The 128,146-nt window shown below is 61.6% G+C and overlaps 26 protein-coding genes across 27 annotated transcripts in view; 15 read left to right on the top strand and 11 right to left on the bottom strand.

The window, feature by feature from the left end:
* Positions 1–5,314, top strand: part of CHLRE_06g252800v5 (uncharacterized protein) — a 9,618-nt gene extending 4,304 nt beyond the window's left edge. Inside the window, exons 7-12 of the mRNA XM_043062619.1 lie at positions 1–111; positions 1,444–1,592; positions 1,811–1,869; positions 2,693–2,929; positions 3,300–3,543; positions 3,803–5,314. The exon at positions 1–111 is cut by the window's left edge and continues 61 nt beyond it. Coding sequence (XP_042923325.1) covers positions 1–111; positions 1,444–1,592; positions 1,811–1,869; positions 2,693–2,929; positions 3,300–3,543; positions 3,803–4,792 — 1,790 coding nt within the window. The 3' untranslated portion in view covers positions 4,793–5,314. The remainder of the gene's footprint in view (positions 112–1,443; positions 1,593–1,810; positions 1,870–2,692; positions 2,930–3,299; positions 3,544–3,802) is intronic.
* Positions 5,315–12,294: 6,980 nt separating this feature from the next.
* CHLRE_06g252750v5 (uncharacterized protein) lies at positions 12,295–16,826 on the bottom strand. The gene is made up of 13 exons (XM_001696588.2): positions 16,521–16,826; positions 16,301–16,366; positions 16,011–16,239; positions 15,715–15,946; positions 15,380–15,657; positions 15,093–15,311; positions 14,942–15,034; positions 14,773–14,881; positions 14,631–14,714; positions 14,363–14,569; positions 14,160–14,304; positions 13,973–14,100; positions 12,295–13,447 (listed from the first exon to the last, which is right to left on the bottom strand). Exons 4-13 carry the CDS (start codon positions 15,857–15,859, stop codon positions 13,062–13,064), a joined length of 1,794 nt encoding a protein of 597 aa, XP_001696640.2. The 5' UTR covers positions 15,860–15,946; positions 16,011–16,239; positions 16,301–16,366; positions 16,521–16,826; the 3' UTR covers positions 12,295–13,061.
* Positions 16,827–16,936: 110 nt separating this feature from the next.
* On the top strand, positions 16,937–17,731 carry CHLRE_06g252743v5 (uncharacterized protein). The gene is made up of 3 exons (XM_043062618.1): positions 16,937–17,039; positions 17,101–17,199; positions 17,258–17,731. The coding sequence occupies exons 1-3, from the start codon at positions 17,007–17,009 to the stop codon at positions 17,375–17,377; spliced, it is 252 nt and encodes an 83-aa protein (XP_042923324.1). The 5' UTR covers positions 16,937–17,006; the 3' UTR covers positions 17,378–17,731.
* Positions 17,732–23,281: 5,550 nt separating this feature from the next.
* On the top strand, positions 23,282–27,245 carry CHLRE_06g252700v5 (uncharacterized protein). Its single transcript, XM_001696349.2, has 7 exons — positions 23,282–23,544; positions 23,670–23,825; positions 24,187–24,289; positions 24,479–24,555; positions 25,050–25,293; positions 25,579–25,703; positions 25,964–27,245. The coding sequence occupies exons 1-7, from the start codon at positions 23,473–23,475 to the stop codon at positions 26,048–26,050; spliced, it is 864 nt and encodes a 287-aa protein (XP_001696401.1). The 5' UTR covers positions 23,282–23,472; the 3' UTR covers positions 26,051–27,245.
* Positions 27,246–27,396: 151 nt separating this feature from the next.
* CHLRE_06g252650v5 (uncharacterized protein) lies at positions 27,397–29,611 on the top strand. Its single transcript, XM_001696350.2, has 8 exons — positions 27,397–27,632; positions 27,704–27,760; positions 27,832–27,899; positions 27,994–28,103; positions 28,271–28,331; positions 28,584–28,639; positions 28,883–28,968; positions 29,194–29,611. The coding sequence occupies exons 1-8, from the start codon at positions 27,498–27,500 to the stop codon at positions 29,263–29,265; spliced, it is 645 nt and encodes a 214-aa protein (XP_001696402.1). The 5' UTR covers positions 27,397–27,497; the 3' UTR covers positions 29,266–29,611.
* A 1,945-nt stretch (positions 29,612–31,556) lies between these two features.
* On the bottom strand, positions 31,557–36,707 carry CHLRE_06g252600v5 (uncharacterized protein). Its single transcript, XM_043062617.1, has 6 exons — positions 35,564–36,707; positions 35,299–35,442; positions 34,803–34,955; positions 34,391–34,564; positions 34,161–34,225; positions 31,557–33,771 (listed from the first exon to the last, which is right to left on the bottom strand). The coding sequence occupies exons 1-6, from the start codon at positions 36,266–36,268 to the stop codon at positions 32,130–32,132; spliced, it is 2,883 nt and encodes a 960-aa protein (XP_042923323.1). The 5' UTR covers positions 36,269–36,707; the 3' UTR covers positions 31,557–32,129.
* Positions 36,708–38,124: 1,417 nt separating this feature from the next.
* Positions 38,125–39,836, bottom strand: CHLRE_06g252576v5 (uncharacterized protein). Its single transcript, XM_043062616.1, has one exon. The coding sequence runs from the start codon at positions 39,637–39,639 to the stop codon at positions 39,154–39,156; it is 486 nt and encodes a 161-aa protein (XP_042923322.1). The 5' UTR covers positions 39,640–39,836; the 3' UTR covers positions 38,125–39,153.
* Positions 39,837–43,726: 3,890 nt separating this feature from the next.
* CHLRE_06g252550v5 (uncharacterized protein) lies at positions 43,727–48,307 on the top strand. The gene is made up of 7 exons (XM_001696351.2): positions 43,727–43,868; positions 43,934–44,015; positions 44,097–44,468; positions 44,738–44,797; positions 45,296–46,081; positions 46,427–46,681; positions 47,062–48,307. Exons 1-7 carry the CDS (start codon positions 43,774–43,776, stop codon positions 47,341–47,343), a joined length of 1,932 nt encoding a protein of 643 aa, XP_001696403.1. The 5' UTR covers positions 43,727–43,773; the 3' UTR covers positions 47,344–48,307.
* A 3,283-nt stretch (positions 48,308–51,590) lies between these two features.
* On the bottom strand, positions 51,591–55,876 carry CHLRE_06g252450v5 (uncharacterized protein). The gene is made up of 11 exons (XM_001696590.2): positions 55,696–55,876; positions 55,538–55,591; positions 55,284–55,356; positions 54,909–55,012; positions 54,656–54,787; positions 54,355–54,450; positions 54,211–54,257; positions 53,567–53,659; positions 53,179–53,328; positions 52,846–52,955; positions 51,591–52,654 (listed from the first exon to the last, which is right to left on the bottom strand). Exons 2-11 carry the CDS (start codon positions 55,559–55,561, stop codon positions 52,446–52,448), a joined length of 1,038 nt encoding a protein of 345 aa, XP_001696642.2. The 5' UTR covers positions 55,562–55,591; positions 55,696–55,876; the 3' UTR covers positions 51,591–52,445.
* Positions 55,877–55,976: 100 nt separating this feature from the next.
* CHLRE_06g252401v5 (uncharacterized protein) lies at positions 55,977–58,019 on the top strand. The gene is made up of 4 exons (XM_001696352.2): positions 55,977–56,155; positions 56,447–56,571; positions 56,751–57,212; positions 57,352–58,019. Exons 2-4 carry the CDS (start codon positions 56,447–56,449, stop codon positions 57,509–57,511), a joined length of 747 nt encoding a protein of 248 aa, XP_001696404.1. The 5' UTR covers positions 55,977–56,155; the 3' UTR covers positions 57,512–58,019.
* Positions 58,020–58,046: 27 nt separating this feature from the next.
* CHLRE_06g252350v5 (uncharacterized protein) lies at positions 58,047–61,776 on the bottom strand. Of its 2 annotated transcripts, XM_043062615.1 has the most exons (7): positions 61,657–61,776; positions 61,252–61,576; positions 60,765–60,852; positions 60,341–60,562; positions 59,955–60,091; positions 59,583–59,766; positions 58,047–59,291 (listed from the first exon to the last, which is right to left on the bottom strand). In XM_043062615.1, exons 2-7 carry the CDS (start codon positions 61,554–61,556, stop codon positions 58,881–58,883), a joined length of 1,347 nt encoding a protein of 448 aa, XP_042923321.1. In that variant the 5' UTR covers positions 61,557–61,576; positions 61,657–61,776; the 3' UTR covers positions 58,047–58,880. The 2 variants fall into 2 exon arrangements, with proteins under 2 accessions (XP_042923321.1, XP_001696643.1); XM_001696591.2 differs by having other exon boundaries at positions 61,252–61,776.
* Positions 61,777–61,876: 100 nt separating this feature from the next.
* Positions 61,877–66,867, top strand: CHLRE_06g252300v5 (uncharacterized protein). Its single transcript, XM_001696353.1, has 10 exons — positions 61,877–62,290; positions 62,591–62,704; positions 62,956–63,064; positions 63,245–63,331; positions 63,698–63,936; positions 64,224–64,348; positions 64,570–64,639; positions 64,847–64,972; positions 65,274–65,619; positions 65,953–66,867. The coding sequence occupies exons 1-10, from the start codon at positions 62,120–62,122 to the stop codon at positions 66,087–66,089; spliced, it is 1,524 nt and encodes a 507-aa protein (XP_001696405.1). The 5' UTR covers positions 61,877–62,119; the 3' UTR covers positions 66,090–66,867.
* Positions 66,868–66,946: 79 nt separating this feature from the next.
* CHLRE_06g252250v5 (uncharacterized protein) lies at positions 66,947–71,442 on the top strand. Its single transcript, XM_043062614.1, has 4 exons — positions 66,947–67,245; positions 67,457–69,878; positions 69,983–70,206; positions 70,568–71,442. Exons 1-4 carry the CDS (start codon positions 67,201–67,203, stop codon positions 71,141–71,143), a joined length of 3,267 nt encoding a protein of 1,088 aa, XP_042923320.1. The 5' UTR covers positions 66,947–67,200; the 3' UTR covers positions 71,144–71,442.
* Positions 71,443–77,051: 5,609 nt separating this feature from the next.
* Positions 77,052–81,206, bottom strand: CHLRE_06g252200v5 (uncharacterized protein). The gene is made up of 10 exons (XM_001696592.2): positions 81,039–81,206; positions 80,561–80,688; positions 80,162–80,237; positions 79,901–79,983; positions 79,446–79,502; positions 79,205–79,282; positions 78,595–78,696; positions 78,287–78,392; positions 77,762–78,051; positions 77,052–77,635 (listed from the first exon to the last, which is right to left on the bottom strand). Exons 1-10 carry the CDS (start codon positions 81,127–81,129, stop codon positions 77,453–77,455), a joined length of 1,194 nt encoding a protein of 397 aa, XP_001696644.1. The 5' UTR covers positions 81,130–81,206; the 3' UTR covers positions 77,052–77,452.
* A 136-nt stretch (positions 81,207–81,342) lies between these two features.
* Positions 81,343–85,043, top strand: CHLRE_06g252150v5 (uncharacterized protein). Its single transcript, XM_001696355.2, has 8 exons — positions 81,343–81,488; positions 81,545–81,624; positions 81,850–82,036; positions 82,488–82,665; positions 82,943–83,030; positions 83,403–83,525; positions 84,031–84,063; positions 84,384–85,043. Exons 1-8 carry the CDS (start codon positions 81,404–81,406, stop codon positions 84,513–84,515), a joined length of 906 nt encoding a protein of 301 aa, XP_001696407.2. The 5' UTR covers positions 81,343–81,403; the 3' UTR covers positions 84,516–85,043.
* Positions 85,044–86,356: 1,313 nt separating this feature from the next.
* On the top strand, positions 86,357–96,742 carry CHLRE_06g252100v5 (uncharacterized protein). Its single transcript, XM_043062613.1, has 10 exons — positions 86,357–86,614; positions 86,793–87,060; positions 87,278–87,663; positions 88,019–88,517; positions 88,607–88,833; positions 89,369–93,014; positions 93,319–93,603; positions 93,966–95,195; positions 95,414–95,593; positions 95,856–96,742. The coding sequence occupies exons 1-10, from the start codon at positions 86,502–86,504 to the stop codon at positions 96,147–96,149; spliced, it is 7,128 nt and encodes a 2,375-aa protein (XP_042923319.1). The 5' UTR covers positions 86,357–86,501; the 3' UTR covers positions 96,150–96,742.
* A 64-nt stretch (positions 96,743–96,806) lies between these two features.
* CHLRE_06g252050v5 (uncharacterized protein) lies at positions 96,807–98,668 on the top strand. The gene is made up of 2 exons (XM_001696357.2): positions 96,807–97,185; positions 97,333–98,668. The coding sequence occupies exons 1-2, from the start codon at positions 97,078–97,080 to the stop codon at positions 97,690–97,692; spliced, it is 468 nt and encodes a 155-aa protein (XP_001696409.1). The 5' UTR covers positions 96,807–97,077; the 3' UTR covers positions 97,693–98,668.
* Positions 98,669–98,753: 85 nt separating this feature from the next.
* On the bottom strand, positions 98,754–101,766 carry CHLRE_06g252000v5 (uncharacterized protein). Its single transcript, XM_001696593.2, has 8 exons — positions 101,579–101,766; positions 101,423–101,497; positions 101,113–101,238; positions 100,625–100,729; positions 100,284–100,361; positions 100,034–100,081; positions 99,661–99,873; positions 98,754–99,458 (listed from the first exon to the last, which is right to left on the bottom strand). Exons 1-8 carry the CDS (start codon positions 101,714–101,716, stop codon positions 99,261–99,263), a joined length of 981 nt encoding a protein of 326 aa, XP_001696645.1. The 5' UTR covers positions 101,717–101,766; the 3' UTR covers positions 98,754–99,260.
* Positions 101,767–101,866: 100 nt separating this feature from the next.
* Positions 101,867–108,192, top strand: CHLRE_06g251951v5 (uncharacterized protein). The gene is made up of 12 exons (XM_043062612.1): positions 101,867–102,081; positions 102,271–102,313; positions 102,603–102,671; positions 102,871–102,948; positions 103,346–103,474; positions 103,641–103,827; positions 104,117–104,179; positions 104,907–105,061; positions 105,404–105,575; positions 105,851–105,973; positions 106,387–106,799; positions 107,149–108,192. The coding sequence occupies exons 1-12, from the start codon at positions 101,975–101,977 to the stop codon at positions 107,971–107,973; spliced, it is 2,364 nt and encodes a 787-aa protein (XP_042923318.1). The 5' UTR covers positions 101,867–101,974; the 3' UTR covers positions 107,974–108,192.
* A 351-nt stretch (positions 108,193–108,543) lies between these two features.
* CHLRE_06g251900v5 (uncharacterized protein) lies at positions 108,544–112,386 on the bottom strand. The gene is made up of 6 exons (XM_001696594.2): positions 112,146–112,386; positions 111,621–112,032; positions 111,052–111,307; positions 110,610–110,821; positions 109,986–110,172; positions 108,544–109,778 (listed from the first exon to the last, which is right to left on the bottom strand). Exons 2-6 carry the CDS (start codon positions 111,873–111,875, stop codon positions 109,435–109,437), a joined length of 1,254 nt encoding a protein of 417 aa, XP_001696646.2. The 5' UTR covers positions 111,876–112,032; positions 112,146–112,386; the 3' UTR covers positions 108,544–109,434.
* Positions 112,387–112,437: 51 nt separating this feature from the next.
* Positions 112,438–114,225, bottom strand: CHLRE_06g251850v5 (uncharacterized protein). The gene is made up of 2 exons (XM_043062611.1): positions 113,881–114,225; positions 112,438–113,537 (listed from the first exon to the last, which is right to left on the bottom strand). The coding sequence occupies exons 1-2, from the start codon at positions 113,951–113,953 to the stop codon at positions 113,407–113,409; spliced, it is 204 nt and encodes a 67-aa protein (XP_042923317.1). The 5' UTR covers positions 113,954–114,225; the 3' UTR covers positions 112,438–113,406.
* Positions 114,226–114,346: 121 nt separating this feature from the next.
* On the top strand, positions 114,347–118,584 carry CHLRE_06g251800v5 (uncharacterized protein). The gene is made up of 8 exons (XM_001696359.2): positions 114,347–114,636; positions 114,728–114,806; positions 114,921–115,000; positions 115,321–115,498; positions 116,084–116,237; positions 116,719–116,866; positions 117,138–117,306; positions 117,505–118,584. The coding sequence occupies exons 1-8, from the start codon at positions 114,608–114,610 to the stop codon at positions 117,664–117,666; spliced, it is 999 nt and encodes a 332-aa protein (XP_001696411.1). The 5' UTR covers positions 114,347–114,607; the 3' UTR covers positions 117,667–118,584.
* Positions 118,585–118,760: 176 nt separating this feature from the next.
* On the bottom strand, positions 118,761–119,996 carry CHLRE_06g251750v5 (uncharacterized protein). The gene has a single exon (XM_001696596.2). It carries the CDS (start codon positions 119,815–119,817, stop codon positions 119,203–119,205), a length of 615 nt encoding a protein of 204 aa, XP_001696648.1. The 5' UTR covers positions 119,818–119,996; the 3' UTR covers positions 118,761–119,202.
* A 2,461-nt stretch (positions 119,997–122,457) lies between these two features.
* On the bottom strand, positions 122,458–124,767 carry CHLRE_06g251716v5 (uncharacterized protein). The gene has a single exon (XM_001696597.2). The coding sequence runs from the start codon at positions 124,342–124,344 to the stop codon at positions 123,589–123,591; it is 756 nt and encodes a 251-aa protein (XP_001696649.2). The 5' UTR covers positions 124,345–124,767; the 3' UTR covers positions 122,458–123,588.
* Positions 124,768–125,067: 300 nt separating this feature from the next.
* Positions 125,068–125,962, top strand: CHLRE_06g251683v5 (uncharacterized protein). The gene has a single exon (XM_043062610.1). The coding sequence runs from the start codon at positions 125,190–125,192 to the stop codon at positions 125,514–125,516; it is 327 nt and encodes a 108-aa protein (XP_042923316.1). The 5' UTR covers positions 125,068–125,189; the 3' UTR covers positions 125,517–125,962.
* Positions 125,963–126,097: 135 nt separating this feature from the next.
* Positions 126,098–128,146, top strand: part of CHLRE_06g251650v5 (uncharacterized protein) — a 10,603-nt gene continuing 8,554 nt past the window's right edge. Inside the window, exons 1-2 of the mRNA XM_043062609.1 lie at positions 126,098–126,331; positions 126,518–126,642. Coding sequence (XP_042923315.1) covers positions 126,152–126,331; positions 126,518–126,642 — 305 coding nt within the window. The 5' untranslated portion in view covers positions 126,098–126,151. The remainder of the gene's footprint in view (positions 126,332–126,517; positions 126,643–128,146) is intronic.

Below are 128,146 nucleotides of genomic sequence, written 5' to 3'. Positions count from 1 at the left end.
TACACCATGGCTTCCAATGGAGCTGGCGGCACCGGGGGTTCAATTGCCGTGTGCTGGACTGGGTGGTCAGCTATCGGAAGAAACACCCACATGGCAAGCTTCTTGTAACAGGTGTGTGTGTGTGGGGGGGGGGATAGTTTCTTCCAAACCTCAACTCAACCATGACCCAGAACCAAAACACAGAGATGGTTCGGCCTTCTACCTTTATCTGGGATACCCTTGAGCCTTGCTCTTCTTGCCGGCATTGGCTGTAGACCATAGACTTGCTTACCAGTAAGAAACACCCAGGCTTGCCGTGCACTTGCAAGCCAACCCACAAAACTATGCAAACCTTCATGGTACATCAGCAGCACTGTATCCACGCGGAAATCACCAGCATTAAGACGACATGTGTGTAGTTGCAAGGCCAAAGGATTGCAATCATGGGCTTATTGTCTATACCGTACTCTAGCACATGCGAGCCTGGGGGACACGGGGGTGTGAAAAGGGCAGGGAGCATATTAACAGGGACTGGGCATGGCATTACTTCATCAGTAGTGTGGGTCTGCATGGAGTGGGTTAGGGTAAATTGTGGCTGACATTAGGGCAACACGACTGGGCCTGCACTGGGCTCCCTGAGAATATGGCCAAAAAGCTAGCTAGCCATGACAAGTACCGTGCTGCCCCAAATGGTTTCGTTTTACCAAGTTTTAGATGCCCTTCCCAAACATGCTGGAATAAGTTCGATGGGCGGTTGGGGTAAAGTAATAAATCCGATCCATACTTTTGGGCATGGGCCAGCCAAACACTGCGTCACTGCTGGCCATCATGAGTCTGGGTCTCACCATGTCCCGCCATGCACTTACCATCTGCCTTGCATTGTTGCTGCTGTATCGACCTATAGCAAGCAAGTGCCCTTGCATTGGATGGAAACCTTGATGCCTTCGCTGGCATACCCCATTCCATGCCATAGTCTCCCACGCAGCAGTGTCACATGCTTCACTAGTGGTACCAAACTCTTGTTCCTTGAGTCGTTACAATCATACATAATAACATACAACCAAAACCTGTAGCTGTAACATGCACAACAAAACGGATTCCCCAAATTCACCAGCTAAACCGTTGACCTGCAGCTTTAACAACCTGCAAAGAAACCGTTATGTTTCTTACTCTGCCATAGTGGCCGGTAGCACTCTCTTCTCAGCCCTGGTCACTGTAGTGCGTGGTACCATATTTCAGGAAAGTTTCCGTGATAAGAAGCTGAATTTGTGTTGGCGCTCAATTTTGCGGGCTGTCTCCAGACTCACCAACTTTGTTTGGCATTATGGTGTGTAGCAATGACGCATCTCCAAGATTGAAAGGACACCAACTGTTTGTGCTTTAACCCTATGTCAACGAACCCAGAACCCAAACCAGGTAATTACCTGTGTATATATGACATTGTGTGTCTTCACCCTGCCTTAGGCCACTCCCTGGGAGGTGCACATGCCACATTGTGCACACTGGACATCATACATGAGCTGCGTGGCAGCCTGCCACCACATCATATCTCATGCTACACGTATGGGGCACCACGTGTTGGCAACCATGCATTTGCGGCCATGTATGACAAGGTAAGTGGTATCACCTGAAACCAACAGAAGAGGAAAGGCCACGACTGCCCTTGGAATTCTATAGTGCTTAGGTGTTTGTGTCGCACCTTGTTATTTGCAATGGTGGCGTACTCATCTGCTTGACAACCTGAGGACCCTGTCCTTTGCCATCTATGCCATCCTTGTATTTGGGTATCCTCATACCTTGTACAAACAGTCCCATGGCTGGCTGCATGCAGGTGGTGTACGAAACATGGAATGTTGTCAACTGCAATGACATGGTTCCGCTGACGCCCAAGTAAGTCCTGGTTCGCATTTGATTTGTCATGGGTACAGAGCACACGGAATAATCTTACTTGGCAACCCATGTCCATGCCCTTATAACCCGGGAGGCCCCTCGGGCACTGGTTACTGGCCCAAAATATATCTCGTACTGGTTTGTTACATGGCTGACCACCAATACATGGTTGATCAGCCTCGCAGTCCACTAGTCCCCGGCTCGCACAATATGGCGGTTGGCGGTTGGTCAACGTTTGACCAACCCATATTGCCCGCCCCGCCCCCATGTTGCCCGCCCCGCCCCCATACTGCCCGCCCCGCCAGCTTAAAATCATGAACTGCGTTCGTTCTTGCATGTTGCTATGACTGTTTGCTTGCCCTCGGGTCCCATCCCAGGATATAAGCTACTTACAACCCTTGAGGGGTGGGCATTGTGGAATGCTCAGGCGGGGCATGCAGTCGGGTCAGGTTCGGGCCGCCCCTCACCTCAACCCGCCCCCCTCGGGCCATCCCCTTGGGACTCCGGCCCTCGGGGACGGCCCTCGGGAGACGGGTCTCGGTTCGGGTGGCCCTCGCCCTCCCCTCCCGCCACCCCGCCCCAGTATATCCCATATTGCCCACCCCTCCGTGTTGTAACCTATACATACACACATATCCACTGTCTCGACAAGTGCTTACTACGTACATGTTCATGTATTATAGTAGGTACCATGATGCCCGGTGTGACTTGTCTGGAGATTGCCGCAGGCAGGGACTTACGTCAGGCTTTATTTGGGGTGTAAATTCACCGCCTTACTAGCCTTATGGCATGATACTAAACGAATGCTGCTCCTGCTGTTCAGGTGCGTGGGATGGTTTGTCTACAAGCATCCTGGTCACAAGGTGATTGTCAAGAGGCGTGGCGATCTCATAGTACGACCCACCTTCATGGAGAACGCTGTCGCCCGGCTGCCGTGCTCTCGCTCTGTGCGACACCACCTGCTGGGCTCCTACCTGCGCTCTATGATGGCAGTGCTCCGCGCGCAGACGCGTGGGAAGCACGTTGAGGGTGGTGTGAGAGGCCTCCTGCACCTGACCATGTAAGTGGCCCCATGAGGGTAAGGCAATGAGGATGGAGTGAGCTGGGAGTTGTCTTCACCATTATGAGTAGTGAGAAACAAGCAAGAGGTGATATAGACAGCCCAGGACCCGTGGTATTGCTTACGGTATGTGGGACTCCTACCTTGAATCCTTTGTGTAAGTAAAGGTGTGCTGCTTGCACTGAGTCCAGCCGCGGCTGTCCAGCTAGCTTGATTTCATCATGTACATGGCGCCGTTTCCATCAATAATTGTTCACCAGTATGACTCTTGAATGTGCTGAACAAAACAACAGTCACTGTGCATGTACGGGCGGGTCAGGGTATACTTCGGTCCTGGCATTAGCTTACCGCTTGCCCATGCTTTCCACAGGTACAGACTGCCGGAAGTGGATGCTGTGTTGGCAGACGTAGTAGAGGAGGTGCAGGCGGTCGCTCTGGCAGCCGTGGAGGCGGTACAGATGGTGGAAAAGCGCAGCCTTGCGGCAGGTGCGGCCATGACGCCAGCTGATGTGGCGGTCGTGGCCGCATCAGCTGCAGCAAAGACCAGCTCATCTGGTAGTGCCGTTTACCACTCATTAGCCAAATATGGCTCCATTCGCCTGCTGATGGACCAGGTACGTGTGTGTATACCTGCAGCCGGCTTTGATGAAAGTGCACTCTTAGTACGGCTTGTATTCCCAGTACTCTTGTCGCACATGCCAGAAGGGTTGCTTCATTCATTCGCTCTTGCCTTTTCTTCGCGCGTGCATGCGTGCATATAGAAGCTCGTCAATTGAACCTCTAGCAGGATTACGTACTGGGGATGATGCCAATCACCCCACTCCTTTGGATGCACGCCCTTGTCCCGGGTCTGCCTTATGCACGCATGCACAGGAGAGCCGCAAGTCACTGCACAATTCAGTACAGCAGCAGGCAACCAGCAGCACCGCTGTAAGCTCGGTCACGGTCAGCCGCCCGCCCGCTGTTTCAGCAACTGACCCCGTTGTAGCAGAAAATGCTGGGTGCAGCGGGGCAGCCACCGTGGGCATTACCGGGGAGCCATTGAGTGCAGGCTTGCCCGCAGCTTCAGGCGAGAGCTTCATTCTCAAGAGCATAGTGCGGCCACGCGCCGTCCTGCACGGGCTGGCGAGGCGGTTGAACATGGGTATGGAGCTGATGGGTGTGGAGACGGGTCTTTTAGATGATGATGACCCTGTGCCAGCCACTGCATCACAGGCGCTTGCGGGTACTGACGAGGCCGGTCTTCTGGGTGAGTTTGCGCACATTGGGAAGCAAGCTGGCGCTCCTGGCGGCAGTGCAGGCAGCACAGCAGCGCCGCGGCTTCTAACACATCGGCGGCCACCATCCGCTCGGCATGAAATACCAGCCAGCACTTCACACACGGGGTCGGCCCTATCGTCAATGCCAACGGTGTCTCCCAATGAGATGATGGCATTTCAGCGAGCACTGGTGGCACAGCACGAGGCACATGAAGTGTACAAGCGCAACAAGGAGGTGCGGCGCCAGGAGCGCCGAGCCCTTGCTAAGCTACACGCTTATCAGCGTAGCAAGGCAGGCAAGGACCACAGCGTCAACAGCCGCCACTCTGCTGCTGCACCGACAGCTTCCACAGGCGGTATGGGAGCGTCGCTTGCTCCACAGCCAGAGGCGGCTACTCTGCTCAGGCAAGTCGACAGCAACACACATGCCAGCGGCCACGTGGCACAAGCAACTTATTACCACATGGCGCACCAGCTTGCAGCAGCCGGCGATGATCGCAAAATCTCAGCTCGGCGGCGGTTGCATGCTAAGCGGCAGGCCGCACGGGAACCCGCTGCAGACCCACCACATCTCGGACTTCTGGGGTTTCAGGGTGGAAACTAAAGGACATTGATCAGTATGCCTTGATGCACTGACTGCCGGCACGGTAGCTGAAGGCATGGGCACAGCAGCATGGCTTTCATGCGAGTAGTGAGCTGGCATGGCAAGATGCAGCAGCACGTATACCGCCTGGAATGTCGCTGTGTCTGTTGAGGCAGCTGTGCAGCTGCTGCAGTGGCTGGTGGTATCATTGAAACTTGTTGGACGGTTGGTGAGGCTGGCAAGGCATTCCAAGATCATCCCATGTTTGCTTCAAAGGGTAAGTGAGGACAAGTGAGGAAATGTGAGTTTTGTGGACTGACTTTTCTAGTGTGGATCAGCCTGGGTGAGCCTAGTTGAGGGTTGTGCCAAACCAGTTCAACACTGCACATTATGCAATGGGAAGGGTGGATGGTACTACACAGAGGGGAAGTTCATGGGCTTGAGTTGCAGGTGTTGGGTTGCATGGACGGACTCGGTGGAGCTTGAGGTACATATTTTGTAGACGGGTGGGTTCAGTGCATTTGGATGTAAGTCGTTGTGCAGTGGCATAATCACAGGCATATCCCCGCCCCTGCCCCTATACCTGCGTTGCAATTGGTGCCATCCTCCATTTTGGCCGTTTTCTGGACGTTCCTCGCGAGAGCTAATGTCTGGGGCTAATGTCAAGTTACGCCCAGCCAGGCCAGACATAATCGACAACACACATTGCCGTCAGCGCTCGTATCTTCCTTCGTTCGGAACGAAATTTGCCAAAGAAGGCCGCTGGCGGAAGAAAGTTTTTGATCTTTGACTTGAAATTTCGGCCAAAACGCACGTGATCCTGGGGGGTCTTTCGGCAAACAGACGAAGACATTTTTGGGATTTCGGCCACTTTTGGCCAAGGACAAGGGGGCTCCAGCGGCTACTCCACGGCCGAAACCTGCGTGGTGTATGGCAGGGTTGCACAGTACTCAGTACGCACTAGTACGTACTAGTACGTACTGAGTACTAGTACGCCTCTCCTGGGTCCCAGTACGCCGCAAAATACGCCGGGGGGTGGGGCTGTGGGGGTCGCCGGCGGGTGCCGGTGCGTGGCCGGTGGTCGTGCCGATGGCCGATGCGATGCGAACCGAGCCTGCCCTGTTGGATACGCGCAATGGAGCTCTGGATGGATAAACTTGATGGCAAAACAGTAGGCGAAACAGGCTGCGCAATGGTGGTCACTCCGCTCATGTCTCGACATTCAATCGCAAGTATGCGTTTCCTACAGCATAGCGCGCGAGCTGTATAGTAGGATACAGAGAAGGATACTAAGGAGGAACACGGAGAGCGAAATTTGCAATGGCTTACTTGGACCGGGCATTGGCTGCATGGGACGTACTATTGCACGTACTAACCCTTGCTCGCCGGCGTATTATAAGTGAATTATGGTGTAGTGTACTAGAAAGCTGTGTACTGCGTATTAATACGCGTATTATAAGAAAATGGCTAGTACAGCAGTGCAACCCTGCTGGTGTATATATGGTAAGCGCGCTTTCGCTGGCGAGGGTTGCCCTGAAGCGAAATCTGAGCTAATATTGAATAGTTGTTGTTGGATTTTATGATTACCTGTGTGGGCTGCTAATTGCACATGCATGTGCTCAACCGTGATGGCACTTCTACGGTCGCCCACTCGAACTCTATCTCGGAAATGGATCGATTCCGTATTGTACACAAAAGCAACAGTCCCCAATAGGTGCAGAGAAGCCATTTTGAAGGAGTTTAGGGTACCATCTAAATTTGGTAGCACAAAGGTGGGGCCACAATGGCGAACGACAGTTGAAGAGTAGTTTGCCAACGCTTCCACCTTCTGCGCTAAATGTCATGTGTATGCTTCAAACATCCCGCCATATAAGATACTGTTTTAATGAGTTTGAGGAAGTCCCCGACCCCAATGCGTTTGGCCCCGCCGCGTGCGGCGCTGAGGGGGGGGCATGCGTTGATGGGCGCCGTCGCTAAGCTGCCACGGGGCACCTGCGGCGTGTTATACGGTACATGGGCTGTGTCATGCGCATGAAAGACGGTGGCGCGTGCTGTCAGCCTTGGCGCCGCCTTTGTCAGCGACGGGCCCGCCCAGCCATGGCACACCCATGGGTTTGGCACCACCGGCATGGAGGCATCCGTATGATGCGGCCTTTGCCAGCAGATGGTCCTGGGGGTCTACATATACACATGCCAAGGTGTCTGAAGCTCTGGGGTGAGTTCGGCCTCATCCACGAGGCGTGGTGGCCACGGAGCGGCCAGGAGGCCAGGGCGACGACAGGGATCCAAGGCACGGCCTGGCGCGTGTCCGTAAGAAGACTCAGAGGGCTGTCTCTATGGGTGTTGACGGTGGGAGAGTAAGGTTGGGTCGGCGGGAAGCAGGGGAGGAGTGGGCGTGTCGTGTTGACATCTGAGAATGTTCTGGGGCATTGGGTTCACTGTTATATTCCCGCGCAATTGGCGTCCGCCGAGATCGCCGACACCGCCGCACACGAAGCGTGCGGGTCGGGGGCGGAGCCCCCGGAAACATTTTGGGGGTGAAGCGGCGGCAGCCTGTTTCGTTAACCAAACGAAGCCATTTTGAGGAATTCGGCCAGGGGGGGGGGTAGAAAGCTCAATTTCTTACCCCATGCTCAAAATTACAGAGCTTTAGGAGAGCATTATGCACGTACTTTTAGTTTTTTAAGGGGGTGTCTGGTGAGGAAGTTCTGGGCCGCCAAAGTTGGGGGGTCGGTCCTCATCCCTGGGGGTCCGTTGGGTTTCGGGAGCCCATCCTGGCGGATTTCGGGAAGCGCCCCACAAGCAGAACTAGGGGCCAAACGCAGCAGTACGAGGCTCATATGTGCACGTTATGACGTAATAAACACAAACAAAGCGTGGGAAGGCTAAGTTGCGCGTCCGGGGGTGGACATGTCGGCACATGTCCCCACATTCAACACATGCGCACTGACACAGCTGGGCTCTGAAGCGCTGGTGCGCACGAGTTCACGTCGAACAAGGCTGCCGATGCACATCGTCCATTCGTCACGTGGCAGAGAGTTGAGCGCGGGGTGGTCTGGGTCAAGGGGATTCCCATGGATAGGATCCCGCCGGTGACTGAAGTCTCAGAACAGGACAGCTGATGGCACGGAGTGATAGTGCTCGTCAAGAGGAGTCCATAGACACCACTTTGGTATAAAATGGAGGGGTTTTAACCCCTGAACAACAAGGTTTTGTCCGTCGGGGGGTCGGTCGTCCCCTCAAGGGGGGTCCCGGGGGATTTCGGGGCATGGGGTCTGACACTTTGTTTCCTACCCCCCCCCCTGATTCGGCCACTGACGCCGCCCCTGCTTTCGTAAGATACAAGCGCTGATTGCCGTGGTGGGAGTGCTAGGGGCCAGGGGCTGGCCAGGGTTTGGGGCGGGTTTTGTCAGAGTTCCCTGGAGTTCCTATGGAAAAGCCCCCAAAATGCCATGTGCTCAGACAAAAGACGGCGGCCAGCCCAACCCGGTCTCACCACTATAACAACGGGAAACCGTGTCTGGGCGCGTCTGGGCCGCGTCTGACCTGTGAGACGCGGTGTCAGACGCGCCGAGACGCTGCGCGTTAAGGGGGAAACGTAGGGGAGACGCGATGGGGACGACGCAACCAGAAACAGTGAAGCGGGGCACCATTGCAGATAGCGTGTTTCACTGCGTCTGCGAGACGCAATGGAACGCGAGTCGTGACGCAGTACAATTGCATGGAGAGCGCGTCTTAGCTAACGCAATGCGTCACACCAGACGCTAGCCTGATACCCTAGACGCGCCGTGTCTCACACACACGCGATGCACGAGACGCACTGCGTCTTGAGACGCGGTACCGTACAATCCACGGAGAAACACATGAAACTCTTCATTCCAGAGCACGTTACACTGCCTCTATCCCACATCTGCGGCGGACCCTGGCTGCACACATGTTTCAGGATTACCTGAACCGCCATCTCACTCACTTTCCACGCAACTACGATCTGCAAGTAAGTGCATCACAGTCCAAGGCGCTCTGTCGCCCATCACAGTCTCAGGCACTGTCATGCACATGCAGCACAGCAGTCCTCAAATGCCACTCGCTCATGCTGGAGTGGATGTCTACACAGGGTCCAAACATCCGCTACCGCTAGGTGGTCTACACCGGGTCCAAACATCCTAATGCTCAGTAGCTAAGTCCAGAATAAGCCGTACTAGGCCTAGTCCGAACATTGTACAATCCATGTAGCACCAGCATTGGCAGTCTACTTGCCCCTGGCGGCGTTGCCCCTGGCGGCCTTGCCCCTGGCGGCCTTGCCAGTCGTTACAGTGACCCGCGCTGTCCGATGGTAGGTCAGGTTAGAATCCCAGTCGAACATTTGGTACAACCATTTTTGTGGGGTCGAGCGTAAGTTAGGACGGTGCCCGCAGCGCGGGTGAGCGGGTTGGTCTGAGCTAGACATTTACCGGTACCTGAAAACCAGACAGAGACCCCTGTGTCGCGACCTGGCGTGTGACCGTGCATATGATATCGTGTGGCTGAGTTAGCTGAGTGATTCGGGTGTGCTTTTGGCGTGTGGGAAGAGGGGAACGTGCCCGACACGGTGTACTGCATGGGAGGCCAGAGTGGCACCATGGGGGCACACCACGATAGGCCAGCCTTCTACCAGGGGAGTCATGCCGTGGGTGAGTGAGCATGATGAGCGTGGGTGAGGGTGCTGGGGTTTGGCGCGGGGATGGGCCATGATTTGCCATGGAGCCATGGAGCCGGTGCTTTATTCAGCAACATAGTGTTAATGTGGCAACAGCAACCTCACCCCGCACGCTGTAACAATTGCACATCCTGTGCGGCAGAATATTTTGCTGTGCCAGAGCCAGAACGTGGGCTGGGGGCAACAGCAACCTCACCCCGCACGCTGTAACAGTGGCACATGCGGTGTGGCAGAATATTTTGCAGTGCCGGAGCCGAAACGTGGGCTGGGGGCAATTGCAGCCGCATTTGCAAAACGACAAGCTTGTTTGACATTACACCGGTTGCTCAGTACCAGCCTGACACACCCCTGGCCTGACACGAACCGTGCATAGGTTGGGGGCGGAGCCCCCGGAAACATTTTGGGGATGAAAGATGCGGCGGCAGCGGGTTTCTGAAAATCAAAGATGCCTCTTTGCAAGCACCTGTCACTGGCGCCGCCCCTGCCTTCTTAAGATACGAGCACTGCATAAAACTCTTTGGCAACATGTAAGCCGGAACGTGATCTTCTTGCGCCACCCTCTCGCTCGCTACGCATGCGCTCCAGGCCGCCTACTCCGTGGCCAACACGGCCAGTTGCAGATCTGCAAGCATCGGAATAAGAGACGTATGTAGCCGCTCTCAGCTAGCGTTCAGTGTCCTATCATCGGGCGCGACACCTACTCCTGTCCACCCCCTCAAGCCAGTCACCATGTGGCCAAGCTCTTGCTGTGGGCATCCAGCCGCAAGCATCTGTGACAGGGCTTGCATCTTCCAGGGGTAGGCCGGCGCTGCTGGCAAGAAGAGCCCTAACCACGTCCTCGCCCACGGCATCAAGGGACCCCAAAATGCCTGAACTTTTAGCGTTTGGGGAGGGAGGGAGGGAGGGAAGACCGGAAGTGCAGAGCGAGCTGTCAGTGCGGGGGGCGTGCAGAGGTGTGGAAAGCGCATGTATGGCACTAGGTGCAGGCTTACAGGGTTTTGAGGCACGCGCCGCTGCCAGCAGACCTAATGTTCTGTATCCAAGGAAGAAGTAAAGGGGTTGACAAGCTGCATGCGGGGATAAATGCAAACAGCGTGCCACAATCCTGCAGGTTGCAACCCCCTTCCCTGCCCCCCGCCGCGCTTAGCGGGCTGCATTCGGGTTCTGGGTCTCGGTCATCCTGGGCTCGACGCTGCCTACCTCAAAAACCCCGCATCCCCCGCCGGGCATCCCCACCCGCTCTCCCACAGAGTCTACAGGAGCACAACGAGCGGCTGTTCCACCGCGTGCTGGTCGAGATACATAGAGGAGCTGCTGCCGGTGGTGTACATGCTCACGGTCACGCGGGTACCACTCTGGTCATTTGCTGTGTCAAAACTTTGACAGCCTGGTAGACCCCACAGGAATCATCTGTCTAGGCCGCCAGCATACCCACAGCTTCGTGGCTACTATGGTGCGGAGCTAGACAGCAGATGATTCCTGAGCCTGGGTTGCCACAGCTGCAGCCAGGGTTGCGTAGTTCGTAGTACGCGTACTATGTACTACGTACTGTAATACGTACTGTATGCTGCCCTCCTCGGCTAGTACGTTAATAAAATACGTTGTGCTGGGGAAACCAGCGGGGTGGGCCGTGGCAGCGCAGTGGCGGGCGAGGGGCTGGAGAGGTGCTGGAAAGGATGTCGGTCGAAGTTCGCGAACCATGGCTGCTCTCCGCACTGCAACTGTGTTTTCTTATACCAATATGAGTATAATAAGTTGAAGGAAATTCCACTGGAAGACTATGGCCGCGCAAATCCAAGTTTACATCGATTCGGGCATGGTGCGGCACGCGTGTCATGTTTGCACCGGCTTTCCCCCCGGATGTCGTGGCCCAGCGTAATATGCAGCGTATTTTAACGTACTGTACTAGAAATCCTAGTACGCTGTATTATATACGCGTATTATGGAGAGAGGGTCGCGTACTAGGCAACCCTGGCTGCAGCTGTGCATGGGGTGTGCAATGCGACACGGTTATATTCTTGTCGTGCAGAATAGAAGCGTGATAGCGTGATGGATAGCGTACGCACAGTGTATGTAGAATATACAATCGCCATTGTGAGAAGAAAAGGCATCAGAAGTTATGTGCACAATTGTCCAGGGGGTGCCTGCTCCCAGCAAAACCCTGCCTGGACCGGCCTGGTCAAAGTGTCATGTCGTACGTTGGCTAGGTGCCGTACAGTGACCCCGTTGGAGGGTATTAAAGGCGGAGTTTGGGCTAGGCTATACATACCAGACACGCGCTCTGAGTACCTGGACGATCCCAACCCCTGTCCCCTCTCTGTAAGTCATACGCTTTGCTTACTTGGCCCTTGTGGCCCTTGCGCCACTGTGCGCCAGCTTCTCCTTGGCTTCCCTTTGCGCCCTTGTGTGCAGGGCTTGCATCTTCGGGGAGCAGCAAGAAGCGGGCCCCACTGCAGGCTCTTGGGCGAGCGAGAAAGATTGGGCATTTCCGGTGGTGCATTCTCGCCGCATGGGGCTGCACACGGTCCCCGAATCTCGCGAAGGGGGGGGGGGGGGCAGAGCCCCCACAAACGCTAAAATGTAGGCATTTTACGGGCCCTGGACGCTGTGGGCGAGAACGTGGTTAGGGCTCTTCTTGCCAGCAGCGCCGGCCTGTCCCTGGAAGATGCAAGCCCTGCTTGGGCGCCAGCCTCCCTTGGTTTCCCCTCGATCGCACCCCTGCGCGCCAGCCTTAGTGCCTAAGACCAGCTGACCCCAGCTCGGCAGCACGGCTCCTTTCCCCCTCTCTCTCCAGCCCTTTCCCCGGGTTGGTTGAAGGCACGGCTTAGGCAGGTTTCGTGTCAGCCGTTGACACGCAAGGTGGTTCGCGTGCGTGCTTGGTGCCTTCCCTGTGGAATTCCGCTACGCTTCTGCGTCTTGATAGTCCCGATCTCTCCTTCATATCTCGATAACTCTCAGTTCTACCTTGGCTTTATAAACACAGCCTTATAACACCGGAGCGAACACAGAACGAGACCCTTGCAGTGGAAGCAGTGCTGCGCAGGCTTGCCACTCCGTCCCCACACGCGTGACAGGCGGTTTGAAAGGTCCTTGGCCCGCCCCTTCATACACACCGCACCAAAAGTTTTATTTTTTTGTGTGTGCGGGGGGGGGGGTTGCTTGTCACAGCCCAGCGACACTCCTAGCGACACGCATGGCGTGCTTTCCTAGCCGCTTGCGTTCGTTACTCAAGCCGTCATCAACTGCAACCGTCGCAGTCCTCGCAGAGGCTAGCTGCGCATAGCTTAGCCAACGCATATCATGCCGCACTCATGCCGCACTCGCCGACAGCAGCCAATCTGCTCATTCGCAAATCAAGCCGCGTTATATAATTCTAGCTACATGCTTACCAAAAAGCGTCACAGCCTCGTAAGCCGTACATACAGGGCACGTCCTCCCTGGGCCCACCATGCTCGCTCTCCCCACCATGCTTTGCAGTGATTGGCCAGCAACATAAACGAAATCTCGTTGACAGCTTATGCTGTGCAATTGGTGAGAGCGCTCTACGATGGTCGTACATGATTGCAGACCCTATATATGCTGGCAGCATCCATGCTATGGCTTGTGTCTGAGCATACGAAAGGACCACACAAGTGCAATGCTTGCAAACAAGATGCAAACACACACAGCAGTGATGGCAATCAGCGGCCCAATGCTTCTGACACGACGTAATGTGGCATGCGCTGCAGTCGGCTTCCAGGTACAGTTGAAGAAAATAGTGTTGCTTATCTTCAGTTGCACCTGTAAGGTATTCTCTATTGCCGGATCCTTATCCAATTGTAGGGTGATGCCCGTGGAAGAGAGAGTGACATTACCATGGAATAGGATTGGTGGGTCAATAGCTACTGCAAATGCCGTCATAGCTGCAGCGTTCAAGCTATTCAGATATTCGTCAACCACGTATGCGTACACCTCAAGAAGTCGGTCCGTCATCTTGAGCTCTACAGTGCAAGGAGAGAACGTGTATGGGGGGTTCGGTTTCAGTTCGGGGGTTCTGAAGTTACTGAGTTTACGGAGGCGGGGTGGTACTGGGCGGGCATGATCGCGCAGGTGGCCAACGTTGCGCACGCGTGCCGCAGCTTCGAATGACACGGACTGGGGGTCCCGGATGCCATGGATGTAACAAACATTTACTGATTTTTACGGCTATCTGGGCCGTCAGTGGCGCTGGTGGGGAACGGTGGGGATCGGTGGGAATCGGGTGGGGGTTGGTGGGAAAATGGGAGCCGAACAGGGGGGATCGGCCCTGACAGGCGCCGACCGAGATGACTGATTTCGCTTCTTGCATGCGCGTATGATCGCGCCGGCCCCTGGGCGGTCTTGCGCGCGCCTGGATGAAAAGATAATGTTTTACGTTGACTGGATGTGATTGGATGTGGTAGTGGCTGCCATTTGCTGGTATGTGCGTGCGGGTCATCCCCCTGACACCGTGCTTAAATACTTATACGCGGCGGTGCATCACTCACCAGTTATATTCAGCGCATAAGCAGAACCCGGAACAACATGAAGGTAGCCATTATTGGATTTCACCAATACACTGTTAACAGATATGGAGAAGGCATACAATCCAGAATGCATCAAGCGAAAGGGCAACCTGCGTTTTGTAGCTATGTTGGTGAACCGTTGTCATTTGCAAAGCGAGTTCATACTTACTCCTCAATAAACTTGCCAGAAAGGTTTAGTGGAAACGAAAGCGACTCTCCTCCATACTTAAAAACAACAACAGAAGCTTCTCCACTTGAAGCCGCTGCATTGCCATAGGAGTCGTGAAATGCAAGTTTAAAGCTACTGGCCTCGCCTTCACAAGAGAGCAGATAAAGGCTCATGAGCATAGATGTACGTAAGTGGCACCTTACCAGCAACAATGTAATCTGGTACCTGAAGTGTGGTAGCGTTTGGGTTGAATGTGCCAGGTTGAACGTACACAGCACCACGATGTAGCAGCAACCCAGTGGTTAGATTTGCAATGACGGCATAGACACCCACAACGATTGGCTGATAGATTACTTCAAATGCACCGCTTGGCAACATAGACATATTCATGAGTACTTGGCCTGGTCCCACTGCACCAGAGACACGATGCGTTATGTCAACTGTTTATTGGGTAGCGGGTCATGCACTTACCAATGTTGAGGTCCACTACCTTGTCGGCCTGTATGGTGTTGCCATACAGGTCTTTAATGAAAACTCGCAGCACATACTGTTCCCCTGTGGCAACTCCAGCATTAAAGGCAGCTTGAATCAAGTCCGGTTGCCTTTCAGCTACCTGCAACTAATGGAGTAGGTGCAAAACCATACGGGTCCCCAGCTCCAAATCCTAGCACATAGCTCCGCTGTAAGCTAGGGTAAGAGGCCTCAATAGTGATATTCTTTTCCTGTATTATATTGTTCATGCTCAACCATGTCCAGTACTGCAATCGTTATTGCATTCTCACCAGCCAAGACGAATTGTGCAGCTGTATGGAAACTACATAAAGCCCTGCCTCTGTGAGGGTCAAAGAATAGACAGAGTAATCTCCTTTCCGCACCTGAAATGCAGAGCAAGTAGGCATTATGGTGTGTGAGTTCTGGCATTGTGGTACGTACCGGCTCAACAGGAATGAAGCTATGAAAGAAAGTGCTACCAGTTAATCCAATTGAAAGGTCATTGTTTGCTAGGGGTGCAATGTTGCCCCACAGGTCACGCGGCGTAACATAAAGGAGGGTCGTCCCTGCTTGTCCAATTTCTGGAAGCAAAGCTGTGCTATTGCTTGGTGATGCCTGGGCATTCCGTACTGTGATACTAAACATATGCAGTACACTTTCCTGCAAGCAAAACCAATGTAAAGGTCAAGTGCATGGACTACACTGTCCACAGCGAGGATGCTCCGTACCTTATACGTTACTGATACACTGTAATCCATTGACGTAAAGAAAGTTATGGACCAACTGCATGCTCCAGTCGTGTTGGTTGGGATAGCCACAACATTAGGCTGCAATGCACCACTGTCAACTGTTACCAGACGAACTTGCAGCAAGGTTTTGTTGTCAGGCTGCTGGCCAAATGGCTGGTATGACTCGGGGTCAACCAGACGCGTAGGATTGCTGTAAATGTCCATAGCCTGGAGCGTCAAGGATACAGGAATGCCAGCTTCTACCTCTTGTGGCAAGCCTGTTGATGGCTATGCGTTGGATACGTCGGTACAGATTTGGACAGCAGGGCCCTTACCGCTTGCAGTAATTTTTGCTTCATCAAGGGCGAGCGGTAACACCTCAAAGCTGCCATCATATGACAGTCCCAACCCCGGCGACAGAATGCGTATGGGAACTTCGCTGCCGTCATCGTCAATGAAGTACACCTGAAAACGATACATACCAGCTGATGTTGAGTTTGCATATAACACGATCCACCAATTTTGCCACCATTGGACAGAGATATCCGCGTCGGGGTAGGCTGATACCTGTTATATCTAGAGCCTGAGCGCCTGAAACGTATGTGGCACACAAGGTGTGGCAAGTACATACCCGAAGTTGTGTCGCAATTGATTTTTCTCTGATCCAATTCGTAAACCTGTCTGAAATTTGGTAGAAATAGGCAATGGCAAATCTGGAGCTTGCAACTCCCTTTGCCGGCACTGCCACATTGACAGTGGATAAGGCTGTGGAAATGTGGGGCTCTGCTTGTACAGTAACCGGGAAGGGGCTCCCCTGGATGTCCCTGCCATTGTACGTGATCCGTATTGCTGTGTCCCCACTGCAAGCAAGGCCGCTTGAATATGCAGAAATGTGCAACTTAACTAATCCAGGTTACTCACGCAAAATACACGTCTGGAAGCGGCGCTACTGGGCTGTATGGTGGTGGCCATACTGTATGCCCCCCCCTGCAAGCAGCAGGAGGCCCGCACATGAGACGTTACAGCGGTTGGTCTACATACTCTACACTTTTACCAGTCTCTTTTAGTATCAAGACAAGGCTAAAGCACCCAGCAAACAATGGCAACGATGGCAAAAGTCACTGGATGGGCGAAGTCTTACCATAGGGTTTGTGGAATCACTTTGATGTTGTAAACTCCGTTATACAGTGGCGATAGCTGCAAACTGCAAAAGTCGCGCCCGTTGCTGCTGCTGCTGGGGCATGACACGGACAAGAGCGGGTCGTAGAGAACGCATGTCGGATCGCCATAGCTATCTAGTAAAGTCAATGTAATATTGTATGCATTTCCAGCAATGAATATAGATGTCTGGAAATCGATTTTGAAGTCTGCAACGACAGAGCAATCTTGGCTCTTCGCGACGGCCGCTAAGAGGACAAGAATGAGAAAGATAGGCATTTTGATTAATGATAATAATGATAATAGTTGCCGTCAAAGAGCGTCGTTGTGATGTTGTGGCCGTAGGACTTCCTCGGAAGTTTGAGAGTCGGTTCAGTGTCAGCTAACCCAGCTAACTCAGCTAACTCGTCACGTTAGGTGCCTGCTATTTGTTATCAAACGATATCCTGACTTTCCAGGCTATATTGACATGATTTGCGGCCCCGATGCAAATGCGCTGCTGGTAAGAACTTATGTATGTAATATCACAGAACCATCATGAATTCCGCATGTGCTGATTCCAGGAGCGCATTGAGTCTCAAGGTCCGAACGTGAAGGTGGACACAGCTCAGCTCGCCGGACTTGCGGGCGTTGTTTCCGCGCGGATACAGATATCGCCGGAGGTAATGACCGCGATACAATCTGCAGTTATGCACCTTTTACAAGTTGATATGCGTGCAGGTTGTGCGGGGTGAGACAACATACAAGTTCATCGTTAGCATTGATGACGCAGTTCCGCCGCTCAAGTCAGCATATGAGGTATCGGTAGAACAGTTGGAGCGTTTGATAGTATGGCACTAGCGACTGGCTACGTGAACGGCTTACGACTTAGATGGACATGTTTCTTTTGAGCACTTGAGCTTGTCATGCGCTACCCACATCTTAGCAATGGACTTGCGCTGCAAACGATGCCACAAGCTATGAAGACGGATGCGGTGGCCTTGGAATGGAATGGGAGCAGCCTCTCAGTAGCATCAGGGCTACTTTTTGGTGTGCCAAGTCTGTTTGTGTGTTCAGGGCCGGGTAGGAATGGAGCAGGCCAGTGTAGGCTCACCGTCGAATGAGAAGCTGTGAATGGGGTAACCTGTAGTGTGGCGGAAGGGCGTCTTGCCCTGGACGGGGACATGAAGCTCATGTTTGTAATCTTCAACTACGTCCGGCCGCGGGCTCTGCCGGTTTGTTTGGAGACTTGGGCCGCTTGGGGCTGGGTTGGGGCTCACTGTAGCTCGGAAGGTATGGCTACGGAAGAACAAGCAGATACCAGTAACAAGCTCAGATTGAGGGATCATGGGCGCTAGAGAGCAGTTATTAGGCTGTGAAGAGCAACTTGCGCCGTTGTACCAATACTTACTTCCCCCGGAGGCCTCCTGTTTATGGTCCCCTGAAGACAACAGCACATTAACCCCGCCACAGCACGTTGTATCGTTGTTACCAGCAAGTTCCCTAGCCTCCCCGTCCCCACCCCAACCTCCGCCCCCCCGCCCCCGCCCCCGCCCCCGCCCCCGCCCCCGCCCCCGCCCCCGCCCCCGCCCCCGCCCCCGCCCCCGCCCCCGCCCCCGCCCCCGCCCCCGCCCCCGCCCCCGCCCCCGCCCCCGCCCCCGCCCCCGCCCCCGCCCCCGCCCCCGCCCCCGCCCCCTCCGCCCTCGCCCTCGCCCTCGCCTCACTGGCGTCATTGTGCACCGGCGTTGCAACTGGTGCCATCCTCCCGTCCACCTCCCTCACGCCAGTCACCATGTGGCCAAGCTCTAGTTTTTAGCGTTTGGGGATCCCCCTCTCCTCCTCGCTCGTTTGCATTGGGTTCGGTTTAGTTTGGGCTGGTATCTACAACCTAACAACCCCACCACCACCCCGGGAAGGGGTACATGGCGAGACTCGAGGACCGTATATAGCCCCACGCGGCGAGAATGCACCCCCGGAAATGCCCAATCTTGCTCGCCCGAGGGCCTTCGTCGGGGCCCGCTTCCCGAAGATGCAAGCCCTGATCTGTGTGCCCGCTAGCATACCCGCTTGGACTGCTCTTCTGCCCGCAAACACGTTGTCGAGACGTGCAGTCCGGTGTGATGCAGCCGACATGAACTGCCGACTGTCGGCCGCGTAGACCGGTGCCGTCACCATGATGCAATACCGTACTGCTACGCATGATTCGTGATACCAGATTTCGTTGATTTGCAGTTTCACGAATGCTGGTGCGCCCATGCACACGCATAGTGTGGTTGTGGTTCGGGCGCCTTGTCGGGCGTTGCCATGTCTTGGCCCTTCAGGCTTGGACTTGCGCGTCTCCTGACACACGCTTGCCCTGAATTCGCGCCTCCTGGCGCACGCCACGTCTTCGGACATAGAAGTTGGGGCATAACCCCTTGTTGGCCTTCGGGTTGGACTTTCAGCGTCTCTGACGCCAGACACCAGACAGGACTCGGACTCTCGCATCTACTGACGCATGTAGGGTTTCCAGGCTTCGTGTCGCCTGCCTGGCGCTGCGTCGGTCTGCTCGGTGTGTTGCTTCCCTGCGGGCTCTCGCTTTCGATGGCGGGTTGAAGGGGGCTGCCGGCGTTTCGGCGGTTTGTTACTTTTGGGACGAGCGGCCCGCCTCACTCGCTCGCCTGATTGGGTGCTAACTGTGGGGTCCCCGTGTTCGCCATGGGTTGCGTGTGGCTGGGTGTTTGGTTGCGCTGCCGGTGGCTCACCCCCACCGCCGGCTGTGTTGCCTGCTGTGTTGCCTGTGCTCATGCTCACGCTTTTCTTTTCGCTTGTGCTAGCTCACTGGCCTCGGCTCTACAACGTCATGATCGCTTGTGCGTGTTGCGTTTTTTTCCAAGCACGTCAAACTTGGCTGGTGGCGCTGCGTGCGTCGGCATAACATAGCATACTGGCGCAAACCGCGACTGCTACGTATTAGTAATTATTAATGCCTATTGCATGTAAATAGGTGGCAGGGAAAATTCGGGCGGAGCGAGAAGTGCCTTCGCCCGTCCATGGACAAATGACTTTCGCGAGGTCGCAAGGAAAGCATCCGGTGCCCGCTGGTATGCAGTCTCTAAGGCAAATTATGTTGGCGGCAAGCAAAGCGGGGAAGTATATCGAAAGTTTTGAGCGACTTGCCGAGCCCTGCCTGCCGACGCGCCAGAATGCCGAGAAGCCCCGAGGTCGCCCCCGCCCCGCGCCTAGCCCTTTGGGCGTGGGGCGCCGGGGAGGTGTTGAGTATGGCAGGAGGCGGAAGAAATGCTTGGGGTGTTTGGGAACGTGACAAGGCACGCATGCGTGGCGCGGGAAATCCCGCACGACCCCAACCCGAGTGTCCCTAGCCGGTGCGCCTGCGCGTCGTAGCGGCATGGAGGCTCTGACGGGGCGTTACATGCCTACTAGCTCCCAAGCGTACGGGGGCTCAGCCCATTTTCCAGCTGTACAAAGCTGACACCCCTTGTCGGTTCCCCTTTGACAGCGGGTCCCCTTCGGTCCCGGCGTACCGTATGGTCCGTGCGGGCCAGGGGCCCAGGCACACGGGGGACACGCGCGGTTCAGGGCACCCCCCAACTAATTGAATGCCCTAGGCGGGGGTGCTATGCCAATCGGTACACGCTGGGATTTCGGCAGTAGCAACACGTTTGCAACCTTCCGGTGGTGTAACGGCATAGTGTCGTACGGCAGGCGTGTGTGTTTTGACACGCGGCCCGGGGTGAACAGACGCATATCGCATATATACACATATATGTATAAGTTCACCTTCTACGAGCGCGATCGGAGGCCAGGGTGTGCTCGACGGGGACACTTCCGGGCAGGCACGCACGCATGTGTGCGGAGCTGGGTACGTGGGGACGGAGGTCCCAGAAAACGGGGCCTGACACAGCCCTGAAGCTTTACATAGCACATATATGCATACAAGATCATGTTTTGACGACCGCAGCACCGACAGTTGTTGTTCCGACCAGCATGCTGTATGCACATGCACGCACGCGCACGCACTAAACACGCACGCACATGCACACGCACACGCACACGCACACGCACACGCACACGCACACAAACACAAACACAAACACGCGCAACCCGCCGGCCGAAAGGCTAGCCACCGAAGCGACCGCGCCAGCAGCCCAGGTTCCGCGCGACCGACGACCCGCTACCCTGCGCCAAGCTCCCACACACAACCCCGTTACCAACGTTACCAGACCTCTCCTGGCAGCCACGGCGTTAGGAACACCGGCGCGGCGACCGGCACACCGCCGAGCGGCGTGCCCTGGCCGCGTCCGGCGCCCCACCCCTATGCACTTACTATAGCCGCCGCACCGCTCGGTGCCGCCGCTACCGAGGCCCTGCAAGACCCAGAGCTCCACGTGCGCCGGTGCTGTCACGCGGGCTGTAGCTGGAGGCTGCGGCCGAAGTGCCCGCGGGCTGTTGCTAACGGAGGGACATGTCGCTGGCTAGCGGGCCGGCAGAGACGGAGGAGGGGGCGGACTCGTCCATGCTAGCAGAATGCTAGGCGGGGTGACCAGTCGGAGGCCACGGGAGGGGAGGAGGCGGCAGAGGGGGCGGCGGCAGCAGGGAGGAGAGGTGGCGGAGGAGGAGGCGCAGCTGGCGGCGGCTGTGGCGGCAGCGGCAGAGGCGGCGGGGGCGGGGTACCGGGGCAGGGACAGCACCATGTCTGGCAAGTAGTGGCAGAGGGGGCGCAGGTCGAGCAGCGCCGGCAGGTTGAAGGGAGGCGCCGGCGAACGGAAGGAAGGCGGGTGGGCGGCGTCGGCCGTGGGGCGCGCAGCTGCGGGCGCGCGCGCAGAGGCTGCTCCGGCAGTCCGGCTGAATCCGCGGCTCTGGCTGAATCTGCAGGGTGTGCGGGGGCTACAGCTGGCCGTGGAAGGGGTTGTTGGAGTACATGGTAGCGGCGGGCGGCAGCGAGTGCGGGGCGCGGGGTGGAGCCTGTGGCGAGGTGGCGGCCAGAGCGTAGTGGTTTGCCTGAGTAACAATTGGCGTCACGGCGACAATGTCCCAAAAGATGGTAATAAATGGAGGGATTTCCCCCCTAATTAACAAGGTGTTGTCCGTGGGGGTACAGGTCGTCCCCTCAAGGGGGGTCCCCGGGGATTTCAGGGCATGGGGTCTGGCATTACAATTTCCGGGATCCTTGAGTGTGCGATGGGACAGTTGTAAGGCAGGTTGGTGAAGTCCCGTAGGGTGCAGCTGATCCCCAAACCCCAGCAGATGGCAAACAATTTGCAACGGCAGGGCAGGAGTGTGGGCGCGCTTGGTGCGCGCCTCGCGCTCGCTTGCGTTTGAGCTGTCCCTGCAGTGTAAGTGCCCTTCGTTTTGTGGCATGGGGTCAGTGCTCGTATCTTGTAGATGCCCTCAGGCACCCGGCATCTACACATGCGTAGATGACCCTGACCGCGGCATCTACACTTAAGCCCCCAAGCACCCCAAAACGTCTACGCTTCCCCCATTTTTGCGCCAAAACCGGCCAAAAACGTCTACACCTGCGTAGATGCGCGGCAGGGGGGGGGTACGAACTAAACCTCCAGACCCCATGTCCCAAAACCTCCCGACCCCCCCTCCGGACCGACCGACCGACCCCACCACCGTGCAACCCCTCAAAACCCCCCTCAAAACCCTTCGGTTTTTAGCCAGGTCGGTGTCAATCGACTGCTCTCGGCGAGCTCTACAATTGTATACCTTCGGTTCAGCTGGAGGCACAACTTGACTGGCAGCCATGCCACACATGTCCATGTGTCCATGGCCGACCACCGACCCTTCTGTCAGACTACCGGGGCTTGCGCTTAAGCTTACAATTGCGCTGTACATATGATGTTTGGGATTGTGTGCCGGAAGAGATCGGTGGACGTTCTCCCGGGATCATGTAAAGAATCCCGGGATTCATGTCACGCTCGATGGCCGGCGGCAGCCTTGTCGCCATGACCCACACCAAGCCTTGGTCGTTACAAGTTAGCATCAGTTCGCATAGTCTCCATGACACCAGTGAGAGACGCTCGAGTGGGGCTCTACGCTACTACGATGCCCATGTGGACGGACATGCGGCCGCTTTCTTGAGGCCAGACGTAATGCAAGTGCTTTAGTATGTGCATGCTAATGTGTGCTAGTGCTTGTGCTATTGGATGGAGCGTTTAGAGGGGCGTTTAGGGCGCGGAGACGAAATCTGGCAGTCCCACCCACATCCGCGTGACGAAACCTTGGGGACCCCCAACCCCGACGACCGACCCTGAACTTTGAGGGCCCATAACTTTGCAATTACTACCCTGATTGAAACTCTGAAAGTGGATTTGGAGTCCTCTCCTCAAGCTCTTTCGTTTGAGAACATGGGGCCTTTCCCAGTCGAGACTACCCCCCCCCTGTGCGCGGCACCCAAACCCAAAAGTTTTTCTCCGCCTGCGGCGGATTTTGGCCAGATATCTACAGTGTAGATGGAAGATACGAGCACTGCATGGGGTCAAGTACGGTAGTTTGTTCCTCAAGTCCCCCCCCCCTGCACAAGCCAGGGGAGCCGTGGAGCAAAACATCCAGCCAACGGCAGCCTGTCCGGTGTGCGTGACATGAGAGGCCGAGCGAAGGCATTGTTCGTCTCCTGGACAAGGGCACTCCGTTGGCATCCTGCTCCCCGAGGGCTCGTGGGACTGCTAGGGCAGCGGGGTGGGCACGTGCCGGGATGGCTGGGATGGCCCCTTTGCACTAAAACTATTTCTGCGTTTTACAGCATAGCATTTCAAACACGAGAAGCTTGTGCCTTCTAGCGTGCACACGACTACCCACGTATTTTGCTCGCTTGCATATCGCTCTTGCTTCCACAAACCCGCTGGCAAATTAGGGCTATCAATATATCGGAATAGCTATATAGCTTGCTTACCACACCCTCCGCGCGGCTTGGCGGCTTGCCGCGCAGGCATTGAACGCGTTTTCTAATGTCATTCATCGCGGCTCGCGAGCATGGCGCCAAGCCAGGCTCAGGAGGCCCGGCCTCTGCGCAGAATGAGGCAAGCCCGTTAAGCAGCTCATCCGATTGAGAGTTTGACGGGGTTGCGAGCTCCTGCTTGCAAGGCTGTCTTACGTGTGAGAAAACTAATTTGTAATGTTGCGGCAATGACAACTGTGCACACAGGCGATTGACCGCCGTGAGCGCCTTCGGCGCCTCGCGCTGGAGACGATCGACCTCACGAAGGACCCCTACTTTATGCGCAACCACTTGGGGCAGTACGAGTGCCGGCTTTGCTTAACACTGCACACGAATGAGGGCAACTATCTGGCGCACACGCAGGTGCGGTGGGTCGGGGGACTAGGGCGCTCGGGCTCGCCCTCGGTCACAGGCACGGGAAGCCCGCGCCTTCACTCGCGGTGCGGCTGGCCGTGACCTCTCCCCTCGGAACCTAAAACTTCAAGCCATGACCGTCATACATGCATCCGTTTGTGACATGAGGGAAAAGGAAGTGCACCCGGCCTGGTAGCGTCGCGTTGGACCTGACCAGAGTACTCACTCTTGTGGGTTGGCGTCACCAACCGCACCTGTCGACGAAAGGTTGACCAGGGGCGGACGGTTGTCACAATGCTTCACCTTGCTGCATGCCTAGCGTGTTTGCGACGACCTTCCTGCGCACCCTCTATGTGTGTCCACCGTACAGGGCAAGCGCCACCAGCAGAACCTGGCGAAGCGTGCGGCGCGCGAAGCCGCCGAAAAGGCTGCAGCGCCTGCACCACAGAAGCGGGCGCCCATCCGCAAAACAGGTGAGGCCCGTAGGAGGGGCACGTGGAGCGTAAGGACCGATATCCTGGGCCTATGTTGCGTCATTAGCAGCGGGTGCTGGCCAGGCAGGCGGCCAAGCGGTGCTCGGGTGCCTAAATCGCAGCTTGCACTTTGTCCCCAACACGTGCACCCTGCCCCACGCTCATGTCTGACCACCCATGCTGCTGCAGTCAAGATCGGGCGGCCCGGATACCGGGTGACAAAGCAGTTCGACCAGGGCTCACAGCAGCGATCGCTACTGTTCCAGGTGTGTGTGCGTGTGTGCGTGCGGGCGGGCAGTTGAGCGGTGATGTATGGGCCTCGGGCGTGGCTGTTAGGTACGCGAACACGTGCTGCAGTACGGCACTTCGCCGTGGTGCGGATGGCGAGATTGGCAGATTTCGCGCCTACAGCAGCATAGGAGCAGTATGTGCACACGGGTGCTAAGAAGCGATTAGGTGGGTACGCAGTGGCAAGACTCTTATACACAGACTGTGCGGGAGAGACAAGGGTACCGGCACTGGGTTTGCCGGCACTAGGGCACCGGTCTGTCCAAGGCATGTACGCCCTCGTCTGTCAATACGACTGGTAGTAATGGCAAGACCGTTCTATCCATGGCTACATTGTAGTACCGGAAGCACCCGACTGATTTATGCAGGCATGCCACCCGCACACTGCCCCCCTCGCATTCACGGCCATTACGTTCCCAACCCACTGACCTCGCCCACAAACCGCGCCCCGCCCTGCCGCTGGTCATGGCAGATCGAGTACCCGGAGATCGAAGAGGGCTCCAAGCCGCGGCACCGCTTCATGTCGGCGTACGAGCAGCGCGTAGAGACGGCGGACAAGTCCTTCCAGTACCTCATATTCGCGGCGGAGCCGTACGAGAACATCTCGTTCAAGATCCCCAACGCGGAGGTGGACCGCGGGGAGGGCAAGATGTTCACGCACTGGGACCCTGACAACAAGGTGTTCAGCCTGCAGTTCTACTTCGCGCGGCCCAGGGGTGAGTAAGCGGTGGTGGACAGGCGGAGGCATGTTTGGCGGAGGGCAGGGGCTGGCGTGTCATGGGCCCTTAGCCAGCGGGCCACGCATGCATCAGCACGTTGTTGCCGGACGGATGGCAGGCGCTGAGGTCATGCCGGATTGCTGTTGCGCCGGCGTGCACACGAGGACTGCGTCTAGGAGTATGCCCTGCCGTCCTGTGGCAGCCCAGTGTGGCAGTGCGGACATGGAGTGAGGTCCTAGCGCCCACTAACCCGCAGTCGTGTTGGCTTCGCACCCCGTGCAGACCAACAGCACATGGGTGGGCCCCCCGGCATGATGCCGCCGCCGGGCGCCATCCCTCCGCCACCCATGCCACCGCCGGGGATACTGCCGCCGCCCCCAATGGTGATGGGAGGCATGCCGCCCATGGTGCGTACGGACTATGGAGCGGGGGCGCAGATAGTCGTTTGCGACAGGGGGCCTGTCAGTGACACAGCCGCGAGGTGTGGTGGGTGACCATGTGAACGTGCGTCAACAAAGTGCCCTTCACCTGGTGCGCGGTACTTGGCCAGCAAATGAGCCAATACTAGTGAACACCATGCAGTGACCTGTACGACCGTCCGCCCAGGAGACGCAACTGTGCTGCTCGTCACGCATGAATAACTCGCTAACGTTTGCCCAACTCACAGGGCATGCGGCCGCCGCCGGGTGGACCTCCGCCCCCGCCCCCGCTGCCCGGCTTCATGCCACCCCCGCCGCCACCACCCGGGTTTTAGTGGGTTCTGCGTGGGACGCCCGGTAATGTGGTTTCACTGGTGCGTGCAGCGGGCGTACATGTGTCCAAGCGCCCCTGGCTGCGCGTCGCATGTGTTAACAACGGCAAGGGGCGGCTGTGTGATGGCGGTTTAATTGTGTTTGGGGGTGTGCTGTAGTGTATACTGGCGGCTGAATTGAGCGGAGGTCTGGCCTTGCGCCGGGTGCATTTGCGGCGGCGATGTGCGCAAAATACGGTAATACTCATCGCCTTCGGCCTCAGGTGGTTAATTGTGATGTGGGCTCAGTTCAATTTTCCCTGCACGCAAGACCGCCTCCCTCGTTTGCAGCTACTGTGGCTGTGGCAGTGGGCCCAGGAGCTGGGCGCCTGGGCCCAGCGACGGCATGCATACATGGAGCAATGGGAGCAGGCGTGGCCACGAGTAGGAGCGCGCCCGCGTCGCTCTTTAGGCAGCAGTGGCGCGCAGGTTAATGATTAAGGGTTAGCGGACAAGGACATCAATTGTGTGACGGCTGCATGGCGGCTGTTCGCATGTGCGGCCGGAGCGGACACGTGGCCTGACAGTGCCTTGTTAGCTGCGGGTTAGCACGGACTGTGCACCCCACCCAACCGGCCACGTCCGGATTTGCGGGGATGCCAAAGGCCCCCAACATAGAGGCGTGTGCTTAGTAGGCGCCCGCGTCAAGGTGGCTGGGTTGATAACGACCCGGGAGGGGAGGGCTCAGCCCTTTTCCTGCCTCCCTAAGGCAGCCACCTCCTTGTTAGCCTGCACATCGACTCGGCTACCGTATGTCGGAGGGATGAAGCCAGTCCGGTAGGCCTTGGGTCTCAGACGGTGGATGTGGTGCGATAGGGGCTCGGCCCACATCCCTTGTAAAGATAGCCAGCTGTTGCTGTTAGTGTATGATGAAGGCAGCGGCAATACTGCACACCCGCCCTGGCAGTCCCGGGGTCGCCACGTTGGTCCCCCCTGTCGCTTTCGCCTTGCATATCTATGGCTGGGCAGGCTTCCCTTTGGCAATCAGACTTACATGTCTGGCTCGGGCATATCACCCTCGGGGCTCACTTCGCTCCAGAGGCTCAGCCCAAGAGAACGTGCAGGGCCGGCCTACGGGCGGGCGGGTTCAGTCCCGGGCTGGACTACGACGAAAGTTCGCTTCAAGCTTCAGCGGGCCCGCTTGTAACCTGTGTCATTTCATTTCAATAGATGCTTACTAGGAGGATACCCGCTGGCTGGGGATGACTGCCAAGACACCAGGAGGCCAGCAGGTTGGGGGCTTGTGCCCCTGGGCGGGGCCTCGGCGCAGCTGCACACTTGATTGTGTGCATGCGATGCACAATGAAACGGGTCGCTCGCAGATTCTGTTCAGCAGATCCTCCGTCTGGAGCTCTTTGATAGTTCGCGTTCGCCTTTCACCAAGCTTAGCTTTTGCCTCACAGCGTAGGAAATGTTGGCGGCGCAGAAGCGTGCTGTGTTTGTCCAACGCCCCGGACGCCAGACCTGCGTCCGTGTGTGCGCTAAGGTCAGCAAGAAGGATGGCGAGCCGCGCGTCGTCCGTGGCAAGTGCTTCGTGACCAAGGATGTGAGTTGTGCAGGCCATTGATAGGGAGACTGCGCACTCGTACAAGCTCACAGGTGCTTGCTAATATGCAGAACATTGACACGGATCAAATCATCCCCGCGGAGTACTTGACGCTGGTACCTTCCAAGGTAATTGGTGTTCGATTTGGGTTTCACCTGCGCCAGACCGCTCAACCATCGCGCGCTCTCTTTTCTAACAGCCGGATGAGTACGAGAAGCTGGGCAGCTACGCACTGATCGGCCTGCCTGATGACACCTACACGACCCGGTAAGCGACCAGCGTGTGGGCGACGGCTCCCACGTCGTGACACGGAGGTAGCGAGGTCATCAAAGCCACCGGTTTGCGTTTTGCTTTTGCGCAGGTATGTGAAGGAAGGCGAGATGAAGACGGAGTACCCTATCATTATTGGGGGGCAGAACTTCGGCTGCGGCTCGTCCCGTGAGCACGCACCAGTGGCCCTCGGGGCGGCGGGTGAGACTAGAGCGCGTAGTGCCTCATGGATGTGTTGCAGCGTTCTACGGGGTTTGACTGCCCGGAAGGTTCTTTGTTCGTTCTTGCAAAGGCGCCCAGGATTCGGAGCCATGTTAAAGTTCGCCATTCATGCACCTATGTTAAAGTTCGCCATTCATTCACCTCAGGCGCCAAGGTTTGCGTGGCTGAGTCGTATGCCCGCATCTTCTTCCGCAACTGCATTGCCACGTAAGTATTTATGTGTCACATGCGGGGTATGTGTAGCCAGGGGGTTGTGGATGCGGTACTACAACACGGGGCAGTCCTGGACAACGGAGGTCCCCTCCCCTGCTCCGTACGTATCATTCATCGGAACGTAAGGGAAACAACATTCACCAGGGTCTTCTCTCCTTCCAACCAGCATCTAGGTCTGCACACTACACATTGCGTATGTTGTTGGGGTATGCTTGATACTTCATGCTTACGATGGACCTATTGCAGGGGAGAGCTGTACCCGTGCGAGACGACCGTCCGGCTCTGTGATGAGCTGAAGACTGGTGAGTCGGCGGAAGTTGATGGTGTGTCCAGTCATGACGTAGTGGCGCACGGGTGCGGTTGGGGTCGTGGGGTGGGGCAGAGCCGGCAGGTATGTTGACGGTAACAATTTGCCTGGCACTTGGACGTGAGTGCGGGGACGCGGGCAACGGAAGGGCCAGGCATTCTTACCTCGGTTGGCGGGCAACGCGCGAAGCGCGGTGAGCGAACCCTTTCTCCATCTTCTCACCATGCGATCCTTACAGGCTCGGAGGTGACGGTGGATATGGATGCAAACGTCCTCACGGACCACAGCACCGGCAAGACGTACAACCTACAGGAGATTGGCGAGGTGAGGAGGGGCTGCCTGCGTTTACGACTAGCGTGTGGTTCGGAGGTGATGCGCACGGTTTAGCATGCAACCTTGAACTTCGACATCAGGCGCCTGAGATAGGGCGACCCACAGAGCACCAGAAATACGTGCTATATTCCATTTCAGTCCTTCGATTCTATTGTGTCCCGTGGATACGCATTGTATGACATGTGCCTGTTCTGTCCAACGGTGGCCCGTGCACAGGCTGGGCCGGTCATCGATGCAGGCGGCATTTTCGAGTACGCTCGGCGGCAGGGCATGATCAAAACTGCCTAAGCACGCGGCAGTGTCGTGTACCAGGCAAGTGCACAAGCTGTTGGGAGCATTCAACGTGTTGGCCTTTGCAAAGGCAACAACGCAAGCTAGGGCTGAAGTGCCTCTGCGTCCATTGGTGTGATGTTCCAGACGAGAATGGCACCGTTGCTTGTTGGGCTGTCAAATGACGATGAGGAGGTGAGGATGGAGTGGTGTGTATGATTTGGGAACGGGTATACCTGAGGCAGGGGGCTTCCAATCCCTCCAACCACCGAATTGGTGACTGTGGGCTGGCCCCTCATTTGTGCACACAGTAACGATCGTGCCGATGGTTTTAATTGCTGGTTATGTAAAGCGAGTTGTGCCGGCTATCATTAAAAGCTGCGTCCGCAATGCCATAAGGGGGAATGCATTGGAGCGTGCTAGCCACCGGTAAGTGTGCTGGTACCAGCTACATAAGGACCCGCAGCCCCGGCTACACAAGGACCCGCAGCCCCAATGGCATGTATTTAGCGAATTTGGGGGAAGGGGGTTGTCTGCAACCATCGGCCATACTGGGCCATGGTAACGCCTCGAAACACGGGCTCGCAGATCGGCGCTGGGTGACGCACATTCCCTAATCAGGGGCCTCCTCCTGCCCCGGCGCATCAGCGCCAACTGGCTTGCAGACCGGCTTCTAGAAAGCAGGATAGCTCTCGCGGGGAAACCATCAGAACCCGCCGCACCAGCGTCCGCACCCGTAGAGCAGCGACTAGAAAGGCCGAGATGGCGCTCTTTTGGGGAAGATCGGCACAAGTATGCTCAGTGCCTACACAGGTAACGGAGCCGAACCGTTCCTGATGGGTTTCGATCTTGCGACCTTGATGGTCCTCCGGCACCCAACTCTGGCAGCGGCAGCCAGCGACGTTCATAAAGCAGCGCATGCAGTCGTATGGATGCGGATGTTACAGAGGGGACAGTCCCAGCACCCGAAGACGCCGAGCCATCACATGCTATCAGGGCCCAACTGGACTCCACCAACCCCGACTTTGCTGCAAACCCTCCCGCGGGCAAAGTCCGTGTGACTCCGCGCACAGTGAGTCCTAGCCAAGCCTCAACCCGCCAGAGCCCCACCGCTGTGCCTCAACGCCACAAGCCTAGGCACAGGAGTGCCGGGAAACGTCTAGGCCACAGGACACACGCACAGCGCACGCACTAACCAGGGCGCAAGCGTCCAGGTACTAGAACGGTCGCCCACACGTGCATCCTTCCCACACACAGAGCCACCAACCACGCACAACCTCTCACGGCGAGGGGGGCGGGGAATCAGCGTCATACGGCAAGCGCAAAACCATGCCGTCACCAACAGCCCGAGATATGAAGGGATGCGCAAACGGCACAGCGTCCCAACCCTTTGGCCTAATACCCAAAGTCACAAACGTCTGGAGACGACCCCAGAAGTCAGCTACGACGGCAAGTCCAATGCTCAGCACCCGGGCCGACGGCAGCTTCGCTCGCGCCGCCAACCCGGCCATAACCACACGCTGCCGACCAAAGTCCAGGGCAGACATAGCAGCGAGACACACCACATCCCACACAGGTGGCGCAATCCCCGCAGGCGGGCGCACTAACCACAACTCCTCACGAGAGAAGGCACTTAGAGCCTCCTCCGGCAGGAAACCCATAGCCATCCCCATACTTTCCCGAAGTGACAGCGCAACAGTGCAGTCCCAAAACCAGTGACGCCGGTCCCCATCCTGCATGTCAACCCCACACGCCCAACACGGGTCAACAGTAACGCCTCGCGCCCGCTCGCTAGCATGCCGTGGAAACGCCCAGCAAGCGTTGGCGGCCACACGCCACAGTGCTTCCTTATGATGATTCTCCCATTTCAGCGACCACAAGCGGGCCAAGGTGCACACGAAGGCCCCCGCCGCCAGGGCAGCCGTATGGGGCCGCCTTATGACGGCCGACGGGTGGATGGGGGGTTGGCCGCTGCATGCGCCGCTTGCGAGCGGGATGCGGCACGAGCCGCCCGCCCTGTCAGAAGGCTGGGGCGGGGCGGGGTCTCGGTCTTTCCCCCACCATTCCATTGGCGCCCGCCTCGGTGCAGCATAGAGGGATGGTCGTGCGGGAGATTTCTTGATTTGTTACGGTTATGTTGAGGTGTTTGCACAGGAATAGGGTTAGCAGTCACTAGGGTGTTGGTACGGTGCTTGGGTGTTAGCGACGGGGAGGTCGCTTGGGTGTGGCGGGAGGAACGTGTGCCGGCGGCTTAACAGTTCGGGCGCGGAAGGTCTTCTACAAAATAGGGGTAGCCAAGGCTAAGTGATAATTATTCTATTTTACATCATCCCTACCTATTCCCCAGTGGCCTGCGACACAGGACAAGAAAGATGGCTCTCCGTCGCAAGGGCAACGCGACGCTGCGCGACGTTGGTACATATCTGAGGGCGAAGGCTTCGAAACTACCTAATATCAGCCGGGGTCGGTTGGTACAGGCACCGCCCGCCATGTGCCCAGCCGCGTCTCGCTGTCAAAGGACAAGAAAGGACACACACGCGCTCCGGGGGCTCAGCCCAAAACACTCTGTGTGGTGACCCTGACATACACGCAGGCCCCAGTGAGCAAGGCACACTCCGAAGTCCGAACACCTCTATATCGCAGGGAGAGACATATGCGGCACAAGGACGTTTCTTAGGTATCAGCGCAGCGACAGAGACGTTGCGGCCTTCGGGTCGACGTCGGGGTACTGAACAACTACAGTCTCTTGGCACCACTGCACAACACCACCGCCCTGAGTCTTCACAACACGCACGCAGCCTCAAACGCGCATTCCTCCGATTTAGCAACATGGGGCGGGCCATGCAAGTCAAAGTGTATGTAGGTGTGAAAATCGTACACAGCTATACTCCAACCTCGGCATCCAAGCCAAACGCATCCCCGTGGCCGGCTGCGTTGCTGGCGGGGCGTAACGGCAGAGGTGCAGGGCCGCGCAGCCCTCCTGGTGGTGGCAGTCCCCCTGGTGGTGGCAGCCCGCCCAGGGAACCCAGCCTTGTGCCTGGACCCAGGCCCAGTCCCGCTACCGCCCCTGCACTCGCGGCATCCGCTTCCGCCTCCAATCCGAAGTCGCCGCCGCCGGAGCCCAGGACAGGGCGTCTGGCTCTAGAGGCGGGAGCCCGTGGCCTTGCTAACGGCGGTGAGGGCCCCAGGCGCGATGGGCCCAGGCGCTGCTGCGATGGCGTCGCCAGCCCGCCCAGGCCTCCCGTCCCCACTGGCGGTAGCCCCGCAGGCGACGGAATACCGTCTGTCTCCGCATCCAGTCCGGACCCCTGTGCTGACTGCGCTTGCGCGAGGGGCGCCCCGGACACCGCTGGCCGCCGAGGCGCGGCAAAACCCAGCGGTGGCGGTGTCAGGGGGTCGTCCTGCTCTGCTGGTTTGCTCATCTCCGCACCGAGGCCGTAGCCGCCTCCGTCAGAGCCCGAGCTGGCGTGCCCCCGCATGCCCGGCCGCTGCTGCGGCAGCTGCGGGCCGTAGCCGGGGCCGAGGCCGGGGCTAGGCTGTTTGAGCTCTGCATTGAGACCAAAGCTGCCGCTGGCCGGGCCGGGACTGGGACCGCCCTCCGACGTGTAGCGGGATCGAGGTGTGGGCCCCAGCGACCCTAGCAGCACAGGCTGCTGCGTGTGCAGGAGGGGCTGCAGCGGGCGGGCCTCGGACTCCAGCCCTCGGCCATACACCCCAGCGTGTTGAGCTGTGGGCGGTATGTATTGCTGACCGTACAGTTGTCGTGCGTCCATGGGAGCCTCCGTCTCCGGCGGCTGCAGCGGCAGCGGTAGGTTGACGCCGTAGGGGCTTGCGCCGCCCGCGCTGGCGAAGGGACGACCGCGCACGGCCGCGTAAGCGGCACTGTTGGGGTCATACGGATTCATGCCGGCCCCGGGCCTCGGCGCCATACGGCTCCGGAAACTGCTCAGGGTCTCTGCAAGGCGCCCCTGGCCCCCGTAGGGCTTGGGCCCGTACAGGCCTGCATGCGGGTGGATGGCGCCGCGTTCGGCATACCCAACAGGCCCCGGCGCCGCCGCCATCAGCGGGTTGGCCATTGACACATGCGGCATGCCGTCCAGCGCCCCGCCAGCACTGCGGCTGTGGCCGTAGCTGGGGTGATCATCGTACACTGCAAACACGGCCGCCGGCGGGGGCGCCGGCGGGCCCGGCGCGAGATAGGTCAGGTACTTGGGGCCGTGCAGCTCGAGCTGCTGGCGGGGGTAGGCGTCGGCGGGGTAGGGGTTGTAGGGGTGCGGGCCCAGGTAGTCGCCACCGTAGACGTGCTGTCCCGGGCCTAGCACGAGACCTGCTGCAGGGCCAGCCGGCGTCGAGCCCAGCGGCACATAGGCGGCGCCCGGGGGCGGTGGTGGGCGTGCGCCGGGGCCGCCTCCGGCACTGCCTGGGTCGTAACGGGGTGTGCGGGCGGGGGAGATGCCGGCGCTGCGTGACGCCAGCGCCCAGCCCTCCCGCACCTTGGCCGCTGCGTCCGTGGTGCTCTGGTACCTGCGGTAAGCCGGCCACGGGGGTAGAGTACGTGGGCGGGCGGGAGTCAGTGTGAGGGTGGAGTCATGTGCTGTGCCGCGCACTGCAGCGCGAGCGCCACTCGCAAGTGGATTCAAGTGGCCAGCTGGCGCAATGCAGCACCAGTGCTGGCATGCTAGAGGGGAGCACACGGCCCCCCCTTGGGGTTCCCGAGGCCACATGAGTCTGCTGATAGCCGTATGGCTGCTCGGCACATACTTCATCTGTGATTTGGAAGGATAGCTGTTCTTGCGTACGCTGTGTCAGCAAGTTAATGAGCAGCTCCATGGCCACACCAGTACACGGCACACAGCGACGCCGTACTACGCCGCAGCGGTGACACGATTATGATAGTCGCAGAGCCGACTCACATGGTGTAGTCCAGAATGGCGGGCGGTCGCAGTCCCAGCAGGTTGGTCAGGTAGGCGGGCAGGCGCTGTGGGGCAGGAAGCGGAAGAGGGTTGCGGATGCTAAGTCATGCATCATACAATTTCATGGGGAGGCAATGTGTAACCTCTTCCCTATGTTGCTTTCAGCGGAACGCATAGCCCGGCTCCCACGCCTTGGCCCTAACACCAATTCCCGCTGCCGGCTTGCTCACCGCGGGCGGCCTGCGGTTGAGTCCATGCACCACCGCCAGGTTGGGCAGCAGCGCGTCAGGCAGGTAGCGCGCAAACAGCAGCGCCACCGCAGTGCACACGCAGGGGTAGATGATGCGGAAGATGAGATTCAGAACGTCCCAGTGCTCATCGTCGCGGCCCTTGCACAACGGGATCTGAGGCCGAAAAAAGTGGTGACACCGCAAGGGGTATGTTATGTGGAGGCTCGCACAGCTGACACGCTTGCGTGAGGTTTACCCGGGACGGCCACTATCGTGCAGCCCCCTGTTGACGGAATTGGTTCAACGTTAACCCCCTGTTGACAGCCTGCACAACGTATACTCAAGTCCACCGACGGATGGGTTGCAGCTGGTGCTGCGGCACAGGGAGCACAACAGCTGACCCTCCCCTCACCAAGTAAAGCAGGCATGAGGACACGAACGACGTGGTGAGGCCTGCAGTTGTGTACAATCCTACTGAGTGCACGTCCGCGTGGGCGGTGTACAGGCTGTGCACCAGCTCCGCCACGTGCTGCCGGCCAAGCGGGTAGCACACCAGCATCGACACCTGTATAGGTTTGAGAGAGAGAGAGAGAGAGAGAGAGAGAGAGAGAGAGAGAGAGAGAGAGAGAGAGAGAGAGAGAGAGAGAGAGAGAGAGAGAGAGAGAGAGAGAGAGAGAGAGAGCGCAAGGGCAGGCGGTCAGCGGGTCTGTTCGGCAGGGGTCCAGGATTGTGTGATGTGCTGATTGCCCATGCGCATCATTTGGGGACGCTGTAACCCCGGTGACAAACTGGTGGCTAGAGCGGGCTGAGTTGCTGTTAAAACCAACTCGATTGCTTTGATGTGCGGGATGCAGACGGCACCCGCGCCACCCGCGCCCCAGCAGCACCCACCCCTCCGCGTCACCCACCAGGCACGTGCCGGCCAGTGCGGAGTGCACGATGAAGTTGTAGGTGCGGCGCACCTCCGCCTCCGCGGCTTGGCTGCTGTAGCTCACGCCCAGCACCACCGCGTACATGATAAGCATCAGCACCTCCAGCACGTGCGGGAACACCTGCAAGGTCAGGGCCGGGCCGGCAGGTTCAGTGATGACAGTACCGGTACCTCGGGTGCACGAAACTTGACGGACAACCCACACTCCTAGAGCTCTGTACCAGTAGGCGCCGCCCGCCCACCTTGCGCAGTTTCATGATGAACGCGAGTAGCCCTAGCGCCAGCACGACGCCCGACGTGGCTGTGGCCACAATCAGGCCAATGCGGAGGTGTGTGTCCTGCAGCGCCGTGGCCACAAAGTACGGCACAAAGATGAGGAAGATCCAGTTGCCGCCCACCAGCTCCTGCACCGCCTGCGTGTCGCGCGTGCCGGAAGAAGCCGTTGTGCCGGTAGGCCAGCCGGGGCCGGGGCCGGGGCCGGTCAGGGGCCGGCCATGCGGCGGCGGGAAGGCAAGAGCTGGTGACTGCTGCGGTAACGGTGCCGGACCAGGCGCGGGCGCAGGGCCGTTGCGGCGCTGGAATATGGCAAAGCGCGTGCGGCTGGGCTGTGGCACACTGGCGCCTGACACGGTCAGTGGTCGGGCGGCACTGTTGCCTGGTGTGAGCATGTCAGCCAAGTACTGCGGCGCTGGAGGTGGCGGATTTTGTGCCTGCGCTTGCGCCTCGCCTGGATGTTGCTGCCCAGCGGCGATGGGCCGGACGGACTGGCCGGCTGCTGGCTGCTGGTTGTGCGGTTGTGGCTGCATCCCCATCTGCTGGGGGGCCTGGGCTGCAGTGGGCTGGCGCTGGAAGAAGCGGGCGAAGCCACCGGCTTGCGGTTGCGACGGTGCCGCCGGCAGTGGCGCCTGCCACGGCTGCATGCCTGCGTGCCCGCCACGCGGGTTCATATTGTGACCTTGTAGTCCTGGTGGTTGCAGCTGCGGTTCTTGCTGTGCGTGGGAAGCCGGCACCTGGAGCTGGCCAGAGTGCGACGCTGGAAAGGCCGCATGCGATGGCGTTGCAAGCACGCCCTGGCCTGGTTGACCATACGCGCTCGCATTCATGGCTATAACTTGATACATATACGATCAGGATGGTCACTGAGGGGGGTGCTAACTGGAAAAGTCGAGCTCAAGGGCAGCGATGCACCTGGTAACCGCTGGGTCCTCAGCCTAAACAACCGCCGAGATCGCAAGCATTTTTAATAGAAGGATGTAGGTTGATTGTTTTCAAGCTTGTCCGATTAAAGAGACCATGGGTTGTCGACGGAGTTACGGGCGTAGTAAGTCATTTGCTCTCAACATAGAGACTCGGCTGCTGTTATGAGGCGCATGTAAAACACACAATGCATACCAGCTTTATCACAAGATACGATATTGCCCCAGGACCAGAGCCTGCAAAGGATGAAGCCGACGTGCCCATGCGTGACGCGACCTGGCAGGGTTTTGACAACACAACATGGCGGGGATTCACGGAGTCCCGGGGCGGGGCGGGTTTGGCCGAGAAGAGTGCCCGACGGAGCATACAAGCTCGTCTGTTGCTATATGAGGCGGCTGCTGATGATCTGCAGGTACAACCAAGGGTACAACTCCAACTGGCTGGATGTCGGCACCGACGAGGCGACCAGGCACGCAGGGGCACGCAGGATCTCTAGTATGCTTTAGCGGGTTGACTACAGCAGCCGATTGGCCAGGGCCTTTGCCTTCGGTCGGTGACGGGCAGGGTATTGGGGCAGAGGTTGCCCGGCTGGCTAGCCTCGTGGTGTCGCGGGACGGCACTGAGATTTGCCCGTGCAGGAAGACCGACGGGTGCCTGCTCCCCTTCCTCACTGCGCTACACAGCGTGATCCTAGCTGGACGCATACAACCGGCGGGTGAGTCAAATGAGCCTATGAGGTGAGTCACAATGGACGGCTGTGAGGCAAAGAGGCAGAATATCTGAGGGCCCCCCGACAAGAAAAGGTGGCTCTCCATCTCAAGGGATAAGTGGCCTTTTGCCCACGCCACGTTGGTGCGACACCCTCTTACGACACCGTACACATTCATTCTTGTAGCATCTTCGGTGTTGGTGCATGTATGAGGCCGAGGCACGCACGCGCGGGCTGGGGTGTTCCTGGGGGGCGGCTTCGGCCCCCCTGTATCCGGGGCACCGAGGGCAACGATGGGCCCCTCAAAAGGCCTTGTGAAGGTCAACTGCAGTCAGTCCTCGAGTCTGCGCTCCAGGCCAGCTGTTACGGTCCGAATTGTGCGCACCCCACCTCCTCTCTGCGCCAGGGCTTCATCCTCCGCCCTCTCTCGGTCCCGCCTCCGCTCGGCGGCGTGCGTGCGCGCGTTTATTCGCGTGACATCCAGGCAGGTGAAGTAGGCCCGGCATCGCGCAGGTAGCTGAGGACATGGCCACGGTTACGGAATAAGCAACCTTGCCAGCTGCCAGGCACTTTGCCGGATCCTTCGTGCCCGGTGTTGCCCGTACCCTTTTCTGAGAGAGTAGAAGGAAGGGGAAGGCGCAGCACCAAACCGGCACACAACCTGCAACGCGAGCAAGCAGAACGCCAGGGACAACCGCACTAGCCACTGAAACCCAAGGGCACTCCTCCGGGGCAAAGCAAGGGCAGACCAGGGCCCCCAAAAAAGGCGAAGCAACCAGGGGGGGGGGGTAGGAAACAAAGTGCCAGACCCCATGCCCTGAAATCCCCCGGGACCCCAATTGAGGGGACGACCGACCCCCCCACGGACAAAACCTTGTTGTTTAGGGGTTAAAACCCCTCCATTTGATACCAAAGTGGTGCCAATCGACTCCTCTTGACGAGCACTATCACTCCGTGCCATCAGCGGTCCTGTTCTGAGACTTCGGTCACGGGCGGGATCCTATCCATGGAAATCCCCTCGATCCAGACCACCCCGCGCTCAACTCTGTGCCGCGTGACGAATGGACAATGTGCATCGGCAGCCTTGTTAGACGTGAACTCATGTGCACCAGCGCTAGAGAGCCCAGCCGTGGCAGTGCGCATGTGTCGAATGTGGGGACATGTGCCGACATGTCCACCCCCGGACGCGCAACTCACCTTCCCACGCTTGTTTGTGTTTATTACGGCATAACATGCACATATGAACCTCGCAGTGCTGCGTTTGGCCCCCAGTTCTGCTTGTGGGGCGCTTCCCGAAATCCGCCAGGATGGGCTCCCGAAACCCGGTGGACCCCCAGGGACGACGACCGACCCCCCAACTTTGGCGGCCCAGAACTTCCTCACCAGACACCCCCTGACAAAACTAAAAGCACGTGCATAATGCTCTCCTTAACCTCTGTAATTTTGAGCATGGGGTAAGAAACTGAGCTTTCTATCCCCCCCTGAAGCAACCACCAAACTCACAGAACAGAGCACCCAAGCCCAAACCACCGCGAGAACGGGAAACCACCACAGGCAGACAGCGCCGGCGCCCCCGCACTAACACACTGCAAACCGGGCCCCGGGTCCCAAGCAAGCCAGGGAACACAGGCAGCAGCTACCCGACCGCCATGCACGCACGCTGATCCAAGCGGCCGCGCGCTCGGACCCAGCAACGAAGCAGTCCAGCGACGACATGGGAACCACCGCAGGCGCACGACCATGCGCAGTCACACACGCACCAACCCGCAGCAAACCGGGGCACAGGCCGCACGTAACCGGGGCACACAGGCCGCAGCGAACCGACCTCCACAACAAAGCAGACCGGCTACCGCACCGGAACCATTGCCCGCGCACGGCCAATCGAGGCACACACGCACTAACACGCCACCAAACCAGGTCAGCACACTAGAAGGGCCCCGCCCAGAGCGCCCGCAACAGCTCCGCATCCGCGCACGCAACCTCCAGCAGCTGCGGCACCAGGCCCCGTGGGCACACGGGAGGGCCACCATCCGCCACCCATTCCCGCTCCCAAGTGCAGACGTCCCCACGGAGGGACCTCAGGATCAAAGCGCGCCCAGTGCCACGACAGCACACCGCGTACTGACCACTCGCATCCCACAGCGCCTGTTGCAGGTCCGCCTCAAAGGTAGTGCCGGGGCTGATGGGGGCCGCATCGCGGTCAGCCAGCGAGGCCGCGACGTCTGCCGCGGACATGATGTTCCTGAACTCGCCGACACCCACATCAGGGTCCGGGCCCACCCCAGCCGCCCCAGCGCCACCGCCGGCCTCGCCGCCACCACCGCCAAACAGGCCTTCTGCAGCCACGGAGCTACTCGCACGTCGCTGCACTATACAGTACACGCGGTCCGTCCTGCGCCCCATCCTGCGCATTACGGATATGGCTCGCGTGCGGAAGCGGCGGAAGCGATTCATGCGCTGCGGGCGGCCCTGGCGCGGCTGTGGGCTTTGGTGTGGGAGCCGCGACACAAGGAACCGCTCTGGCGTCTGGCAGTCAATGGGTTCACAGGCTTTGGGATGCTTGCGGCGTGGGCCGCGGATGGACGCGTGGAGAAATGCCCGTGTGGGACTCAGATGACTGCTGGGGCTAGGGTTCATCACTTCTGGGACTGTGTGGTGGCGGAGGCTCTGCGTGACGTGTTGCGGGAGCATGCGAATGTGGACATCACACGGAACCAGTTGTGGTTAGTACAGGCGCCACCAGGGCTATCGCAGGCGGTGTGGGACATCGTGTGCTTGGCTGCTGTGGCGGCCCTGGAATACGGCCGACAGCGCCTTTACGCTTGCCGTGATGCCGCAGACCGGACTGCGGAGGTTGCTGTTGTGCGAAGGATCGGTGTGGAGGTGATTGCGGACTTCTGGTCAAGGCTAGCTGCGTTTGTGCAGTTTGTGAGTCTGCGTCGGCCTCCGCGCCGCTGTGACCTTGTCCCGAACCAGCACCCGTTCCTAGCGTCAGATGATGTTGGAGGGGTTATCTTGGTAGGGCCAACAGCGGACTCGCCACCGGCCTCACCCTAGCTTGTCAGCTTAGGGACTCGCAAGAGGTAGTCTTATGACGCCGACCCACGGCTTAGGTGAGCAGCGCTAGCGTTTGCGGTGAGCCGGGCCTGGGGTTCCTCCCCTCTCCGGAGGCGAGGAGCATGGGGGTCATTCGGGGACCTCTCCTCGGGTGAGCGTGCGTGTCTCGTACGTTTTTGGGGCCCTGGCTTAGTCCACGGCTGTCGTCCCACATGTAACCTCTATCAGCTACTCGCACGCCCAGCAGCGCCGCCGTCCGCTCCAGCCACCGAAGGCGACGGGCCGACGGCTGCCACCCAGCCGACTGCAGCAGGAAACCAGCCCGCAGGCCAGAGCCCGCGGCCCCGACGGCGCGGGTGTCCGCGCGCTTGGCGGCAGGGGCCTCATCGAGGCCGTCGGCCTCCTGAAAACCACGCCGCCCCAAAGCCAATCGCGGATCCACCAGCATGGCGGCCGGCCGACCGGCACTGCCAGAAGGCATTGGAAGTGGTGGCGCCCCTGGGAGCGGCGGTGGCGGCGGCAGCGGCGGCGGCAGTGGAAGCGGCGGCGCTGGCGGAAGCGGCGGCACCGTGGAAGCGGCGGCGGCGGAGGCGGGAGCGCAGGCGCCACGACCGCCGCCGGCAGTGGCTCGGGCAGCGCCAGCGCCACGGCTGCCTTCCTCCGACCTGATCGAGCCTTGCCGGAGTGCGCTGGCGGGGAAGGCGAAGACGGACGCCCCTCTTGCGGCCGCGGCCGCCGCAACCGCCGCGAGGCGCCGGGCTCGCTGCGGGTACCGGTTCCACTTGAGTAAAGTACGCAGGCGCGCACGCGGCGAGGACTAAACATGTTGGTGCTAGTTGATAGATGTGCTGTGTGGAAGCGCTCGCCCCCCTTCCACCAGCGTGCCGTCCCATTGTGAACTGAAAGTGCACCCAATACCAAATGCTATAATATTGCGCACACTCACACGTGCAGGTGTGCAATCTCACAAGCTCAAGGGTGGCTCGCGTGCCCGCGACGTCCAAGTATGCCAACTTACACTGCGGGATTGCGTGGGTACAATCTGGTTGACGTGAAGTCCAGTTTGGTGTTTTGGGTCAGGTTTCAGAAAGGCTCAGCTCAGGCAACCATCGCCAAAGTTAAGTCTTGCAGTACAGGGCCGGACGCCAACTTTGCCTCGTGAGACCACCAGCGCATCCGTAGATGACCCCAGCGCTCTGCCTGGTTATTGGCTCACTGCAGGCACGGGGTGGGTTGACTGCCTTTGGCCCAGTTGCGATGTGGCCTCGCTCTCACAGGTCATCCACCTCAGCAGGGCAAGGAGGGTGTAACCGTCTTGCGCACTAGTTCGGACCCACGCACTCATCCGGAGTCCAATGCGGGACCTCAACGGTCAGGGTGGATCTTGGCAGTTCGCACCAATGAAACAAGAGGATTGTCACCTAGGTTGACAAGGGAGCGAATCCCGATACATGGCGGCAATGGTGGCGGGTGCGGCTGCGACGGTGGCGGCGGCCCTGGGCCCAGCGTGGCGGCGTGCATGTGCGTAGCGGAGGGTCAGGCAAGGCCAAGTGGACGAGGAGCGAGAAGCGGCGCCGGCGCGCAGGCTGAGACCTGTCAGTGTCTGGTTTGCGGTCTTTGCTGGCGAGCATAGCATAGCACAGTGTGTAGTAAGATGTGTGGCTGTTTGCTGCTGTGCTTGTGCTTCACAGCGGGAAACGGCTGGGCACATGGCAAGCGGTGCCTGTCGTTGCCTGTAGCGGCCGACCCCGGCTATCTCCGGGAGATGAGGTAGACGCTTGCGGCCTCAGACGGGAGACATGGTGTGGGCGCAGCCCACTTCTCCCTTGGGAGGGAGGACCACTAGTCCACTACCAGTACTATCTTGTCACAAGCTCAAGGGCGACAGGGCCCTTGCATTCCTGTAACAGATGGCAGGGTTGCATTAGAGAGCACAACGGACGCAAACACGCAGGGCTGAGTGTACGATGCGGTGCGGCAGGATTATTTGTGTCTTGTAGAGTTGTATGTGTGTCTGCATACGTATGTTTGTGTGTCTGTGCGTAATGTGTGCGTGTGTGTGTGTGTGTGTGGATGTGTGTGTGTGTGTGTGTGTGTGTGTGTGTGTGTGTGTGTGTGTGTGTGTGTGTGTGTGTGTGTGTGTGTGTGTGTGTGTGTGTGTGTGTGTGTGTGTGTGTGTGTGTGTGTGTGTGTGTGTGTGTGTGTGTGTGTGTGTGTGTGTGTGTGTGTGTGTGTGTGCGTGCGTGCGTGCGTGCGTGCGTGCGTGCGTGCGTGTGTATATATGCGCCAACCAGGAGAAACGCATAATCCTTGAAGTGCGAGAGCTGCGACGAACGGGGGCCGTGGCCAAGGAGTGCTGTTGGAAGCATAGCGCCATAGCGCCTCAGGCAACCAAGCACCCAGAATGCCCTCCGCGTGCGGGCATGCCCTCGCACCGTACATCCACACTCACAGCTGGCAACTCCTGGCCCTCAACATCCCCCAGCAATTGCTGCCTGCCGGTATCTCGCACAGCGCTGCAGCACGTGGCAGTGCTGCTTATGGAACTGCGGCCGGAACGCGCAGAGTGCACGGCCTGAAGGAGCGCGTCAGTGTAGCGGCATTCGACCGGGGCGTTCGCGGAGAGCACAGGGGGCAGGAGCTGGGGCGTAGGCCACACCTCCACCGGCTTCCTGAAGTTAATTCATGCCCCATTTATACGCCCCTGGTGTTGCTTCTGTGGCCATTCGCCCGCGTTGACCTACGAAACCTGAAGCCTGTCAACCAGTGTTGGCCTCAAGGTACCTGTATGGTTGCGATATTACAAAGAAGGGACAATCCGACCAAGCAAGGGTGCCCGTGCACCCAGGTCAAGAGGGACCATCTCCGGCCCGAAAGGAAACCACCCTCCCCCCAGTTGGCTACCGACCTTCCACAACCGTGCAACAGGTCTTCGCGTAATGCGTGTCTCGGCAGCTGCACAGCGAGTCGAAGCTAAGCCCAAGCCCGCCAAAGCCCCACCTGTATGGCCCCTTCCAAGGCCTGTGTGGTTGATAGGTGGTTGCGTGCCTTCCTACCTCGTGAGAACCGGAGCCGGAGTGCTCCTTGTAACTCCAAGAAATTATGACATCCGCCTGACTGTTCTCCCCTGCCCGGTGCCTGGCTCTCCCTAGGTTCGCTCCGACGCCTGTTCACCCGGCCACGCCCGGCCCTTGGTTACCCCTGAACAATACCGGGAGCGATACTCCCACATGTGTCGAACCTTTACAGCTTGGTCAAACTTCCACGCCGCCTCCTGCATCGGGGCGTGGTGGAGGCTGGGCCGCTCGGGCTCGGGGCCTCGGCTGGGCCTGGCGCCGGGCCGGGCCGGGGCACCTGGCCAGGCGTGGCACACACCCAATGAGCGCTCACGATGGAAACCCTTGACACGGATACACCGTCCCGGCTGCATGTATTAATATAATCGACATAGAAAACGAATGATAGCTTGATTTTTGTAAAAGGAAAGGGATGCAGTTGCCCGGGGTTCTACTGTGCGTCGTCGGGAGCTTGGGCAGGGGCGTCTTCGGGCAAAGGCTGCACTATGCCTTTGCTTGCAGCGCAAAGTGAGCTCACTGTAAAAACCTTGATGGCTTGACCCCAGCCGCTGAGAGTTCTTGCATCTCCGCAGGTCCCAATTGCAGCGGCACGAAGCTGCAGCGCAGTCATGTGGAGTTCTGTCTCGGTGCTTCTCAGGCGTGCCTGCTCACACGGTAATTGTCTGTCAGCACGCAGAATCGGCGATGTTGATGCGCACGACTTGGTGAGCTTATTCAGCGTTTCCTGTTCTGCAGATCGTCGGCATGCCAGCATTATCACCTACTATGTCTCAAGGGAACATCGCGAAGTGGCACGTGAAGCCGGGACAGGAGGTTTCGCCGGGCTCGGTCCTCGCAGACATTGAGACGGATAAGGCCACGCTGGCATTTGAAAACCAGGACGAGGGCTTTGTTGCAAAGCTTCTTGTGCCCGATGGTGCGCGGGACATTCCGATCGGACAGCCGGTGCTGGTGCTGGTGGAGGACGCCAGCAGCGTCGCAGCCTTTGCCAACTTCACGCCGGGGCAGTCCGCACCCGCTGATGCTGCCCCTGCTGCCCCCGTGGAGCAGCCCCCAGCAGCCATTGCTGCACCTGCGCTGATGGAGCATGCCTACCCGCCCCACACGGTGAGATGCATGGTCAAAGGGTGCTGCGGTTAGTTGTGAAAGGAGTAGCCTTACAGACAGACCATATCTAGCCGCTTACAGCCTTTGCAAGCTGCTGCTTGGCCATGGAGTCCTCATATACACAGATATCCTCTCGCCTGCGATCTGACGGGCTTTGACTCGCGGCCTGGACGCGCTTGTCCAGCACCTGGTGCCCAGCCAAACTACGATACTGTATGTGTCTTGGCGCTGCGAGTAATGACCCTGTGCCCCGCACGCACTCCCCGCAGCGGCTGACAATGCCCTCCCTGTCACCCACCATGGACCGTGGCAATATCGTGGCGTGGAAGGTGGGCGAGTGGGCATGCAAGTGGACTGGGGACGGGAGCACTCGGTGGCTGGGTTGGGTCGGAGACCCGTGTGACAGCGGCGTGGTTCCGGTATTCGCGGGCTCCTCGAGTATGTCGAGTAGGCTGGTGGCAGCAACCAGCGTGTCTGAGTCGAGGTTTTTAGAGCGGCAGCTCCGGCGGCGCAAGCCGTGGTGGGACATCTCAATGCGCACAGCCCGGCCGTCGTGCCCTCGGTCAGCCGGTAGCTACGGCTCATGCAGGTGCTGCTGGGCGTATGGAAGCTTGTTGGGGACGTGCTATCGATATTGCCGATGGCGTACCTAGGCCATGGCGGAGTGCGGCTGCATGGCGGCGGTGGCAACGGCAGTCGCTGGGGCTGCGGCAGCTAGGAAAGCGGGAAGCTAGGGAAGCGGGATGAAACCACACACAAGGCGGGAACCCGCCGCCGCAGCTGACGCTGCTGCATCCCATACTGTGCGCACGCGCCGCCCGCCGCAGGTGTCCCCGGGCACTGCCATCAAGGCTGGTGACGTGCTTGCGGACATTGAGACGGACAAGGCCACGCTGGCGTACGAGGCGGTGGCGGAGGAGGGCTACGTGGCGGCGCTGCTGGTGCCGGAGGGCACTCGTGACGTGGCGGTGGGCACGCCCCTGGCGCTGCTGGTGGAGGACCCCGAGCACCTGGCCGCCTTTGCGCGCCTCACACCCGAGCAAGCGCACGCGCTCGCGCTGGGACCGCAGTCTGGCCAAGCAGCTGCGGCCGCGGGGATTACGCCGCCGGCATCGCAGGGGCCTGCAGAGGCGGCACCTCGCGTGGTGGCCAGTGAACGGCTGGGTCCGGCTGCTCGGCTGCTGCTGGAGTCGTCAGGTCTGAAACCCGAGGACGTGACGCCCACCGGCCCCAACAACATCATCACCAAGGCGGATGTGCTGGCGGCCATTGCCGGGGGCGTCAAGCCGGGCAGCGCCGCAGCGGCCAAGCCCGCAGCCACCAAGCCTGTGGCCGCAGCTACAGCCCCTGCGGCAGCGACGTTGAAGGCAGCCGCCCCCGTAGCCGCGGCAACGGCGGCTGCTCAGCCTTCCGCTGGCTCAGCAGGGCCGAGCGGCAGCGGTGGTAGCGGTGGCGGCAGCTACACGGACACGCCCAACAGCCAGATCCGGCGCATCATCGCCGCCCGGCTGCTGGACTCCAAGCGCAACACGCCCAGCTTATACATGCGCGCGGACGCCTGCCTGGATGCGGTGGCGGACCTGCGGGCTTCGCTCGCGGCACGGGGCACCAAGGTGGGTGCGGTGGGCTGAGCATCCGGCACGGCAGCAGGCAGCCGGGTGAGGATCAAGCCGCGCACAACCGCACACCGAACAAAACGTATCGTAGGTTCCCTTAGCAACACTACCGTAGCAATGCCAGGTACAATACGACGCGCCCGCAGCTCTGGGGCAATGACTTGTTGGCCCGCTGGCACCTGTTTCTTGCTATGCGAAGTGCAGTGCGCTCCATTGTTAGCCCAAGGTCGCGGTGCGCGCGAAGGGTGTGGCATGGCATATGCGGCTTGACACATTCAGTAATGACACCCATGCTGCAAACACATCAAACACACCGTACAGTATCGCCTGTGCGATGTGCAGGTGTCGGTGAACGACTGTGTGCTCCGCGCGGTGGCTCTGGCACTGCGCGATGTGCCGGCGGCAAACGTGCACTGGGACGAGGCCGCAAGTGACGTGCGCGCCTTCGGCGGCGTTGACATCAGTGTGGCGGTGGCCACAGAGCGCGGCCTCATCACGCCTATCGTGCGGGCGGCGGATGTCAAGGGGCTGCTGGCGGTGAGCCGCGAGGTGCGGGCGCTGGCGCTGAAAGCCAAGGACAACAAGCTCAAGCCTGAGGTAGGTGTGGACTTTGGCCTGCGGGCGTGGGTGGGTGGGTGGGTGGGGGCAGCATGGTAACTGTGTGAGCGATTATCGCCGGCTTTGCAATCACGTTGCACGTCAGTGGGCCTGGCGGTGCGGGCTGTCCCATGGCTGGTGACATCAGTGTCGGTGCATGGGTAGCACGGGTTTATGTGGGAGGCTGAGTGACATGCCTGGGAGTCTACCGCAGTTGCGCAAGTGTCCGCAACTTGCTCACAATTTCGTCAGATTGTTAGACATTTTGTTGCTTCTACCTGAAAGCCTCCCCCAACGTGTCTGCTCGTCGCGCTCTGCTGCTCGCCGCGTGTTGTCTCACAACTTACACGCGTGTCTGGCTGCCAATCCTCCTCCCTCAGGAGTTCACGGGCGGCTCATTTACGGTGTCCAACCTGGGCATGTACGGCCTGACGCACTTCAGCGCCATCATCAACCCGCCGCAGGCTGCCATCCTGGCGGTGGGCGGTGCCACGGAGCGGGTGGTGCTGGTGGGCGGCCAGCCGGCGGTGCGCAGCGCCATGAGCGTGACGCTGTCCGCCGACGGGCGGGTATACGATGGCGAGCTGGCGGGCGCGGTGCTGGCGGCCTTCAGGCGCCACATGGAGCAGCCATACGAGCTGCTGAGCGCCACCAGCAGCTGAGCGCCTGAGCGATCAAGGGGGTGAAAGCGTGGCATGTCACTGGAGGCAGCAAACCCCTCAGCCACCCTGTCGGGCGTCACGGTTTGCAGCCGACGTAACGTATATCCCGAGTGGATAGTTGGGGGGCCGACGTAACGAGTATACCGAGTGGGTAGATGCAGGGTTTAAGATGCCTTGCCGTCTGGTAACGCACCGACATTGGATGTGTCCCAGTACCAGTTGTCTTACAGGCTGCGCTCACAGGTGAAATGCACGTCCGGGCCGGGAACAAGGGGTGTCAGCTTTGTACAGCTGGAAAATGGGCTGAGCCCCCGTACGCTTGGGAGCTAGTAGGAATGTATCGGCCCCAGAGCCTCAGTCCCCACCGCCTCATGCCCCTACGAAGCACAGGCGCGTGGCTAGGGACACTCGGGTTGGGGCCAGGGCCGGATTTTCCACGCCATCCTTGTGCGTGCCTTGGAACGTTACCAAACACCCCAAGCCTTTCTCTAGCCTCCTGCATAGGCAACACCCCTCCGGCGCCCCACGCTCAAAGGGCTAGGCGCGGGGCGGGGGCGACCTCGGGGCTTCTCGGCATCCTGGCGCGTCGGCAGGCAGGGCTCGGCAAGTCGCAAGGTTTGGCTGTTGCACACAGTTTCGACATTCTTGCCCCAAGACGCTTGTCGTCGACATGTTTGATACATGGCTGTAAGAAATTAGGGCCCGAGAGCTATACTCGCGACTCTCGCGAAAGTCAATTGTCCATGAACGCGCCAAGGCAGTTCTCGCTCCGCCCGAATTTTCCCTGCCACCTATTTACATGCAATAGGCATTATCGCGGTTCCCAGAACAAACTTCCTTTTTTGGTCCGTCGCCCGGCTCCTTACGTTCCTTACGTTCGCTTGCGTTCACTACGTTCGCAAGCGTGAAATTGCAGCCTACAGTGCCTGTATGTGCTATTTCATGTTTGTAATCTATTTGTTTAGCAGCTCTGAGTCACCCCAGGGGCCTGGGAGCCCGCGCGGGGCCCCGGCGGGCATCGCCCTCAAAGTCAACCCCGCCCACAGTCTGCAATTGCCTCCCCCGAATGGCATACATGATAAAGTATGTATGTCTTAGCTGCACATGCTGGCAAAGCCTGTCCAGGCCGCGAAACCGAACAGGCTTGCGCAACACCTTACATACAGTCTGTGGATGTTTTGGCTGTTTCGCTTCTGTTTTTGAGTAAAATATTACATTGTATTTACAACTGGCAGTTCGGGGGAGGCAATTGCAGGGGCGGGGTTGACTTTGAGGGCGATGCCCGCCGGGGCCCCGCGCGGGGCCCCGCGCGGGCTCCCAGGCCCCTGGGGTGACTCAGAGCTGCTAAACAAATAGATTACAAACATGAAATAGCACATACAGGCACTGTAGGCTGCAATTTCACGCTCGCGAACGTAGTGAACGCAAGCGAACGTAAGGAACGTAAGCAGGCCGGACGGCACTCCAAAGTGGAAGTTTGTTCTGGGAACCGCGATAACAAATACTAATACGTAGCAGTCGCGGTTTGCGCCAGTATGCTATGTTATGCCGACGCACGCAGCGCCACCAGCCAATGTTTGACGTGCTTGAAAAAAAACGCAACACGCACAAGCGATCATGACGTTGTAGAGTTGCCCCTTGCCAGGGCCAGTCGGCGGGGGAAAGTTGGCACCAGCATCGGGGGAGTTCGTTGTGTCGGGGCAGGGGGTGGGGGGTAGAATCTTCCAGAACAGACCCCATGCTTGAAACAGATACAGCTTGAAGATCGCGGTCTGGGTGTGTTGCTTCTCGGTCGGCGGGGCATGGGGAGGTTGGTCGCAACGCGGGCGCGGATGTGGTGCCTCGGCAGGATTTGGGGTCTCGTCTCGGCCACAGGTCACATGCCGGCTCACGCTCTCGCAGAGGACCTGAGGACGCCCGCCCCTGACCGGAAACCACCTCCAGACTGGGCTGTGGTACTTGCATACTCTCAGCCTCTCAGGTCTGAATTCAAGCAACTTACCACACAGTGAGTCGAAGCCAAGCGAGAGACACCCGCTTAAGCCACACCTAAGCCACACCATATAGCTTTACCGTCACCGTGATTTCGTGGTCTGGTGTCACAGACGCAGGAAAGCCCCAAACACGAAACACTGCCGACACCCCACACCCGCACGGATGCCATGATAAGTTCACACACCTCATCAAAAAACAGGCCGGGAAAGCACGGGTCACACGCCTGGCTGCGTTCCAGGTGGATCTCTTGGGGTTCGCGCTATCACAACGCATCGTGACTGGTTTACTGAGCGGCGGCAGGGGTGAAGCAGGGTGAGAGGGAGGTGCACAGTGGGACGTGTGAACATCATACGGGCTTTATGTCGCCTCTTTCGCTGTCTTATGGCCCTGATGTATGTCGCAGCATTGTCACATAGCCTTACGGCCCCCTGTGGGCGCCGGTCTATGGCACAAGAGTGTCGGCTCGCCTGGCTGGGCAGCGCTCAGGGCCCCACCATGGCGCCGCGGCCTGGGCTCCTGCGTGCTATGCCCTGCCGGGCGCGACTGCAGTGGCGGCTGCTGGACTCATCATACAAGCTAGCTGGGAGCCCAGGCGCCAACTGTGCACGCGGCGGAGGGGCCGGGCGGGCCCCGGTGGCCCCGAGGTGGCGCGGCGAGGGCCGCCGGCGACGGCACGGCGTGGCACACCTGCGCCATGCGGCTGCTTGCCTGTGCGAGTATTTCATATTACATATATAATATGTATCTTTGTTGCGTGTGAGGCAAGTGGCCTCGGGGCTGGTGCAATAAATTGTTTTCGCCTTTCCAGCGCGGCCGACCCTCGCGCGTGCCACGCAAGGTCAGGCTAAAGTCGCCACTTCCTGGCGTCGGTTCCTCCATATCTCTATCAGCGTATACATTCACGTAAAAGACCACAAACAAGATACCTTGAAGTGGGGTTAGGCCGACTCATTCTGAGATGCGATGCGGACCCGCCAACCATGCCGACATGCCCCACACGCGGACCAGCGATATGCGCCCTGCCCGGCCAGTATGCTGTGGGCATGCGTCTATGGTCAAAATCCTAGTCCAAGCAGGTTGGGGCATTTATGGGGCCGCCACACAGGCGCTGGGCCCGTCTATGGGCACTGCGCCGGGAGGGGCTGCCGGGCGCCCGGCCACCGTGTGGTCAGGGCACCGCTAGTAATGTCAAGCTGATTACCGTGTTTGCATGCCACCTAGTGTAGCTTGACACCGCGGGGCGGGTCAGGCGCGCCGCACAGCCTCCGGGGCACTGAGTGCTACACACGCTGCCACGCAGCGGGCACGTGCACACGCCCACAAATGAAGGCATGCATGCACTCCGGCGCGCCGACAACCACATGCCCTGGACCCTCTTGTGCATAGCAGCTGACATGTCACATATGTTTCCCGTATCATGACGCCGGCAGCCGGCCTGCGCCCGGTCGCACGCCCCGGGGCTCGTGACTGGTTTACTGAGCGGCGGCAGGGGTGAAGCAGGGTGAGAGGGAGGTGCACAGAGGGACGTGTGAACATCATACGGGCTTTATGTCGCCTCTTTCGCTGTCTTATGTCCCTGATGTATGTCGCAGCATTGTCACATAGCCTTACGGCCCCCTGTGGGCGCCGGTCTATGGCACAAGAGTGTCGGCTCGCCTGGCTGGGCAGCGCTCAGGGCCCCACCATGGCGCCGCGGCCTGGGCTCCTGCGTGCTATGCCCTGCCGGGCGCGACTGCAGTGGCGGCTGCTGGACTCATCATACAAGCTAGCTGGGAGCCCAGGCGCCAACTGTGCACGCGGCGGAGGGGCCGGGCGGGCCCCGGTGGCCCCGAGGTGGCGCGGCGAGGGCCGCCGGCGACGGCACGACGTGGCATGCCACCTGCGCCATGCGGCTGCTTGCCTGTGCGAGTATTTCATATTACATATATAATATGTATCTTTGTTGCGTGTGGGGCAAGTGGCCTCGGGGCTGGTGCAATGAATTGTTTTCGCCTTTCCAGCGCGGCCGACCCTCGCGCGTGCCACGCAAGGTGGGTTGCCTAGTACGCGACCCTCTCTCCATAGTACGCATATTAATACAGCGTACTAGGATTTCTAGTACAGTACGTTATAATACGGTGCACGATACGCTGGGCCACGAAATCCGGGGGAAATGCCAGTGCAAACACGACACGCGTGCCCGCCCGCTTGAATCGGTGTGGATTTGGATTTGCGTGGCCATAGTCTTCTAGCGGAATTTCATTCAACTTATTAAACTCACAATGTTACAAGAAACCACACCTGCAGTGCGGAGAGCAGTCAATTCGAGAACTTCGACTTCCAGCACCCCTCGCGCCCCTCGCCCGCCATGGCGCTGCCACGGCCCCCCCTGGTTTCCCCAGCACAACGTATGTTCCAAACGTACTAGCTGACGAGGGCAGCGTACAATACGTAGTACAGTACGTAGTACATAGTACGCGTACTACGAACGACGCAACCCTGGGTTCCACTGCCTGGCCCCTCCAACCGAGATCGTCATGCCGTGCCAGCTGCTGGTCAGAAGCCTGACCAGAAGTTGGCACTGATGATGATAACATTACAATGACAGGCTGAGTTATTGCACCACACGTGCCCGTTCCATATGGGCGATGAAGGTCTTCACGGGATCAACCAGTGTACGGTACTCATAACCGTCCTAACACACCTATGCTTGCGACAATTATAGGGCGTCCCCTGCCCTGGGCCCCTGGCCCGCACGGACCATACGCCGGGACCGAAGGGGAACCGCTATCAAAGGGGAACCGATAAACACCGGCTGGTCACCACCTGCGAGCCGGCGCCGCTTCCTCCACGTGGCCGGATCTACTTCCTCCACTCTGTATATGCATGTCGCAGCTGGGACCCGGGCTGCAGCCGCTGCCACTACTCGGCTCAGGCGCCCAGCGACGCCGCTGCCGCCCGCCGCCGCCGGACCAGGGCTGCTTGGGGTAACAGGACAACACCTGCCGATCTAGTCACACCGCAGTGCTGCAGCCCGACGCCTCTGAAATCACCTAGCCTAGTCCACCACGCCTTATCTGTTGCTGCCCCCACCCCTCCCACCCACCCCATGCATCCTGCTGGCTGCATTAGATGCGCTTCACAATCTGCACGATGTCCTCGTCGTGCAGCACGTGGTCGCGGCCCACGCGCTGCGGGCGGTGCTTTACGGAGGAGCCCCACACCAGCGCGTACTTGAACTGCTTGATGAGGGTCTTGTGGATGCGGTTGCAAAAGTCCTCCACGGTGCAGCGCTGCCGGTGCAGCACCACCGGCTCATTGAAGTCGGGCAGCTTGCCTGCAGGCGTGCGTTGCAGGGCAGGGTGGCGCGATCCTCAGCCCCGAGGAAAGGAGCCCGCACTCAGGGGCCCAAAAGCAGCAACCGCACACCAAAGTGGCATGCACGCACTGCGCCCAGTCTCGACAGATGCGCTGCAGGCACGGGGACTGCAGCGAGACTGCAGGCGCATCCGTGTGGCCCGGGCCCACCTTTGGGCTTGGTGTACACGCGCACCAGGTCCAGGTACTCCCACGCCATCTCCACCAGCCCGTCCAGGTTCCACTCGTGGAAGGCGCAGATGGGGCAGTAGTGCGGCAGCCTGCAGGGGAGCGTGCAGCGGGGCCGAGGCGGACATGCAGGTGAGTGAGAGGGGCGAGCTAGTCGCTGTATGGGACAGACCAGGTGGGCGCCCTACAACGTCTATAATGCACAAACATGCCATATCGACACGCAGCGCTGGCTAACGAACACAGCGTGGTTGCGTATGCACGTGTTTCAGGCGTCCTAGGTACCCCAGGGCTGTGCCCCGCATTCGCACTGACTTGTCCATGACTTCTAGCTCCTCGATCGTGATCTGGTCGATCTTGTTGATGACGTAGATGGCGGGCACGTACACGCGGCTGCCCTCGATCACGTCCACCAGGTCGTCCAGGTCGTGGTCGTCCGTCATGTGGATGTCGGCGTTGTGAATGCTGCGGGGCCGCAAACAGGGGTTGCGGTTGGGGTCGGGGCAGCCAGCCGATGGGATGGCGGTGACATGACAATAAATAATACAGAAAATGTTAAGCGCGTCTAAAGTCGGCCAAGCAAGCAGGAGGTGGTGAAGAGGTGCCAGCTGCACCCGAGCCTGTTGGCCTGTCACACACAGGCCACATCGGGCTGGACACACTGCAAAGTATGTGATGCCACTGACGCAATCACACCGCTTACCGGTATTCCGAGCACACGGCCTTCACCGCGTCCAGGTCCATCTTGGGGTTTGCCACTGTGGTGGTGAAGTTAATGCCACCGCGGTCCTTCTTCCTGCAAGCCAGCATGTGCACGGTACACCGAAGTTGGGGTGGCCGGTAGTGCACACACACACACATGTGCTGGTGCTTGTTGTCCCGCCTGGACACGTCACAGATCTCCATGCAACCGGACAATATGCAAATGAGGGTGTGTTACAAGCGACAAGAACGCCAGCCAGAGGACGCCGGAGTGAGGGCTTGTATGTGTGTGCAACCCAGGCACACGCACACTGTTTCATGCGCTTGTGCATGCCGCAGAAGCCAATCCCGAGGAAAAGTGAAGTACCGTAGCCCCGAACTGTTCCGTCCCATGCAAGGGGGCCTTTTAAGCCGGAAAATGAGGACAGACCGGTGTGGGAGGCAGCGGGTTGAAAGGACGATAGCGCAGCTATTGCTGGCAAGCCCGGCTGTTGTCCATGTGGCTATGTTCTCCTCGTAGGCGCCCGCCCAGGACACACACCACAGACTCCACGCCATGCTTTATGCAGTATGAAGAAGCAGCACAACCCGCAGTAAAGCAACTTTCTCTCTTTGCGCTCTCAGGGGTGGCGCAAAGCTGCTCACCGGAAAGTGATGTTCGGCGGCTTCTTGTTGAGGCGGATGCCGAAGCCCTGTTCAGTTGAGGGAGGCAAGCATCAATCAGTGCAGGTACTGTCCCATGCAGTTCCGCTGGTGACGAGTTCACGCTGCGCCCTCGCCTGGGCTCACCTCGAGCTCGTGCTCGATGAGCCGCTTATGCGTGAGCGGCTTGAGGCAGTCCAGCACAATGAGGATCAGGTTGCACGTGCGCGCTGTGGAGATGACCTGTTGGCGGACATGGGTGACACGGGTGGGCGTAAAGAAGCCGATTGCCAACACCAGGCGAGCCCGAGACGGCATGAGTCACTGGTGGATGTTGGTGGTGACGGGCAAGACCCGCCCACGTGTGCGGCCCAACGCGAGCACTTGAGGAGACTGCACAGCGCCTGTCACCATTGGGACTCCCAAGCGCCTGCCCCCGCCTGCCCACCTGCCGACCGCGACCCTTGCCGTCCTTGGCGCCCTCAATAATACCCGGCAGATCCAACATCTGGATCTTGGCGCCGCGGTACCGCACGATGCCCGGAATACACGTCAGCGTCGTGAACTCGTAGTTGGCGGCCTGCACGCATCCGGTCAGAGGGCGGGTCGTGTTTTATGCCGACGCGGCCACAGTATCGGGCAAAAAAAGCCTCCCTTGCCTTTATCACCGTAACGGCACTTTGAAATCACCCCTGGCGCACCTCGGAGAAGGTGCCAGTCAGCTTGGTCAGCAGTGTGGACTTGCCCACGGACGGAAAGCCCACGAAGCCCACGCGGGCGTCGCCCACCTTCGTCACATCGAAACCTGGGCAGCCGTGTAGGTAGTAGCAGATCTTATGGGTCATTCAGCATATATGTGTGTTGCCTAGACAGCATGCTAGCAACGTGCGCTAGTGCAGGTCACCAGTGTGCTTGCTCACGCCGCATCAGAATTGATGCCGCTCTGGTCCAAGTAGGAGTTTCGTGGCTCCCTTACACGCCGGAAACCACACAGTACTGTCAATCTTATCAGGACAACTATCTGCTAGCTGTCCATGCTGGTCCCTAGCACAGACCCTCCCGCGAGCTGCACGGACCTTCTCCACCGGGTCCGCCTTTCGCGCCAGTGCTGGGCTCAAGCAGCTCTCGCCGCAGCTTCGCCAGCTTTGCCTGTCAGAATCCGTTCATAGGTCCGGCCGGAACACGCATTGTTGTACACCCGTTCGCCCCATGGGTTGGATGCGACGGGCCATCGCCAGACCAACCCGCAACACGCAAGCTCTTGCGGTCCCCTGGGTCCGCACGCGTGCCCCCCTGCGACGCACTCCGATCGTGTCGCCGACCCCCGCACCTTGAGCGCCCCCAGGTGCCCCATGGTAGCCTTGTTCTTTTGCGTCCTTGCCATCTGCAATTTAGCGAGCGACGCGTGTGACGATGAGAGCGACGAGCGCGAGCGCGGCGGCTACATTCTAGGCTAGTGTCTGTGCCCGCAGTCTTTCCGTGGCTTGCCTCATCTTCAATATCCTTGATCTTCTGTAACATACTCATTTTTGCTGATTTACAAAGGCAAGGGCGCGCAAAGGCAAGACAATTATGTAGAACAAGGTAATTCCGGCTGTGTGGGCGCCGAGTGCCCGGTCTGCTATAAAACGGATATAGCGTGAAACGTTTTGTTTATGCCAGCTGCCAGTGCTTGCCTGCTTGGCTGACTGGGAAGAAGCCCAGAAAAGCCGAGGCCCCATTGGTCCCATTCGGCCCTGTTTTTGGCCTGTGTTTCCGCCGTTCATGACCGAGGGCTACCATTACATATAGACTTGGTTGCATAACTACAATTGCTTCACCAATCCTTAAAGCACGCAGAGTGGAGCATCCTCGTCGATCAGTCGACGACTTGTCCACTGCAAGCTCCTGCTTGCGCTCGGATTTGATTCACGACTCTTAACAGGGTAAACTGGTTGTACGCTACAAGGTGTGTTTATCATGAAGGGCTCAGTCGTAGGACGAGACGAGCACTGAAGCGGAAACCTCAGTCTGGCATTCCGTTATGGAACGAGCGGTCATGATGAAAATCAGCTTTTGGTCACCAGAGATGTGGCCCCGCCTCGAGTATGTTGCGGAGCCAAGAGAAGGCACTCTTCAACTTCTGTGTGGGCGCCGGGGCCACTAGCGAAGTTTTCCAGACAAACCCTATACGAACTGCCACCATGTTTGGTGGTTCACGGCAGCTCCTGATGGGACTTCCACTTGTATGCTGCCACAGATGGCCAGCGCATTCGAGCACCCCCGGCACGCCGCCGGTCTGGACTTCGATGTGGAGAAGGGGGCCGCGCTGAATGCCTTTGCGGAGCGCACCGTCCGCCAGGGCTTTGTGCGGAAGGTCTTTGGGTGAGTTCTGTGTTTTGCCAGCAGTGCACGCGCAAGTGATGGGGGTGTCGGGCTGGCTGCGGCTGTCGAGCGTGGCTGGCTGCGGCTGTCGAGCGTGGCTGGCTGCGGGCTCTCTGTTACATCCTCTTGCGAATTTGCTTTCCCACCCCTTTTTTCCCGCCCCTCTTGCCTTCGTCTAGGCTACTGGCGGTACAGCTTGCGCTCACGACGGTCATTGCGGGGACCTTCGTCACGTCGACAGCCGTGAAGACGTTCGTGGCTGCCCACCCTTGGGTGCTGATGCTCGGCATGCTGGCGGGTTTCGGCATTCTCCTTACCCTTACCCTGTCGTCTTCGGCTCGCCAGAGCCACCCAACCAACCTGATTCTCCTGTTTGCGTTCACGGCCGCGGAAGGCGTTCTGGTGGGCGCCGCCTCATCCGCCTCCCGCACTGACATAGTGCTGCTGGCCTTTGGACTGACTGCGGGCATCACGGCGGCCATGACTGTGTACGCCCTCACCACCAAGAACGACCTGACCATGTCAGGCGCGGCGCTGTACAGCTGCCTGTGGGGTCTATTGCTGGCGGGCCTGGTGGGGATGTTCGTGCGCACCTCGGCCTTCAACATCCTGCTGTCGGCGGTGGGGGCGGTGGTGTTCAGGTGCGCGCCCTGCACAGCATTGCGACAGTGCTTGGCATGTGTTTAGGCGTTGCGCTGCCATATGGTAAGGCTGTATGATGCGCATCCAGGGCCTGTTGCCCTAACAATCCTTCCTGCCATGCCTCGCGTTGCATCGCAGTGTGTACATCGCCTACGATGTGCAGTGCCTTCTTGGTGGCGAGCACAAGTACGCGGTGTCCCCGGACGAGTACGTGCTGGGCGCCATCGCGATCTACCTGGACATCATCAACCTGTTCATGCACATCCTGCGCCTGCTCAACGAGGCCAACCGGAATTAGCTGATAAGGCAGCTGGTGTGACAGCGAAGGGGACGCGGTGTAAGGCGTGACCTATGCAGGGGGATATGGTGTAAAGCGTGATTCATGGGGAAACGCTGCGGACGCGGTATGAGGCGTTTTTGTTCATACTGCCTTACAGATGCGGCACTCCCCGTTTCTGTTTGAATATGGTGTCCTAACGGGCACAGGAGGGTTTCTTGGGTTGCCGATGTGATAGTACGCCCGCCAGGGGAGGCACCCGGAAATGCAGAACTTGTTATTGACGTGTGTTGCGGAACTAATGCGTACGTAGACCAGAGCGGAAGGCGGAGTGGGCTTGCAGGCGGCACGAGAGTAGGCAGTCAGTAGCGCAAGTTGCGAATTCACATGTTACCTCGTAACCGACGGTAAACGCTGTGGACGGTCGCGCCCATGGCTGGCTGACGGAAGGTGGCGGCTGTATTGGGATGGCTGGGCTGGACGACGGCGGCCGGGCTCGCGTTGGGACTACCAGAAAGGATGCGCCCGAAACCAACCTGGAGAACACCAACTTGTCAGCTGATAGAGGTTACATGTGGGACGACAGCCGTGGACTAAGCCAGGGCCCCAAAAACGTACGAGACACGCACGCGCTTGCGCACGCGCACCCGAGGAGAGGTCCCCGAATGACCCCCATGCTCCTCGCCTCCGGAGTAGAGGGGAGGAACCCCAGGCCCGGCTCACCGCAAACGCTAGCGCTGCTCACCTAAGCGGTGGGTCAGCGTCATAAGCCTACCTCTTGCGAGTCCCTAAGCTGACAATCTAGGGTGAGGCCGGTGGCGAGTCCGCTGCTGGCCCTACAAAGATAACCCCTCCAACATAATCTGATGCTAGGAATGGGTGCTGGTTCGGGACAAGGTCCCAGCGGCGCGGAGGCCGATGCAGACTCACAAACTGCACAAACGCAGCTAGCCGTGACCAGAAGTCGGCAATCACCTCCACACCGATCCTTCGCACAACAGCAACCTCCGCAGTCCAGTCTGCAGCATCACGGCAAGCGTATTTTCCCAACGTACTAGCCGACGAGGGCAGCGTACAGTACGTAGTATAGTACGTAGTACATGTACGCGTACTACGAACTACACAACCCTGCCGGGCATGAGTCACCATACATGTTGCGATGGACGGAGGCCGTGTTGGAGTGTCCGGAGGTCGTGTCGTTGATGCACCCTCACTTGCTCCTCTACCCCCCTCGGGCTCGGGCACATAACCTCCCGAAGTCCCGTCACAGCAGCGTCACAGCAGCCGGCGGCTCACCAGGACCGGGGGCTCAGCCCCAAAACACCAACGCCAAGCAAGGAACACCGGCTGCGCACAGAACATGTTCATGAGCAACAGATGCACCGATGCCTTAGCCCTGCCTTTTGACGCGGCGCACAAAACTCGCGCCCCAAGGCCGCTGCAGCTGTTGCGTTGGCGCCTGACTGATCTGTTCCCCTGCCGCCTGCTCCTCCTGGTCCGTGAACCTGTACTCATCCGGGTCAATGTCCAAATCCACACCCGGGGCTTTGCTGGCCCCGTAGTAACCCCCCACGGCGGTCCCGCTCCCTGCCGGCTGCGGCCGCCGCAGCCTCGCCGCCAGCTGTTGCAGTTCCCGTTCCTCAGCGGTCGCGCCGTACTCCCCCGCGTCCACGCCGTACCCGCTGCCTGCTGCTGCTGCTGCCTGTGGTCGCCCCTTGCCGCCCTCCAGCATGCCCTCCTCGTCCATGAACTGGAACTCCTCATCCAGGCCCTCGGGCAGCCGCATCGGGTCCATGGTTGCCTGCAGGAAGCAGGGGTGGACGGGCGGCGTGGGCATTGCAGGCGACTCATATACTCGGAAATCGTGGGTTCAGGGAATGGCGGCACGGAAGCGTGTCAGCGGGCAATGTGAGGCACTTTCTCCTCCTGAGTGCCGGTGTAAGCACGGCCCTTCGCAGCTTATGGTGCAGCCCCGCGGTCGCAAGAGCAGCAGCCGCTGCCTGCTGTTCCACCCTGCCCTATCCCCTCAAGTCCACTGCCTCTCCATCTCGCGCCCACCACCCCCATCACCGCCGCCACCGGCACGCCTCACCCGCATGAACTCGTCGTCGGGCCCGAGTCCCGACGCGTCACCCTCCCAGCCCTCCGGCAGCGGCCAGTCCTCGTTGGCTCCGCCCAGCGTGATGGCCTTGAGGGCGCACATCTGCGCGCTGAAGCCCACCAGCGTGTTCAGCAGCACGTCCAGAGACAGCTCGTCCGCGGTGCCCAGGTCGATCCTGGCGAGGCACACACATGATTTGCGTGTGTGAGCGTCTATAGCTACCATCGGGTCGTGCCGGGTCCTGCAAAGCGCACGCTGAGACCACCACAGCTTCACAATAGCCCAGCAGTATCTGTGGACCGCGCCGTCATGCTCGCTCCGCCCCGCCCCGCCCCGCCCCGCCCGGTCCGCGGCGCTGCTCACCACACTCGCGCCCAGTCGTCCTGGTACTGTATGTCTCCCATGTCGTGCATGTAGGAGGCCATGCGGTTCTCACCCACGCCCAGCTCGTCGTTGTCGTACTCGAAGAACGACTGGTCGTCGTCCGCGTTCTGGTACACCTGAGGGACATGGCAAAGAGGAGAATGGCCGGGATGGGTAAAGAAATCTGTGTGCTGGGGCCTCGAGGCCAGCGGGGATTTCTGGATTGTGTTCAGCACACTCGGGTGGGCCCGCAGACCGTGAGAAACTGGTGCGTGCTGGACTTGCCGCCTGCAGAGTGCAGAGTAGCGCCTCCCGCTCCCGGCCCCCTCCCGCCCTGTCGCCCGTCCCACACCCCTTCTCCCGCACCTCCTTTCCCGGCTGCCCACCTGCAGGTTCTGGCTGTTGTAGCCGCCCAGCTTGCCCACTGCGAACCAGCTGCGCAGCACTCCCTCCAGCAGCTCCTGCTCGCCGGGCGTGGGCGGCCCGCCCGCGAACTGCAGCCACACCCACAGCCCCAGCGGGCTGATGGCGCGGAATGAGATGTTTGGGGGCACATCAGTGCCACCGTCCTCGCGGTGCACATCGCTCTGCTTGAGCCGGTGTTTCATCTGCAGGGCGCAGGGTGCAGGGGTCAGCGGGTGGTGTGGTGGCGAGGTGAGGGGCAGGGATTGCCGTCGCCAGCTGGGCGCGTGGGCAAGGAGGGCGTGCCGCCCAGAGTCGCCAACCAAACATGCGGCCAATCTGCAGTGTGCATGCAGCCAACTTCCAAGCACTAGCTATTCCCCACCGCCGCCCTCTCTCCCACCTCACTTTTTCCCGGATCTTGTCCGGGTCGCCCCCTGTGCCCTCAAGCAACTCCGCCACCTCGGGGTCGTTGTCCGCGTCCTCCTCAAGGATCCTGCACAGCACAAGGTGCCGGAACATAGCATGAGGTCACGATGCCGGCCCAGCAGGATGGTAGGGGAGGAGGGGGGCCGGGTCATACCGGTAACTAGGTTCGTTAGCGGGAGGCGGCGGGGCACCGGGGCATGCGGGCTTGGCAACGCGTGCGTGTGTGGCGGCCGCAGGTTGGTATAAATATGTTTGCAACTACGCCGCTGGTGACAACCAGCCTAGTGGACGCCCACACTACAACTGCCAAGGACAGCATCAGGCCATGCAAGACGCCGTCTACGTAGAGCACGCCTGTATGTCCATCGCGAACACCCATCGCCCGCCCCGCCACCACAGCACTACAGGGCACGCAGCTGCGATGCACCCGCGCCGCGCCGTCGCGCGCTGCGTCCCCGCCACGCACCTGACCCACTCCGGCTTGCGCTGCCGCGGGGCGCGGGGCGTGTCACCCATGAATGGCTCGGATCCGTAGCCGGCAGCAGCAGCGACGCAGGACCCACGCCGCCGTACCGGGCAGCGGAGGTCGCTTCCGGTGGCGCTGCGGCCCCGGCCACACGCGCTGCTGTGCGATAGCCGGCGCTCCGCAGCTTCAGAGCTCACCGCCCACGGCCTGAGCCTGAAAGCCGCCGTCTGTGTCCTGATAGCCGCATCCGTGGGTCCTGCGGCAGTCGCAGGCCGGGCTGTCCCGCACGCAGCGCCGCCGAGCATCCGCGTCAAGACGATGGAACCTGTGCCTCCGACAAATCGGACCGCAAATGAGCGAGTACTGAGGTTCTGCCAAGGCTAGACGTCCAACTGAACGAGGCACCTTGGAAGATTGCCGCAGGCCCAGAAAACTAGAAAGTCGGGCCCGTTGCCTGGTTTCGGCGCGCTTGCGAACAGCGAGATGCCTTGTGAATGACGTACTACATGCCCGGAAAAACAGGTCTCCATGGTGCAACTTCTCAAACTTGCTGTTTTGTCCATGCCGGCGCTTCGTAGACTTGTAGCTCATTCGCCAACATTCTGTTGTAAATTGCTTGAGTGTTGCTTGTATCAATGCAAAACGCGGCCGGTCATAAGCGGCTGAGCCTGCTGACACGATTGTGACTCGTTGCTAGTTCAGCAGCCGGTGGCCCCAGGTGTTGTCGCTGATACGTAAATGTCATTGGTAATTCAATGCAATGCTAGCGCGCCTGTAGGCGCGACCGACTAAGCTTGAAGAAGAAAGCTGAGGCGACTTGCGCGAGTTCGTGCCGCCAGTTGCGCCATCACACGGACAAGGGGGAGGCATGCAAAGCATTGCACATCGCATCATTAGTGGCTTGGGCAGCGCGGTGGACAGCTCCGGAGCATGGCGCTGCGCCCGTCAATCTCTTCATGTCGGGTCCACGGCTTCGTGCGCCGAGTTTCAGCTAAATACCGTTAGGGCGGAGAGCTTCTACGACTCGACGGTAGAGAAGGTAAGATGGATGAGCACAAGGGGTGCGCTGGCCTAGCGGGGGTTAAGGCAGGGCGCAGGCCTCTTGCCTGGCGGTACCTTTGCCAGACTCGTCATAGCCGCAGGTTGAGAGTGCATTTGCGGTCAGCTGCATGCTCATACGACAGCGACGAGGCGGGGCGGCGCAGCGCGTGGGCGGGGCGGCGCGGCGCATGGGTGGGCACCTCGGCCAATTACCCACTGTCATCTTCAGGGTGTGACGCTCAAGCCTCTTTGGGACCGACACTACCCTGCCGCTATGCCCCCGGCCTTCAAATCGTAGTATGCGGCGCAAGACGTGGAGGTGTTGTCTCTGCGTCAAATGCTAAGCTTCGGTCGCAACGCATGGAACGATCCGGACAAGGTCCTCAAGAGCGCTCGATATGTGCAGCGGGAGGTGCGGCAGGGGGGCTGTGGGCAAAAGGCTGTACAAGTAGCCTAGGCTTGGGGGCGAAAAGCCATGTTGGCAAGCGGTGAGCTTTAGCTTGCTGTGTGGTCGCTGGAGACGACCTGAAGGGCTGGGGCGGTGGCAGTGGATGTGGTGGAGGCGGGACTCCCACGCAGTGTGCTGGGGCAGCATGGCGTTATGCTCTCCCTCTTACGCACACCGCCGAGGCCACACCCCTGCGCACCCCTACACGCCCCCAGCTGCCCAAGCGCCTGGCGCGGCGGCTGCTGGACCTGCAGCTGCTGCCGTACATCGTGGTGACCAACCCACACATCAAAAAGGTGTACAACCAGTACTACATCAGCTTTGGTGCGCGCGTGTCAAGAATCGAGTCCGGAGGGCAGAGCACGCAGTGGCAGGAGTGGCGGTTGGGGCTGCTTTGTTGTCGGGCGCTGCGGGTGCTGCCGACTGCCATCCTACCCGTCAGTCTGTGCAATACTGCGCCGTAACAACAGGCCTTCTCCTAACTAGTCATGCCCACCTGCACAGAGACGCTGCGGCGTGTGCCCACCATCCGCACGCTGGAGGAGAACCAGGACTTTTGTCAGCTGCTGCGCCAGCACCTGGACTCACACGGTGGGGCGGCAGGCAGAAGGCAGAGGGAGGGGGTGGGGGACGGAGAGGGGCAGGGGCTGCCAGGGCTGGAGGCGGGGTCGGGCAGCACGTCGGCAAAGGAGGGAACCAGCGGCGCGGGTTGGAGGCTGCGGCATGCTGTTAGAGCTCGGTCACACGCGCCTTGTCTGCAGACCTGTCAGCCACTTCTAGTTTGGGCTGGGTATAACGTCGGTACCGTCAGAGGACACCGTGCACGGCTGCCTTTGACGGCCTGCACGCCCGGAACTTGACCGCATGACACGTTTCCCATCCCGCCACCGCCACCTGCTGCCAGCCACCCGAGCTACCTGCCTCGGACCCCTCTCCCACCCGCAATCCGCCCTGCAGCCCCCATGCTGGACTCTCTGGCCACGGGCCTGCGCGAGTGCAAGAGCAAGGAGCTTGTGGGCAGCTGCCTGCGCATGGACAGCTTCTTTGACTCCATGCTGCGCAGCCGCATCAGCCGCCGCGTCATTGCGGAGCAGCACCTGCACATCAACAACAAGCGCCCGGCCTTCATCGGCATCATCTGCACCGACCTGGACGTGCACGACTCCATAGACTTCGCGGTGCAGAAGACCAAACAGGTGCGTGGCGGCTGGGCGGCGGCGGGTGGGTGGCGGGTGGGCCCGGCGGCAGGGTGGCAGCAGCTGCTGTTGCTGGGGGGCTGTCGAGGAAGCTAGCCGCGTCGCATCCAATCACGGATGCGGTGACACACATGCACGACACACGCGAGCGCTCACACATACACACAGGTGCTCTTGCGTAATGTTGTCATTGTGCTCTTTAGCACGTGGCCTCCTCAACACTCATGCCGGCAACGTCCGCCTTCCCGCCTGCCTGCACGCCTGCACGCCCTCTCGGGTGTGCGCAGGTGTGCATGGAGACGTACGGCACGGCGCCGGACGTGGTGGTTAGCGGCGACCCACACGTGACCATTCCCTACATCCCCGCTCACCTGGACTACATGCTTTACGAACTGCTCAAGAACGCCATGAGGTGCGGGGGAGCGGGGCGGCAGAAGGCGGGGAGCGGGGCGGAGCAGGGCAGGGGCCGCAGGGCGCGGGTGTATTGGCTCAACGGGCTCTGGGGTCGCCGTTTTCGGCACATGCCAGCATCGAGCGTGGTAGGACGGAAACACGCCTGCCTGCATACATTGGAGCTTTCTTATCTTTACTTTCCTCCCACGCATGGCCGTGCAAACCTTCGTGATAACGCAGGGCGGTGGTGGAGCAGGGCAGGGCGCAACAAGCAGCGCGGCAAGCGCAGGCGGGCGGCGCGGGCAATCCGGTGCGTGTGTGCACCTTTGCAGCTTGCCCGCTCACACAACTGTCCTTGTGCGCCTGCAATGCCGCTTAGCAGTCCCAGAGTACCATAAATAGGCTATCTGCCTACAGCGATGGAGCGGCGAGAATGTGTAGAGTGGCGCATCCTCCCCCCTCGCGCATACCAATGCTCGGAGCGTCGATGTGACAAACAGGTCCCCCGTAAATGCAGGCGTTCTCGTGCCCGCCGCCCAAGCTGCCGCCGGTGCATGTGCGCGTGTGCCCGGGCCTAAACGGCACGCTGACCGTCCGGATCACCGACCAGGGCGGCGGCATTGCGGAGGAATTCATCGACAAGGTGCGCCGGCAGGGGGCTGGGTGGCGTCTGTGGGGCACCCAAGGCTGCTGATTAGCAAAGGTCTGTGGTGATTACAATGGCGTTGGGCAGACTCCGTACCGGTGACCAGGTCAGCGTGCGCCTCGCTCGGCTAATCATGGCTCTGATGACTGCCCAGCCCCTGGTTTGGTGTTCGATTTCTCCCGACGCCGTACCCCGTGCCAGCGCCGCCTGTCAGGACACGAGATGTGTGTTCCATCGTCTTCGCCGGCAACCGTGGCGCTCAACTGAAGCGGCGTGTTTGTTGTGTCGCCTTGTGCAGGTGTGGTCATACGGCTTTACCACCATTGGACGGAGCGCGGCGGCCTCCACCCACAGCAGCAGCAGCAGTACCAGCGGCAGCGGCGGGAAGGACGGCGTGGGGCCGGACGTGGTGGAGGGGCTGGGCAGTGGCATGGTGCAGCAGGTGGCGGCGGGCGCGGGCGGCAGCGGGTCCGCAGCAACGGCATCCAGTGGCGGCGGCGGCAGCAGCACGGGCGGCCGGCGGCAGCAGCAGCCGGGCGGTGGGCTGCAGGTGCTGATGCGCGGGCCCGGCGGCCACTCACGCTACCAGATGGCGGGGCTGGGCTTCGGCCTGCCTCTGTCGCGGCTGTATGCAAGATACTTCGGTGAGCCCATGGCTGCGCATTGCTATCGCAGTTGTGTCTGTAGCGGCGGGGTCTGTTGCACTGGGGGCCTACGGCTATTGGCGGAGGTGGCCACAGCCTGCAGGGCCACAGCGACCAGGGCGGGGACCGCGACACCCCCCAGGATTTGCATCTGCCTACCGTAGTGTCTGGAGTGGAGCAGCCTTGGCCCGCGCTCTCGCAACCATTTTCTTATACGCTGCACCCCCATCGCACTCCCGGTCCTGAGTGTCCCTGCCTAGTGCTCTTCAAGACAACCACGCAATCTACCCCTCCCTTGCACCTGCCCGCCGCCGTCTCCGCCCACCCGTGCAGGCGGCGACCTGCGGCTTCAGACCATCCCCGGGTACGGCGTGGACGCCTACCTGACCCTGCGGCGCCTGGAGGAGCACGAGTGGGAGGAGCATGTGGACGAGCCCTCCACGCTGCCCATTAACATGGCTCCTTACTAGCTGCCAGCTGCACGAGGGGAGGTGGCGCTGGCCTGGACGAGTGGACGTGCGCGGCGTCTAGGATTGTGCCGGCAGGCTGGTGCTGGCGCGTTGGTAGCAGCAGGCCCCGTTCCGGTCGGCTTCCGGGGTCGGTGGGTGCTGTCTACGCATCGGCTCATCGGTGGGGTAGCGGGCCGGAGGAGCCAGGCGCGTGGGGCACTGGGCAGAGGGAGCGGGCGGTGGGGGTGGAAGGTGGGGATCTGCCCCCGGTGTGCGGAGGGCGGGTGGGACTACCGCCTCACGCATCGACTGGGGCCATCACGTGGGTTTCAGTTGTGCCATTGCGTTGCGGCTGACGGCTTACATTTGACACAGCCACGCAAAGACACTGACGGCTTCTGGTATCTGGAGACGTGTTTGAAGCGTGCAAATGCATTGTTGATGACAGCTTAACGTGCTACAGCCAAGCGGGCGCCAGATTGGCTTGTGAAAGGGGCAAGGCGTAGCGATATGCGTGTGATTGAGAACTGTAGAGTGGAAGGCAGCACTGGAGGTGCGCGGGGTAGCTGGGCTACCACATGCTGCTTGCGGGGCACGCCCCATAGATCGCTAGGCGGTTCGCTAGTGCGCAATACAGAACATGGGTACGGGTGAGGGTCAAGGTTGGTGGGTTCATGGGTGCACGTCGCCATGGAGGTACGGCACGCTTTCACGCGTTTCCATAAGGGTCATGTCAAGAGCTACGGCCTGGCTAATGCACATCGGTGATGCATACACCCTCATCTAAATCCTATTTCGGCTTCGCCTTTGAAAAGCCGCGCTCTCCAGTCGCGCGGATTACAGCTAACCGCTCGTGCACAGTTTAAACAAATGCTCGATGCACATGTCTGGATTAGCGCTTAGCTTGACGCAGCGTGTTCGGTCAAAACGCAGCGTGTTCGGTCAACGGTCGCGGCATCCGCGGGCCATCCCTTAAGAACCGCCTCCCCTTAAGAACCAGTGGGTTGCTTCTGCATATAATAATCTACCTCTACCACCATGCTTCACTCGAGGGGTTGCCTCATCGGCCACCTCGCACCTCGGCCGGCCCTGTTGCGTTGCTCGCCACGCTGTGCCACTACGGGCAGTTGCTATGCCTCGGGCTACGACGGGGGGCTCAGCGCCAGAACAGCATGAGGTGCGTGCACGCCGCGGGACCAGCTAGCGTGCCTGCCAGCCAGCTTACTTGCCTGCCTTGCGCTCCCGCCCGCGGTCGTGACGTTGATTGGACTTGAGGGGCATAAGGTTCGATGATTGCCTCGCTCCCCTGTGGCGCATCAGTGGTCGCTCCGCACTCGTCACATCACGTCACGCATCCACTGTTCCAACACGGTCCCACACACGCACAGAACACGTCGCCCGGCGGTATTCGTGTGTATCCTCTGAGGCTGGGGAACGGAATGCGACTACGATCTGCCAAAATGGACTGGAACGAGGCATGCCCAACACAGATGCCCACCGCCATCCAGGCGGCGTACAATGAGAAGACGCCGTACCGGTATCCCGTTGTAGACCTGTGGCTGCATGAGGGGTTAAGCGGCTGGGCCCCCGTGCAGCTGCGGCTGGTGTACGACAGCGAAGACTGCTACGTGCTCAAGTGCCTCCGCAGCGATGCCGATGTGCTGGGCCTGGAAGAGGGAGACAGCCTTGCGCTGCTGGCGCTGCAGCCCGGCGGTCCCCTCATGGTCATCGCCACCTGCACGCCCACTGGAGAGCTCAAAGCAGGAGGAGCGCTAGGGGGCGCCGGAGGTGCCGCTGCAGGTGTGCGTGCCGGCGTAGCAGCCGTGGCGGCTGCGCGCTCCTCAACACCGCCGCCGCCGGCCTTCACAGCCGCCTACTCCATCAGCCAGCAGCAGCAGGCAGGCGGCAGCAGTGAGGTATCGCTGGAGGTGACCCTGCCCTCGCTGCTGACCGACATGGGGGCCGGTGGCGGCGGCGCAGCGGGTGTGCAGGAGCCGGCAGACCAGCAGCGGATGACACTGCTATACGTGCAGGTGCTGCCAGCGTCCAGATCACGCCAGCCCGTAAACATGCAGTCAACCCCCTGCCCCGTGACGTGGCAACGGCAGGCTGGCAGTGATAGCGCCGGTTTTGCCGACGGGGCCCTGCTTCGGGGCCTGCCGGCCGCCCTGCTGCCGGAGCTGCCTCCACAAGGCCGGCTGCTGGTGCTGCCGGCACAGAGCCTGGCGGCGGTGCTGGTGGCGGCACCGACCCAGGCCACCACAGCGGCATTGGCGGCTGCTGGAGCCCCTGCAGTTGCTGCCAAGCCCCACCCGCCGCAGGTGCCGACTGCCGCAGCCGCCAGCAGCAGTGCCGCCAGCAGCAGCACCGCCAGCAGCAGTGCCTCGGCCAGCGGCCACAGCACTACCAGGGCCCGCCCCGCCGCCACCCTGCCGCCGCTGGCCTCGCCTCCCCTGCTGGCGCTGTTCACCGTGGGCGGCCCAGTGGAGGGCGCGGATGCGGGTGGGCTGCTGCAGCTGGTCGCTGAGGAGCCGTTGCAATTGGAAGCCTTGATGCAGGCCTGGGGACTGGCGCTCGACTGGATGAAGCAGCAGCGGTGGCGGCAGCGGCAGGCAGTGGAGGTGTGCCTGCCCCAGTTAGTGCCCAGCACCGCAGCTGCATCCGGCAAGCCGTCATTGGCCGTGCAGTGGCCGCGTGTGCCCATGTGGCTGCTTGCTGCGGGCCCGGACGCAAGGGGTGCGGGTGACGACAGCTCGGGGCCGGTCCTGTGCTGCCGGTCTGAGGCCCTGCACGTGCTGGGCCTGCAGCCTGGAGACCGCCTGGCCCTGCACCCGGAGGGGCCCGGCCGTGTGATTCTGGTGGTGCCACCCAGTCGTGGCAATGCGAGCTGCAGCCTCGCCGGCAGCATTACCCAGCTGCCCACTGCGGCTGCCACGCAAAAATCGGGCCTGCAAGCGGGCGGCAGGACCAGCAGCATCACCTTTGACCCGCAGGTCTCTGCGGTGCAGCTGCAGAAGGCGATTGCCGGTTCGCCTGGCGGAGATCAGAGCGGAGTTGCGCAGTGGCAGAGTGGTATCCGCGTCCTGATGCTGCAGCCTACCACCAGCAGCAGCAGCTCGTCAGCAGCAGCTGATAACATACGGCGGCTGCAGTCGCGGGCGACGTGCTGGGTCCTGCTGGCCAAGGCGGCCCAGACGCGGCAAAGCACGGCTGCAGCAGCCGGCAGCGGCAGCGGCAGCGGCAGCGGCAGCGGTAGCGGCAGTAGTGGAGGCGGCAGTGGCAGCGCTAGCTGTGAGGCTGTGGCGTCGTTCCCAAGCTTACAGCCGCTACTCCTGCACGACCCATCAGCGTCCGCACGGCTGTGCCTGGTGAAGCTGCAGCGGCCGCCGCCGAGCAGCCGTCAGCAGCCAGCGGCCGCGGGGATTGGCGCCGCAGCCAGCCGTGGTGGTGCCCGCGGTCGGGGCCTGCTTGACGACGAGGCAGCGTGGTGGAGCGTGGCTGCGGCGCGGCCTCTGGAGGCTGGCGATCTGCTGGCGTTTGTGGGCGGACGCGTCGTGTTGGCGGCTAGCTTGCAGTCGGGGCTGCTGAACGGCTTGGCGACCGGGGCGCTGCGGCCGGAGCTGCGCCAGGAGCTGCGACGGCGCTGCCAGCCAAGATCTACTGCTGCTGCTGCTGCCGATGGGGCTGCTACGGATGCTGATGCTTCGGTAGATAGCCTGGAGCTGGCGGCGGCGTTAGAGGCGGCGTGGGCGCTGCTGGGGACTGTGCACGCATGGCCTTACACCTGGTCACCGCTGCGCAACGCCGGCGGTAAGACATGCATGGCAGCAGCAGGCGCATGTTGCGCGTTCTTCGTTCATGGTCCGGGGGTATTGTCCATCCTCCAAGTCGTTATTGTGTTGTGTGGCTTGCAGGCGACAACAGCCGCAGCAGCAGCAGCAGCAGCAGCAGCGCCTCAGCCGCCGGCGGCACCTCCCAACTGCACCTCGTGCTCATGTCGCCGGATGGCTGCTACGGTGGCGGTGTGGTGGGGCTGGTCAATGACCCTGCCTTCAGACCCGCCTGGGTGGCAGAATCGACGACGGCAGCTGGCGGTACGGGCGGCGCCGGTGTCAGCGGTGCGGAAGCCAACTGCATGGTAAGTTCGGCATGGGGATGACCGTGTACGTAGCAGCGGCATCCGGACAATGCTCGAGGCGGGCGCAAGGTGCAGTGGATGGACGGAAGTAGCACTGGAATCATGGGATGGGTCGGGGCGAGCACCGGGTTGGCTAGGGAGAGCGCCGGAAAGGGCGGAGCAGGGGCCGACCGTCCGAAAGCCTGGTCCGGTTTGCTTGACTCGGGGGCTGGCCCGACCCCCGTCCGACACAACCTCCTCCTCAGACCGCCAGCTTCCGATGGTAGTCGGTGGGGCATTCACGCATTGATTTTCGCTTCATGGTCTGCTGCCCCTGTTGAAACCACGCGTGCGTACATGTGCATACATATGCCTGTTACAGGTGGTGGGCGTGCAGTTGGCGCCGGGCGATGCGGTGGTGCCGCTGCTGGTCGCCACCCGGCGCCTGGAGGCTGGGGAGCACCTGCTGCTGGACCGCGGCCCGGACTGGCGCGAGCAGGTGTGGCAGCTGGTCGCAGCCCTGAGGCGGATGAGCGGTGGTGCGGCAGTGGCGAAGGTGCTGTTTGGCAGTCATGAGAAGGCGGACCAGCCGGCAGGTTCCAGTGAGGAGGCTCGCGGCGGCGGTGCACGTTGTGGGGACAGCAGTGCTGTAGATGCTAGCGCTGTTGGTGCTGGTGCTGCCAGTGAGGAGGGGGTGTTGACGGATGCGCGGCCTGCTGCAGTTGAGGTCAGGACCACTGGCGAGGTGGTCAGCGGGTCGGAAGGGCTAATGGTGATCTCGGTAGCGGAGCAGCAGCAGGTTTACCAGAGGCCGAGCGAGGCGCAGGCGGAGGTGGAGGCCGATGCTGAGGCAGTAGCGGCGGAGGCGGGAGCTGCTGCAGACGGGGACGGCGGGCGGGTGGACGTTAAGCACGGGGTTGCAGTTATTTGGCGGTTTCTGCGAGGCCTGACGCGGTGACAGGAAGGTAGCAAAGTATGAGATGCTCTACATTTTGCTGCGGTGAAGGAATGAAACGGCTATTTTAAGGTATAATAGGAGTGGCATGGCAGGTTCAATAGCACGCATGCAGTTGCACACACATGTTCATGGGATTTAAGTGACCGGACAGGTAGCCATGTCGGCATGCCCACACCCGCGCCTACGATGTGCGCCACGCGCAGCCAGCATGCTCCTAGTACGCTCGTAGGATCCCAAGAGGTGGGAAAGCACGCCCAGGCATTCGTGGGGCAGATGCGCGGGTACCGGGCCCGTTTCCGGCATGTGCGGTGTGCGGGGGGGCCTGCACCTGAAACACCTACCGCTACGCAGTACCCCGGCTTGCCCCCTCCCCTCTGTCCCATTGCGCACCGTTGCAAGGCCAAGTATGCCGGGAACTTAGCCCCGCCCTGAGCCGAGCTATCGGCTATGGGCTCATTCCAAACGTCCATTTCAGCGCGCAGTTGTGCGAACGGGATGGGGAGGGATGGGGAGGGAGGGATGGGGAGGGATGCCCGGACTGTGCGGGGAGGCGCCGGTGAACACAAGTGCGCTGGTGAGCCAAAGGCGAGAGAGCGCGGGCGGGGGCGAGGGGTTGGGGGGCCCCCCCACCGTGGTGGGGGGGCCCCGAGATGTTGCACATGATTTCGCGAAATCGCCACCACGATAGTATGCACCGTTGATACCACAAAAATCAGCGCTGATGCATCGAGAAGCAAACGGCGCCACTGCTTTTGCCGATCGGCGAGGGCGCATGCGCTTCGCCGACGACCCGAAATGCGGGGTCGATTCTACAGAGCACGATATAAATTTCACATTCGAAATCGCGCTCTGGAGAACGACCCCGCATTTAGGGTCGTCGGCGCTTCGCACTCACCATCTCTTGTCAATTGTTTATTGCCTTGAGGTATCATTGTCTACCACAAGTCCGTGACTGACAAGAAATGCAACCCGATGGCGCTATCGAGCGCCGGGATCCTCCAATCCCTTCGCCTCTAGTCTTACGTCTTCCTCGCGTTTCCGCAAAGTTATGCATCGCTTGGGACAAGTTGAAAGGCGTATTATTTGCACAAGAACTCTGGCTACGTTCGGGTTTCTCAAAATAACTCAAGGTAAAACTGTCATAACCGAGGGGGGCCCGCCTGGGGACTCGATGCGACCGCAATGGCTTCCGCCCCTCCCCCTTCGGGGGAAGGGGCAAGCCAACCCCTCTGCCCGTCACCTCCCCTGGTCCGCCTCCCCCCTCCCCTGGCCCTGCACGCTTTCCTTCGAATGACGCAGCCAGGTGTTCCTGGGGGGCCTTCGCCCCCCCCCCTGGAACGCTCTGGGGGGGCTCAGCCCAAAAACCTAAAAGCACATGCATAATGCTCTCCTAATACTCTGTATTTTTGAGCATGGGGTAAGAACCTGAAGCTTTCTACCCCCCTGGACCCCTGGTCCACCCGCCCTAGTGTTGCGTGTGGGTGCAATGTGCGTGGCGAATACAATGCTGTCAGGACGCTTCCTGTAAAGCCTGCAAGAGGTCGGAGGGCTGTTAAGGATGCGGATGTTACAGAGGGGACAGTCCCAGCTCCCGAAGACGCCGAGCCATCACATGCTATCAGGGCCCAACCCCGACTTTGCTGCAAACCCTCCCGCGGGCAAAGTCCGTGTGACTCCGCGCACAGTGAGTCCTAGCCAAGCCTCAACCCGCCAGAGCCCCACCGCTGTGCCTCAACGCCACAAGCCTAGGCACAGGAGTGCCGGGAAACCTCTAGGCCGCAGGACACACGCACAGCGCACGCACTAACCAGGGCGCAAGCGTCCAGGTACTAGAACGGTCGCCCACACGTGCATCCTGCCCACACACAGAGCCACCAACCACGCACAACCTCTCACGGCGAGGGGGGCGGGGAATCAGCGTCATACGGCAAGCGCAAAACCATGCCGTCACCAACAGCCCGAGATATGAAGGGATGCGCAAACGGCACAGCGTCCCAACCCTTTGGCCTGATACCCAAAGTCACAAACGTCTGGAGACGACCCCAGAAGTCAGCTACGACGGCAAGTCCAATGCTCAGCACCCGGGCCGACGGCAGCTTCGCTCGCGCCGCCAACCCGGCCATAACCACACGCTGCCGACCAAAGTCCAGGGCAGACATAGCAGCGAGACACACCACATCCCACACAGGTGGCGCAAGCCCCGCAGGCGGGCGCACTAACCACAACTCCTCACGAGAGAAGGCACTTAGAGCCTCCTCCGGCAGGAAACCCATAGCCATCCCCATACTTTCCCGCAGTGACAGCGCAACAGTGCAGTCCCAAAACCAGTGACGCCGGTCCCCATCCTGCATGTCCACCCCACACGCCCAACACGGGTCAACAGTAACGCCTCGCGCCCGCTCGCTAGCATGCCGTGGAAACGCCCAGCAAGCGTTGGCGGCCACACGCCACAGTGCTTCCTTATGATGATTCTCCCATTTCAGCGACCACAAGCGGGCCAAGGTGCACACGAAGGCCCCCGCCGCCAGGGCAGCCCCCACCCCCGACACACCCGCATCGCACACATACTGCAAATGCTTAGCCTTCAGGGCGGCTAACTGTGGAGCCATTTGTAGCACGGTCCCCGCCTTCACCGTGTAGGCAGTGAGCAGGATGGGCGGCCCCCCGCACTGCAACCATCCAAGTCCCCGCACCACCCGTTGCACCGACTCCGCCGTAGCACTCACGACGTCGGCCACCGGGAGCGGCAGCGCGGCGGCAGGCCCCCGAGCCAGCTGGGCCGCACGCGCGGCGGCAGCCCAGCCAGCGGGAAGAAGGGCCACCGCCGCCGCAAACCGGTCGGCCGCCTCTTGAGGCGACGCCGGCCCCGGCAGGGGCGACGGCAGGCGTGCCCGCGTGCTCCAGTGCAGCACCCGCCTCCACACAGCAGTCACATACATATCCGCACACGCTTCACCAGACCGGGAGCCCTCCGCCCAAGGGCTTGTCAATGCCTGCCGCAGTTCGTTCAGACCGTCATGCGCTGCAACCAGCTGGCCCACACACGCCAGTCCCGGCAGAGCGAACAAATCCGCGAAAGCCAATTCCCACGCGCGGCCGTCCACACACAGCGCCGGGTTAGCCCACAACGGCACATGACTCACCCACGCGCCCGGCTCGGGCGGCGCCACAAGAGTCACCGCGGGCAATGCAGTCATGGCTTTCAGCAGGCGCGCAAACGGCTTGCCCGCCGGGGTGAGCGGCTTATTCAGCACACGGTCCGCGGCCCCCCGCACCAAGAAACGCAGGGGCGTTGCCGCCGGGTGCACCTGGCGCAGCCACGCCGCCGCGACCCGGGTCCACGGGGGCACGTACGGCAGCAGACCACACACACCCAACACACACCGGACCGCGAGACCGGCTTGCCGCGCTTTCACATGCGGCACCAGCGGCAACAGGCCCGCCCCCCCCACCGCCGGAGGCAGTTGCATAAGGTCAATGGAGAGGCCAACCGGGCGTGCATGTGGGCTGGCATCAAACTGGGCCGGCGACAGTCGCCGATCCACCACCGCCGCCACCCTGGCTAGCAGCCGGTCCACAACGTACAGTTGGGGAAGACCCGCAAATTCCAAATGATACAGGACCTTGCCCAAAGCATAAGCCGACGCCGCGGCCGCCCGACCAAACATGGACACGGGCATGCGCGCGATTTTGCTCAACACCCCCATCACGGCCTCAAACGTAACTGGTGGGGAGCATGCGCCCCAATCCCCGTAATGCACCCCTAGTGACTTGGCCGCCGGCACCACACGCCAGCCAGGGGCAGGGGCGGGCCAGCCATGCCGGCCGGCAGGGCGCCAGCACCGCCGACCGTCCCCATCACCATCAGTTCAACTTTAGTCATATTTAACCGTTGTCCAGACGCCCGCCGAAACACATCCATGTCCGCCAGGAACCCCGGCACCGCCTGAAACCCCTCCAGAAACGGCGTGCAATCATCCGCATACTGGGACGCCAGCACCGACGCAAGGTTAGCGAGCACACCATGCCCCCGGCTGCGTAGCCATGACAGAAGGGCTTGTGCCACAGCGAGGTAGAGCAACGGAGCCAACGGGCAGCCCTGCCGCACGCCCGCCATCAACGGCACCCATCCTGACACACGTCCATTCACCAACGCCGCCCCACGTGTATCAGTTAACAGGCGGGACACCCACGTAAGAAAGCCCGCCCCCACGCCCATGCGCTCCAGACACGCGAGCAGAAAAGAGCGGTCCACCGTATCATACGCCTTGTAAAAGTCGAGGAAGGCCGCCACAGCCGGGGCCTTTTTGGCGGCTTTCAACAGGCCAGGAGTAAGTTGGAGCAAGAGGACGTTATCGGCAATGCGACGGTCCGTCAGAAACGCAGTTTGCTCAGGGTCTATGACACGCCCAAACACCGGTTGCAGTCGCAAGCACAACACCCGGGCAAGGGTGCGGTAATCGGTATCCGTCAGCGTGATGAGGCGATAATTAGAGGGCTCGGTAGGGTCGCCCGACTTAAAGAAGAAAGACCACACGCCATCCAGGAGCCCGTCAGGCACCCCAGCCCCCTCCCCCACCGCCGTAAACACATCCGCTAGGACCGGCGCAAAATCACTGTCATAGTGTTGGTATAACTCCACCGGTATGCCGTCAGGGCCCGCCGCGCGCCCAGCCGGCGCAGCGGCTAGCGCCGCGCGCACCTCCGCCGCCGAGACCGCAACCCGCCCCAGCTGATCCGCCTCTTCGGCTGTACACCGGCGCCCGTGCTGTTGCAGCGCATCCAGGACTTGCGTGCGGGCATCCGGAGCGGGCGGCGGCGCGGCACTGACGTCCCTCCAGTACCGCGCCATCACCTGCCCCATGACCGTGGGGTCGGATGTAGTGGTGCCATTGGGCTGTTTCAACTTGGCAATCACGCGCGGCCCACCCGCCGGCCGCAGCATGCGCGTGAGGAGAGGGCAGGGCTTCTCGCCGCCACGCAGCCACGCGTGGCGCGTACGTCGCGCCGCGCCGGCGGCCGCGGCCACGGCGGCCTCCGCCGCCGTGCACCGCGCCCGCACGGCCGCCTGCGCCGCCACCTGCACATCACCGCCAGCCTCCACCGCGGCGGCAGCTGCTGCCGCCGCATCAAGCGCGGCCGCCTCCCGCTGGCTGGCGGCCACACGCCTCGTAACAGCTTCCCGGCTCAGGCGGTTGGCGGACGTGGCGGCAGCCCGTTTAAGGGCCGGCCACCACTCCAGCAGCTCAACAGGATCAGTAGGGCGTGCCGCCAGGGCCGTACCCAGCCAGGCACGGTAGTCATGATCCAAGTCTTTGAAGTCCCGGAAACCGAGGTGGGCCCTGGGCAGGCTCCGAGCGGGTGGCGCGGCTTCAGGCGACGCCGCAAGGGCAACCGTCACAAGCATATGATCGGAGGGCACCCCGGCGGCGACGCCGCACTCCAGGACCTGCGGTTCGAGGCCGCCACTGCACAGAATGCGGTCCAGCCGACTCGCCCCGTGGGGGTGGAAGAAGGTACACACGCGGCGAGCCGGGTGGCGCCGCCGTAACACGTCAATGAGGCTGTTAAGGCTGCGCGTTTGCAGACTAACCCTGCCACAGCAATTGCACGCAAGCACCGAACGCCCCCACAGCCCCGCCTACAGCATATCCTTGGCCGTGAGGGATCACTGCTTCCCAGCCTAAACGACCCAATGCCAAGGCCTTTCTCCTTGAAAGGTCAAGCCATAATGCGTCGGTGGATCGCATTCCTTAGGCCGTCGCGTTGCAAGAGTTTGAGGGCAAAGTACGTTTGAAGTACTTTCTGTACAGGTAATGCAAATCTTTACTGGCTGCTGTCACCGGTGGGGGCTGTGTTTAGATTAGCACGGTCTAGCACCCTTGAGGGACATGCGTAGCACGAGTTTTGCTAGCGTGTCTTACAGCCTCGCATGCCAGCCTTCAGTCCTAGCTCGCTAGTCCTCTTGAATAGGCATAACCTGGACCGGAGATGGTTCCCTCCTGACCTGGGTACAGGGCACCCTTGCTTCGTCGGACCAGGGGTTCGGGACCCCTGGGTCGGACTGTCCCTTCTTGTAATGTCGCATTCATAATCGGCCCCTTGTCGCAACCATAAGCTCACAATCAGACGGATTGTATCTGGTTTTTGTTGTCTGGCGCACTACACAACTGTCCCCTTTGCCGGCCCCATCGTACACAAAGGAGGCCGGCCACCTTTCGGCGCCTCACATGCAACATCGACAGCCCGAGCAACCGCCAAGGGCTGCATCACTTGCTACCTGGCGCCTGCTTGCTACATGGCACCGATTTAGTCGTCGTCGTACATCTGCTCCAGCCGCCATGCTGCGTCCTTGTCTGGCCGGTGCGGGCGATGCAGACCTAGGGCACGGCGTTGCTGGCCACGCAGGGCCCACACGCGTTCCTCCTCCCGCTCAACGCGGCGCTGGTTGTCGTCCAGGCGCGGGTGCAGGAAACGCCGATAGAACAACACCTGAGGGAGCAGACGTGGGGCAGCCGGGATATCGGTGGTACTGAGAAAGCACATGTTCCTCCGTCACCCCTTCCTCCTTCCCATCCGCCCCAAGCACCGTGCCCACGGTCGTCCACCCCTCCTCACCTCGGCGGCAATGGCCACCGGCAGCAGCCAGCGGAACCTGTGGCTGGGCTTGCTGCTGAGGCGCGGGTGGTACTTGTACGGCCGCCGCCGCGCCGCCGCCATGTCCACCAGCTGGCTCACCAGCGCCACCAGCCATGGTTCGCCGTCGGGCAGCACTCGGAAACCTGACTCCGAGCTGACCGGGCACGTCTCACTGTTCTCCACCAGCGCCACCGGCAGCGACGGCCGGAAGAACAGCGGACCGCGCACGGCGCCGCGAATGAGTCGAACACGGCCGTTCACGAATGAGTCTGTCGGAGAAGGGGTGGAAGTACAGGTTGCAGAATGGTGGGCGGCACGGGCGTCAGCAGCGACACCAGTGCCAACCACAGCGGGCCCCAGGCATGTGGAGAGCAGAAACTGGACAACACCGTACACAGCTGAACATAACTTCTGTACGTGCATTCATCATCCTAATTACAAGCGGTGCTGACTACAAGTTCAAGTATATAGGTATACAAGTATACGAGTGCACACCACACCCACCATAGTCAGTCCCCGGGGGCGTTTGCACCAGATTGGCGTGAGTGAGCGCCACCACGGTGCGGCGCCAAATGCCGCGGCCGAAGGTTGAGCTAATAGCGTCAATGATCTGCAGATAGCGCGGTGGGCACCGCTATTCGTTGCTGCCGTAACTAGGGACTGTCGGTCTGCTTCGCCATCCCCCACATGTGCCCCAAACCCCAAACCCAACCCGTCTTGCCTCATCACATAGACATGGGAACCTTGCACACAGGAAACTGACATACCTGCCGCTCTCCCTGCCACGGCCCCCCCCTCCCTCGCCGCCTCACCGCCTTGTCCAGGGGGTCCACCCGGTACAGGTCCAGGCGGTCGCAGTACAGCACCACGTCAATGCCCACACCGCGCACGTCCTCGGCAATCTTGGACAGGGCCTGACCAGGAGCGAGCAAGGGCAGGCCCCCAGGGAAGACTCAGCCGTTGGGTGTGTGCAAGCACTGAGTGACTCGTCATGCCCAAGCCAAGACATCAGGCGATGCATGATCGCGGGAGACTGGTAGAGTGGACCAGCGGACAGTATCGTGCCACCGCCTCTGCCCCAGCCTTGTGTCAGCTTACAGAACAATATATTCACTCATCATCTGCAAATGCCGCTATTGTATTCCACCACAATTGCGTCACCTCGGCCCCTCGACCTCCAGAGCCATTTCCACACACACGCACGCCATCCCCAAACAAGGCCATGCCGTCCCTCCCTATCCCAACCCCGCCCCCGGACACAGATGTTAGTGGAGCCGCTTGGACATGTGCCCATGTAAACGTGCAGCATGAATCCGAACTCGGGATTGGAAGTGGTTGCCCCATCCCACAAACTTGGTTGAGCTCGGCGCACACCCCCACCCCACCCCAGAATCATGAATGTAACACCCACCCCAGCCTTACCCCCAGGTTGACTGTGTCCCCCGCCTCCGGGTCCTCCAGCCCGCACGTGTCGATCAGCTTCAGCCGGAAGCCGTCCACCTGCACACGTGTCACACGCCCACAGGGACGTGGAGGTATGCAACTGGAAATACAAAGGCGTGTGAGCACGCAGCCGCCTCGCAACGTGGGGACGTGGCACGGGGCCAGACGAGCCCACGACCAGCCAGGGTGTGTGTGGGGCCGGTGTCCGGCCCCGACCCACCTCGGAGTTGCCCACGGCCACCTGCCGCACCACTGTGGTCGTGATGTCGGTGTCCGCCTGTACAGACAACACAGCCGCACAGGGTGGGAGCACCGTGCGTGGGCAGGCACTTGCCGAGTGGCCCTACCCCTGTGAGGGCTGGAACAGGGGCGCGGCCCAGGCGCGCCAACCAGACTAATGATATTCGCGTGTGGGTGACCAGACCCCAAGTGCGCACACAACGACCCGCCCGAAGCCACATTGCCGCGTACCGGGATTCAGCACGATAACCGGTAAATGTGAAAGCAGTTGCCACCTCTGGCCCCTGCCTCGACGTCTCGTTGTGGTGTCGCCCCTGTATTCTCTGTGTCCTGGGTAGTGCGATGCTAGCCCCCGGCCCCCGCCCGGCGCCGGTTTTCCGGACCTGCACGCCACCCGACAGCTCTACTCCGGGCCCACCCCGCACCTAGACCCACCTGCAACTTGAAGGCCTGCACGCGCACCACCGCCTCGCCCAACAGCGAGTTGATGAGCGAGCTCTTGCCCACACTGGACTTGCCTGGGGTGGCGGGTACGGGATGGTGGTGGCCAGTAGTAATGGTAAGTGCTTGCGCGAGTAGGAGCTTGGGGGTCGTCGATCTCACGCCCGTATCAATGGAGGGGTACACAACCATTGGTTGTAGCCATCCCCGGCCCCCGATCCCCCAGAGAAGAACTTGCCAGCCTCGCCTGCTTACCTAGAAGTAGCACTGTAAGCTGCTTCCGCCCCTCCGCACGCAGCTCATTCAAAATATCCAGCATGTCGTCGCGCTCCTGGAGGCACAAGCACGGTTTGTGGTGCCAACAGTACACACGAGGTTACTGAGCTACTCAGACCAGAGCTAAGGGGAGAGAATGCGTGGAATGTGCCTTGTTCAGTAGTGCATGGATTGAGACGATGCGCAGGAGGGCAGCAGCTACTAACCGCCTCGCACGCGCAGTTCCACCCCCTCCCCCCCTTGCCCAGTCGGCTGCCTCAGCCCAGACACATCCCCGCTGCCGGCAGAGCCATGCTGCTTGCAAGCACATCCATATATACCTCTAGACGGAGGCTGGATCGTTAGCCACTTCATCGCTGGGTCTGTCACCCCACATACCGGTAAGCGGTTGAGACCCGCCCATGGCTGGGAATCTTCGTCGCCATCCTCTTCGTCCTGCTCATCGTCCTCCGCCTCCTCATCCCCTGCTGCTGCCTCTCCCCCTTCAGAAGCTGCCTCGTGTGACTCTGCAAACATCACACAGTCCAACGAAGCAACGATTCGGCCAACCTATGGCATAGTCTTTACTATGAGGCTAGGGGGCTCCGCACTGGAGCAAACAGGCCCTGTACGCTTCGATAAAGACGCCGAGGCGATGCATCGCCGCGGTGCCAGCTTCGTAAATTGTCACCGCAACAAGGATGCGCGGCGGCTGAGTGCGCACGATCCGATCGGAACACTGGGAACCCAGATCTACGTCTACTATGTGCAGTTGGAGGCGCAAAGCACTCCAGCAGCCCGCATTCAGAGATCCACAAGGGGCCAATTGAAACCAAGCAATGCAGCTGACCAGCCGACCGTCCTCCCGCGCACTCACCATCATCATCAAGCTCTCCCTCCTTAAGCTCATCTTCGTCCTCCTGGACGTCGTCGTCATACTCCTCCGCAGGCCGAGGAGGCTGCGCCATAGTTGCTCTACACCTTGTACAGACCTATGCAATTATTATTGTTGGTAGGAAACGCAGCCACTTACAAAACCAGTGCCATTAGCACGATAGGTTACTTGGGAGTTGGGGTGGCCGAAATGAACTTGCGCACTGACCGATGCGGTAAAATGCCTCGGGCCTCCCCTCCGCACGGAGTACTTGATATACTGTATTTTTTCATTGCGGTGCCATGTACACAAGAATGCAATCGTGCTCGTGGCGGGTGCGCTGTGGTGCGAGCAATACAGCAGCGCCCATGCGCGGTGCGGTCTTGAAGCGCTGCTTGCTGGCAGCCGTGTCTGAGAGCAAGAACATTCGGCTCATTGTCACGGATGTTGACGGTAAGTGGATAACGAGCAGTCTGCTTGAGTTTTCGCCGAAACCCTGGCACGTACAGGCACGCTACTCGACTCATCTCAGCAGCTTTCACCAAGGGTCGAGGCTGCCGTGAAAGAGGCCCGCGCTCATGGTGTGCCGGTAGGTGATGGGGTAAGGCCGGTCCATATGACTAGTGGCTGGGTTCATGCGGACTCATTGTGCAGCGGAGAAAGTGTGCGGGTCCCATTGATGTGCTCGAGACAGCCACGCCCAAGCGGAAATGCCCCTGGTCTCTACAACGGCACCAGTCTGCGTATGTTCAAGGTCCCATGCCACTTTCGCGCTGCCCAACTCTACCCCGTCTGTCGGCCCCTCCGGACACAGTTAGTGATTGCCACGGGCAAGGCACGGGGCCCTTGGACTGCCGACGTGCTGTTGGGCCTGCAGCTGGACACGCCGGGTGTGTTCATGCAGGGGCTGATTGTGTACGACGACCAGGGCAGGGTGCTGCACGAACGCCGGCTGTGCGAGGATGTGGCGCGGGATTGCATCACACTGGCGGCGGACGTGGGTGGGTGGACGGGCGGGCGGGGGGGGGTGGGTGCCCGCGAAGCCCGCTGCCCGCGTTGTTAGCTGGAGTCAAGCAATGGAACTCGTGCAGGAGCGTGTTGGGCATTGGCTTGGAGAACGGGGCCGGGGCTAACTCCACGCACCTCAACCCAAATGTCAGCCGCGCTTGCTACATGTGTCTAAGTGGTGACAATACTTGACTCCTCATGATGAGCGCAATCACGCGGTGCCATCGGCGGTCCCACCGTTCAACTCTCTGTCGTGTAATGTATGGACGAATGAGCGCTATCATATCACGCGGGCTATCGGGGCTACGGGATCGATTGTTTGGCAATGTGTCAGAGCCAAGTGGCCGCCCCTCGTCGCCGTCAGCCAGGCGTTGTTGTTGCTGACTCTCCATGTCTGCAGAGTGCCGACGGTTGCCAGTACGTACCTGTCCTCCCTTCGCGCAGGCGTCACGCTGACGGCCTACTGCGGCGACCGGATCCTGTGCGCCGCCACGGATGTCCACACGGACCGCCTGCTGTTCTACAAGGAGCCGCCGCCCGAGCCGGTGGGCGACCTGGCGGCAGCGCTAGGCGGCGGTGGCGTGCCAGTGCACAAGATGATCTTCATGGCGGATCAGGACCGGTGGGTGGGGCGGGCGGGGGCGGTGGTCAGGGCATCGTCCAGACATACAGTGGCGTCGTCAAGGAATGCTGTAGAGCCCTGTGCAGTGGGTGCGCACATGCGCACGGCATAGCACAATCCAGGTCCACCAATGGCGGGGTGAACCAGTAGACCTTGGTGTGGCCGAATCCATTGTTTAGCAATGTGTCAGAGCCAGGCGTCGTGCCCCACAATGCGCCATTAATGCACATTCCGTGGCCACAACTCCGCAACCCGGTTTGGCTGCTGTCGGCTGCAGCATCGACGCGCTGCGCCCAGCCGCTGAGGCGCTACTTGACGGCCGCGCCAGCCTCACCACCGCCCTCACCGGCATGTTGGAGGTGCTGGTGAGTGCTAGTTCCGGGAACCTTGCACACACATCGTGCAAACTTCACCCGTAACTGCCACACCTGCCCTATGGACCCGTGTTACTAAAGATGGCGCACATGCACGTCCTCCTCACCAGACGAGTTTCCGCCGTGGGCTGGATGTAGGGCCTTGGTGTTTGCTGGTTGGGCCTTTCACAACGATTGCCCATGGCACACCGCACACCTTCTCCCTTCACCGCTCACGAACACACTCGCACACAAACACCGCGTCCTTTGGCGTTATGCGCACGCATGGCGTTGTGTTTTATGCACGCACCGCATACTGAGTCCTCGTGAATTGCGTCCCAGTGCGCTTTCTGAGTGATCGCGTGTGAGCTCTCCCGCCTGCAGCCGCTGGGTGGCTCCAAGGGCGCGGGGCTGTCCTGGCTGCTGGACTGGCTGGGCGTGGCGCCGGAGCAGGTGCTGGCGCTGGGTGACGGCGAGAACGACGTGGAGATGCTGCAGCTGGCAGGGGTGAGTCTCGAACTACCCCGCACGGGCACAAGCACACCATCTGCCAATTCAGCAGACGCTTACAGGGCAACGCGCGGGCACCTAAGCAGCGGCAGGCTGACTTGGGGTCTGGCGTGCCTTGGGGTGCCATCGAGGTGCCTGGATGGGGATCGCGTCGGTATGCGCGGTGCATTAGGCTGCGGGGCATGGGCCCCCGCCAGAGGTAGCCGGGGCTATGGGTCTGGCGGAAAAGAAGGGTGCTGCCGCCTGCTCGGCAGCTCTCGCGGTTTCCTTCATCACTTGCGCGCAATAGGGGGTTTCTATCGCGTACGCCTGCGGGTCATGGCGGCAGTGAAAGCAATCGGGTGGGCCCTGGGTCCCGGTGGCACGGAAGCTGCCGTGGAAGGTTCAAGCCAGGAAAAGCGCATGCCAACATGTGCATCGGAGGCTTGCGCATGGTTGGGAACTGGTTGTCGGCAAGTATGGTGACTGCATGTGCGTCCTGTTCCTTGCAACCGTTTTGCAGTTGGGTGTGGCGATGGGCAACGCCGGTCCCAAGGTGAGGCGCTGCGAGGCGGTCGGCCGACCATGTGTTTGACCGCCCGGCCCTCATAGGACAAGTGCTGCATTGCCTTCGATCACTTGTCTCAATGCGCTAGATATGGATAGCACAGGTTCCAGAGAAGGCAGAGGTGAAGTGCATTAGTGTGCCTTGGAGGTCCAGTCATGAGGTCCGGTCCAGCAGTGCCCTAACCTAACTGTTAGCGGCCCCCGGGACGTACGGTGGGCTGTTACGGGGCTGCAGGTTTGAGCGCGACATTCAGCATGTCCAGTGTACTGCCCTGGTTGCTGCTGCGCGCTGCAATGCCCCGGCTGCAGGCTCGGGCGGCCGCCGACGTGGTGCTGGCGGCCACCAACGACCAGGACGGTGTAGCGGAGGCCATCCAGCGCTTCGTGCTGGAGCCCGCAAGGCAGAGGCGGCAGCAGCAAGGACATGTGCTAATGTCCTAGCCTGATACAGGCATGCAGTGTCGTAGGCGCCTTTTTGGACGGTGACGAGCATAGGCGCGCAGTTCCGAGGTCCACCCAAGCACAGGGAGTACCGTCTGGGTGAACACTGGCTGCATTGGCGGCCGTTGTATGTGTTATACTAGTCGCATTCCGAAGAATTCATACAGTCTTCCAGATTGCCTGCGTAGTCCTCGGATATGGTGGATATACCTTTGCATTTTAAGGGCTGAGCCCCCGGAGCGCAGCGCCTGAGGGACACCCCGATTCGTGGCTGGCTGGCTGCTCGTCTATCTGGGCTGATCTGGGGTCGAAATTTGAGATGGGCGTGGCGATGCCGTGGCGTGACACGATCACGCCAAAGTGCGCAGAAATGAGCATATCCCTTTCTACACATGCTATGCATATGACATCATTGCTATGAAGTGCACCGTAGAGCACTGTGAGGCTGCGTGGACCGGCAGTTCCGCGACCAGCCCGACGACCGGTACTCCCACGGACAACGCCTTCTTGTTAAGGGTTAAGGTTAAAGCCCCATCCATTTATTACCAAAGTGGTGACAATAAATGGCTCCTCTTGACGAAACGCTATCCGCGGTGCCACCGGTGGTCCTGTTGTCTCACTTCTCCACGCACACGCGCCTTCCCAAAACGACCCGTCACACGCAATGCGCTGCATCCAGCGCCCCTGCACACGACACGCACACACAACACGTTAATGCTGCGTCCTATGGTTAGTAGCAGTAACAGCACGCCCGCATCCTGTCTGGGCTGGACGACGGCGGCCGTTCCGTGGAAATCACCTCGACCCGGCTCACCCAGCGTTCAACTCTCTGACGTGTAATGTATGGACAGCGTGCATATGCAGCCGTGTTAGACATGAATTACGCACACCAGCGCTTGAGAGCCCAGCCCTGTCAGTGCGAAGTTGTCGAATGTAGGGCTATCTGCCGACATGTCCACGCCAGGACGCGCAAGTTGACCCTCCCACACTGTATCTGTAGTTATAACGTCATAACATGCATATTTAAGTCATATACGGTGCTGCGTTTGGCTCCTGGTTCTGTTTGTGGAGCGCTTCACGAAATATGCAGGGATGGGCCCTTGAAAGCTGGCGGACCCCCAAGGACGACGAACGGGCCCCCACTGTTGGCGGCCCATAGCGTGCCTGGGCCCGATCACCCCTTGCAAAGTAAAAAGCACGTACATGGGGCTTGCTTGAACTCTATAATCGTGAGCAATGTTTAAGATTCTGGGCTTCCTAACCCCCCCGGCTTGCACAGCCATTTCCCCAACGCTTGATAAAATGATAAGTGCCGTGTCCATGAATAATGGGCTGTCACCCCCCTTTCGGCAGCCCGTGGGGGCGCGAGTGAACGCATTCCCCGAACGGCACAGGCTCATGGGCCGCACAAACAAACCCGCAGAAAGGTCACGACTGCCACTCTGACAACACAGCATAGCGAGCATGCCTGGCGTATGGTTGGATATCTTGAAGGTCAACTTGTTTGGACGCTACATGGGAGGTATGGGGGGTTCCCCACTTCCCCATGGACCGGACATGGCATCAAAGCCGGGCCTCCTTGGGGACGGCTTTGCGGGGAGAGGCATCTATCGGCAGCAAAGCCGCCCCCAGCACCAGCTCCATGCGCGGGGTTTGTGGGTTGTGCCAGGAGCGTGAGGTTTACCCATAACAGAGTGCTTGCATCAGGGTTGCTTGCCTCAGGGGTTGCTTTTGTGTCGGGCGTGTCAGGGGACACGGGCAAGGGGTGCAGGTCGGTCGGGCAATGGGCTGGCCCTTGTTTTCCCTCAACAGCGCGACAAGCGAGCTCATTGCGACTATAGATAATGATTCACTTCAATGAGAGCGATTAAGCCTCGTGGAACTTACAAGAACTCGGCGCTGGCCGATCTGTGCCGCCCTGGGCGCGGACGTGTTCATTAACATCGTATCCTCCTAGTTCGGAGTAATTGAAGCTGTCGCAGCAGAATGGGGAAGGATACGAAAGGGGATCGGAAGCCCAATAAGCCGTCAAGCAGCGCACGCGCGGCGGAGACGCTCGCGAGTAAAGCGGCTGCGGGAGTCGGCGTCGGCTTTGGAGGGTACGAAATGCTGCTAAACTTGGTAGCGATTGTTGAGGAAGGTTAATGGATCCCGGCTCGTCTTTATCCCAGTCCCAGTCCCGCCCCTCCCTCCCCACACACGCACCTGGGCGTGCGCACGTGCGCGTTGACTCGCCGGCACTGTGCTTCCATCCAACTGGTGCGCATGCTCACACAGGTTCATGGGGGGAACGCCTGTCGCTACCAGCGCGCCAGGGTTTGCATTCGGTGGCGCTGCGGCTGCCTCGCGCACTGGCACAGCCGATGGCGGTGCCGCCGCTTCCTCTGCTGCGAGCGATGGTGGCGGCGGCGGTGCCAGCGCCTTGGAGCCCCACCTGGCGGGTGGCGGCGACCCGCTGCTGGCGGCCCAGCTGGACGGCGAGCTGGCCCAGTGCCTGAGGCACCTCTCCAAAAAGGACGCCACCACCAAAACCAAAGCTTTGCAGGTGCGGCCAGGCGGGGCTGCATGTGGGGGAGGGCAGCACGAGGCGGTTGCACGCAGAATGGGCACATGTGGCGCGCCGTGCCAGTCGCCAGTCCTGACCCTGCACACCGTCACCCGCGCTGGCTCCCACCCCTGCACGTCGGTGCCTCCGCCTCAGCCCTGTCGTGCATGTTGGCTGTACCCAGCCCAACCCTCCCCTCACTCCGCCTCATGCCCAGAACCTGCGCGCGCTGGTGCCCAGCCGCTCCACCGACCAGGTGGCGGCCGCGCTGCCCGCCTGGACCCAGTGCTACCGGCGTCTGGTGCTGGACGCGTCACGCGCCGTGCGCTCTGAGGCCGCCGCCACCCTGGCCGCCTTCCTCACCGCCGCCGGCAAGGCCACCGCGCCGCACCTGCGCTCGCTCATGGGGCCCTGGTGGCTGGCGCAGCATGACCCGCACGCTGACGCCGCCGCACAGAGCCGAGCCGCCTTTTCGGCCGCCTTCCCGAGCTCCGGCTCCGGCTCCCGGCGGCAGCTGGAGGTGCTGCTGCACTGCCGGCTGCAGCTGGCCGCCTACCTGCGCGACATGATGACGGCGGCGCCCGCGCAGCTGGGAGACCCGCGGTGGGTGCGGAGGGCTGAAGGCTGCAGGGTGGGCAGCGAGGAGGGCCGGGTTGGGTATGCGGCGGCGGGCGATGGGGGTTTGTAGGTAAGGGGGTGGGCCGTCCATGAAGAACGGCAGTAAGTGTGGAGGGGTGGCGCTGATTGGCCCCAAGCACGTGTGGCACGTGTGTATGACCCCAGCCAGTAATCGGGTGGCACTCAGGGCAGCCCGTGCACACTACCGTCAGGAATGCACATGCGTCTGGCATCACCCGTGTGTAAGTGTGTTAAAGAGCACAAGGAAAACATTGCGTGTGTAAGTGTGTGTGTGTGTGTGTGCGCACGTGTATGTGTATGTGTGTGTTTGCCCCCGCAGCAAGGACAGCCCTGAGGAGCTGGAGGAGCGGCACGAGCGGGTGCAGGCTGCCTGCTGCGCCGCACTGGCACAGCTCATAGACGTGCTGGCGGGGGCTGGGGCGGCCGCTGCCCGGCACCCAGAGCCTCAGCAGCAGCAGCAGCAGCAGGATCAGGAGCAGCGGCAGTGCGGCCGAAGCGAGTCAGCCGATCAAGCCCGGGCTCCTGTGGCGGTTGCGAGCACCACCCGGCCTTCCGCCACGCCTGATCCGGAGTCGGAGCTGCTGGCGGCGGTGCAGGAAGCGCTGTGCAGGCCGGGCTTCTGGCGGGCGGCGGCGGGCGCAAAGAGCGCCATGGTGCGGCGGGCGGCGTACGGCTTGGCACGCACCGCCGCCACACGCGCGCCGTCGCTGCTGGCGGCTTGTGTGGCGGAGTCGGCGCCATGTGTGCTGGGGGCGCTGGGTGACAAGGAGCCGGGCAACCACGGCGCCGTGTGGGAGGCGCTGCTCACGTACGGCAAGGTGCGTCTGTTGGCGGCTGGGAGTGGGAGGGCTGGCGCCACCGACCGACATGCGGCCGTTCCGTTTTGCGGGTTTGGTGCTGGTTGCAGTATGTGCCGGAGGGCTGGAGCCACGTGAACCTGCGCAAGATGCTGCTGCCGCGCCTGACCTCGCTGCTGCGGCACGGCTGCTACGGCTCCGCCGCCTCGTCGCTGCCGGCGCTGCTGCCGCTGCTGCCGCTGCTGCCTCGGGGCACACTGGGACCGGCGCCAGATGTGCTGACCAGCCTGCTGGAGGCGGTGTGGGCCGGTGCCGCGGACCCTGCAGCGCAGTCCAGGTACGGGTTTGGGCAGGCGCAGGCGGTGCGCGTATTGTGTACCTGTCTGTGTGTGTGTGGGGGGGGGCAGTTCGTTCCATGCCCAAAGCAATAAAGCCTTTGAGCCCTACCAGGTGTCAGGTGGATTGGGTTGAGCGGGGGTGTCACAAAAACAAAACCCAAAGTGCGTTGGGCTGCACTGCAAGTTGCCGGGACAGTGAGATGCGCAGCTCCGGGTTCACCTGGGCGGGCTGAGGCAGCGTAGCCACAGCCATGGCGGGCGCGCGTACGACATACACCCTTCCGGGGATGCAACCATGCCCTCCAGGCGTTGGAGGCATTGGGCAACAAACGTAGGCAGCGATTTCCAGCGACAAACGCCGACCACACTCGGCACATGCGCGTGATAGACCTTGTTGGCCAGGCGTGCGGCACTGGTGTGAGGGAGCGCACGCAGGAGCCAAGGGAGGACGTGTGGCAGTGCCGGCGGCTGGGGCAACAGCCTGCGGCGCACCTGCCTCGGCGTCACCGGATGTGTGTGTGCTTGCTGCTGCAGGACTGCCCAGTCGGCGTCGCTCGCCGCGTACCGAGAATGCCTCGCTTGGGGTCTGACGAACAGCAGTGCCCTCGCTGCCGGGCCGCTGCAACCAGCCACGGGTGCGGCTGCTGGCGGCACCGCCGCTGTGCCACTAGCGGGCGAGCCAGCGCCGAGCCTGCAGCCGGCGCCTGAACTGGCCTTCTGCCAGACCCTACTGCGCGGCACTGTGCTGCAGCACGTGCTGCCGGCGCTGCTGCGGCGGCAGGGCGGCTGCAGCGCTCACAGTTCCGAGGCCGCGTCTGAGCTCCTCACCGATCTGGCGCAGTCCCTGGCGGCGGCGTCTGACCGGCAGCAGCAGCAGCAGCAGCAGCAGCGTGCTGGGATTGCGGCCGCTGGGTCCGCTCCAGGTCCTGCCGCCGCCGCGGCTGCTGCCTCCTGCACGGTGGCCTGGGACTGCCTGAGCCAGCTGCTGCAAGAGTACCTCGCAAACACGCTTGGGGGCTTGGTAGCGGGGATGGCGGCGGCTGCGGCTGACAGCGGCGGCGCAGTGCCGGCCGACAACAGCGGCGGCCCGAGCGACATGGCGGCTGCATGCGAGGGCGTGGCGCGCCTCCTGGGCCGCCTGCGTGCTGCGAGCAGCCCCGCCTGCGACCTGCTGGCCACCCAGGCTGCGTCCTCGGCCGCCGCCGGCCTCATGGCGTGTGGCAGCGCCCTACCCACCGCGGCCTCCCAGCTGCTGGCGGCGCTGCTGCGCGAGCACGGCGCATCCAGGGTGGCGGCGGCGGCGCTGTCGCCGGCCCCCTCCGGCGGTCTACCGCCTGCGGCCCCTGGCGCCGGCGCCTGCGACCTGCCTGCGGCTGCAACCGGTGCCCTGGGCGGCGGGCGCTTCCGCGGCGCTTCGGCCGCTGTGGGCGTGAGCCTCAGCCTCAGCCTGGACTCCCTCATCGCCAGCTTCAGGGACGGCCCCGTGGCGGGCGCCGCCGCAGCCGCCGCCGCCGACCTGCTGGTGGCCTTCTGCCTCAGCCGCCGGGAGCCGGACCCGGACCCGGAGGGCGGAGGCGGCGCCCCGGCAGGCGGCTGTGGCGGTGCAGCGGCGGCGCTGTGGGAGCAAGTGATGGCGGAGGTTCTGACGGGTGGGGCAGGCGGCAGCAACGACAGTGGTGCCATGGACGCGGCAGGCAGCGCGCAGGCGCGACTGCTGCGAGCCACCCTGCTGCTGCAGCGCTTGGCTGACAGCAGCGACTGCCGCAGCGGCGTGTGCGCCTGGACCAGCGCATCGCTGGACGCTGCGGCGGTGCGGCTGGCGTCAACTGCGCCGGCGGAGGCGGAGGCAGACGCGCAGGCAGGGCTGCTGTCCAACGCCCTGGGTGCCAACCCCGCCGGCCTGGTGATGCTGGGCCCCGCCGCGGCGCTCAGCGTGCTGCAGGCGCTGACCGCGAGGCTGCGGACGCCAGCGGCGGCGTCAGCGCCTGCGGCAGCTGCGGCGGCCGTGTCAGCGCTGCGAGCGCCGCTGTGCGATGCGAGCTGTGGGCTATGGCGGATGCTGCCCGAGGCGGCCTGTGAGGCGGTGGCGGCACTGGCGGCCGCGGCCTGGCAGGCGCCCGTCACGTCTGACGTGGCAGCGGACCTGCAGGCAGGGTCGGACGGGGACGAAGGGGAAGACGGCTGGGAGTCGCCAGCCACCAGCGAGCACGAGGACGCGGCGGAAGAGGAGGAGGAGCAGGAGGGGCAGGAGCTGCATGGCGGTGCCGGCCGCGGCGCCGGGGCGCGAGACATGGATGTGGATGTGGATGTGGATGTGGACGAGGCGGCACTGCCGGCACGGGTCCTGGGTGCCAGTGAGGAGGAGGAGGAGGACGACGAGGAGCAAGGGGGCAGCGTGGAGCAGTCGGCGTGGGCCCAAGCGTTGTCTGCCGCGGCACGGGTGTGGGGCGAGTGCCGGCCGTTGGCAGCTGCGGCCGAAGCGCTGCCCTCGGACGTCACTGACGCGCTGGTGACTCGGCTGGCTCGCGACCTGGCCTCTGCGGTGTGCGGCCACCACCAGCAGCCCCAGCAGCAGCCCCAGCAGCAGCAGGAGGGACAGGCGGGGGCAGACGGGGCAGTGGCCTCCTTCCGGCTGGGCGCCCGGGCCTGGGCCGTGCACGCGGCCCGCCTGGTGCGCTGCGTGCCCGGCGGCGCGTCACGGCGCTGTGCGGCTGTGGCGGCGCTGCTGGCCGCTGACCCGGCCTGGCGCACCTGGAGCGCCCCGGCGGCGGCGGCGGCGGCGGCGGCGACGGCGGTGCCGCCTGGTGGCGCTGCGGTGCCCTCGCTGCAGCACCTGGCCCGGCTGCTGCTGCGGCTGCTGCGGGAGGAGGGCGCCGGGCGCGGACTGCCGCGGCCGCTGCGGGGATCCGCGGGGCGCAGCGGAGACGGCAGCGCCCTCCAAGACGCCGGCGCGGGGTGCATGGGGTGGGTGGTGATGGAGCTCCTGTGCGGCCACTATGCTGCTGCTCGGGCGGCGGCGGCGGCGGCGGCCGACGATGCGCTGCAGGGGGGCGCCACACAGCTGCCGAGTGCGTGCTGGCGCGGTGCGGTGGGCCGGGCGGCGGAGGCGGGGCTGCAGCGCCTGGTGTCGGCCGCAGTGCTGGAGGCAGCGGAGGAGGAGGGCCGGGGGCAGCAGGACGCCAGGTCGGCCGCCGCAGCCGCGCACGCGCCCCACCCGGCACCCCACCGCCGCCATGGCGACCTGCAACTGCGGGCGCTTGTGGACGGGCTGGCGGCGGGCTGTGGCGCCGCAGCCGCAGCGGCGGCACCGGCGGCCGAGGCCGCCTACCTGGAGGGCCTTTGCCGGGTGGCGGTGGTGATGGAGCGGGCGTCAGCGGCAGCACACGCGCGCCACCTGCGACTGCAGCAGCTGCGTGGGGCGGGCGAGGCAGACGGCTTGCTGCCGCCACTGCTGCCCCACCAGCAGCGCTTGTGCCGCCGCTGGCTAGCGGCGTGCAGCCCTGGCGCGGCGGCGGCGGCGGCGGCAAGCGCCTCTGCGTGCGGCCTGCCGCGGCGCGCGGTGTGCAGGCTGCTCCCGCTGGTGGCGGGGCCCTTGCGCCGAGCCGCGGCCTGCAGGGTGGGTGACGACGGCAGGCCGGCGGCCGCCGCGGAGGCGCTCCTGGTGGAGGCGGGTCTGCCGCAGCTGGCGGGTGAGTGGGTGCGCCACTGCCTGGCGCAGCCGGCCGTACTGGGCGACCCGCGGCCACTGCCGCAGCCCAAGGCTGACGCCGAGGCGGGGCCGCTAGAGTCGCTGCGCCTTGCGGCCGCATGCTTCCCGGTGCCGGGGGCGCGCGGTGGCTGTGCCAGCAGCGGCAGCGGCGCGGCGGCGGCAGCGGCGGCGGCGGCGCTGGTGCGCTCGGGCGGCGGGGCGCTTGCGGCGGCTGAGCGGCCTCTGCTGCTGGCGCTGGTGCGGCACCAGGCGGTGCGGACTGCGGGCGCGGCGGCGGCCCGGCGGCAGCAGCAGCGGCCAGGCGCTCCGGACGCGCCGGGCCGGGCGGCGGCACAGCCTGTGCCTGTGCAGTCGGAGGAGGAGGATCAGGAGGCGCAGGCGTGTGTGACGCGCCTGCAGCACGCCGCCGTGCTGTACTGCTGGCAGGACATGGGGCAGCCCGACTGGCACATGCTGCTGCAAGACGTGCAGGTGCGCGCGGCAGGGTCCTGGCACGTCTAGCTTGGGGCGGGGTGGACGGAATGGTTAAGATGACAAACATGAACAGTCCAGTGGTATCATCCGTATCGCGGGCACAACGGAGGAGGGTGAAGCTAGGCTTGCGTAGACACACGTGTGTGCACTCAAGCCTTCTGGCGTGAGGCACGTCAGAGCACAGGCGCCGTTCGCAGGTTCGCTCAGGTATGTGCAGCAGCACGGGCCGCCCACTCACACGTACGCCCTTGTATGCCGTATGCGTGTCCGCCCCCGTGACCGCGACCACCCCCGCACACAGGTCCAGTTGGCGGCGGCGGTGTCGGCGCTGCAGGCCGTGCTGCGTCATGTCGCGGCCGCCGCCCGCGCAGCTGCTGATGGTGTGCTGGGCCAGGCGCCTGGCTCCACACCCGCGGGGCCGGTGGCGCTGCAGCTGCTGCGCAAGCTGGCGCAGCGCGGCGTGCTGCCGAAGCTGCCGGCGGCCGCACAGCTGGCGGGGGCATGCGAGGAGGCGGTGGGGGGCGGGGGGATCGGGCCGGCGGCGCAGGCGGCTGCGCAGCTCGCCGCGGTGCTGGCGGAGCTGCAGGTGGGCGGTGGGGGAGCTGGGGGAGCTGGAGTGCAGTGCGGTGCGGCGCAGTACGGTGGGGTGGGGTGCATGAGGGTTCTGCCGGCGGCTCCTTGGGTCCCAGGCGCCCGCGCTGTCCATACGGTAGGACACATTGCGCCAGCCACATCCCCTCCCCGCGGCGCGCTGCCCGTGTACGTGCGCTAACCACCGGGCGCTGCCCCTCATCTCCACCTACGGGTACCATTGCGCATTAGGACGCGGCACCCGTGCCGGTCAGCGGGGGAACGACGTTGGCAGCTCCCACCCCTGCCGCCATCCCATGAGTCGTGCCTTGAAACCCGCACCTATGCCAGCCCCACTCCTGCCCCTTGCTGCCCCAGGGCGACATTGCGGCGGCGCGCGTCAGCAGCACCGCCGCGGGGGCCGCCGCCACTGCCCGCGAGCTGGGCGCCTCGGTGTCGTGCTGCTACAGCTCCGCGCTGCAGCTGGCGGTGCTGGCGGGCGGGCTGGCCTGCTTCACGGCCGGCCTGGGCAGCTGCGCCGCCGCGGCCACCATCACGCACTGGCTGGCGGCGCACGACGTGTTCTGGGCGGCGGTGGCCAGGTGCACGGGGCATGCGCTGCAGCCGGGCCGCGAGCACCTGGGCGCGGCGGCGGCGGCGGAGGCGGTGCAGGCCAGCACCGGCGCGCTGGAGGAGGCGGGCCTGGACGTGGTGGGGGCAGTGCTGGCGCTGGCGCTGGCGCCCTCGGGCGGCACCAGCGGCAACGCCACGCCCGCCATGGTGCTGCAGCTGCGGCCGGCGGCGTACCGGCTACTACTGCTGCTGGGCGGCGACTCGTCGTCGCTGCTGGGCCGGCTGACGCTGGCGGAGGCCGTGGCTGCAGCGGCGGATGGCGGCGGCGGCCAAGGCAGTGCGGCGGGCGATGCGGCGGATGTGCTGCCCGAGTACGAGGGTGATGACGTGGCGTACCTCATCGCCGGCGGCGTGCGGCCCGAGATGGCGCCCCTGCTGCTGCCGCCACAGCCCGCCGCTGCCGCGTCATCTGGCGGCGGCGGCGGCGGCTGTCCGGTGTCGTACCTGGCGGCTTGGTCGCTGCTGCTTGCGCACGCGCTGCAGATGGACGCGGGCAGCCGGGGTCTGGCGGTGCTGCGGCAGCTGCTGCGGGAGGCGGGCCACCTGGTGCACGGCCTGCTGGGGCAGCTGGTGCCGCAGCTGGGGATCACCGGCGGCGCGGGGGCGGGGGCGGGCGGGGCGGGCGCTTCCGCAAGGGCAAAGGGCGGCAGGCGGCATGGCCATGTGGCGCCGGGAGCAGCTGGCAGGGGAACGGGGCCGGGCGGCAGCAGCGGGGACGCCGGCGCCGCTGCCGGCGCTGCCGGGGAGGCCTGGCACCTGGCGGAGGTGCTGCGGGAGGTGGGCCTGCCGCTGGGCCGCCACGCGCGCCGCACCTGCTGCCGCAGCCTGTACCGGGCCGTGCTGCGCGCGCTGCCCGCCACTGCGCGCGGCTGGTTCGGCGACCTGCGCGACCGGGGGCTGGCCGCGGCGGTGGAGGCGTACACGGCGGCGGCGGAGGGGCCGGCACTGCTGGCGGCGGAGATGGAGGCGGTGCAGGTGAGGGCGGTGCAGCGGCCGCCGAGGCAGAGGGGCGCGCAAGCGGTGTGGTGCCCGGGCCTGCCCGTTGCTGTGCACAGAAGTGGCGTGCGCATGGAGCCTTCACTGCTGACTTGTCAACGGCTGGCCGTGCTTTGTATCCGCTGTGTATCCGTCTGTCCATCCGTCGGTCTCCTTCCCTGCATACCGTACTATGGCTGCCTGGCTCTTTGACACAGGCTCTGGGCAAGGGCGCGGCCACCTCAGACTCTGACAGCAAGTTCAGCGTGCGCTGCTCGGCTGCTGCCCGGGAGGTGGTGGCGGTGCTGGAGGTGGAGGACGGCGCGGTGCTGGAGCTGGCGGTGCGGCTGCCCGCCTGCATGCCGCTGAGGGCGCCCGAGGTGGAGTGCCGCCGCAAGGTGCGAGGCAGGCCGACGCGTGCGTGCCGACCAGCATACCACTATTGCCCACACAGAAACACACACACACGCACGGGCTTTCGTTTCGTTTCTCAACACACACACACACACACACACACACACACACACACACACACACACACACGCGCGCGCGCGCGCGCACACACACACCATGACGCTCCGTAACGCGCAAGGCAAACCGCACCGCTGTGCCCGTGCTACTCACACTGCTCTCACGCCTGTTTCTTTCCTGTCCTGGCAGGTGGGCGTGAATGAGGGCCGGCTGCGCAAGTGGCTGCTGTCCATCTCCACCTTCCTGCGCCACCAGAACGGCTCCGTGGCGGACGCCATTTGCCTGTGGCGCCGCAACGTGGACAGCGAGTTCGCGGGTGTGGAGGCGTGCCTCATCTGCTACTCCGTCATCTCGTCAGTCAACGCGCAGCTGCCGCGCCTGGTATGCCGCACCTGCGGTGTGCGCTTCCACCCGGCATGCCTGTACAAGTGGTTCAAGAGCGCGGGCAAGAGTCAGTGCCCTCACTGCCAGGCACTCTGGTAGCGGGTACCTAAATGCCGGAGCAATGGGCGCGGGTGGCTGTTTGTCCCTGGTGTGTTCGTCACTGCCTAGGGGTTATCCTACTGCCTATGGCAGCATACGTCGTCGCACAGGGCGATGTTCTTCGTGGCTAGGAGTTGTGGCGCCTGGAAGCAGCGGTCCTGAAATGCAGGGAGCCGCAGCGTTCACAGCGTGTCCTGGGGTATGCGGGGCAGGACAGCGCTGACGCGTTGGCCATGTAACCGCTGTGGTTGTCAGTCCATCTGCCCGTCCCCAGATGTCGGGAAGCGCCCCACAAACAGAACTAGGAGCCAAACACAGCACCATGTGGCTCAAACATGCACGTTGTGCCGTGATAAGCACAAGCAAAGCGTGGGAGGGCTAAGTTGCGCGTCATGGCGTGGACATGTCGGCACATAGCCCCACATTCGGCACGTGCGCACTGACATGGCGGCCCGCGGAAAGCATGGAGCGGCCCGTTAGTGGGGCAGGCACGGGGCACTATTCACAGGCACTATTCGAGGCAGCGGTTACCTGGGTGTCGCGTCAAGTCGCGTTTGACCCGTCCAGACAATAGGGCACCTAAATACCTGATGGCCTGCGGGGATGTCCACCTGGATGTCCACAGGCACGTCATCATGCCATTGGTGCTCAGTGGTCGTTGATGGCGCTGGCCCGAAACTGCCGCAACCGACCGAGGCAAAGAGATTCGAGGCAACGGCCAAGGCCAGCGTAAAGGACCTTAGGACTTACAAGCCGCTCAATATATAGATACACAGTTACTGCCATAGCACCTGCCATACTCGGTGGCTCGTGCTGTGACGTTTTGCGCAAGCATCGCCGGGCATCTTAAGCCTCGTTGGCCGACGCCGCGACCTGACGCTGCGCCGACGCGAGTACAACATCTGCGTCATAATTAGGAACTACAAACATGGCTGAAGCGCAGGACGGGCAAATGCTTGAGGGGCTGCTCTTCGCGCTACTGCAAATTGAAGCATCGCGGCTGGCCCCTGGCCAGGTTTTACTGGTGTCCCGCACGGTGAGGTCGGCTGAGGGTTTGGGGCAAGGTCATTCTGCCATGTCTGTAGAACCTCGAGGAAAACCTTCACGCGCCGTGGTTTCCACGGACCGGGAGAACCCACCAGAGACCGACGCGTGCACTGTCCTCCCCTGCTGCAAGCCCCAGGTGGAAGACCCCCACACCATCCAATGGGTGGTCAGCGCCATGAACAAAACCGCCAAGGTCGAGCCGCCTACTTTCGCGGCTGGCGGGGAGGCGGACGGACTGCCCAGCTGGGCGGCCGCAATTGCTGACCAGATTCTTGCAGGCCTGGCAGCATTGGGCCAGACAGTCGCGGGCGTGGCGCAGTGGTTGGCCGAGATGGTGCGGAGCTTCCTGGGCGCAGTGGGAAAGACAGTGATGGAGGTGCTGGGGGTGGAGGAGAAGCCGGAGCACCCCCACGGCCTGGCCACGGCGGCAGCCCGGACTGTCGTACTGATTGTGATGATCGCCGTCGTGCAGCACCGCAAGCACCTGATGCCCTAGGTGTGTTGGAGGGTAAGGCACCATGCCACAACACGATCAGTGCTACGGTGCTATGCGTTTGTACGGTGTGAATGCGTGCATCTACACATAAGGTTTGCATTCTAGCGCCAGGGGTGCACAAACATCCCAGTCTTGTACATATGTGAGCGCGTTTCTTATGTATGACGCAACATGGGAAAGGACCCACGGATACATGCGAGTGATGCGCACCACCTCGCATGATGTGCACGTGTGCGACTACGGGTAGAGAAGTCGGAACCCTCACTCACGCGTCGATGTAGGACAATCAGGATGGCTTGACACCACGCACATGCTCTTAGCCCCATGCCGTCTCTCGATGGTTCAGTCGAAGAGAGGTCCAGAAGGAACTGCAACTGAGGTAGTGTGGGTCTGGGTTGAGAGCAAATCTAGCCAGCTTTGCTTGCCGCCGTGTGCGGTATGCCTGTAAGTGCGGCGTGGGGCGGCCAGCTCCCTAATGACGGGGAGGTCATGGGGGCGCCACGGGCCAGCAGGGTATGTCTGGGGTCTGTGGCTACGCCAACAAGGGCTGACTGGCTTGACTGGATTGTGGGGCCTGGATTGTGGGGACTGAATGGTGGGGAGGCTGTGAGTTGCCCAGCGCTGGCCGAGCAGGCTGTACGTTTTGCGGGGTGATGTGATCGCCCCGCGGTCACCGCTCCGGTGGACGCCCTGGCAAACGTAAATACGTAATGAAGAGCCAGATCGAAGCGTGTGATGGGCTACTACAGATGCCCACATTGTGGCTAGTGCATAAGCGGGCAAGTCACGGCCAGGCACGTACAGGCGACCTGTAGAGGGCAACCTGAGTACCGTAGTAGGGGTGCGAATCCCAACGAGATGCGGACTCGCCGAACACGTCGGCATGCCCACATCCGCGCCCACGATGTGCGGCATGCGCAGCCAGCATGCTCCGGGCATGCTCTGAGGGTCACAAGAGGTGTAAAAGCACGCCCTGGCAGTTTTGGGGCAGTCTCCGGCCTTTCCATTCCCGTAAACATGCATGTGCAGCTGTAGCGTCCTGTTAAAGGACAATGCCTTTCGTCTCAAAGTGGTTACATGGAGTGCGCTGCGTGCTGTGCGGGCACATGTGCACACATGCCCAGGTGGGCAGGGCCCAGCAGGCCAGAACCCACACTAGCCAAGCCGACCTGCAGGGGCAACTTCACTACCCAGGTTGCCCCCTACGGCCCTACGTGACTGGCCGTGACTTGCCCGCTCGTGAACTTGCCACAATGCATCTGTATTCAAGACGAAGTCCACACGCTCCGGTCTGGCTCTTCATAATATTTACCAGGACGTCCACTGGAGCGGTGACCGCGGTGCGATAATAACACCCCGCAGCGACGTACAGCCTGCTCGACCAGCGCTAGGCCGCACACAGGTGTAGGACCTACTGTTCCACATAGCGGAATGCCTTTACTCTCCACACGACAAAATGCCTGTACGCACGTTGACACAGATGCCCCGGGGCCCTTCTCATGGAATGTTGGAAACAATCACGCCCACACACATGAACGGCTAACCCCACCTGCCCTCCTGCCTACCGCCTAGGCGGTGTCTGCACTGGGCACACTCTGCGGCTCATACTGCTCCAGCCGCTTGCGCAGCGCCGCCGCCTCCTGGCTCTTGGACTGCATCATCTGCTTCATGGCCAGGAACTGCTTGCTCTCCTGCAGCTTGCCCGACAGCGCCTCGGACGCCGCACGCAGCTCCTTGTCCTTGAGCGCCAGCTGGTTGCGGGCGGCCTGAGGGCAGCGCGTGCGGTTGGCGACCAACATCTCAACATACGGCATGGCCATCACGTCCAGGCTTACCGCCACGGCACTGCCATGCAAGCAGCCGTACCGGTACTTCGTGACTGCACCACCAGTCGCAATCCTGAGGAGGGCGCTCCCGCGCCCCCTTCCCATACCCACCCACGGTGCCCAGAAAATACACCTTGCCTACCTGCAGCTCCTCCTGCACGGCTGCCAGCTGACCGCCGAGGCCGCCTGCCTTCTTCTCCAGCGCCGCCGCCGCCTCCGCCGACACGCCACCGCGGCCCGCTGCCTCCAGTGCCGCCATCTTGTTGCTCAGGCCCGCCACCGCCGCCTCCTTGTCGCCCAGCGCCGCCCGCAGCGCCGTGTCCTTGGCCGCAAGCTCGTCACGCAGCGAGTTCAGCTGGTCAGGGGAAGGGGTACAGAGGATGACGGCGGAGAGGTGTGTCAGGTTACGCCAACACCGAATGCGGCCCACTGCTGGCCTGCACATTTCCCAGGACAAGGTGTTGACCCGTTTTCCTTACCATCATGCCCGGCCCCTTGCCCCGCATCACACACACCTGGTTGTTGAGCGTCGTGCGGTCGCGCATCACCTTGGTGGTCTCCTCCTGCAGGTGTGCAGTGCGGGCAAAGTATCGAACGACCGATAGCGGCAAGGCACCGGAGAACACAGCCGGAGGCTTCATGCGTGGGTGTTCGCGGGTACTGCCTGGGGTCCAGCGTGCGGCTAGATCGGCGTGCGGGCGAGTGGGCTGCAGTCGGGGCGTGGCCCGGGGGGATGTCGCCAGCCGCCGGTCGCATGGGACGCACCTGCAGCTTGGCCATGCGCTCCTTGGCCTCCTGCAGCTCCGCCCGCAGCGCATCCCGCTCCCGCACGACAGCCGGGTCCTGGCAACACACACGGTTAGGTGGGGGCGGCAGGCGGTGGCAGACCGGCAGACAGGGGTGAACGGGAACGGGAGCTGTGGTGCAGCCTCGCAGATGAGCTGTCAGCCTTCAAGTGAAAAGGGGCAGGTCCGAAGGGCCAGTGATCTACTGCTGTCGCAGCCATCACGCCAGCCCATGCCCCGCAGCCTCGGTAGCGAGCAAACCCTAGCGCGCGCCCCACACACACTCTTTATGCACACCCCACAAAACCCCTGCGCACCCACCTGTGTGGCCACCGTGGCCACAGTGCCCAGGCGGCCGAGCTGCGTGTTGCGGCGCACAAAGTCGGACGCGGGCCGGGACAGCGCAGTGGCCTCACTGCTGCTGATCTGCGGGGGGACGAGCGCAGGGGACACCGGCCCCACAACAAGAGATGCAGTTGTCATGTTTGGGCATGCAGGCGATTCCTCACTCGAGCACACGGCGAACGGCAGGCGTATCGACAGGCCCTCGCGCATGCAACCAGCATAATCACGTGATGTGCGGTGGCGCGGTGGCTTCGGCCCACAACCTTCATTGGCGAACCCGCAGCCATAACACACGTTGGCGCACCGCAAGCCTAGATTACGTGTACCCCCTTTGTTCGCATTCAAGAGGCCCAGGGTACCCTGGCGTACCCTCGAACCCACGGTACTGCCGGGTACTGCGCCTCAGTAGCCCCACGAGTAGCCCCCCACCCCGCCGGGCCGCCCTCCTCTTCCTCCCGACCTGCCTGCTTGAGCAGGAACTCATTCTCCAGCGAGTTGGTGTCCACCGCCAGCTCCAGGCCCTGCGCCTGGGCCTGGCTCAACAGAATCTTCACCAACAGCGCGTTGGTGTGGTACGCGTTTTGGATCTCCTGTGGGCAGGTGGGCGTGGGCTGTGTTGGGAGGGACTTGGACCGGAACGGGACGCAAGCTTTGGAACCTGACAGGGTGCGACAAACGTGTATAGAGTCAAGAAAGCCATGGTATGTTCTGATAAGGGACGGATGTGTTGCCCCAACATGCCCGGATCCGTTGTGACATGTGCTCGTCTTTCACCTTGTCCATGAGCTTCTTGGTGTCATCTGCCAGCTCCGTGAACATCTGTGTGAGCTCCTTGTAGTTGTACATGTCCTGCAGATACAGACACGCGCTTGTGAGCTGCCTTCTGGCACCGCATGCGTCTGCAGTGACGACGTCCGCCCCCAGACGCACCCCAGCGCGGAGGTGGTCGGCTTTGAAGTCATTGATCGTTGAGACGACTTCTCGCACATGCTGGTCGCGCTTTAACTTTGCAAAGCGCAGGTAGCCCTGCACCTGCAGCTCGCCATCTTCAGAGAGTTGTATTGACATGCTCCACACAGGCAACAATAACTTGAAATACCAAAGTAACTGCTGCAGAGGTACCGGGCATACTCAAAGCCTGCGGGTGGGCCGTGCAATTGTCCATTTGCCGATTGAGGTCCTCACTTACAACTTGAATTTGCTAGTCGACATCGAAACCAGTATTCGATGCATTATCGATTTTAAGCTGCAGACAAGCGCTGCTGTCAACGGCTGCCAAATGAATGCAGAACTGGACCCACGCTGAAGGACACTTGTGTTGCAGAAATGTCACAGGCACTTGCTGTGGTGCCGGTCGGCGCCCAGGAGCACCCAGCAGCGACCAGTGCAGATGGCGCAGCTCTGGAGCGTCACCAGCCGAAGGCGATCAAGAGGTAAGTGCGTTATGGGCACGAAACACACTCAGACGCTCATGGATTAAGCTGCTGCGTTACTGCGGGAGGTCATGGTCCCCGGAGGGATTCCACGCCAGGTTTTGGCCAAGGGGGGGGGGGCTGAACCCCGTGTCCCGCCACCCAGTCACCAAATTGGCCCCCTTGAACCGTTGCATTGGCGCCACGCAGCCGCGTACTGGACCATGTCGGCCCGTACCTTCGGTTAATGCAAGTAAGTGCTTCGAAACCTTGGTTGCCTAAAGCATGTTAGGAAAGGGTACCACACTACCACCTCGGGCCCAGAAAACTCGCCCCCCCCCCTGGATGGCTGCCCGCCGTCCACACAGCTATGTGCATGACTTCTAGCCAAGCCTCAGCACGCCAGAGCCCCACCGTAGCTCAACACCAGGCATCTCGTTGAGGTCTTCTGCCCTACGGGTGCTCAGACGGCTGCAAGGGTGTCTAGTGACCGGCAGTGCCTGGCCATCACCGTGCGCTGTGGGCTTCATGAATCCCTGCAGGCGCGGCTGGCGTCGCCGCACGTGAGTCATGCAACGGCACTGCAGCCTGTGTTCGCCAGCAGTCTGGAGGTGAGAGCGGTGGCGGCGGTCCCCTTCGGTTACAGCAGCCAGGGAAGAACCTTGCAGGCCTCAAGAAGGGGCCTGCGGTGGGGATTGGGTGGCCTTGGCTAGCTGGCCTTGGCTAGCATCCAAACAGCCGCCTGCGCCTTGCAGCGTTCCTGTCCGACTCTCTCTGGCCATTGACCGCCCGACGCTGCTGCCGCCGCAGCTTCTGCCCCCCTGCGCCTACCCGGAGCTTCCTGCCAGCAGTGTCGGAACCAAGTTCGTAACCACGTCCTTCTTCAGGGTGAGGGGAGCTTCTTTGGGTGGGGTGGGCAAGTGGGGCATAGGTGGGGTGACATGTCATTCGGCAAGCCACAGAGATCGGAAGGGAAGGGGTGCAAGGCACTGGCGTGTGTCGAGAGTGCGCACAGCACGAGCACCTGTATGCTTCCGTATTTACCGTTATTGCAACGCGCATTCGCCTAGTCATCCGTTTTTGGGTGGGGCTTTGATGTGCCAGCCGTGTTGGCAGGACCTTAGGCCCCACAGCTACAGTGCCGCAACAGCTGCAGCATTGCTCATCCTTGAGCGGCGTCGGTGCCGCTTGTTCTGTCATGCCCAGCGTTGGCCAGTGAGTCTTCGGCCTGGCTCAGAATTCAACCAGCGCATGGGCCTCCGCCCTGGCCTCCAACCCGCCGCAGCACCGCGCCGCCATCAACCACCTGCTGTACACGCCCGACGGGCGGCGGCTGCTGTGCGGCGGCAACAACGGCAACGTCAGTCTGTGGAATGGCACCAACTTTGAAAACGAGCTGGGGCCAGGAATCCAGGTGGGAGCGCAACCGTGCGGCGGCGGTACTTGGCGGCATGCTCGTTGACAGCGGGTACAGACACAGATAGAACCGTCCCCCTGGTCACTGGTGATCAATTGTACCACTGCCCAGAACCGCCATTGTCCAACTTGCCATGCCTGGCACCCGCTCCCTTCTCCCGCAGGCGCACGAGGCGTCCCCCATTCGCTGCATGGAGTTCTCCCACAGCGGCCTGTTCCTGCTGTCCTGCGACGACGCCGGACGCGTCAAGTTCAGCCGGCCCACGCTGGAGGTGCTGCAGGTGTACCAGGCGCACAAGGAGCCGTGCAGGGCCGTGACCTTCTCACCCACCGACTACAAGTTTGCCACAGGTGGGTGGGCGGGAATGGGAGGCTCTTGGCGCGTAGGAGAAGAGCGCATGGCTTGAGGCCTCTTGAGGCATTTCCCGCGTGCAAGGATATGGCGTCGCGCGCGCCCGCTAATTGTAACATTGTTGTGTGGGCCGTACGCTGTGGATGCAACTGCGGGCGCTGCGCAAGTGCTGCGACAGCCCTACACCAGCATCCATGCCCTGTCTCGTTGTGGCCCTGTATCGAGCGCGCTGTTCAGGACCCATCTGGCTGCCTCCCGCCCCCCGCATCACGTGTGGCGGCCCCGCAGGTTCTGACGACTCCACGGTGCGGGTGTTCGACACCTTCCGGGGCCAGGAGTGCGCCATGACGGGTGCGTGCGGGGGTCAAGCCCGGGGCGCGGTGGCTGTCATTGTGCAACAGACAGCGGCCACATGCGCTCGCGGCTGCCCAGTGGAATGAGGGGTTAGCATGAGCGGCGGGGCAGAGTGCATACTGGCTTGCTCCAGTCTGACGCCCAGGAACCGCGAGCGCCCGAGCCAGGGCTGCAGGGCCAAGGTGGACGGCGAGACATGAGGATGGCTATACGGGGTCGGGGTTGCCGTCCATGGAGAACAGAGTGTTCATACCAACTATGAAGAGCCGACGCCCGGCAGGAAGAGGGGGAACTTGAGAGGCAGAACAGAAGATAGTAGGCCCAGCGCGAGACAAGCCTCAGTGACAAACGACAGACAGAGACAAAACAAGAATGTGGGCTAATAGTTACGGGTAGGCCGGCATGGCAATGCATTGGGGGACGGTTGAGGGGTACGTGTGAACCTGCGAATACAAACGAACGCGCACAAGGTCGCGTGTGGGCCGCGAACGGCTCCCCACTCCGGTGCCGGACGGGGCGCCCCACAGTGCGGGCGTCCGGCGAGGCGGGTCTAGGCGGGTGTGTTATGTCTTCACCATCGCAATCCTCAAAGTTGCTAACTTGTTGTCAAACATGCATGAGTGCCGCGTGTGGTCCCCAAGCCCATGGACGCCCGCATATTGTCCGGAGCCTCGACGCGGGCACCCTAGTTGAAGCGCTCCCACCCGCTGCGGGCCGTGTACAGGCCACGGCGGAGACGTGAGGTGGGTGGACTGGCACCCCACCAAGGGGGTCATCGCCAGCTGCAGCAAGGACGCCTGCGTCAAGCTGTGGGACCCTCGCGCCGCCGCCGCCGGCTGTCTGTCAACTCTGCACGGCCACAAGAACGGCGTGTTCCAGGCACGTGTGCGGGGGCGGGGGCGGGGGGACGGGGGGCGGAAGGGTCCGGGGGCAGCGGCGTGGGGCAGCAGGCAGAGGCATGCGGCCGGCAAGCAGGGATTTGCATTCTCGGGCATCAACATCGCATGCTCGCAACTGAACACTATCTGAGATCACTGGCGCCGTGCCAGAAGGTGCAGCATGCAGCGATTGCAGTACGGTAAAGCAGGCATCATATACGGGTGGTATGTGCCCCTTGCCTGCCGTGCACCTCTTTTCTCCTGCAACCACCCCGCCTTTCATGTACGGCTACCCCCCCCCCCATCTATGCGTTGGACGGCTACCCCCCTGCGCGCTGCGCAGGTCAAGTGGAACCGCAACGGCCACTGGCTGCTGAGCTGCAGCCGCGACCAGCTGGTGAAGCTGTACGACGTGCGCATGCTCAAGGAGGTGGCCAGCTTCGCGGGGCACGGCCGAGACGTGGCGTGTGTGGCCTGGCACCCGCAGCACGAGGAGCTGTTTGTGTCGGGAGCAGGTGCGGGGGCGGGTGCAGGGTGCCGGTGCGCACCACTGGCGCGGCCGTAGACCGGGTGGCAGCGGCACAGATCCACATGCAGGCATGAACACTGTAGTAAACGCGACCGGCCACAACGCCGCCTTACGGGTCGGAAGCGTGGGTCCGGAGTGCAGTAGCACAAAACCATCCTACCGTATGTGCTTATGTGCCAGAGCCCTGTCTTCTCCTTTCTGCGGCGCAGCTGCCACACGCCAGCCCGCCCCCTCCCCCGCCTCCTCCCCCTCGCCCCGCAGGTGACGGCAGCCTCATGATGTGGCTGGCCAGCCGCCCGGACGCGCAGGGCTGCCTGCCCGCGGCGCACGAGGCGGCGGTGTGGTCGGCGGCCTGGCACCCGCTGGGTCACGTGCTGGCCTCAGGTGGGTGCGGGCGGGGGCGGGCGGCTGGCAGGGCGAGGGCGGGGGCTGCGGGGGATCTCGCGGTGTGCAGGCTGGAGGCCACGCCGTACGGCAACTCAGAGACCGCAGCTAGGACAGCCGACACCAGCAGTCATTCCGCTGTGTGCCGAGCTGCTGCCACCTCGTTGAGGCAGGGCGCACGTGGGAGTGTCTGATTAACATGACGGATTTCGGTCAACCCAAGCGGAGTGGCACAAGAGTCATGACTGAAGGTCCCTGCGTGCGCAAATGGGTTGCGATTGCATCATTGCAAGAAGCGCGGGTTTGCGGTGTGAACAAAAGACCACGTATGGGCACGCTCGTACATCTCCTCGAACCGGCGCAAGGTCCGTGTTGCCCCCCCCCCCGGCCAACACGTGCACACCTGCGTGCAGCTGGCGGTGACAACAAGTGCCAGTTCTGGTGTCGCAAGCGTCCGGGCGACATCTTTGCAGACGTCTTCGACGCCGGCTCGGCGGCGGCTGCACCAGGCGGCACGCCGGCGGCGGTGGCAGCAGCGGCGGCGGCAGGGGCGGCAGGAGGCCTGGGCGACGGCGGCGGGGTGGCAGGCGGCGGCGGTGGTGGCATGTTCGGCCTGGGCGCGGGTGCGGGCCTGCTGGGGCCTGGCGCGGGAGGTGCCGCGGGCGCCGCGCCTGGCCTGTTCGGCGGCCCGCTGCAGGGCGGACCTGCGGGCACACCCGCGTATGGGGTGGGGGCGGCGGGTGGGACTGGCGCGGCGGCGGCGCGGCCCAACGTCATCCCTGGCATTGGGGCGGCCCTGGAGGGACTGACCACGGCCAACCTACAGGTGCGGCTGCGGCTGTGACCAGGTCTCGACGGGGCGACTTGAGTGACAGGGCTGAGCAGGCCGTGTGCCAGGGGGGGGGGATGTGCAGAGGGCTGCAAGGCAGCACGGGCTGGGATGCGGGCAGGTGCACTGAAAAACAGGTTAGCTCGGCGATTACTTCGCGTCGTCGAATGAGGCATGTCCTGAACCGCTTCCCTCGTACCGCTGCGACCCCTTACCTCTCGCTTGCGACGTCACGCATGAGTACCGTCGTCATTATAAACGGTTACCGTATTCAGATTGCCATGTGAGCGTCGCGCGCTTCTTACTGAGAGTGTTGTCAACCCCACCCACCCACACTCCTCCCCAGGGCCTGATGGCGGCCATCCATGTGGGCGGTGGTGGCGGCGGGGCGGCAGCTGCAACCGGGGGGAGCACCACCACTGCAGGCCGCGGTAAACGTGGCCGCGAGGACTTGCCGCCGCCGCGACCGGCCCCGAACCGTTACTTCGGAGGAGGCGGAGGAGGCGCCGAGAGCGAGAGGGACAGGGAGAGGGAGCACAGCCGTGGAGACCGGGACAGGGATTGGGAGCGGGGGGCTGCAAAGCTCGCGCGGATGGACCCGGGCATGCTGGCGGACCGGGGTGAGCGTGGTGACAGGGGCGGGCCCCCCATGCACATGCAGCAGATGATGGGGCGGCCAGGCTTTGCCCCAGAGCCCGGCTTCGGCCGCGGCCCGCCTCATGCGGGGCTGCCTGGGCCTCCCCACCACCTAGCTCCCGGCGGCTGGCGACAGGGCCCACCGGGGGGCCCAGGCGGGGGGCCGCCGCGGCCGGGCTTCAACGAGCCGGGACTCGGGCCCGGGCCAGGGGCTGGGGGGCCACGGGGCGGCATGCCACCCATGGAGCCCAGAGGAGGGCCGGGCCCTGGGCCAGGCGGCTTCCCGGGGAGAGGTCACCCTCACCCACGCGGTTTTGCGGGTGCACCCCCGCACCGCGGCGGTCAAAGCGGCCCCGGCTTTGGACCGCCGGGCGGGTTTGGGGGTCCGCCGGGGCCGGGGCCAGATGGGCCCTATGGCCCGCCGCCGGGGGGCATGGGCCCTGGTCCGGGTCGGGGACCACCGCCCCCAGCGCTGCGGGGAGGTGGACCAGGCAGGGGAAGAGGGAGAGGGAGGCCGCCGCCGGGTTTCCGCTAGGTGGTGCGCTAGGTTGAGGTGTAGACTGACTGCACGTCCAGGTTAGGCAATAGGTGAGATGGGCGTGGCCCACGTGCTGCGTGCATGGAGGTAATGTGGATGCTCCGGTCGGGAAGCACTTGACAGGACAGTATACAAGTCCAGAGTTTGAAGTTTGACAAGGGTACAGCAGCCGCGCCTGACTGCGGCGGGGGGTTGCGGATGTAACATGATATCGCGCGTGCCTCAGACGTTCACCTGTTTTTACGGCCGGGTGGGGTGTGGGGAGGACGTGGGCGGCCTGGGGCGTCAGCGGGGACGGTGGGGACGCGGGCGTCGAACAGTGGGACACGATGCCCCCTGTTCCCTGGGCCCCCCGTCCACTTACAGTGCCCTCCTACGCTTTGTCTCCCTCCTCTTGGGCAATCCGCGTCTTGCCAGCTGCCATTCCCGCCGGTGCACCGTGGAATACGTCGCGGGGGCCGTTCTATCTGTCCACACATCGCCCGTTGTTCATGGCCCGCTGTGCCTTGCTTCATGTCATGTTTGCGAAAGTCCGGTTGGAGATCATTTCCGGTACGTTTACCTCCGCTGAACCGGACCTTACATGGTCTATTGGCAACGGGCAGATGGGAGAATGATGGAAATGGGGAATTAAGATGCAGGCGTCACTGCGCTAGTGCGCACGTGCTCCAGCCTTGGTCCCGCACCCCCGCCACACAAACGACCCAGAAGTGTGCAGTGCCCCCCCCGGCTACAATCCTTGGTGCGTCCGTATGTCGTCGCTAGTGCGTGAACACGACATCCTCAGTGCTCACACACGCCATCCTACTGCCGCCCGGGGACTGCGTCAAGACCACAGGCCCACACGCCCCGCATCAGGAGGGCTCGCCATGGGAATGAATGCTGATGAGGCGGAAGACGTGCATGCAAGTCGTTGCAACCTGACAGGCTGGCACCCGGAGCGATGAGGAATGCGAATCAGCAAACTGCCAGCAAGCCAGCACCCCAGCGGCGTTTCGGCACCAGCCGCGCGCGCACTCATACCGTGTCTAAGTGTTGAACGCTAGTGCCCGGGACTGCCACCCTGTTCCCTGTCCCATCGCTCTCAGCAACCCTTCAGACTACACATGCGTAAGTGGCGGACCGTACGACCTACGTTAATGAGGCATGGCGTCTGCCACGGTACACGCGCTGACCGCCAACCGGTAACCAGGCCGTCTTCCTGAAGTTACTTGGCACCCACCGCCATCTACACAGCGAAGACACAAGACCCTGATCCAGGGACTAATACGTAGTAGGCATGCTCTAAACACCCAAACTACCCTGGATGAGCCAATCCTGGCAGAATGTACAGATTTGAAGGAAGCAAAAGCACTGCTCCGCCCTTGGCCAACACGCAAACCACACGCATGCGCTGCGGGCGTGGGCTGCACCCTGCCGCCGGCACGAGGGTCCCTGCTCACGTGCAGCCCACTGCAATCAAGCCGACGCACCGGCCACCGCCGCCGACGCCGTGCTACCGTCCTGCACCAATGAGGTGAGGCGCCGCCGCTTGCAGCGCCGGTTCACCTTGCTGGGGTCCATGGCTGCCGCCGTCGCGCCGGCTGTTACCGCCATGGTAGCCGTACCGGCTATGGCGGCTGTGGAGTCGTCCACTGACAGCGACACGGACGCGTTATCGAAAGCAGCGGCCGCAGCCGCCTCCTCCGCGGCCTCGCGCGCCCGCTCGACCGCCTCCTCCGCCTCCGCCCGCGCCTTGGCTGCCTCCGCAGTGGTCAGCACGGTGGCGGGCTTCCACACGCTCCACTCGCCCGCGGCCACGCCTGCAGGTGGGCGGGGGCCAGTGCGGTTGCACGCACACACATCGCCCGCTAAACAATGCCACACTGGCCACCGCAGGACCCCAGGCAGGCAAGACACTTGCTGCTCGCTAGGAGCAACCCCATACTCCACAGCGCCTAGTTGCCGACGGCCAGCCCGCCTCGCACGCCGCCCCAGCGCTGACGCCACCTGCTTGCCCACGCCCTCACCGTTGCGGCGGCCGGACCCGGGCTTGGTGACTGGGCCCAGCTCGTTCATGACCACATTGGCTCCGCCCAGCTTCTTCAGGTAGATCTGTATGGCGCTGCTGAGCACCGTGTTGGCCAGGTAGTAGAGCGACAGGCCGGCGGGCACGTTGAGCGAGAACCAGCCCACCATCAGCGGCAGGAACACCAGCTGCAGCGACAAAAGGAGCCGAGGGAGGGACAGGGCCGGGTGGTGAGGCACATGGAAAACACGCAGGCAGCTGGAGACTGGTAGCTCAACTGGCCAGGGTAGGGCATGCCAATAAAGGAGCGCGTATCCCTACTGTCTCGTCGGCGGCAGGCGTTAGGCGTCGTTGACGGTACAAATCCAATTGCAAGTCCGCATCCCGCGGTGGTTTAGTGACCGCTGGTGTCAACCACGCGCAGCCGCGCCCCCAACGTCACCAGGATATGCCGCCGAGTCCTAACCACCTGCCCGCATTCTCTTCTGTCGCCACCACATTCACGCTGCACACCAATTGGCCCCAGTTTGCTTGGCTGCAGCCCCTGTCCCAGCCCTCCTGCCCTGTGCCCGATAGGGTTCTCAGTGCCAGGCCCTCCGCCCCACATGCAAACGTTGTGCCTCACCAGAGCGCGCTGCGTGTTTGCATTTTCGTCCTTGGGGTCAATGGGCGGCGACGTGACAGAGCTGGACGCATACTGCACCGCCACCAGCAGCAGCGGCAGGGTCAGGTACGCCGCAGCGTCCTCCCAGCCGATGGGCGGGGCGCCGTCCGGCCCCAGCGGCCACAGCCACGAGGTGCCCAGACCCGACTGCCGCATGGCCATAGTGGTGGGGCCTGAGGGAGAGGACAAGACGGAGGGAGGAGGGTGCGGCGCGATGTGCCGTCACGTGTCAAGTCAAACAGAGGGGCGGAAACAGCCACGTCCCAGCAAGCCGCGCGGCGCTGAGGCACCAGCATGCACGCCAGGCAATGGCGGTTAGGAGGTCTGTGTGCCGCAGCAACTGCTTTAGATCGTGCGCATGCAAACCTACACACTGAAACGCAACTGCGTCCCACCCACGCACCCGCCAGTGAGGGCACAAAGTAGAAGCCTTGCGTGTCCAGCAGCCCGTCATTGGCCACGTTGGTAAGCGAAGAGAACAGGCCGATGAAGATGGGGATGGTGGCCAGTGTTGGCAGGCAGCCGGCCAGGGGGTTGACTCCGGCCTGCTCGTACAGCACTGACGTCTCCTTCTGGATCTTGTCCTTGTCCTCGCCGAAACGGTCCTTGATCAGGTCGATGCGCGGCTTCAGCGCCTGCACAGCCATGGCGCTCTCCACCTGCAGGGAACGGGCGGGCGGGGCGGTTGATAGGGAGCGAGGATCGCGTCGTGTCGCGGGCGGACATTTGGCTATTGGGCCAGGATAGGCTTCCGAGACCTAGCGCGCTGTCTGACCATGGTGTTAAGGCACAGAGGCAACAATCACAAAAGCGAAAGCATATGACGCGACACTCGTGATGCATGTCGGCTGCTGACCACGAGCGGTCAAACTGTGGTATGTACCGCACGCACACACGCAGGCACACCACCATGTGACCCCTTTATGACCCCTTTGACAACCCCGGTCTTCAGCCACGATACTCCTTACGCACCTGCTGCTTGGTAAGCGGGTACGTGAGCAGCTTCACTATGAGCGTGAGCAGGATGATTGAGTAACCGTAGGAGTAGGGCACGTGCAGCTTGTCCAGCCCCTCCTGCAGCGCGTACAGCACCTGCTCCAGCGCGTCAGCCACCGGCGCCACCCAGCCTCCCGCCCGCTGTGGTGCCGCACCAGCGGCACTGTCCACGGCAGTGGGCATGACGGCTGCGGCAGCGGTCGAGGCCGAGGCGTCGGCCAGCACGTACATGGCACCCAGCCGGTGCAGGGCATCACCCAAGACTTCGGGAAGGTCAGAAGGCACTGGCGAGATGGCGCTGGAGGCCGCTAACGTCGGCTGATCTGGCAGCAGGCTGGCCGCGCACCGTAGCTGTAAGGTCCGCGTGCGACGTTGGGCATGCAATCTCCTGTGTTTGGCAGCAAGGCACGCGAAACATCACCACCGGCAAGCATGGCAGGGGCGGGCACGCAGGAGACACAACAGGTGACCTGGGTCCCTCCCAGGCTGCAGTACTCTTACCCCATAAACATTCTCGACGGGAAGTTGCCAGCCGAGAGGCTGGCAGAGCATCGCGCCAGGCACATGGAGCTCGACATAACGAATCCAGCACTGGTCTCTAGATCTTTATGCAACGATGCCACCAAAGAAGCAATTATTACTGCATTTGGATGAGCACGGCGTGCATTCTTGACAGTCGAGCAAACGCCCCAATGGAAGCCCAGTTGGAAGCCTAAATGCTTTTGAAGAAAAGGTCAGTACTATTTCGTTTGTGTAGTCTCTCAGTGAACGAACGATGGCTGACTGTGCTTTGGCACCGGTCGGGATCTACATGCTCACAGGCTGCGCAGCATGAGATCCCATGCTGGCGCAGCGCGTGCCGGCCGGCCCGGCGCCCAGCGGCCAGGCGCCCAGCGACGCCCAGCATGAAAGCCATCTAAACCGCATAACACCTCCGGCCACGTCCTATCTGCGACATTGAACAGCTCAATCCTGCTCACACGCGCTTCCCAGATACGGTTCGGCGCTCCCATGTCAGCGATACCGAGCAACCACCATGGACCCAGCCTCTTTTGTCCAGCGCTTGTACGCACTCAGACGACGAAGGTTGACCATTGACTGCAGCATATAGTCACGTGTTAACCAAAGCCCACACAACTGACTGCAGTCTGTCAACGAGTATACATCCTTTGTCAGCCACGCCAGGGGACCCCTAGACCTTGCCATGGACCACGCCACCGCGCATGGTGCGGTGGCTGCATGTGTGCACTAACGTGGCCGTCTACCCGTTGCTAGTATAGTGCATTCCTGGCCATCCAAATAGCGGCAACACCCAAACAACGGCAGCTCAGTGGCTCACTCATTCTTTCCAAGGACTACCCCATGCAAACTGCGCCCAGAGCTTGCACCAACTGCCGTATCCAAACCTCCAATAGAGGGGCGTTCTAGGCCTATAGTTTGTTGGCGTGGTCCAGGAACGCAGCATGCACACGACAAGCCATCTTGAAACCAATCGGCAAGCAACCAGGCGCACGAATTCACAGCACGCAACGAACACCGGTAACAATACACGGGCATGGAGGCTGCGGGACTGAGCCGTCCTACAGCATGTCGCCGCATGCCACAACCTACACATTAACCAGCTTTGAGTGGCCAAAATTAGTTATTCCTCTGGGCAGCAACAAGCAAAGGCATCAGCCGACACGCAAGAGGCGCAACAGTCCCTAACTCAAGGCTGAATACAAGATGGCAAAACACATGTGCCTGAATCGGTGCCTGTCACTCAATCCTGGCTCACTGCGGAGCGGAAGAGCTTCACTGCGACGACGATCAGCGCCACGTCCAGCACCGCGAACAAAAGGGTGGCCAGGCGCCGGTTGGCCAGCAGCGCATCCAGCGCCCCCTCGAAGCTGCCTACGGGAGCCAGGGAGCAAGCAGCTGGGAGGTGAGGGGAGCAGTGTGACGGCGGCCAGGTTGATGGGGAAGCACAGTTCGACTACTGTTCATCCACTTGTCAGCTACGTACGAATGCCCACCGGGCAGGGCTGCCTACGGGAGTGGTCGTGTGCATTGCCAGTGCTAGAGGCTCACTGTGCGGCTGTTGTCAGTGTTCCTGGCCCCGTCGGTGCAAGCAACCCCCATCTCTGGGCGCATGTAGCACAACACACTACAGAGCCGTACACAGCATCCGTGGAGAGTAGGGCCCCAGGAACGGGAACCCATCTGCAGTCACTGAGGTGCCAGCGGCACGACACACCTGCACGCTCCTCGCCCAGGGCTCGCCGGAGTTGGTTCAGAGTGCCCTCGCCAAGCACATCTTTTGCCGTCATTTTCTCTCCCTTCATCGTATCTACAAGTGCAGCTTTGGCCAGCTCGCCGACGTCGGGCGCCTCGTTGGGCGCCGTCCTGTCCGTGCCATCAGGTTTTGAAGACGCCTGCAACCTGACGCCCAACCGTGCCTTGACACAGGGCAACACTAGCAATGTGGTGCTAAATTTGGAAACGGGCCGGCTGACAACAACTTGTCTCGCGGTGAACGCGTTCATTGTGTGTTGTTGTGATAATCGGTGAGGGCAGTTATGATAAATGGTTTGTCTTCTAGTGTAAACGGCACAACTTCTGTAATGCCGTGGAGCTTGGCTTGCTTGTGAAGGCGATGCGGTGGGGCCAGATGAGACTATGGAAACATTTTGAGCCCTTGTTGGTCAAAGCTCTTGCGCATTGTAGTTTCAGTTAGTGCACACGATAATCATTGCTTGTGCGGCCACCCAATCACTCCCCAGCAGGCCGTCTCCGCCCAAGCGCGGGAAACTGCCTCGACCAAAGCAGCCTTTGAAGCAGCAACTTTCATTTTTTCTCAACAGCACACTGTGTACACCAGATATTTCTTACCGGGCTTTTAGAGCTGGGGTCTACAGCTCGAAACAGGTCGTTCTTCAGTCGCAACACCGCACCCGCAGCGGAAGGTTGCAATAACAGCAGCAATGAGCACGCAGCCATGGGTTGAGAAATAGTGAGTGACTGCCACCAGACCATTGTCGCCTGCAACACGTTTTGGACCGGGCGGGTTCGTCATGTACCCCTCGCTGCTGCCCACACCGCAGCCGCCCCAAGAACGTCAGCGAGGTCGCCTATCAGGAAGAAGTGGTCAACACGTTGACACGGGCGCTGGAGACTGCGAACGTGAGGACAGGGATGGACTTGACGGGGGCCTTGCCTACGCCTGGTAGGGGTGCACAGTGCTTCTGACCATGCGAACTCCTCGTGACGCCCATGTGGGGATCGTTGCACTTGCAGTTGCCCCATCTGCTGTTCTATGGGCCGCCGGGCACGGGAAAGACCTCGACGGCGCTTGCCATTGCGCGACAACTGTACGGGTGAGTACTGGGGCGAGGCTACACACCAGTGCGCACAGGGTTGCGCAACCCATGCGTGCCTCAATACAGCGACCCAGCACTCGTACTTGCGCGCCCGCTATCCCGCTCTCGGTGGTAACTCATTCCATTGTGCTGCCGTGCGGCCTGCGCCGCCTCAGAGTACTCCGTTAGTCCGTGGCACTGCTAGGCAGATTGCGTCAAAAGTGTGTTTATTTATTGCTGACTGGGCTTGGCTCTGCGCGCTGTCAAGCACATGCACCTCTCCTCGCCCTCATATTATGTTATGTCTGCCATTCTCATTTCCCCCATGCTCCCATCAGACCCGAACTAATGAAGTCACGTGTGCTGGAGCTGAACGCCAGTGATGAGCGCGGCATCCACGTGGTGCGGGAAAAGGTCAAGGCCTTCGCCGCCACAGCGGTAGGCGCGCCAGTGCCAGGCTACCCCTGCCCGCCCTACAAGCTGCTTATCTTGGATGAGGCGGACTCCATGACGCAGGTGAGCCGATGCGCTGTCTGTGCCGGTCAGGGCGCTCTTGCGAGCCTCTGCCGAACGGCTGTTTCAATCTCCGAAATGGGCGCGTGCACAGCGCATCCGCAGTGCAAGTTGATAGGTGATGCTTCGCACACAGCCGATCACCTGTACGGTTGCAGCCGGCGCCTGCTTGCGCTGCTCAGGCTTGAGTCTCACAGCACCGCTGGACGCAGCACTGAGGGGCTGCAGCGCACTGGGCACACACCGCACGCGGGCGGGGACGGGGTCAGGAGTGTGGATACGTGTCCCTGCAGGCGCATGTGGGTCCTGTCTCACTTGTGGGTACAGATACTAGGTTGGTTGCGGGGACGCTTAAAGTCAAGGCCAGATGTATGGGGGCAGGTGGTTAAGAGCCTGGCAGCTTCGCCGGTCGGTGCTACATGAAGCACAGGCACATGCGGTGCCACTGTCATTTTTCTGAAGCATGCTCCAAAGGACGTAGGTTTGGATAGTGCAATGGGCCAGGGACTGGCTCTTGGTCAAAGGAGGCCGCATCCGCCTGTTGCGTTACCCCTGGCTGCCTGTCCGCATGCTCGCCACTGCGTGCAGGACGCCCAGAACGCGCTGCGGCGCACCATGGAGACGTACAGCCGTGTCACACGCTTTGTGTTCATCTGCAACTACGTGTCGCGCATCATCGAGCCGCTGGCCTCCCGCTGTGCCAAGTTCAGGTTCAAGCCGCTGCAGCCAGCCATCATGGCAGGTGGGCACTTCGCAGTGGCGCCGCTTGCGAACGGCTGTCTGGCCAAAACCCAAACTACCGTAGTGTGGATCAACCGGTGCATGTCTGGCACCCTGGAGGCAGGGGCCGCTGCAACCTTGTTGTTCCGTCGATACAGCGAGAGGCCCGTTCACCTGATTAGGGTTATGTGCGTGCGTGTGAGGTTTGTGCGCTTTGCCGCCGGCTTCAGTCGTGCCGATGTTGAGCTGTGCGAAGCCCGACGTAGCCCAGTCCCGCGAAAGACGCGACGTGAACAACCCTACGGCGCACCCGCCCACTCTGCGCCTGTTACAGCGCCTCGGCTGACAGCCCGCCCTTTCACTGACTACCTCGCAACACATCATGCAGTGCGCAATGCCCCTACGCTCCTCACCTTGCAATCGCCATAGTGCCATACTTTATGGCGTCGGACCCACCATCACTACACAATGACTCTTTACTTGTCGCCACATCTGCGTTACAGGCCGGATCGAGCACATCTGTGAGCGCGAGAGTGTGACGCTGGGTCCAGGGGCGCTGGATACGCTGTCAGCTGTGAGTGGCGGCGACCTGCGGCGGGCGATCAACACGCTGCAGAGTGCCGCGCGGCTGGGAGGTGGCCATGTAGACCGGTGGGTGACAACACGTTGTGATGAACACTGGCGCCGGTGGGCTGCGCAATGAGCACGGACTGCTGCAAGGGCTGTGTGTGCATGCACATGGGGTGTACAGGTGCACATGCCGCAGACTGGAAGCAGCAGCGCTGCACCTGTCGAAAGGCATGTTGAAAACCCAATCCGCTTGACATGCTCCTCGATACGTTGCCCACGGCTGTCCGTTCTACAGTTTTGTGTGTTGGTGTGGTTGATGGTGTAATGGCCCCTCACCACCACGTCTGTGCAGGGCTACACTGCTGGACGTGTCGGGTCAGGTGGCACCCGAGGTGGTGAGCAGCCTGGCCGCCGCCTGCAGAGCGACCGGCGCTGCGGGACGGTTCGGGGCGCTGCAGAAGCAGGTACAGAACATCATCGCGGAGGGCTACGCGGCACAGCAGGTGCTGCTGCAGCTGCAGGTGCGACTGGGATGATGCGCGCCTGAACTGCTTGCTGTTTCTTTGTACGTGGTGATATGAAGCTTTACGCACACAACATTGCACGGCGCGGATGCCATAGAGGAAAGGTATCCCTGAATATCGTGTGTGGGGCGGGGCGGCGACGGCCTGTGAACGTGTAGTTTCCTCTTACAGCCTTTCCCCGTACGCCCTGCGCAGGCTGAACTGCTGTCGGGCGCTGACGGTGGGTCCGACCTGCGGCTGTGCGGTGCGCTGGAGGCTCTGGCGGGCGCCGACTACAGCCTGGTGGTGGGCGCGGACGAGGCGCTGCAGCTGCTCAACGTGACGGGGCAGGTGCACGCGGCACTGGCAGCGGCGTAGGCACTGGTTCTGGAGGCGGCGCGTGGGGGCGACTGCGCAGCAGCGGCCGTTAGGGCCCACTGGTGGCAGCAGCCCACAGGGTACGCTTGAACACGCCGGGGGGGACTCCTCGAAGCAGAAGACTGGTAATGCGGTGGCGGTGCAGGGCGCAGGGAAGGGGCCGTGCTTTCAAGCGGAGGTTCGCTGGACCGGGGTGCTGGCCTGTCACCCCTTTAGTCACGACGCTTCTGGCCTCCCCGTACCATCTTACATAGCGTGACTACCGACGCCTCTGGACAGTGGCATGGGCAACGGTCTGGCTCGTCCAGGTCATGCAACTGCACGTGCACACAGGCGTTTCGAGGCAACCGCACGTGCACATGCGCCTAGCTATGCGGAACCGATGCAAATCGGCACTTAGATGGCCACCTGCCATTATGGTAATGGCATGGTCGAGGGCCCTGCAGAGGCGGCGCCGGACTCCGTAGTGGCGGCGGCGGCAGCGCGGGGCCTAACGGCGGCATATGCGGAGGGATCGGGAAAGGCCTCGAAGAGGAGAGCGTGGTGCGGCCCCAGGGGTCCCCTTGTGCGGCCCTGAAGCGGCGCCGTCATGCAGGTAGAGCCCGGCCGATCAGCAGACACGGACAGGTGTTTGTCAGGCACTGCAAGCGGCTGCGTGACATAGAGCTGACCGTATATATTTGGTATGCTGTAACTGGCTGTGCTCGACCGCGCGCGGCCGCTGGACTTACTGTGACCGCCTGCAAACACTTCTTGCGCACTCACGTGTGGCTTTAAATGGCTGAGTAACGACGCACTACCGGTATTGCGAGAAGCGTTGGCTGAGGTGTTGTTGCTACGTGCCTGTCTTGGGCCGGGAACAGTGGGCCTAGCTTTGGCGAGCGCCACGATGTACTTACCATGTTAGTCTTAAGCGTAGTGGGCGCAGGCTGCGGTGTGCAAACGCCGTCGGTTGGGGTCGCTCGCCGGTTCTTCGTGTCCAAGGCTGATAGGCAGCGCGTCAGGGTTTCAGGACAAAGGCAGAACAGCTGTCACAAGCACGACTCGTCAGCCGTACCGCACGTACCGCAAGCAAGTAAGCGTCAAGGCAGACCATCCAGATCACATTACACGTACATAGCGTGCACCAGCGTCCATCTGCTCGCCCTGAGCATGCAACAATGCAACTGCACACGCACTCCGGTGTATCGAATCAGTGCAAAGCCCTCAGGAGGTCCATGCAGCTGTGACCAGGGCGCATGACATATAGTCCTTTCTTCATTCAGCCACCACGCACACCACACACCTGCTCCACCGCACGTATGTCTGTGACGTTAAAAGAGGGACAATCTGAGTGTGCAAGCGCACAGAGGCCATCGAAGGCCCTCACAAATGCGTCCTGGCACGCGCCCATGAGCCTACAGATGCTCACCACAGGTATGCAGGTTCTGTGGTACGGACTGCGCACCCCAGCGTACAATGCATGCACCAGACTGCCCTACGTCATGCCCGGTTGACTACTCAAGCCACTGTGCGGCCCTATGTATCGTACCAGTCTCAGCCCTCGACACGCTGCCGCGCCTCTCGCCCCTTACTATCGTCCGGTGCCGATGCACGCTTACGAGATGGCACCACAGCCGCTGCTAGTACCCGTGGCCTTGCGCCGCGCGCCCACGTTTCCGTCCGCGCGACTGCGTCTCTCCCCGCCTCGAAGACTGACAACTCCTCCAGCGACAACTTGCTTTGAAGCTCCAGCATGTCCTCACCCGACACCGTGCTGAGGCCCTTGGAGACCAGCTCCCGGTAGCGCGTGGCGTATGTGCGGGACAGGAAGGCCGAGAGCGTCAAGTCCTGCATAAACTCGTTGCACTTATTGCCCACGTCGTAGAAGTAAGGTGCACGCCCCTTCAAGTTCATGCACTCCGCGCCAGCGTTAATCTTCCGGCGGTAGCGCTCGGAGTACAGTTCGGGCGCACCGAACGACGTCATGCCTCGCCGCGATAGCGCAGCTGCTAGCCATAGCGGCGCGTCCACCTTTGTCCCAGAATCTATGTCGTTGTTGGTCGAGCCAGGCTCTAGGACACGCGCCACGCCGAGGATTCCATACTTGAACTTCAGCGGCACTGTCGTCTCCTCGGCTAGAGCAGCATCTAAGTTCCAATAATCGGTCATAATTATACTTTAAATAATATAAATTGCAGGGCTAGCGAGGATTAGGTGCCTGTCAGGGTCGTCTTTCGTTCGACAGCTCACGCAGGTTTATCGCTTGAACCAAGTACATTGCGCTAGCTAATTGTGGCAAACTGTTGGCTAGCAGCCTTCCTTCAAGGGATCCTGTTGTCACATTTAAAGACCCAATGGGCGCTCACAATCGGATCCGAGTCAGAGTGTGTCGAGTGGCACACTGGCTGGGGGGGAGGCGGTTTCCCTTCGGGCCGGAGATGGTTCCCTCCTGACCTGGGTCCTGGGCACCCTTGCTTGGTGGGAATGTCCCTTCTTGTAATGTCGCACTCATACTGGCCTGGGTGCTGGGCACCCTTGCTTGGTCGGACTGTCCCTTCTTGTAACGTCGCATTCATGCTGGCATTTGTGCCAGGCTAGACCTGCCAGCTGGACGATGTGCGCATGCAAGCATGCAGCCACTGATGGGAAGCGGTGTTCGCAGCTGCTCCTGGCTGCCCCACTTACCGGCGCTGCCTGCGATGGTGGACATCTACCAGCGTGCCAGCAAGTCAGCTACGTCTCGGTACAGTAACTCCGACGTTATACCAGCCACGCAATCTTGCCTTGACGTTGCAAATTGAATGCTGGGTTCTGGGAATACGCTGCACACTACTGGACTACGCCAAGTCGCCAACCTGCCCCTTACCCTGTCCCATCGCACACATCGTTTCGTACCGTATCCCCCCTGGTGGATGTCCCCGAATCCCCTGCATAGCCCCTGCCCCAATCCTGGCTTTCTCAGGCGGCTCGATGTGTAGGTTTGCTGTTTGCTTTGTTGCCCGCTGTGCTTGTGCTGACAGCGGGATGCGGGACAAGGGGCGCGCACACACACACACGCAATGTTTTCCTTGTGCTCTTTAACACACACACACACACACACACACACACACACACACACACACACACACACACACACACACACACACACACACACGGGTTATGCACGGGTTCAAGGGTGACGGGCACACGCCCTTCTCTGCCAGCCGCGTCAGCCAGGCCCAGTGTCTCTGCAACCGCCGCCCGCCATCCGCCCCATGCAGTCGGGCGCTATTTGCAGCCGCGCGGCCCCAGACTCGTTCCCTTTCAAGGGCATAGTTAGTGGGCGGGCTTTGGGATGAGTGTTAGGATATTAGATAGCTTGCTTGCTGCACGCCGCCCTCTTCCGCCACTGCCATTTCACATGTCCGTGACACTTCTGTGCTGCCGCCCAATGCCTTTCCGCTCCCACGCTTATAGGTGAGAATGGATGTGGAGTCGTCGAGATTTAGGGGGAGTTGTGCCCGGTAAACGTTGTTAGCGCGTCGCCGACGCAGAGCATGGCAGCGCATGCGGGTGCACCTCGGAGACGAGGCTGAATGCCAAACGCCCGGGTAGGGGGTTCCAGGCAACGTATGCGGGTAAGTATACTCAAGGTGACAACTGGGGCAACATCGCCCAACGCGGAGCTCGGTAACCGGCGTAGGTATTGGTCCGTAACTGCGCACGCGTGTTCAGCGGCTTTGTTCCGTTTGTTTTTGTGTTTAACACACACACACACACACACACACACACACACACACACACACACACACACACACACACACACACACACACACACGGTAAAAATGGTGGGTATCGGTAAGTAACTCCGTCGCGTCATTGGGCGGGCTTTCGTTTCGTTTTTTAACACACACACACACACACACACACACACACACACACACACACACACACACACACACACACACACACACACACCAGGTTTGCCGTCATGCATGCGCCCATGCCGTCCCCCGCCTGTTTACTTGCTCGTGGTCGCCCACCCTCCGTCTCTTTCCCAAATCGCGCAACCCCTAGTATAGTTAATTGGGCTGGGACTGGGCTGCGTGTTTGCTCTTGCTCGTCGCGCGCCGCCGCGCTAACATGTTCCTTCGCTCTTGTTCGTGACACTCCCCTGCTGCCGCCCTGTGCTCTGTTGTTTTCTTATTCGCTCGTAGGTGAGAATTTCATCGAGGATTGGGCGGGAGCTTGGACTTAGCGGCCAGGAGTAGCGACGAGGAGCTAGGAATCGTAGGAGTGCCTGGGCCTCACGGTACCGTGAGCACATGCATGGGTCTGCACCCTTGAGAGCGTGTGGACACTAATACCCCCTCGAGGTTAGAGTAGCGGGGGTTGCGCGATTTCCGGTTGGTAAGACCGGCGGCTCAACGCAGCAGGTATGCGAGGTAACTTCAGGTAACATCCGTAAACCGTCGCTTTGCTGCATCGCATACACTGTCTTTGCGCAACGTTTTCCTTGTGCTCTTTAACACACACACACACACACACACACACACACACACACACACACACACACACACACACACACACACACAGACGCCTGCAGTTGTACGGCTTTTTGCTTGCGGCTGTGGCGGTCAGTGGGGGCTAGCAGGTGAGCAGTGGTGGGAAGTGCCAGCCCATGACTCCACGCAGTATCGTAATACGGCCCAGGCCTGCCCAGGCAGACCGGGGCAGACCGAGTACGGCCAAGTGAGTCGTGAACTGTCTGCTGCACTTGAGTTGGTTTGGGGCACCCGTCGCAAGGTATGGATCTCCGCACGGCGCCTGGCATAGTTCTCGTTACAGGGTAGGACCGCGCTCAGTCCACCTGCAACACCCCTCACACCCATGCTCCTGATTCGCCACATTAGCAGCAGCAGCAGCAGCAGCAGCAGCAGCAGCAGCAGCAGCAGCAGCAGCAGCAGCAGCAGCAGCAGCAGCAGCAGCAGCAGCAGCAGCAGCAGCAGCAGCAGCAGCAGCAGCAGCAGCAGCAGCAGCAGCAGACAGTCCATGTCGTTTCACATGCAGCAGACACGTCGAGAGCCTTCATGCGCTGTCAATCATCAATTCATCATACTGCAAGCCTCCTAGCCCATAATCTACCTAACCCGTGCTTACGTGCTACATCAACAACATTCCCAACATCTCAATCAAATGTTTTAATTCCTCAGTGTGCCAGCGTAGTGCCCCAGGTACGCTGCGCACTCCTTCCGGGCGACGCATCCCGGTCGTGCCACATGTGCACGCTGCAACCACGCCTTACGACCACGCCATCGTTGTTAGTCCTGAGGCTCCCCCGGCTCCCGTGCGGTCGCACTTCTCGTCAATGGCGAGCTGCTTGACCCACATACGACGTAATTGCCATGTTCCCCTACTCGCAGTTGCCCACAATTGTGCACCAACGCCATCGCTAACACCACAACGCCGGGAAGACTACATACCGGAGATCAGGGCAAGGTCCATACGCATAGTCTCGACACGTTGCACATGCTTAGTACCTGCCAACTGACTGACTGGAGCAGTTAGAAGGCTTGGGGATTGGATGGCGTATCGGGGCCACATGTTGGTCCTGCGGCCGCCAAACCAGGCGCCGGCATGCCACAGTCTTCCACAGCAGGCAAACATCTACTAAGATTTAAGACATGCGTCCCACCACGAGTCCAACTTGCTCTCAACGGCCCTCACATGCATCTGTCACCGTGTCTCCCGCACGTATGCAGGAATACGCTAGCGCACTGACCCCTACACGCCGGCTGCCTTCGGGACAACCCAGCCTCGTTGCATTCTTCTTACTGCCAGTCCCCCAAACACAAGCGGACCGTTGCCCAAGACAATCACCCACACTGGCACTTGCTTTTTCTGCTCTTGTCTGCTCTGATGAAGAAGCCGCCAATGTCCCCCGGCCGGATGCAACGCCTCCTAATCCAGCGGCCGTGATGACACGCCGCCGCCGGCTCCGGCCGCGGCGGTGCCGGGGAAGAAGCTTTCGAGCGAAGTCTTGGCGCCCTTGACATGGGTGAACAGGCGGCGGTGGTAGTGGCCGCCGCAGTCGGGGCACACCACGAAGCGCTTGGCTGCGCAGAGCGGGCAGGTCTCCGAGTAGGAGAACTTGGCGCGCCAGTCCACAGTGCCGCGGCCGTCGCACAGCCGGCAGCGCACCACGCCGAAGCCCTTGCAGCAGCGGCAGGACTTTACTTTGCGCACCAGCGCGCCGCGCACCGCCGCGAAGAGCGCCAGCACGGTGCCGAAGAGAAACACTAGGAGCGAGATGGGCCCCACCACCGACGGCCATTTCCGGTTTGCCAGGGTGCGGAACATGGAGCCAGGCTGCCCGACCAGCAAAACTCGCGATAGTGATGCAAAACGGCCCTCCGCAGCAAACACAGACGGCCGCGTGGAGGGCCCTGCAGAAGCGACTGATTCTTCGCTGGCTGGAGCGCTGCGCTGGCTCTCTTGATGTAGAAATGCCTGCTGTGATATTACTTGGCGCTGGCGGTTCGCGGTACCCAAGCGCCCTTCCTGCTGCTGCTCCCAGTTGGCCTGCCCGCTCCGCGAAGGACCATCCGCAGCCGACGCCTCAAGCTCCCGAACCCCGCAGCGCTGCAGCTGCGAGGGCCCTGTCGTAAACTTGGCTGCCCGTGCCACCAGGTTGGGGTCAGTGGCACTTCGGCGCATCCCATGGCCATGGCTGAAGGGCGCGACTGCCGGCCGCGGCGCGTGTGCAGTGTCTTTCAGCGTACATAATGACGTGTAAGACGAGTTCCGACTGGCAAGCAACGGTGAAGCCATTTATTGTGCGTGCTGAGGTGCGGGGCGCACTGTAATTCAGAGAGTTTCAGTGTTTTATGTATATTGTAAGAGGCAGTAGCCAAAATTGTCGTCGTGCTTGGTGCTGTATGCCTTCGCCAACGGCGTGCAGTGAGCGGAGACTGTGGGTGACTTGGTGGTAGGGACACCGCAGCGTTATTGGTATTATAGGTCCAGGAATTCCTATGCGCTGTCAATTGCACAACGATGCAAAGTGTTCCCATAACTGCGTCCGCTTGTCATTGTCACATTGTGGTCCCAAATTTTGAAGCTCGCGCGGCGTCACGACGAATCCGTTCATTATTCAGTGAAGCCAAGCACCCTGTGCTGGTTCTGGGCGCCTTTATCATCAGTCCACCCTGGCGGGCGGGGGCTGGGTGGGCTCGTGTGCTGGCACGCTTTGGCCCACCTCCGTGCTGCCCTGTGCTGGCAGGGGACCATAGGGGGTTGGCCGCTGGCTGGCAGTTCTGGTGGCATTACGGCCGGCACGTCAGACGGCCCATACCGTGGCCGTAACCACATATCTTGTCTACCCCGGGGCCAGGACGTTGAAATGCGTAGATGCGAATGCGAATGCGACATATCTCACATCAAGTCACGTCTTGGATATTGACTCGGCAGTCCAGTGGGGTTCCCCTGACGTCTATCAGGGATGTTGCATCGCAGGGTTGCGACGCCAACTCAGCGACGAACATGCGGCACGTGCTGTAAAGATGCTGCTTGGTAGAACGCGGCCTGCAGCCGTGCACCTTGATGGCGCCGATGGTGGCGGTGCGGTGCAGGGCCTGGCGGCGGCGGCGCTGGCCCTGGAGGCTGCGGCGGTGGCGCAGGACCTGGCGGCGGTGCAAGGTCTGGGCCCAGCAGTAACGGCGTTGACGTGCTTACCAGAGGGGCAGGCACGGCCACGTGGAGCAGGAGAGCGCGGCGCCGCCCGAGCAGCGGCGCCGGCGCGCAGACTGAGACCTGCTGGTGTCTACTTTGCGGTCTGTGCTGGCGAGCATAGCACAGCACAGTATATGGTAGGCCGCACGCAGCAGTGAGGAGTGTTGTGGCTAGAAAAATTTCCTGCTGTTTGGTTGATTGCTGGCTGTGCTGTTGCTTGACGGCAGGACGTGGCTGGACACATTATGCAAATGCAAATGCGCATTATGCAAGTGCAAATGCACAGTATGGCGGGCCGTGCCTTGTTGTTGTTGGTTACAAGGCGGTGTGCACGAGCATGCGTGCTATCCTGTCCCCGTCTGTACGAACCGACCCCGGCTATGTCCGGGAGGTGAGGTAGACGCGTGCGGCCTCAGACCAGATACGTGGGTCAGCCCACTTTACCCATGCGTTACGAAACTAGTGCAAACGCAGACCAGAGCATAAGGCGTAGTTGAGAATCGTTGAGAATGCATACCGGTTATCCATACCAGTTGATAATGCCTACCGATTGCTTGATTGTAACGATGCGTTGTGTGATAATGACTTGTAAGAGCTTTGTAGCTGCGAGCTTATCACCGGGAAGGCGCGCAGGCAGTTCAGGCCCGTTGGGTAAGCGTGCGGGCAGGGCAGGGCAGGCAGGGTTTGGCACGATGCAAGGCAATTCATCTCGGAGGCGTCGCCCTTTCTATGGTATACGGACCTTTCGCCAAATCCACTGAATCACTTGTATGCAACATTACCAACAAGGCAAATGAAGTTTACGCACCAGCTGAAGTTTAATAGTGTGCCGGAATGGAGAGAACACTACATACAGTATGGACATCTTAAGAAGTACATTTATGCGCTAGCTAAGAAGGAAGCGGACCTTCAAGCTGGCGGCCAAGATGAGGAGGCGCTGCTCGCCCCGCTGTTGGAAGCGGAGCGTGATCAGGTGACTGAGCAATGCATAAGTGTGGTCCTAGTGGCTCGATGCGAGCTATGCGGAGCCCTAAGAGGGTGCAAGACTGGGGGCCTTTCCCGCGAGGTGTCGGACACAATGCGCAATGCGCTGTCGCATCCATGACACACAACTGACTGTTCAAGCATGGGCCCCGCCTCCTTGCGCGCTTGGCATTAGGGCCCCACGGAGGAGGGCTTCCAGCGGGAGTTAGACGCGCAGCTTGCGGCCACGCTAAGCTTCTTCGCGGTGAAGGAGGCGGACCTGCTCGCCAAGGTGTCCGCACTGGAGCTGGACATTCAAAGGCGAGTTCTGAGCAGAGCAGGGCAGGGCAGCCCAGGGCAGGCCGGGGCGGGGCGGGGCAGGGCAGGGCAGGGGCAGGGGCCGGGGCGGGGGCAAGGGCCGGCTGGGGGAAAGCTGGGGTGGGGCATCATGTATATGGCGGCGAATGGTTGTGCGTCACGCTGGGTGACCATCAAGGCCAAGGCCAGACGTGGGGCTTTCAAGCGCACCCGGCCATGCTCCATGGCAGACAGCGCCGCCATGACCACCGCATTCAAACGCAGTTCTTACAGCCCGGTGGCGCTGGCATCAGCCAGAGCGGCGCCTGGCTGAAGGGTCAAGCCCCTGGGCTGTGTGGATTGAAATGCGCCTTGGCCACCACACAGTCCCAGAAGGGGTGCTGTCGTGTCATGGGCGGGGGGGGGGGGGCGGCGGGGCCCGCCTCAGCGTGACCCTGGCCACACTGCCCGCAGCCACACGGCTGACGCCGTGCCGCTGGCATGCGGAGGTTGCCTGGCAGCGGCACAGCGTCGATGGCCAGTCGCCACAGCGTCTCGAGTTGGCGCCGCTCCCAGCGCACTGTCTGCCACAGGCGCGCCATCGTGCCCCTGGGTGAGGCTGCCGTTGCCTTGGGCATGTCCTCGCACCGCCCCTCAGCCGGCGCCAGAGCCTGTGCTGCGCGCTCGCAGTCCGCGGTGAAGGCCAGCCCGCCGTGCGCGATGCCGTCCAGCTGCATGGGCTCAGCCATGCGTACTGACAGCTTTGACAGGGCACTTGGATGGACTCTGCCGAGCAGGCGCCAGCCCATGCTTGGCATGGGGATGGTGCATACGACCTCGTGGGTGGACGGGGCTAAGTGCGCCGCGTGAGCCCATGGTCACATCGCGGCACTGCCCAGTGCCGTGTCTCTGGCGCGGGCGCGGACCACGTCGCGGCCAGTGTGACATGGCTACCGTATGTAACCCCCACCGCCGCCAGCGGCGCCGGGGGCCGACGTAAGGTGGGCCGTCGCGGCATGGGGAGTGCGGGCAGTGCCCCGTTACCGCGCAGCAGCTGGTCCCAGCACCCGTGTGCCCCGCCACCCATGAACCTCCACCGCTTGCGTTGCCCGCGCCCAGCACACCGCCCCTACCCTACCCAGCGAAGCACAATAGTCAACACCCTCAATGGCGGAGACGTGTATATGTGTGTGTGTGCATTTAAAGCTTACAGTGGCGATGCACGTGAGCGTGTACTCGGGGCCATGCGACAGGGGGGCACCCTGGAATCTCGCTGCCGCCATCACGCGCTTCCCCTGCCCACAGCGCACACCTTCTCTAGAGTCCACCGAGGAGATCGCACCAATTTCGAACCGCACCAGTCACCTCAAAAGGGTCACTCCTGGCCAAAACGCCGCAGGGCCCAGCGGGCAAGCCGGCCTGAGAACAAGCACTTGCATTGCCAGACGCATACAGGCACACGGCACACATGACACAGTGCATGAACAGCACTGCAACATTTTGTGTGTGGAAGGCGGTGTGATGTCGC

The sequence above is a fragment of the Chlamydomonas reinhardtii genome, chromosome 6 (genome assembly GCF_000002595.2).
Source record: "Chlamydomonas reinhardtii strain CC-503 cw92 mt+ chromosome 6, whole genome shotgun sequence".
Classification (NCBI taxonomy): Eukaryota; Viridiplantae; Chlorophyta; class Chlorophyceae; order Chlamydomonadales; family Chlamydomonadaceae; genus Chlamydomonas; species Chlamydomonas reinhardtii.
The sequence above is the reverse complement of the archived record's forward strand: the minus strand, read 5'-3'. Positions and strand labels throughout refer to the sequence as shown.

Excerpts from the sequence above, each read along its gene's own strand:
- CHLRE_06g252750v5 (XM_001696588.2), bottom strand. The coding sequence starts at position 15,859 with ATGTATCGTTTTCAGGTGTACTTCATTGACGATGACGGCAGCGAAGTT. Across the intron at positions 14,882-14,941 it reads TGCACAATTCGTCTTGGCTG|GAAAAGAATATCACTATTGA; the intron begins GTGAGAATGCAA and ends AATATAATACAG. Across the intron at positions 14,305-14,362 it reads ACCAGATTACATTGTTGCTG|GCGAGGCCAGTAGCTTTAAA; the intron begins GTAAGGTGCCAC and ends TCTCTTGTGAAG.
- CHLRE_06g252743v5 (XM_043062618.1), top strand. The coding sequence starts at position 17,007 with ATGATTTGCGGCCCCGATGCAAATGCGCTGCTG. Across the intron at positions 17,040-17,100 it reads CCGATGCAAATGCGCTGCTG|GAGCGCATTGAGTCTCAAGG; the intron begins GTAAGAACTTAT and ends TGCTGATTCCAG. Across the intron at positions 17,200-17,257 it reads GGATACAGATATCGCCGGAG|GTTGTGCGGGGTGAGACAAC; the intron begins GTAATGACCGCG and ends ATATGCGTGCAG.
- CHLRE_06g252700v5 (XM_001696349.2), top strand. The coding sequence starts at position 23,473 with ATGTCATTCATCGCGGCTCGCGAGCATGGCGCCAAGCCAGGCTCAGGA. Across the intron at positions 23,545-23,669 it reads CGGCCTCTGCGCAGAATGAG|GCGATTGACCGCCGTGAGCG; the intron begins GCAAGCCCGTTA and ends CTGTGCACACAG. Across the intron at positions 25,294-25,578 it reads CTACTTCGCGCGGCCCAGGG|ACCAACAGCACATGGGTGGG; the intron begins GTGAGTAAGCGG and ends CACCCCGTGCAG.
- CHLRE_06g252650v5 (XM_001696350.2), top strand. The coding sequence starts at position 27,498 with ATGTTGGCGGCGCAGAAGCGTGCTGTGTTTGTCCAACGCCCCGGACGC. Across the intron at positions 27,900-27,993 it reads GATGACACCTACACGACCCG|GTATGTGAAGGAAGGCGAGA; the intron begins GTAAGCGACCAG and ends GCTTTTGCGCAG. Across the intron at positions 28,640-28,882 it reads CTGTGATGAGCTGAAGACTG|GCTCGGAGGTGACGGTGGAT; the intron begins GTGAGTCGGCGG and ends CGATCCTTACAG.
- CHLRE_06g252600v5 (XM_043062617.1), bottom strand. The coding sequence starts at position 36,268 with ATGAACCCGCGTGGCGGGCACGCAGGCATGCAGCCGTGGCAGGCGCCA. Across the intron at positions 34,956-35,298 it reads CACTGGCCGGCACGTGCCTG|GTGTCGATGCTGGTGTGCTA; the intron begins GTGGGTGACGCG and ends AAACCTATACAG. Across the intron at positions 34,226-34,390 it reads TCAACCGCAGGCCGCCCGCG|CGCCTGCCCGCCTACCTGAC; the intron begins GTGAGCAAGCCG and ends CCTGCCCCACAG.
- CHLRE_06g252576v5 (XM_043062616.1), bottom strand. The coding sequence starts at position 39,639 with ATGCGCAGGATGGGGCGCAGGACGGACCGCGTGTACTGTATAGTGCAG.
- CHLRE_06g252550v5 (XM_001696351.2), top strand. The coding sequence starts at position 43,774 with ATGCAGTTGCCCGGGGTTCTACTGTGCGTCGTCGGGAGCTTGGGCAGG. Across the intron at positions 43,869-43,933 it reads GCCTTTGCTTGCAGCGCAAA|GTCCCAATTGCAGCGGCACG; the intron begins GTGAGCTCACTG and ends GCATCTCCGCAG. Across the intron at positions 44,469-44,737 it reads ATGCCTACCCGCCCCACACG|CGGCTGACAATGCCCTCCCT; the intron begins GTGAGATGCATG and ends CACTCCCCGCAG.
- CHLRE_06g252450v5 (XM_001696590.2), bottom strand. The coding sequence starts at position 55,561 with ATGGGGCACCTGGGGGCGCTCAAG. Across the intron at positions 55,013-55,283 it reads AGGCGGACCCGGTGGAGAAG|GTTTCGATGTGACGAAGGTG; the intron begins GTCCGTGCAGCT and ends ACGGCTGCCCAG. Across the intron at positions 52,956-53,178 it reads GAGCTAGAAGTCATGGACAA|GCTGCCGCACTACTGCCCCA; the intron begins GTCAGTGCGAAT and ends GCTCCCCTGCAG.
- CHLRE_06g252401v5 (XM_001696352.2), top strand. The coding sequence starts at position 56,447 with ATGGCCAGCGCATTCGAGCACCCCCGGCACGCCGCCGGTCTGGACTTC. Across the intron at positions 56,572-56,750 it reads TTTGTGCGGAAGGTCTTTGG|GCTACTGGCGGTACAGCTTG; the intron begins GTGAGTTCTGTG and ends GCCTTCGTCTAG. Across the intron at positions 57,213-57,351 it reads GTGGGGGCGGTGGTGTTCAG|TGTGTACATCGCCTACGATG; the intron begins GTGCGCGCCCTG and ends GTTGCATCGCAG.
- CHLRE_06g252350v5 (XM_001696591.2), bottom strand. The coding sequence starts at position 61,556 with ATGCTCGGCGGCGCTGCGTGCGGGACAGCCCGGCCTGCGACTGCCGCA. Across the intron at positions 60,563-60,764 it reads CGGACAAGATCCGGGAAAAA|ATGAAACACCGGCTCAAGCA; the intron begins GTGAGGTGGGAG and ends TGCGCCCTGCAG. Across the intron at positions 59,292-59,582 it reads CCGACGACGAGTTCATGCGG|GCAACCATGGACCCGATGCG; the intron begins GTGAGGCGTGCC and ends TGCTTCCTGCAG.
- CHLRE_06g252300v5 (XM_001696353.1), top strand. The coding sequence starts at position 62,120 with ATGCAAAGCATTGCACATCGCATCATTAGTGGCTTGGGCAGCGCGGTG. Across the intron at positions 64,349-64,569 it reads CTGCTCAAGAACGCCATGAG|GGCGGTGGTGGAGCAGGGCA; the intron begins GTGCGGGGGAGC and ends GTGATAACGCAG. Across the intron at positions 64,973-65,273 it reads CGGAGGAATTCATCGACAAG|GTGTGGTCATACGGCTTTAC; the intron begins GTGCGCCGGCAG and ends CGCCTTGTGCAG.
- CHLRE_06g252250v5 (XM_043062614.1), top strand. The coding sequence starts at position 67,201 with ATGCCTCGGGCTACGACGGGGGGCTCAGCGCCAGAACAGCATGAG. Across the intron at positions 69,879-69,982 it reads ACCGCTGCGCAACGCCGGCG|GCGACAACAGCCGCAGCAGC; the intron begins GTAAGACATGCA and ends TGTGGCTTGCAG. Across the intron at positions 70,207-70,567 it reads GTGCGGAAGCCAACTGCATG|GTGGTGGGCGTGCAGTTGGC; the intron begins GTAAGTTCGGCA and ends TGCCTGTTACAG.
- CHLRE_06g252200v5 (XM_001696592.2), bottom strand. The coding sequence starts at position 81,129 with ATGGCGCAGCCTCCTCGGCCTGCGGAGGAGTATGACGACGACGTCCAG. Across the intron at positions 80,689-81,038 it reads GGGAGAGCTTGATGATGATG|AGTCACACGAGGCAGCTTCT; the intron begins GTGAGTGCGCGG and ends TGATGTTTGCAG. Across the intron at positions 78,697-79,204 it reads GGGACACAGTCAACCTGGGG|GCCCTGTCCAAGATTGCCGA; the intron begins GTAAGGCTGGGG and ends GCTCCTGGTCAG.
- CHLRE_06g252150v5 (XM_001696355.2), top strand. The coding sequence starts at position 81,404 with ATGCGCGGTGCGGTCTTGAAGCGCTGCTTGCTGGCAGCCGTGTCTGAG. Across the intron at positions 82,037-82,487 it reads CACACTGGCGGCGGACGTGG|GCGTCACGCTGACGGCCTAC; the intron begins GTGGGTGGACGG and ends CCCTTCGCGCAG. Across the intron at positions 82,666-82,942 it reads TTCATGGCGGATCAGGACCG|CATCGACGCGCTGCGCCCAG; the intron begins GTGGGTGGGGCG and ends TGTCGGCTGCAG.
- CHLRE_06g252100v5 (XM_043062613.1), top strand. The coding sequence starts at position 86,502 with ATGGGGAAGGATACGAAAGGGGATCGGAAGCCCAATAAGCCGTCAAGC. Across the intron at positions 87,061-87,277 it reads CCAAAACCAAAGCTTTGCAG|AACCTGCGCGCGCTGGTGCC; the intron begins GTGCGGCCAGGC and ends CCTCATGCCCAG. Across the intron at positions 93,604-93,965 it reads CGGTGCTGGCGGAGCTGCAG|GGCGACATTGCGGCGGCGCG; the intron begins GTGGGCGGTGGG and ends TTGCTGCCCCAG.
- CHLRE_06g252050v5 (XM_001696357.2), top strand. The coding sequence starts at position 97,078 with ATGGCTGAAGCGCAGGACGGGCAAATGCTTGAGGGGCTGCTCTTCGCG. Across the intron at positions 97,186-97,332 it reads TTTTACTGGTGTCCCGCACG|GTGGAAGACCCCCACACCAT; the intron begins GTGAGGTCGGCT and ends TGCAAGCCCCAG.
- CHLRE_06g252000v5 (XM_001696593.2), bottom strand. The coding sequence starts at position 101,716 with ATGTCAATACAACTCTCTGAAGATGGCGAGCTGCAGGTGCAGGGCTAC. Across the intron at positions 100,730-101,112 it reads ATGAGTTCCTGCTCAAGCAG|ATCAGCAGCAGTGAGGCCAC; the intron begins GCAGGTCGGGAG and ends GTCCCCCCGCAG. Across the intron at positions 99,874-100,033 it reads GCACGACGCTCAACAACCAG|CTGAACTCGCTGCGTGACGA; the intron begins GTGTGTGTGATG and ends TCCCCTGACCAG.
- CHLRE_06g251951v5 (XM_043062612.1), top strand. The coding sequence starts at position 101,975 with ATGTCACAGGCACTTGCTGTGGTGCCGGTCGGCGCCCAGGAGCACCCA. Across the intron at positions 102,314-102,602 it reads CGTACCTTCGGTTAATGCAA|GCGCGGCTGGCGTCGCCGCA; the intron begins GTAAGTGCTTCG and ends GAATCCCTGCAG. Across the intron at positions 102,949-103,345 it reads TAACCACGTCCTTCTTCAGG|CACCGCGCCGCCATCAACCA; the intron begins GTGAGGGGAGCT and ends AACCCGCCGCAG.
- CHLRE_06g251900v5 (XM_001696594.2), bottom strand. The coding sequence starts at position 111,875 with ATGTACGTGCTGGCCGACGCCTCGGCCTCGACCGCTGCCGCAGCCGTC. Across the intron at positions 111,308-111,620 it reads ACCCGCTTACCAAGCAGCAG|GTGGAGAGCGCCATGGCTGT; the intron begins GTGCGTAAGGAG and ends CGTTCCCTGCAG. Across the intron at positions 110,822-111,051 it reads CTTTGTGCCCTCACTGGCGG|GCCCCACCACTATGGCCATG; the intron begins GTGCGTGGGTGG and ends CCTCTCCCTCAG.
- CHLRE_06g251850v5 (XM_043062611.1), bottom strand. The coding sequence starts at position 113,953 with ATGACGGCAAAAGATGTGCTTGGCGAGGGCACTCTGAACCAACTCCGG. Across the intron at positions 113,538-113,880 it reads CCTGGGCGAGGAGCGTGCAG|GCAGCTTCGAGGGGGCGCTG; the intron begins GTGTGTCGTGCC and ends TGGCTCCCGTAG.
- CHLRE_06g251800v5 (XM_001696359.2), top strand. The coding sequence starts at position 114,608 with ATGAGCACGCAGCCATGGGTTGAGAAATA. Across the intron at positions 115,001-115,320 it reads ATTGCGCGACAACTGTACGG|ACCCGAACTAATGAAGTCAC; the intron begins GTGAGTACTGGG and ends TGCTCCCATCAG. Across the intron at positions 117,307-117,504 it reads AGGTGCTGCTGCAGCTGCAG|GCTGAACTGCTGTCGGGCGC; the intron begins GTGCGACTGGGA and ends CGCCCTGCGCAG.
- CHLRE_06g251750v5 (XM_001696596.2), bottom strand. The coding sequence starts at position 119,817 with ATGACCGATTATTGGAACTTAGATGCTGCTCTAGCCGAGGAGACGACA.
- CHLRE_06g251716v5 (XM_001696597.2), bottom strand. The coding sequence starts at position 124,344 with ATGCGCCGAAGTGCCACTGACCCCAACCTGGTGGCACGGGCAGCCAAG.
- CHLRE_06g251683v5 (XM_043062610.1), top strand. The coding sequence starts at position 125,190 with ATGCTGCTTGGTAGAACGCGGCCTGCAGCCGTGCACCTTGATGGCGCC.